General features: G+C 35.5%; 8 protein-coding genes and 1 pseudogene across 9 annotated transcripts; 4 read left to right on the top strand and 5 right to left on the bottom strand.

Annotated features, from left to right (window-relative positions):
* Positions 1–19,101: 19,101 nt before the first annotated feature.
* Positions 19,102–21,107, top strand: LOC103848032. Its single transcript, XM_009125022.3, has 9 exons — positions 19,102–19,337; positions 19,425–19,628; positions 19,723–19,780; positions 19,874–19,936; positions 20,092–20,167; positions 20,341–20,456; positions 20,588–20,677; positions 20,770–20,901; positions 20,973–21,107. Exons 1-9 carry the CDS (start codon positions 19,102–19,104, stop codon positions 21,105–21,107), a joined length of 1,110 nt encoding a protein of 369 aa, XP_009123270.1.
* A 1,645-nt stretch (positions 21,108–22,752) lies between these two features.
* Positions 22,753–23,621, bottom strand: LOC117126082. The gene is made up of 3 exons (XM_033273469.1): positions 23,471–23,621; positions 23,230–23,357; positions 22,753–23,133 (listed from the first exon to the last, which is right to left on the bottom strand). Exons 1-3 carry the CDS (start codon positions 23,619–23,621, stop codon positions 22,753–22,755), a joined length of 660 nt encoding a protein of 219 aa, XP_033129360.1.
* Positions 23,622–24,121: 500 nt separating this feature from the next.
* Positions 24,122–26,986, bottom strand: LOC103848091. Its single transcript, XM_009125073.1, has 3 exons — positions 26,846–26,986; positions 25,355–26,800; positions 24,122–24,574 (listed from the first exon to the last, which is right to left on the bottom strand). Exons 1-3 carry the CDS (start codon positions 26,984–26,986, stop codon positions 24,122–24,124), a joined length of 2,040 nt encoding a protein of 679 aa, XP_009123321.1.
* A 2,858-nt stretch (positions 26,987–29,844) lies between these two features.
* On the top strand, positions 29,845–31,269 carry LOC103848092. Its single transcript, XM_033273468.1, has 2 exons — positions 29,845–30,467; positions 30,546–31,269. Exons 1-2 carry the CDS (start codon positions 29,845–29,847, stop codon positions 31,267–31,269), a joined length of 1,347 nt encoding a protein of 448 aa, XP_033129359.1.
* Positions 31,270–32,736: 1,467 nt separating this feature from the next.
* LOC103848094 lies at positions 32,737–36,043 on the bottom strand (annotated as a pseudogene).
* Positions 36,044–50,588: 14,545 nt separating this feature from the next.
* Positions 50,589–53,094, top strand: LOC103848033 (protein AIR1). The gene is made up of 7 exons (XM_033274030.1): positions 50,589–50,901; positions 50,992–51,090; positions 51,181–51,501; positions 51,624–51,740; positions 51,854–52,054; positions 52,158–52,233; positions 52,291–53,094. Exons 1-7 carry the CDS (start codon positions 50,626–50,628, stop codon positions 52,797–52,799), a joined length of 1,599 nt encoding a protein of 532 aa, XP_033129921.1. The 5' UTR covers positions 50,589–50,625; the 3' UTR covers positions 52,800–53,094.
* A 12,058-nt stretch (positions 53,095–65,152) lies between these two features.
* Positions 65,153–71,416, bottom strand: LOC103848036 (indole-3-acetaldehyde oxidase). Of its 2 annotated transcripts, XM_033273907.1 has the most exons (10): positions 71,403–71,416; positions 69,909–70,036; positions 68,048–69,843; positions 67,505–67,714; positions 67,184–67,402; positions 66,151–67,107; positions 65,973–66,068; positions 65,781–65,879; positions 65,509–65,698; positions 65,153–65,430 (listed from the first exon to the last, which is right to left on the bottom strand). In XM_033273907.1, the coding sequence occupies exons 1-10, from the start codon at positions 71,414–71,416 to the stop codon at positions 65,213–65,215; spliced, it is 3,927 nt and encodes a 1,308-aa protein (XP_033129798.1). In that variant the 3' UTR covers positions 65,153–65,212. The 2 variants fall into 2 exon arrangements, with proteins under 2 accessions (XP_033129798.1, XP_033129799.1); XM_033273908.1 differs by lacking the exon at positions 71,403–71,416 and having other exon boundaries at positions 69,909–70,041.
* An 11,552-nt stretch (positions 71,417–82,968) lies between these two features.
* On the bottom strand, positions 82,969–84,175 carry LOC103848038 (glutathione S-transferase U27). The gene is made up of 2 exons (XM_009125026.3): positions 83,844–84,175; positions 82,969–83,325 (listed from the first exon to the last, which is right to left on the bottom strand). Exons 1-2 carry the CDS (start codon positions 84,168–84,170, stop codon positions 82,969–82,971), a joined length of 684 nt encoding a protein of 227 aa, XP_009123274.1. The 5' UTR covers positions 84,171–84,175.
* A 28,191-nt stretch (positions 84,176–112,366) lies between these two features.
* On the top strand, positions 112,367–119,073 carry LOC103848096. Its single transcript, XM_009125077.1, has 4 exons — positions 112,367–112,517; positions 112,652–114,251; positions 114,433–114,964; positions 118,918–119,073. The coding sequence occupies exons 1-4, from the start codon at positions 112,367–112,369 to the stop codon at positions 119,071–119,073; spliced, it is 2,439 nt and encodes an 812-aa protein (XP_009123325.1).
* Positions 119,074–120,081: the final 1,008 nt, after the last annotated feature.

The following is a 120,081-nucleotide window of genomic DNA, read 5'->3' as shown; positions in this document are numbered from 1 at the left end:
ATTCACAGCTTCCTGAAGGAAATGAGAACCGATCTGAAGAATAGTTGTAACGTGCAAGATTACTGGGATCATGAACTAATCTAAAAGGGTGCAGAGCTATTGTTTGGTGTAAGAAGATCATAGGCTAACCAAGCATCACATACTCAGAGCCCAAGGAGAACTTGCGACATCGTCATTAACACAAGGCGGTTTCGTTGTGACAAGAGTGGAAGTGCGAGAAGAACCACACTAGGTGATAATGGATGGGAGCGTACTACCAGTATAACCAGTACAACTAGTAGGGCTATGATAGGAGGTTCGTTCATCAAGGAAAACATGGCCAGACCGAAGGACTCAGAGGACGAGGATATGTTCGGTGTGGAGTAGCTCGTTAAGTTTCATGAGATGAAGTGCTCGCTAAGTTAATCAACGGAGATGTGGTTGGGTACCACACAACGGTGAAGGAAGAGATCATGGGACAAGTTTATCGGTCGCAATGGCCATTGTAGTGGGCAGCAAACAGATTTATCCGGATTCGAAGAGGAACTGCCAAGAGGGTTTTAATGGAGCTTTGCAACTAAGACTTGTTAGTTGAGAATAGTGGGATGTGAGGCCGTATATGATTGATGCAAGAGTTTTATGTGTCAAAATGGAAATGGAATATGATAACAATATATTTTTGTTGTTGGGTCGCCAAGGACATGGCAATCAACCTATGTGATGTACATGTGTGTGGAGCTTAGAGAGGAAGTTGGTTAATGGATCAGATATTAGTTGAATCCATGCAAGACATTAGCTATGACTCAAGCAAATGGATATCCCCTATGAGGATTGTATGAACAACCATGTTGAATCCCTTATGTAGGACCAAAGTGGGGGAGATCAGAATCTCGAGCCTGAGATGATCCAAGAAACCGCTTAGCAGATATAATTGTTGATGATGAGCTGCTGTACGAAAGGATAGAAGAGGTACATGACCATCAGAGAATTACGTCGACAAGAGTGGTGGTGATGTGGAAATGCATATGAGATGAAAACAATCTAGGGATGAGAACGCTGATGGAGAATCGATTTGGGAATTAAGAGGACGTTGGATCTCCGTGAGGAATATGGAACCTGGTCTGTTGCATGAACCATTAGATTTCAAAGGACGAGTTGTTTACCCATTCGGGTTCAGGATGTTAGAGTTGGAGTATCGACATATAGAATTCGGGGACGAATTCCATTCAAGTGGGGGAGAATTGTAACGGCCCGGTTCCTGGCCCAAAAATTTTCATAAAAGAATGGGCTTCTCTACGGCCCATTTCACAAAAAACCTAGGGTTCCCTTCACCCTTTCCTTTATAAAGAGATGCAGCCCATTCTTTTCTCTCATTTTCTGAAACTTGAGCGAAGCTCTGCAGAGATTTAGAGAGACTTGGAAACCCTAGCCGTCAAGCTTCTCTTTTCCCTCTTCCCTCTTCTTCTCTCACGCCTCTCTTTCTCTCCTCTCTCCCTCCTCCTCGCCGGTGCCATGTGGTGATGGTGGTGGTGGTTGCAGCCGTGGTGGTGGTGACCAGATCTCGTCTCTCTCTTGTTTAGTTGTTCCAGATCTGTTCAGATCTCTTCATCCTTGTTTCCAGATCCAGATCTAGGCTAAGGTGGAGTGTTTCGAACCCAACCTTCTTTCATGGTTCTGTATACTCCTATATGTTGGAGTTAGGTTTGCTTAGACCCTGTTTGGGAGTTAGGTTGATAGTACATGGTATTGCTAGGATGATAGATGAATGGATCATGATGCATAAGAACCCTCATACTGATAAATGGGACTTGATGAACTGAATTGAATTGTTGTGGTAATGGTTGATTGGTAGTTGATACTTGTATGTTTGGTTGTGATGTCCCATGTGTTGTTGTGATTGAAGTTAGGATGCTAGAGAGAAATAAATGCTAGGATGATAGGTGAGCAGTGATTATAAAAGTTATTGAAGTAGAACTTGAATGCGATGTGTATTGTGTGTGACACCGATAACGGGTGGCGTCTAGTGATTGAGTCCAAGTACAAGTATGAATGAAAAGGGGAGTAATTGGGAATGAGAAGGGTTAAGTGGAAACGATAAGGAAGTGAAAGGATAAGTAAAAGTATGAAAGAATGATGTTAAGGTTAAGCATGGGTGGGAAAGCATATAGAGAGTCTAAGGAAAGTAGGTGGGGTAAGTAGTCCACGCTAGGTATCCATAGGAGATGTGGCGAATCCACATGAATATGGAAGCACCCATAGGAGATGTGGCCAATCCACATGAATATGGGGTAGAAGCCTAGTGGGGGGCTACCCACTGAGGAAAAGTATGTGTGGCAGCAGTTCACGCTAGGTATCCATAGGAGATGTGGCGAATCCACATGAATATGGAAGCACCCATAGGAGATGTGGCGAATCCACATGAATATGGGGTAGAAGCCTAGTTGGGACTACCCACTGATGAAAAGAACGTGTGCCAACCGCGAGAGGCGGGATATAAAAACGTGCATCATGGTCGGGTAACGGGGAGTTAAAGGTGTCATAGGATCGAGTTGGACTGGTAAGATGAGTCGGTTAAGTCTAGGGTTTGACCTGTGTGGCAATGAGTGAGATCATTGTATTGATTGATCACTAGGTTGTTAGAAATGAATGGAAGTTAATGTGGAAATTACAGATGACGATAGGAAATGATAAAATGCATTAACTGATTGTAGTGGCTAGTCGGTCCTAGTTCCCGCATAGAGTAGTATAGAGTGTCATGCGGGCAGGCTGGTCTAGAGCCACTTCACTGAGTAACTTGTTGCTCACCCCTCCATTTCCATTTTTTTCCTGTGCGCAGGACTGTAAGTAGAAGTATATGGATGTGGGTGTGACGGTATTTCAAAGAAGGTTATGCGCTCGTCTCTCGGGACCAGTAACGGGATACGTAGGGTTGTCTAAATGAGTAGACACGTGTCCATAACGCCCCTTCGATAACCCCGGTCGGACGCCGGGGGATCGGGCTGTTACACATGGCTCCGGTGGGATAAGGTGAGATGGTTCACGGTGGTGGTGGTGCTTGCGTCCCGCATCTCCAAACAACAACGCACAGCTTCATAAAGAGGGAGAAGAAGAACACGGGAATAAAGGAGGAAAGAGATGGAGACGAGAGTGATGATTAGAGGTGGACAAACACAATGGCATCAGCTCTGGCTCGATCTAAAATAATGGTGGCTGGCTTTTTAACGAAGAGTACAACATATATAAATACGTGTACAAGAATATACGGTTAGGGTTAGGAATTAAAATGGTTAGCTTTTGGTTTTATAGATAATTAATTATAATTTGAATTAAACCACTATCGGTTTAAAGAGAACCCGGGTCACGGTCGTTACAACAACATCACAAACAATGATGGTCAGCTAACTATTTTGAGACATAGCAGTATAACAACTGGATTGGGGTTATCAGCCAACTAAACAACTATCACAGTATTTAGTTGAAGGAAATAATGTTCAGTTGACATAGTAGTATTACATTTACATTAGAAGATGAATCTAATGTCATGGCATGCCTCAGTTTGATCTCGTTTATTAGGCATCAAATAGACTGTCTGCATCTACAAAATCATCAATAGCCCATTCAGCATCTGCAGTTGATAAGATGGTTAGGCTTGATGAACCATGTTAACCATGTTCAAACGAACTGTCTGCATCTACAAAATCATCAATATCCCCTTCAGCATCTTTAGTCGCAGACTCTTGACGAACAACTTCGGTTAAAGCAGACACAAATTTGGTTATCACCAACTGAAAAGGTTGCATAAACCCCTGCAATGTAGTAGTGCTATGCGATAAGGTAATTTATTCGCTCTCCTTAATGCTATTGATTAACATTTGGAATGAAAGAATCTCCCATGGATATGCAAAGAACTCGTCGAGGTCCTTGATTCTTTCAGCATGTTTAACATATATTTTGGAGTATGTGTGGTGGGAAAAATCACATAAGACAGCATAGCAAGGGAAGCATAATTAATCCGGATCTTTTGGTTTGAGACTGTTTTTTGCTTGATCATCCTAATAACATATACAACGTTGATTCCTTTTAGCATGCCAAATAGAGAATACTAGTATGGTTGCTCGGAAATTAGATTGTCCATGTTGATAGAATATGGAATGTGGATCTCGTGGATTGACTAAATCCCTCAATCAACGTCTATAGTTACTTTTGTATATTTGTATTAACTCTCGTATATTTTTCTCTTGCTCAGCACTATGATTCTCTGTATATAATCAGAGCTTCTATGTTAATAAGAATCACTAGTTTATACCATTCAATATGGTATCAGAGCTTTAGATCTGAATTTTCTTTTTCTGATCGGTCTTCTTCTTCTTATTGTATATCTCTGTTTCTCTATGTTTTAAAAATTGTTTCATAAGATATCTTAATCAACGGCAGAACTAACCTCTGTGTTCAATGCCCAAGATCCTCAAAGTGCTCTACTTTCGGTCACTATGTCCAGTATGACAAAACTCAGTAATCTCAATTACTTGATGTGGAGCAGACAAGTCAGAGCATTGCTTGAAGGCCATGAACTTCAACATTTTATCGACGAGCCGAACTCATCACCACCAACCACAATAACTCGTGATGGTGTTGTCATACCAAATCTGACATATGCTCCATGGCGTCGCCAAGACCGTCTCCTCTACATAGCTCGATGATAGGAGCCATACCTCTCCTGGTTCAATCGGCTGTCTCCAGTGCCAGTACTACTCAAGAAGTTTGGTCTTCTCTAGCTGCGACCTTTGGTAATGCATCTCGTGGTCATGTATGTCAGCTCAAGCTTCAGATTGAGCGATGTGTCAAAGGAACAAAGACGATCAGTGAGTATCTACGTCGGATCAAATCAACATCACATGACCTTGCTCTTTTGGGCAAACCGATGGATCATGAAGACCTTACAGAATGGATTCTAGATGGGCTTCCTGAAGAGTACAAGCCAGAGATTGATGCCATTCATGGTCGTGGCACTCCAATTCTGTTTACTGAACTCTATGAATGCATGGTTAATAGGGAAGCTATCATTCTCACCACTTAGACGTTTGCGATAACACTGGTGGTTGCAAATGCAGCTGATTCTAGGCCAAGGAACCAGCAGCATAACAACATCAATAATCAACCACGCTATCACAACAACAACAACAACACTTCATCTCACAACTGGTCGAATGGTCACAACAACAATAAGGCAAATCGCTCCACTAGACCATATCTTGGTAGGTGTCAGGTGTGTGCAGTGCAGGTTCATAGCACAAAGTACTGCCATGAGTTACGTATCTTTCAAGATCCAACTCCGTTATTCCGAGATCCATCCAATGGAAAGATATAAATCTTCCAGACGAATGGGTCCTCGAAGGAGCAGTCCAACCAAAACTTCCTGCACCCCAAGAATCTATAGAACCAAATACACGTTTAAAACATATTGAGCAATTTCGTGATGGAAAAGTAAAACTGTCTTTTATCAGAAATAACCAAGATAGGATTGAAGAATATTTGTGTGGATCTTCTTCTAACATGTGTGAATCTTCTTCTAATCCAGAAACTATTGATTTAGGAAGAGTCTCACAATTAGGTCATGATTTTCCTAAAGAAGAAAAGAGTATGAAATTCCGTCCCCGGTTTTCAACCTCGGATATTCCAAATTCTGTTTTAAAAAATGTTAATTTTCAGTCACAGATTCCAAAACCGGTTTACTCTGCGGAAAACGATCTTTCACAAAATGAATTTATTACAAAATCTGAGCCAACAAGTCCAACTTTTTCAGCCATTACAGATAACATGTTAAATGAATTAAATGTTTTAGAAAAAGAATTTTCAATTGACAAAGAGTTTTTAAGAGATGATTTTTACTCTAAAAATAATAGTCAAAAAAGGCTTTGGTTCTTCAAGAACTTTTTAAAAGAAAGAAATAACATTCAGAATGAATTTTATGATTATCTTCAAACACATAAGGTACAAATTTTATTTTTTAATTGGTTTGAAGATTATGCTTCTAAGAACAGTATAAATTTTCCTTTTTCTAAAACAGTGAATCCAATTACCAATCGCAATAAAACTCCTGAATGGGAAACACTTGCTAATGGTAAAATTATTCGCTCCAATCATCCTCCTCCCCCAAGGGATAAAGCTAGATTGGTTAGGAACCCCAATTGAAGCAATTCCTTTTAAACGACCCCAAGAAGATGATAAAGCTAATATAAAAAATATCATTGTTCAAAACAATTTTTCAAACACTAATCTTGGTACAATAAGCAAACAACTTGATAGGATTGAAAAATCAATCCAAAATCAAAACCCCATTCAAATGGAGTCTCCTTCTGAAAAGAAAAACAAAAGTCCCATGTTTAAACCTTTCCAAATTTCCAATTCAAGTGTCAAAACTTACCAAGACACAAACCTTGAATTCATTTGTGCCCTCCAAAGTCAATTAAGTAAAGCTGAAATAGGAGATAGTAGCATGCCACATATTTCTGATATCCCCGATACTCCTACATCTAAAATCCAAATAAACACTCTAGCCAATGATTCAGACATTAGTGAATGTTCTGATCAAAATTCTGTCCCAAAAATAAACCGTCTTGATAGGCAAAACCGTCAAGATCGTCAATTAATCTCAGCCCCTGATCTAGGACAAATCCAACCAATAGAGCAATCTCGATTTAACTCATCATCAGTCTATGACTGGAATATTGATGGTATATCTGAATATAACATTTTAAGTTTCCTCCAAAAAATGACAATGGCCGCAAACGCTTATAGAACCCAAATAGGAAATGAGGATAAAACCGTAGCTGAACTCCTAAAAGCTGGCTTTTCGGGACAGCTAAAAGGATGGTGGGATAATTACCTAACCAATCAGCAACGAACAGAAATCCTAGATTCAATTAAAACGGATAAAGATAATGTACCAATCCTAGATAATCTCGGAAATCCTCAACAAGATGCTGTTGCTACTTTAGTCATAGCCATAACCATGCATTTTATAGGAGACCCCTCGGTCCTTAGAGATAAAAATGCTGAACTCCTTTCAAACCTTAAATGCAAAAAACTAAGTGATTTCCAATGGTACAAAAACACATTTCTTACTAGAGTCTTACTCCGTCAGGATTCTAACCAACCTTTTTGGAAAGAAAAATTCCTAGCTGGCCTTCCTACTCTCTTAGGAGACAAAGTTAGTTCACTTATGGAGAGTTGGTCAGTATTGTTCAACAAGAAGGTCTTAGGATATGCCAAGACCTGAAACTCCATAAACATCTTAAATGGGAACTCAAAAGAACAAAAGTAGAATTAGGATCATTCTGTAAACAATTTGAAATAGACCTCAATCAAGGTAGTAAATCTTCTGTAGGTGATTGCAACAAAAACTACTACTCTAAAAATAAGCCTAGAACACATTCTAGAAACTATAAAAGTTTTAGAAGTCGTGAAAATTCATGGAAAAAACCCCCAAAAAAATTCCCTTCTAAGGAAACCCCAGCCAAAAAACCTTTCTATAAAGATCTTACATGCTTTAAATGCAATAAGAAAGGTCACACTTCAAAGTTTTGTCGTTTTAATCTCAAAATCCTGGAACTAAACCTCGGAGAAGAAATTTCAAATAAAATAGCTAATCTTTTACTAAATGATTCCTCTTCGTCATATGACTCTGACTCATCTGTGGCTTCTGAAAAGGCCCTTCAGGTTGATGAACTAAATAGTTCATCATCTAGTTCAGAGTCATATGAAAAGAATATCTATGTCCTCACTAAAACATCAAGAATTACAACTTGAAATATTAAATTCCATTTCTGATCCAAGCCTAAAACAGAAATTTCTTGAGAAAATTATTTCCTCTTTAAACGAAAAGATGATAAAAACATAGATAATTCCCTAAAATCTTATGGTCCAAGTTCCTCCAAATCCTCTTATGATCTCACCACTATTCTCAACAAAAGAAAGAAAGACACCTCGAAAACAACAATACAAGATATTATGATTGAAATCAAAGAAGTAAAAAATGATCTAAAAATCCTCAAAGAAAAACAAAGACAAGATTCTGAATATTTTCACTCGATCATATCTTCCATCAAAGATCCTCATGATTCTAGTTCGGAAGAACAAGTAAATGATTGCCTAAATAATCAAGATGAAAATCTCAAAGAACAAATTCAATCTCTAGATATGGCCCCTAATGATTTCTTTTTCGTTCTACGAATAACTTCTCGAAAATATAAAATTAGAGTCACCATTGTTTTTTTCTGAAAATTACAATATTGACACAATTGCTTTGTTCGACACTGGTGCAGATCTTAACTGCATCAAGTCTGGGCTTGTTCCAAAATGTTTTCATCTTGAAACTAAAGAAAAACTATCTGCTGCAAATAACTCTGAACTTCGTATAACATCTAAAGCAGAAGCTTCAATATTAAAAGAAAATATTCTTATTAAAACTGCATTCGTTCTCACGGATGATATATATCAAAATGTTATTTTAGGAACACCATTTATTAATTTGATCACACCATATAAAATTATGGATGATAAAATTTCCTTCAAAAATCAAAATATAAAATTATCTTTTAAATTTCTCGAAACACCAAAAAAGCGAAGTCTAAACTTAATAAAAGCTTGTTCTATACAAGAAAACTTTCTAAACTCTTTAATCCATAGTAAAACCTTCCACCTGGAACATTTAAAATTAGAAGTTTTACTTCAAAAGACCTTAGAAACCCTAAATTCAAAAGAGATAAAAGAAAAAATTTCAAACTTAAATAAATTATTTGAGAAAGAAATTTGTTCAGATTTACCAACTGCTTTTTGGAATCGAAAACAACATATTGTTGATTTACCTTATGATGAAAATTTTCTTGAAAAAGAGATTCCCACAAAAGCTCGTCCAATTCAAATGAACTCAGAATTAGAAAAACATTGTAGAAAAGAAATTTCGGATCTTCTAGAAAAAGGACTAATTTCAAAATCAAGATCTCCTTGGTCTTGTGCTGCTTTTTATGTAAATAAAAATTCTGAAATTGAAAAAGGAACCCCAAGATTAGTAATTAATTACAAACCTTTAAACACTGCTTTAAAATGGATTAGATATCCAATACCAAATAAAAAAGATTTACCTCAAAGACTTTACTCTGTCCACATATTCTCAAAGTTTGATCTAAAATCAAGATTTTGGCAAATTCAGATATCTGAGAATGATCGTTATAAAACAGCATTTACAGTCCCTTTTGGTCAGTACCAATTGAATGTAATGCCATTTGGTTTAAAAATGCACCTTCTGAATTTCAAAGAATCATGAATGATATATTCTCTGATTATTCAAAATTTTGTATTATCTACATTGATGATATACTAATATTTTCACATTCTATTACATTCTATTGATGAACATTTCAAAAATCTCAAAACATTCTATTACGTTGCTAGAAAGAATGGTCTTGTTGTTTCAAAAACAAAAATGTCCCTATTTCAAACAAAGATCAGATTTTTAGGTCATTACATATCACAAGGTATGATAATCCCATATTTCTGTTTTATTATTCTAAGTTATGTTTCAATCGGTTTCATATATGTCTTAATTGACCTATTCTTATAAATGTTTAATTATGCTTTCTTATAAAATTTTGGATAGGCGTCTAAGCTCGGTTTAGAATAATAAAACAGAAATATGGGCGGTTAGACCAGCCACTTAAACATAAAGCATAATACTAAAACGAGAAAATGAAACAAGAAAAATATGATTGAAACTTTATTTATTAAAAACTTACTTAAAAAGAGATTGTAGCAATGTTCTCAATTACAAGGACTGGAGAGAATGTAAAAGAGGATATGAATGAAAGAGTAGGAGAATGAGAGAATGAGAACCTGGTTTACAACTGAAGCAAAGACTCCTTTATATAGGAGTTTACAAGGGTAAAATTATGAAAATAAAAATAAAAATAAAAATAAAAATAAAAGTGGCATATATGGATAACTCCACTAGCAAAAGCTTGCTCCATTAAGCTCCATAATTGTTTGCTGTCTGCTGGAAGTGGACCTTGGTCTTCATGGCTACAGAAGATTGCACTTATTTGATGTTTTGGATTTTTGTCGGGTATTGCGACAAGAGATCGTGGAAAATATTCGTAACAATGTAACCGTATCTGACAGAGTTGCAACAAAGATACGTTTTGGATTTTGAGGAGATTTGCATTTCTTGGGGAGAGAGATTTAAACTCCACTGTTGCCGAAAATATCTTCATCGATATCTGGCACTTGGGACCCTGAATCACTCCCTGAAGTACGAGAGATTTGATCTGACATTGACGGTAGAAATTGTAAGGAGATAGCCTTAATTTCTTCTTCATATTTTGCACCTGCCAACATTGCTAACATTTTGGATTTTTGAGCCAAGAAAAAGGTTGTCTCTGGTGTTTGGTTCTGTGTTTGGTTAGGTGTTTGGATTTTTGAGTTTTGTTCTTTTATCCAGGTAAGAATATTTGACGGGTAAAGGTTTGAGGGAATTTTGTATTTATCCCACAACTTGACTCTGAATTTTCTTCGGATAACAGGAATTGGATCAGAAGTAAATTCTAGGGTCCATGAAAAAACCCAAGGAAAATGAAATTTTGAGTGGAAGAGGGCTAGTGGGGGATATTTCTTTTCTTCTTCAGACGGAATGAAATTTGTTTTGAAGATTTGGAATGCTTTTTGGATATTGGGTTTAAATATTTCTGTGACAGAACCAAAGTAGTTCCACCATGGTATGAACCAATAGGGAGATTTGGATAAGTTACAGGTGGTGTCAAAGAAGATCAACCACGTGTGTTTGTGTTTAGGAGATTGCATCAAAAAGGAATTGTACCATGCTTGGCAATAATCCCAATAGTTAAAGGGGACATTGTAACAAGGGAGATTTTTAAGATCTTCTGGAAAATTTAGATTGTCGTTAAGATCATATTCCCAATCACATGGCGCAATGATTTTATGGATTTTGAATGTGGAATAAGCAGCATCAGTGTGGTTTTCGTTTAGATAAAAATGTTTGAAGGGCACTGAATTTGTAATTTCCAAAATGGTTTGAAAGAATAACACAGATTTATCTGTATTATGTGGTTTAAAGAAATTGTTTTTGCCAAAATATTTTTCGATTGTTAAAAATGGATCATTGTTCACAAAAAATCCCTTTTCGATATTTATAATATTTTGGTATGTGTGTTTTTCAAAATACTCCGATTGAGTGGTTTGGGAAATCTCCTTCAAAATAATTTGTGAATTATTTGAAGGTTTTGAAACAATTTTTGAGGTCTGGTTTTCTCTTGAAATCATTTTTGAAGGGACCTTGTTATTTTTTGAAATAGCTTGAGAAGGAAGGTTTTTGAAATATTCTCCCGACTCTTGCTTTAAAAAACTAAGATCGAAAGCTTTTTGCAATTGTAACATTTGATTCATGATAGCTTCTGGAGATTGGAGAGATTTTGGGGTGGTTGGTATTTCTTCCTTTTTAGCACTCTTTTTTGTTACTGAGATCCATGGTTCTTTTTTTGAGTTAGTGTTTGTAGGTTCGGGTTTTTCTGAGATTGGTTCCAGGGAAATTCCCTTGCCTTTGTCAATCATCTTCTTCGGAGGCATTGTACCTGTTTTGGAGAAATTCTCTTGTCAAGAAATCTAGGACAAAGTTTGAATCTCCTTTTATAAATTCAATTTCAAAATCAAAAATACTCAAAATCGCTTGCCATCGCGTAAAAATTTGTTTTGATGCAAGGTTTTTCACATCCTTTTGTAAAACATCTTTAGCACTTTTGCAATCAATTCTTATAAGAAATTTTTTATTTAAAAGATCGCTTTGAAATTTTTGAATACACAAAACTATACTCAAGATTTCCTTTTTAATAGTAGAATAGTTCTTTTGGGTGTCGTTCCTGTGTGATGACGTAAATTGCACAATACTTTCGCGACCATCTAGCTTCTTTTGTTTAAGAATACCCCCATATCCAATATCAAATGCATATGTTTCTACGATTTTCTCTAAATCCGGATCTGCTATGTGCAGACATGAGATTTCTAAGACCTGTTTTTTAATCCTTTGAACTATTTCAGTATGTTCTTTTGTCCATGGAACTGGATTTTTCTTTAGACGATTGTGCAAAGGTTTAGCTATTCTATAAATATTAAGACAGAAATCTAAAACATAATTGAGATTTCCAAGGAACCTTTGTAATTGAGTTTTATCAATAATTTTATCTGGGAATTTATTTGCAAATTCTAAAGATCTTTCAATAGGGGTTATCATACCTTGTGATATGTAGTGACCTAAAAATCTGATCTTTGTTTGAAATAGGGACATTTTATCATCCATAACTTTATATGGTGTGATCAAATTAATAAATGGTGTTCCTAAAATAACATTTTGATATATATCATCCGTGAGAACGAATGCAGTTTTAATAAGAATATTTTCTTTTAATATTGAAGCTTCTGCTTTAGATGTTATACGAAGTTTAGAGTTATTTGCAGCAGATAGTTTTTCTTTAGTTTCTAGATGAAAACATTTTGGAACAAGCCCAGACTTGATGCAGTTAAGATCTCCACCAGTGTCGAACAAAGCAATTGTGTCAATTTTTTAATTTTCAGAAAAAGCAATGGTGACTCTAATTTTATATTTTCGAGAAATTATTTCTCGTAGAACGAAAAGGAAATCATTAGGGGCCATATTTAGAGATTGAATTTGTTCTTTGAGATTTTCATCTTGATTATTTAGGAAATCATTTCCTTGTTCTTCCGAACTAGAATCATGAGGATCTTTGATGGAAGATATGATCGAGTGAAAATATTCAGAATCTTGTCTTTGTTTTTCCTTGAGGATTTTTAGATCATTTTTTACTTCTTTGATTTCAATCCTAAGATCTTGTATTGTTGTTTTCGAGGTGTCTTTCTTTCTTTTGTTGAGAATAGTGGTGAGATCATAAGAGGATTTGGAGGAACTTGGACCATGAGATTTTGGGGAATTATCTATGTTTTTATCATCTTTTTCGTTTAAAGAGGAAATAATTTTCTCAAGAAATTTCTGTTTTAGGCTTGGATCAGAAATGGAATTTAATATTTCAAGTTGTAATTCTTGATCTTTAGTGGGGACATAGATATTCTTTTCATTTGACTCTGAACTAGATGATGAACTATTTAGTTCATCAACCTGAAGGGCCTTTTCAGAAGCCACGGATGAGTCAGAGTCATATGACAAAGAGGAATCATTTAGTAAAAGATTAGCTATTTTATTTGAAATTTCTTCTCCGAGGTTTAGTTCCTGGATTTTGCGATTAAAACGACAAAACTTTGAAGTGTGACCTTTCTTATTGCATTTGAAGCATGTAAGATCTTTATAGAAAGGTTTTTTGGCTGGGGTTTCCTTTGAAGGGAATTTGTTTTGGGGTTTTTTCCATGAATTTTCACGACTTCTAAAACTTTTATAGTTTCTAGAATGTTTTCTAGGCTTATTTTTAGAGTAGTAGTTTTTGTTGCAATCTCCTACACAAGATTTACTACCTTGATTGGGATCTATTTCAAATTGTTTACAGAATGATCCTAATTCTAGTTTCGTTCTTTTGAGTTCCCATTTAAGATGTTTCTGGAGTTTCAGGTCTTGGCATATCCTAAGACCTTCTTGTTGAACAATACTGACCAACTCTCCATAAGTGAAATCATCATAATCTATTATTTGGGTTCCCATGGAATCTCTAATTTTGTTTCTAACTTTGTCTCCTAAGAGAGTAGGAAGGCCAGCTAGGAATTTTTCTTTCCAAAAAGGTTGGTTAGAATCCTGACGGAGTGAGACTCTAGTAAGAAATGTGTTTTTGTACCATTGGAAATTATTTAGTTTTTTGCATTTAAGGTTTGAAAGGAGTTCAACATTTTTATCTCTAAGGACCGAGGGGTCTCCTATAAAATGCAAGATTATGGCTATGACTAAAGTAGCAACAGCATCTTGTTGAGGATTTCCGAAATTATCTAGGATTGGTACATTATCTTCATCCGTTTTAATTGAATCTAGGATTTCTGTCCATTGCTGATTGGTTAGGTAATTATCCCACCATCCTTTTAGCTGTCCCGAAAAGCCAGCTATTAAGAGTTCAGCAACGGTTTTATCCTCATTTCCTATTTGGGTTCTATAAGCGTTTGCGGCCAGTGTCATTTTTTGGAGGAAACTTAAAATGTTATATTCAGATATACCATCAATATTCCAGTCATTGACTGATGATGAGTTAAATCGAGATTGCTCTATTGGTTGGATTTGTCCTAGATCCGGGCTGAGATTAATTGACGATCTTTATGGTTTTGCCTATCAAGACGGTTTATTTTTGAGACAGAATTTTTATCAGAACATTCACTAATGTCTGAATCATTGGCTAGAGTGTTTATTTGGATTTTGGATGTAGGAGTATCAGGGATATCAGAAATATGTGGCATGCTACTATCTCATATTTCAGCTTTACTTAATTGACTTCGGAGGGCACGAATAAATTCAAGGTTTGTGTCTTGGTAAGTTTTGACACTTGAATTGGAAATTTGGAAAGGTTGAAACATGGGACTTTTGTTTTTCTTTTCAGAAGGAGACTCCATTGGAATGGGGTTTTGATTTTGGATTTATTTTTCAATCCTATCAAGTTGTTTGCTTATTGTACCAAGATTAGTGTTTGAAAAATTGTTTTGAACAATGATATTTTTTATATTAGCTTTATCAGCTTCTTGGGGTCGTTTAAAAGGAATTGCTTCAATTGGGGTTCCTAACCAATCTAGTTTTATTCCTTTGGGGAGGAGGATGATTGGAGCAAATAATTTTACCATTAGCAAGTGTTTCCTATTCAGGAGTTTTATTGCGATTGGTAATTGGATTCACTGTTTTAGAAAAAGGGAAATATATTCTGTTCTTAGAAGCATAATCTTCAAACCAATTAAAAAATAAAATTTGTACCTTATGTGTTTGAAGATAATCACAAAATTCATTCTGAATGTTATTTCTTTCTTTTAAAAAGTTCTTGACGAACCAAAGCCTTTTTTGACTATTATTTTTAGAGTAAAAATCATCTCTTAAAAACTCTTTGTCAATTGAAAATTCTTTTTCTAAAACATTTAATTCATTTAACATGTTATCTGTAATGGCTGAAAAAGTTGGACTTGTTGACTCAGATTTTGTAATAAATTCATTTTGTGAAAGATCGTTTTCCGAAGAGTAAACCGGTTTTGGAATCTGTGACTGAAAATTAACATTTTTTAAAACAGAATTTGGAATATCCGAGGTTGAAAACCGGGGACGGAATTTCATACTCTTTTCTTCTCTAGGAAAATCATGACCTAATTGTGAGACTCTTCCTAAATCAATAGTTTCTGGATTAGAAGAAGATTCACACATGTTAGAAGAAGATCCACACAAATATTCATCAATCCTATCTTGGTTATTTCTGATAAAAGACAGTTTTACTTTTCCATCACGAAATTGCTCAATATGTTTTAAACGTATATTTGGTTCTATAGATTCTTGGGGTGCAGGAAATTTTGGTTGGACCGCTCCTTCGAGGACCCATTCGTCTGGAAGATTTATATCTTTCCATTGGATGGATCTCGGAATAATGGAGTTGGATCGTGAAAGATCAGTTTGAAGCAACATGGTCTCCCCTTTTTTGCTGGAAAGTTTTACCTTCGAAGAAAATGCACTTGTCATAGCTTTGTAATGAACTCTAAAGATCAAAGCAATTGGAATTGATCCTTCAATCATTTCATAGTTGTGGGTTTTAACTTGTAACACCAAAGATTTTAAGATATTTTTGTTATTTAGAGAAACAGTAAAGTTTGGATAGTAATCAAATGAAATTGGTCCAGTACATAAACTAGATTCAACTGAGCTTAACAAAGAATCTTAAAATACTTTAAATTGTGTGTCTCTTAAAATAGCTATTATTGAAGTATTTAACCCTTCTTTTGAAAGAGGTTTTATGCCGACTTGAACCAAGCCAATATGAATATATTTAAAGTTTTTTTCTCTATGCCTTTGTAAAGCACTTTCAAAAAATATATATCTTTGAATAATTTTTTCTCATACTCTATATATCTCTATATATCTTTGAAAATCCATTAACAAATAAACTTATAATATTTTTTTCTCATACTCTATACATACTCTATATATCTCTATATATCTTTGAAAATCCATTAACAAATAAACTTATAATATTTTTTTCTCATACTCTACATACGATCAACACCTAAGAAAAAACCAATTAAGTGATTTATTGTTTAATATAAAATGAAATTTAAAAATATATTTTATAAATTAATTTATAAGCTTGTATAAATAAATTAAAACCTCTTATCATAATTTAAAACATATGATAAGCAAAGATAAATAATTTTATAAATGTATTTATAAATTTTATATATGATTTATAAAGCACGTATGAATTTTATTAGATATTAATTGTTTTATAATTCTTTATATACAAATATAAGGCTTTATATAAGAATATAAAATCATTATATCAGACTTTAATAAAAAATTTTGTTTACTATTTTTTGTAGTTTATAAATATATAAAAATTGATTAAACATTATTACTCTTTTTATAGTTTCAACAATTAGTTATCATAAATAATTATTTGTGATATTATATAGATTGTTTGGCAAGTGATATTACCTGTTTATAGACTTATTTGTAATATTATGTAGATCAATTTATAACAGTTTTTTAAGATTTCATAAATGATCGACACATAACCAAAAATCTCTTAAATGACTTTTCAATTAATATATAATAGGATATATATAGCTTTGATTTTAAGCTCTTATAGATGATTTACAAACTCTTATAATAATTTAAAATATACAATAAGCCAAGATAAGTAATTTGATAAATGTTTTTCTAGATGATTTATAAAGTATATAATATGAACTTTATAAAATGTTAATAGTTATTATGATAATTTTTATAAAATGTAATGCTTTTAAATAAGGATATAAAATGATTATATTGATTTATATAAAAGGTTTGTCATTTATTATTTTATGTATTTTTGATATATAAAAAATGTCAATTAATTTATCTTTCTATAATTTCAACAATTAGTTACCATAAAGCATTATTTGTAATATTATGTAAATTATTTGACAAGTGATATTAATTGGTTATAGACTTATTTTTTCTTTTTAGATCTAATTAAAATAAATAAAAATTAAAAATAATAGACCAATCAAATAATAACAATTTTGTAAGAGTTCACATATGATCGACACGTAAGCAAAAATAACTCATTTAATATATACTAGGTTAAGACCCGCACCTTGCGCGGGATGAACATTATATATATATATTATTTTATATATTATATGTTTCTAACATATTATGAAATAATAAATATATATTTAATAATTAAAAAGTCACTAACTGTTACTTATATAATTAAATTGGTGCGAAGATATAAATAAAAGTTTATTAATCTAAAAAATATTTTTTTCTATTTGATATGGTATATAATTAAATTTAAGTGATAGTAACATATATATATAGTATATTTTAATATTAATATTTATTAAATGATACTTTCTACTCATATGTTTTTTTGTATTTGTTATAGCAAAAAAAATAAATTACTAATAACAAAATTTTCACTATAGGATTAATAGTTTAAGTAATTTATAATATTTTTTCAAATTTTTCATCAAAAAACTTTGTCCAAAGTAAATATCAAAATTAAGATATTTATGCATTTTTATATGGCATATAATTTAATTTAAAATGATATATATATATATATATATCTTTATTTTTAATACTTATTAAATGAGACTTTCGACTTATATGATTTTTTAATCATTTGTATCATGTCCTAACAAAAAAATTAATCATGGATCACAAAATTTGAATGTGAGACTTTTAACAGTTTTGGTAGTTTATACTCGTTTTTAAAAATTGAAAATATAACATATAAAGAAAAAATTTCATTTTTATTATATGGTTAATATGGTTGTATAATTTATTTTAATAGTTTAAAATTATACAAATATGATATAAGATACCTTCATTTTTATTAAATCTTTATTATTCAAAATCATTAATTGTCATATATACTTTAGCCACTTTAGGAAATTCCGTAATTTTATTTAAGGAAATAGTAAATCACATTAATAATGTATTTATGGTTAGTTTAATAAAAAGCTTATTATATATTTAGATGGACCAAACTATTTCTTTAAGGATTCTAAGAATCATTTTAGTTAGGGGTGGGCGTTCGGGTACCCGTTCGGGTTCGGATCGGGTATTTCGGATTTTCGGGTATTTCGGTATAGAGGTGTAGAACCCGTTCGGGTATTTTTATATTTCGGGTCGGGTTCGGGTATTTTTAGTTCGGATTCGGTTATTTCGGATCGGGTTCGGATATTTAAATTTTGAAAAAAAAATTAAAATTTTTATTTCTCAAGTTTCTAGTATTTAAAAATATAACTTTCAGTTAACTATTTTTTATTTTTAATAGATTGAATGGTTAATAGATTTGGACATAACATTTTAAAACTAAAAAGACATTAATTTAGTTATTTTTTAAAAAAAATTGGATGTAACTTTTTGTTAATTTTTGAAATAAAAAACTTGACATGCATTTTAAGTGAGTAACAAATCATTTTTTCCGTAATTGTATGTACATCATATGAACTTAAAGTATGTGTAGTATCAATATAAATATTTTATATAAAATGAGATATGTAAACTAGAAATATAAGGTTAATTATACATATGTTCGGTTATCTTCGGATATCCATTCGGGTTCGGGTATTACCCGTTCGGGTTCGGGTATCCAATCTCTCCTTATTCAATACCCGTTCGGATATTTTGCTACTTCGGTTCGGATTTCGGTTCGGTTTTTTCGGATCGGGTTCGGGTGCCACTTCGGATATCGGGTAAAGTGCCCACCCCTAATTTTAGTGATGACAAGTGGCTACAAAATAATGTTGTAATGCTTCTCAAATAATATATAGGGGATAGTAGGATTATAGATAGATATATTTCTTAATTGTTCCAGTTCCCGAGTGAGTGAGTTACTAGGAACACGTTTGTTGTTTTTTCTCCACAAGAGAATGGAGTTTACCTTAGCGACATCTAGTTTCATGGGTACCAAAGTGATCCCCGCCACTCTCTTTTGCAGACGAGCTCGAGCAGCGTCTCTCACCGTCACCGCAAGTAGCACTAAGATTTACACGAGGCTCGACTCTTGTCTCGTAATTCCTCCTCCCCCCATTTTTAAGAAACCGCGTGCCATTATCAAGTTCTTGGGAGGCGCCTTCGTCGGAGCTGTCCCTGAACTCACCTACAGGTTCTTTTGTCCTTTATGCCTTGATGGATGGATTTATTGGTTTAGATATCTTGAGAAAACTGGAAGATGTTATTTTGTGATCTCTAGTTACCTCAAGGAGCTACTGGCTAAAGAAGGGTATTTGATTGTATCTGTGCCATACAACGTCACTTTTGATCATGAACAAGCTGCCAAGCAGGTTTACCAGAGGTTCAACTCCTGCTTGGACGCAATTGTCTTATCTGGAGTTCCAAATGCCAATTTGAACCCTCAAGATCTAGCTAACCTTCCTGTTTTCTCTGTTGGTCACAGGTTCTCTTATTGTCTCCTCAGCTAAATCTGTTCACTTCGTCCTTATGTTTTGTTTCTCAATCTTATGATTGCTATGTGCTCTGAATGCTGACAGTAACGGTGCGCTGCTCCAAGTTTTGACCGGAAGTTATTTTTCTGACAAGATACCAAAGGTTTGGTTTCTCGTGAACTAATATCAATAAAATGCTTCGTCTTTATTTATAATAACTAAGCAAGTGAAGAAAAAGTGATCTCTCTTGTTAAAGGTTAATGCCATCATTTCATTCAACAACAAATCAGCCACAGAGGCAGTTCCATATTTTGAGCAGGTAATATTACTCATTGGTTGTTACCTTATGATAAGTCTTCTAAGCTTTACTTATTGTTATAACCTGAGCTACAATAGAGTCGAAGCTCCACGTGTTCACTTAAGAAATAAGACTAGCAGTGCTTGTATCTTAGATTGCCTATGTTGCTTTTGCAGCTTGGTCCTCTCATCCAGCAGATGATGCCAGTCGTGGAAGCTTCTCCATTATATGAAATAGCTCGAAATGCTTCAGGTGTTGCTACCAAACGCTACAAGCTCTAATGCAGATCTTCTCTCAGTTAACCCATTTATTAGTAGAAACAATGTTTTCAGTCTTTCTTGCCTGTTGAGTCTTAGCAAAGGATAAGTGAACCTTTCTAGGATGTGATTTCATGTTGAGATGAGAGACTTGTTATCACCTTTCAGGTGATGTCTTGAAAGCACTACTCGATACCGCTGGGAAAACGATTCTGAACAACGATCAAGAAGCTCTTAAGTCATTTACTAATTTGGTGGATCAATTGCCCTCAGTATTTGGTGAGGTATTTCTTTACCCTAGTAGTATCCAAGGTTGTTAGAATGTTTTATGTTGTTCCTTTGTAATTGACCAAGCCATAAGAGAACTTAAATTTTTTTTTTTTTTTGCTCTTTTGTCTTGTTGTTATATCAAAAGGTTGGACAAGGGGTGTCGGAATTCAGACCATCACCACTTGAGAATCGTACTTGCTTCAAATGCTCCTACAGCGTTCCGCACACTTTACTGGTAATGCGCACACACACACAGATATTTGTTTTTGTTTTCTTGCATTGATTTTTAGTAGAAATGAAGTCTCTGCGTGATTCATATGGTCTCAGGTACAATTCAACTCTGATGCAATCGACGAGACTGATTTACTGGAAGAAACCCTGAGGCCTCGGATAGAATCTTTTGGTGGTACACTTGAAAAGGTTCGGCTGAACGGAAACCATCTCACACCTTGCATACAGGTATAAAAATAGAGCTAGTAACATCATTGCTCTGTTTCTTGTTCGGTCTGTTAACAGTGTGTTGTCTCCAGGACCCCAAATGGCAAATTGGGTCTGTTTACACGCCAGCAGACGCTGTGGCTCAGGCGCTAAAGACAATACCTCTGAGGGACACCCGTGTTCTTTCAAGGACAATCGTCGATTGGTTTACAAGGTTTGAGAATTGAGCCAACCTCGTGTATTGTTAAGAAATTGTAAAAATATGTATATACATAAGTCATGGTATTACAAATATATTTATTGTTATTGTCGAGTCAACGAAAAATATGGGATACAAGTTTTGTTTTTTTGTTTTTTTTTTTTTTCTTGACAGCAAAAGGCTATTCTATTACTCAAACTTGAGGTGGTCTGGATAACCAGACCGGAATAGAACAACCAATATAACATAGAAAACTATGAAAAGAACGTGCATTCCTAGCTAACCAATCTGCAATCTCATTTTGCGTCTTTGGTAAATAGCTGATCTTGAAGTCCGAAAAACACAACCGGAGGGTTTGAATGATTTTCAGCTCAGTTGAGAAGTTGGACCACGCTTGTGGTTCTTGTATCATTGCAATCAGGTTTTTGCAGTCCGTCTCAAATCTCTGACAGTTCGAGGGTTGTATCATGCTCTCCATTGCCCATCTTAGTAATTCTAGCTCCGAGTGTAAAGGTGTTTCGCGCCGCGTTAAGTTCCTGGATCCCATAAGTTAAATTTTCCCCGTGCTATCCTTCCAGACCCATTCCATTCCACTAAACTGAGCTGTGGAGGTCCACGAACCATCCACCATACAGATATTACCCAAGCTTAAGGCATGTGTTTCTTCTTCAGGCTGTCCCTGTAGAGGAGCAGATATAGTTTCCTTCGCATTATTCCAAGCTTGGCACTCACTCTCTGCATATCAGACTAGTTCCAATGGGTCTCCAGATGACTTATCATTCCTGGCTTTCCAGATGTACCAAATTATCCAAGGATAAGGATTCCTATCATCTTCCGGCTTCATTATATTATTCTTTCTCCAGAACAGATAATCCATGTTAGCGTAAACACTTGATACAGGAAAGATTTGAGAACTCGATGGTGTAGATGATAATGTCCATGCTTGTAAGGCTGGTGGACATTCAAAGATCGCATAAGTAACAGTTTCCTCTGGCTCTCCACATCTTGAGCAGTACTTATCACATCGCATATTGCGACGTATCAGATTCCTTGTTACCGCTACCTGTCCAGAGATTAATTGGCATATAAGGTGGCAAATTTTTTGTGGCGCATTCACTGTCTAAGCAAAGGCTTAGAGTTTAGTTATACTGGGTCGTAGAAATTCTAAAGCCTCATCTGTTCTCATCACATTCATAGCAAACCAATATCAAGACTTAACTGTATATTGGCCATTTTTGGTGTAGCTCCAACAAAAAGTATCCCGTCAGTGAGTAGGGCTTATGGCCATAATTTGAATCATCGGAATGTCTTCTTGATCCACATTTTGTTCCAGCAAACGTACATCCCAATCCTTTGACTCGAAATCAATAAGACTGCTGACGTTCATCTTGGGGTTTACAATTGGGACTCTTGCTTAAGCTGGCCTTGAAGGAATCCAAGGTTTTTCCCACACATTAATTTCATATCGTGAATGCACCTTGCTCCTGAAACCCAAAAGTAGTAGCTTCCTTGCCGCTATAATACTCGTCCAAATATACGATGATGTATCCACAGCGCCAGTTCGCAAAGGCAAACTTAGACGGTAATACTTCCCCCGAAGAACTCTCGCCAATAATGAATTTGGAAATTGAACAAGTTGCCAGAGCTGTTTAGCCAGAAGAGCTAGATTGAATTCATGGATCATACAACAAACCAATTCCTCCCTCCTCTCTAGGCGCACACATTTTCTCCCATTTTGCCCAGTGAATTCCTCTCTTTGGTGGATTCGAACTCCACCAGAACTGTGCAATGGCACTTGCTAGGTTTTCACATATCTCCAAAGGAAGCAGGAAACTGGACATGACATAAGTCGGAAGAGCTAGCAAGATAGATTTGATTAGGACTTCTTTTCCTCCTTTTGACAGCCATCTACCAGTCCAACCATTCACTCTATGTAGTAACTTTTCTTTTAAGAAAGCAAATAGCTTACACTTTGATCCACTAATATCCTCTGGGATTCGTAAGTAGGAAGCCATTCCTCCTTCATTTTGAATACCAAGTGTATCTTTGATCTGCTGTCGATCATTCACTGGAATCCTTTTACCAAAGAGTAAAGATGATTTATCGAAATTGATGCATTGACTTGATGCTTTCCTCTATGTCCTAACTACTTTCATAACTTCTTCACATTCACGAGGCTCCGCCTTATAGAAGAAAAGGCTATCATCAGCAAAGAGAAGGTGAGATACCGAGGGGCTAGCGCGTGTGACTCGCATCCCCGTTATCTTCCCTTGATTATCTGCGTGATTAAGAAGACTAACGAGCGCTTCCGTGCATAGAATAAATATGAAAGGAGACAAAGGATCTCCTTGACGTAAACCTCTCCCAGGGACAATTTTCCCCTCGGCTCACCATTCATGAGTACTTTATACTTAACCGAAGTGATGCATCTCATAATCCAGTCAATCCATATCTCCGAGAATCCCATCTTTCTCATTACTGCCTCAATGAATGACCATTCCATCCTATCGTATGCTTTACTCATATCCGTTTTTATGGCCATTCGCTTAACTCTTCCCTCGGTTTTGTTCGCAAAACGTGGAACATCTCTTGTGCTATCATGATATTATATGTGATCTGTCTTCCAGCAACAAAGGCTGACTAGGTCTCAGATATCTTCTGTGGCGGAACCTTCTTCAATCTTTGGCATAAGACCTTAGATATTATTTTATAACTGACATTACATAGACTAATAGGCCTAAACTTTGTCATTTCATTCGGCTTTGTTGTCTTTGGGATCAAACAGATATTCGTGTCATTCAGACCCTATGCCATTGTCCCTTCAAAGAGAAACTGATTAACCATACGAGTTAAGTCCTCTTTGACAATATCCCAAAACTTCTGGTAGAAAAGGGTTGTCGTTCCATCTGGTCATGGGGATTTCTCTGGATGCATAGCGAACAAAGCTAATTTGACCTTCCATTCAGTTACTGGGGTTGTAAGTCTTTCGTTTACATCCCTAGTAATTGTCGTCGATACCTCTGCAAGCGCATCAGTTATATCCTATGGGTTAGAAGACTCAAATATTTTCCCAAAGTAGCTAGTAGCAATGGCTACTAATCCCTCCTCATCCTCCACCACATTTCCATTTTCATCGAGGAGCTGACTTATCCTATTACGTGCTCTCCTTTGCTTTACTAGGGCATGAAAGTATTTTGAGTTCCTGTCGTCTTCCCTTAACCATAAGACCCTACTTTTCTGTCTCCAAAACAACTCCTCTGCCTTAAGAGCAGTAGATAGTTCCTTTAGAGCTTCTGATATCTCCTCAGAAGTAGCATCATCATTCGCATAAAGACCCTCTACCTTTTCCTTAAGCTCCTCCACTAACTTTTCTGTGTTCACATTGTTTTGTCTCCATTGGCTCAAAGCTTTCCGACAACTAGCAATATGTTCCATTATATTCGCTCCAGGAGGGAGATCCTCAGACTTCCATCCTTCCAGAATAACTTGCCTTAGCTTCTCATTGTCCAACCAACACTTATCAAATTTAAACTTATTTTTCTCCTTACTGGTTTCGTGAGAATATATGCTAGGACCGGACGATGATTCGAACCCAAAGCCTGAGATACTTAACAGCTGAGTGAGAGAACTTTTCATGTCAATCCTAATTACCCACAGCTCTATCTAATATGCATCTAACAGTTGTCCCTCCCAATCTTTTTCCAACCCATGAAAGCTTATTCTCAGTAAATGGAAATTTCAGCATCCCACAATCACTTAGCATCTGCTTGAATGGCAAAAAAGAACTATCAGAGCGCTTTCTGCCTCCCTCTTTTTCGCTATGATCAGTAATCTCATTAAAATCCCCCTATCATGAATCAAGTTCCATTTCGTGTTGTTGAGAAACGCGTAAGACGTTCCCAAACATGTTCTATACGTTCTAAGACATGGTCTCCATAAACAAACGTCATAAAGACAATGTCAATCATTATGTTATTCGAAAATAAAACATTAACTTGAAATTCATCTATAAAGAATAAAGCTAAACCTCCGCTGAGACCAAGTGGCTCAACAGTAAGCAAATGATCAAATCCTAAGTCGGCCTGAATGTTTTGCAACAACAGCCTCCTATTCTTTATCTCAGAAAGAAACACGAGTCCTGGGCGATGCTTCTGACACATCTCCGTAAGGCGTCGAACTGTGAGGTCGTTCCCAATCCCTCGACAGTTCCAATTGAGTGTCTTCATGGATAATGTCTGGAGGTGTTTTTGGACCCCTCCAAACCATTTACCTTACTTGAACTTGATCTCGAAGCCTTCGAACTGTGGTGATGATGAGTAGACCGATCAGAGCCCTTTGACAAACTTGGTCGATGTTTTGGAGATCCCCGACGAAGGAACCAGCTTTTTTATTTGGTAAACCCAAAGGGATCCCAGACCTTCTCCCACCCTTTGTTGAAGAAGAACCTCTCGCTCTTTCTTTCCTCGGCAAATCAATCGAAACCGTATCAGCCACTCGAACTGAATGCATCACACCATCCTCCAAATCCATCAGATCACGTCCAAGTAAATCATCGACATGACAATCCATCAAAGCCTCCTTACCATCATCATTCTTGTTGTCTTGAACAATCTCCATCTCACTGAGAGCCTCTATCATTTGAGCGTTGTATGGAAGCTCTTCCTCCGTAGGAGAGAAAGTGATAGATCGAGCATTGATGTTGCTACGTTTAGTGACGTTGTCGTCTTGTTCCATCAGCTGGCGTGAGGGAGTGATAATCACACTTTCTATCTTCTTTCCACTGGTATTATGGTGTTCGATCTCAGCTGGGATCTCCATCGGTATAGTTGAAGAAGACCCACTGCACAACTGGAGTGACTTAGGAGCATATGGCTCTCTATCACCCACCACGATCTCCCTCTGTGTCTCCACTTTATCCTTGGGCCTCCATGATTTATTTTTATTCTTATCATAAGGGGCATAACGTGAACCATAACAGCTCGAGTCCGGTTTGTATCTTCTCTCTTTCCCTCCTTGCTTCCCTACGTACCAAACCGAAGAGACATCTTTACGAGCGTATACTGAACGACTATAACCTTCCTCCTCTGAGCGTCTTTGCGAGGAATGCGGATCGACGTTACGATGGTACGTCCTATCCTGATGATCATATCGAACAACCTGATCACGGGTCGTTTGGTCTCGCAGCAAAGGCTGTCGAGCTGATTCACCCATAGGAATCTGTACCCGTGAGAAGACATCTGCTCTCTCCATCTGAACACTCGACCCCTGCTCCTTCTTAGGGCAATGAGAGAGTTCATGGCTCAGCAAACCACAAGAAGTGCAGTGCTTAAACAGCTTGTCATACTTCATTTGGATCGATACCTCATCCCCATCAGGCGATAAGATTTTCTTATGGAATACAAGTGGCTTCCGAGTATCAACATCAATAGACATACGACCTTCTGATTCTTTTATTTTATGTTCGTCAATGTAGCCAAGATTGGATCCTATTTTCTTCAAGTTCGTTGACGTCCAGAGGTGTAAGGGGATTCCCGTTATCTCAACCCATAACGGAATGATCCATGCATAATCGTCATGGATGATTGGTTCCCAACGAACAAGAACAAACATGCAGAAGTTGTAGTGAAAAGGTCCTTGTTGCAGTATGTATTGCAGATCCTCCTCGCTTTCAAAAGTGAAAAGAAACTTTCCATTACCTAGGTCGTTAGCTGTAATACGATCCTGTAGCTTCCATTATGTCGGGATATGCTGAATCAGCTTAACAACATTCTGCTTCTTAGGGTTCAGAACTTTCCCTATCAATGAGCGCTGAAAATCACGGATCGTATGTGAATCATCTTCATCCGTTAGCTGAATTGGCTCATCATCATTGTCATACCAAATCCCTTTGCCTTTCAGGTCTGCCATATGAGCAGATCCAAGACGATGCGTTGAGCGATTCATGTAATCTCACGTGTACGGACAAACGGTGATCTCACGAACAGTGATCTCACAAACGGTGATCTCACGGACAGGGCAAATAGATCACAATGAAAGCGATTACAAGCGCGATCAGAGAGGATCACAATCCCAATGGAGATCACGATCACAAATTCTCTCACAGAAACAAGCAGATCCGTGACAACTGGTCAAACCCACCGTGATCTCACGAACACGGTCAAAGAAATCACAATGAAAGTAATCACAAGTCTTGTTTAAGATTTTTGTATCATTGGATTTGAAATAAAATATTTTCTAGGTGAAGACCCGCGAAAGCGTGAAATGAATATTATATATATAAATAATTTTTATATATTATTATTTATTATGTGTTCATTTACATATTATGAAATAATAAATCTATACTATTATTTGAGTAGTGATTTTGCTTATATGTCACATTTTCCATGATTTTAGTCTAATCATCAGTTTTAATAAATAATACATATTTTTTCAGTTAAAATATTATTAAAATATAATTCATTATTTACCTGATTACAAATTAATATTATAAATTTATCTAAGAAAATTAATGAAAAACGTTTTTGAAAAAAAAGAAAGATAATCTCATGTATTTGTTTTACGTTTATCTAGTATTCACTAACTTTTATAATTACTAGTATATATATATATATATATATTTTTTTTTGGTCATCATCAGTAGTATATATATAAATATAATAATTAGGTTTATCACTATACTAAAATATTAAAAATAGGTTTATTAAAAAAATTGATTTATATTTGTTTGTAAACGTAATATATCATGGAATATTTTTTATAAATTATTAAATTTATTTTAGTATGAAAATACTAAAAGATATAAGCAATAATAATAAATTTTATTTATGTTTGTTTGTTATTTATGATTTTTCTAAATACTTTTTATTGGGAAGGAATTATCTTTTTAAAATAATTCTCAAAATATCTGCCTCAAGAATTTCAGAGAAATATAACTTTGTTTAAATTACAATTTCTTTAGAATACATTATTTAAAGAAAATTGTGATTCTATTTTATAAAAACTGTTTTTCAAAATTATTTGTTTTAGTTATACTTATTAAGTTTAAAATTTAAAAGACCATTTTGAAACTAAGAGATTATGATTTTATAATAAAAATGATATTTAATCTCTATATTAGAAGAAAATAGCTTTGATAAAAAAATAGCAATCTCTTTTTTAAATGAAAAATAAAGATTGACTATGGCATATTTTTCCCTCTATTATATCATTTAAAAATGAATATAATAATATATATCAAATGTTGTTATCTTATACATTATATATTAATGTTCTATTTGTCAACATGGTCAGTCTCTTTGAGTGTTTGTTATTATTTACTTTGATTAATATAATATGTAGAGTTGGATTAGGTTTAATTTTTTTTTTTGCTTTCAATTTATTTTGAGATTTTGTAGGTTTTGGTAATTTCAAGAATTTGGTCTAATAATATCCCTTTATAATAGCAGTTATATATTTATTTATTTAATTAGACAATTGATTATAAATTAATGTAAGAAATTGTTTAAAGATAATAACATATTTTAAAATAATAAAATATTGACATTGTTATACAAATAATGTCTTTAAATTAATAAAATTTAAAATTTAAAATTTAAGAAATTGAATGATTCATAAAAATATTAAAAATTTATTTTTTGACTTAAAATTATTGATCTTTAAATTTATTAGTACATTTATTAATAAATAACTATAAAATAATTATGTCTGCATGTGCGGGTAAAACACCTAGTATATTGAATAATTGTGAACTAATATGTATATAATTAAATTGGAACAATCCCTCTTGTTTATTTACAATAATTTTTAGGGTTTTTTGCAGATTTGACTCAAAACATAAAGTCAAACACAAAACTAATCTCTCCTTCTTTTTTTTTTATTTTTGTTCTGATCTATTCACCCCACATGTTCACATTATTTACGAAAATGCCATTAATTTTTTTTTTCCAAAAATGGCTTTTTTACTCTCTCAACCTCATCATCTTCAAGTATTTACAAGATTGACATTACCATCAATACTCCAACCACCATGAACAACCAATTTGAAACTTTTAAAGCACCTAAAATCGATTTACACTCTCTCTTTCTCACTTGTTATGACTTTTTCGTACGTCGTCTACCTGGACGACTTTCAGGTAAGTCGTCTGGGTAAAGTTAAATGTTTAAGTTTCTTTTTCGAATTGCAAACTAACCTGAAAAGACTTACAAATAAGTCGTCTAGCTTTAATAAAATATTGAAAATTTTGTTTACCTAGAGACGACTTACTGGTAAGTCATCCAGGAAAAATCAAATATCTGATACAATTGGGTCAAATGCAAAACTAACCCGTTTATCCTCTACGGCTTTACCTGTAAGTCGTCTAAATGTTTTTTTTTAACAAACAAAGCTGGACGACTTACAAGTAAGTCGTCCTATTTAAAATTCAATTGTAAAAATGACCTGTTTGGACGATTTACTGGTAAGTCTTCCAGACGACTTACTGGTATGTCGTCTGCGTATAATTAGTAATGTGTTTTATTAATGTGTTTACTAATGTGTTTTATTTTGATTTTTTGTAGATGATGCGTCAGTTACATGCAGTGTATGGAGAATGGTTTTTGAAAGATTTCCGTTGGGATTTTGTGGTTGATAATGTCAAAGGAGCGAGAATCATTTTTTGGGGGAAGGTTCGACACATGCTGAACTTCTTGCAATGGCTCAAGAAGATTTCAACCTGGACATGAGCACATAATCTGTGGAGATAACCTACTCATTACCAGCAGAAATGATGCCGGCTTCAGACACCCCTCCTATTCATGTTACAAGTGATAGACAAGTTAGAAACTTTCTCGAGATAACCAAAACGCATGGAGTACGGCTTTGTGTATCAAGCCGTAGCAAGGAGGAAACGGTTTCAGAGTTCAGGGAAGAAGATGATGAAGCTGATGAAGCTGGTGAATGTTTTGAAGATGATGATGATGATTTGGTTGAAGATAAAAATCATGATGGGGAGGAGGACGATGGGGAGGAGGACGATGGGGAGGAGGATGATGGGGAAGAGGATACTGGTATCTTTACTGTTGCTGAAGCGGACGAGAATGGTGAGGATTACAGTGTTTATGAAAAGGTTGAAGATGAGGATGAGGAATATGATGATATGTGTTTTGAAGATATCAAAAAGATTGAAGGAGGAAGATCGAATGGTAACAGTATCTATGTCAACCAGAGTTTTGTTAGCAAGGATGCACTGCTTTCAGAGCTGCGGTTGACAGCAGTAAGGTTTAAGTTCTCCTTCACAATATACAAGTCAACGAAAACTCTCCTTGTGACAACATGTCCGGTTAGTGGTTGTCAATGGAAGGTCAGAGCGAGTGTGAAACATGGGACAAACACGTTTTGGGTAACAAAGTATGTGGAAAAACATACATGCTCAGTGCGAGACCGACTCGCTTAGCGGAGACACTATACTACAAAGTATGTTGGTAGGCTTTTCATTGATCGTGTTGGAATCATTGATGGGTTGAATTCGCAGCATATCACTGATGCTATGAAGAACATGTTTGGCATGACGCTTGATTACACCACTTCATATAGAGTACTTTTATATGCACAAACATTAGTGAGAGGATCAGCAGAAGATGGGTATTCGCGTCTGCCATCATATTTCGAGCAAATCTCCTTAGCAAATCCCGATTCTATCACGGCTATAGAACTTGATTCTATCAATAGATTTAAGTATATATTTCTCGCTTTTGGAGCTTCTATCAAAGGTTTTAAGTATCAGAGAAGGGTCATTGTGGTGGATGGGACTCACCTAAGTGGGAAGTATGGAGGTGTTATGTTAGTTGCAGCCGCACAAGATGGGAATTTTCAGATATTTCCATTGGCTTTTGGGATCGTAGATGCTGAAGATGAACCTTCTTGGGAATGGTTTTTCACAAAATTGGCTAGTTGTGTATCTGATGAGCAGCCTCTAGTGATAGTCTCCGACCGGCACGCGGCCATTAAAAGTGCGTGTGATAAGGTGTTTCCTTGGGCAACCCGAGGAATATGTTATTATTACCTTCAAGATAACATTGTCAAAAAGTATAAAGGGAAGCATCTCTTGTACTTGGTGAAAGGTGCTGCTTATGCTCATATGGTTTCAGATTTTAACCGGTACATGGCTGAGATACAGAGTGCAAACCCGGACCTTGCAACGTATTTGTAGAATGCCGACGTCAGACTATGGTCAAGGGTTTATTGTCAGGGGGACATGTACAACATAAAGACAAGCAACATCGCTGAATCTATTAATTCCGCTCTGAAGAAAGCTAGAGGATTTCCGGTTCAGTTCTTGTTGGAGTTCATAAGGGAGAAGCTAGGAAAGTGGTTTTGGAAAAGTAGAGAAGATGCTTTGAGTCTCCCAACTCAACATAGTCGAGGTTGAATACTTGCTTGCTGTTCGATCGGAGATAGCGGATACGATGATGGTACAACCAATTGATGGATGGCGATTCTTTGTGAAAGGTGGCAAAATGGACTGTGTGGTTGATTTGGAACATGGAAAGTGTGATTGTGGTGCCTATGCAGTGGAGAAAATACATTGCTCTCATACTATAGCTGCTGGAACATATGTTGGTTTGCATATCTCCACACTTGTATGTCCAGTGTACTCAAAGGATTTTCTGTTTGCAGGATACTCAGAGAATATATATCCTTGTGCTGGACAACAAGTTGAGGAACGCACATGCTTTCCTCCGGAGGTAAAGCGTGGTCCAGAAAGAAAAGAAGAAATCAAGATGGCAATCTTGGTTGGAGCTATCCAGGATGAGAGCACGCAAACCCCGGAAGCAACACATGGTTTATAGATGCTCAAAATGCAAGGAAACTGGCCATACGAAACCACAATGTAAGGAATGACGTGGACGACTTTCAAGTAAGTCGTCCATAAGGTCGTCCAGTTAGTCGTCCAGGGTTTTTTCTTCCAGAAGACCTTCAAGTTAGTTGTCCAGTGTCTAGTCTTCCAGAAGACCTTCACGTAAGTCTTCCAGAAGGTCGTCCAGTTAGTCGTTCAGGGTGTTTCCTTCCAGAAGACCTTCAAGTTAGTCGTCCAGTGCTTAGTCTTTCAGAATACCTTCACGTAAGTCGTCTGGAAGGTCGTCCAGTTAGTCATCCAGGGTTTTTTCTTCCAGAAGACCTTCAAGTTAGCTGTCTTGTGTTTAGTCTTCCAGAAGACCTTCAAGTAAGTCGTCCAGAAGACCTTCACGTAAGTCGTCCAGAGTTTTTTTTTTTCAGAAGACCTTCAATTAAGTCATCCAGGAGGTCATCCAGTGTTTAGTCTATGTATTAAAAACTTGTGTTATGAACTTATTTGTGTCTACTTCTTAGTCTATGTATTAAAAACTTGTGTTATGAACTTATTTGTGTCTACTTCTTAGTCTATGTATTAAAAACTTGTGTTATGAACTTATTTGTGTCTACTTCTTTGTCAAATTGCCCTTTATATTATCCGAAAGGTTACAAAAGGTCACTGCACAGAAGACTTTCCAGACTACTTATAGTTAAGTCGTCCAACATTCCAGATGACTTAACTGTAAGTCTTCTGAGCAGAAAATAGGTTACAAAATAAAAATCAAGTTCAAATACACACATCAGCCTAATCTATCATACAAAATAATATAACGTAGCCTGTTTATCACCCCTCATACGCACCCAGGTTGGCATCATTGTCCTTTTTTACGAACTCATGCGCGTCAGGAAGCTCTTGAAATATATCCACCGCCATCTTATCCCTCATAGTCTTCCCGTTGGCCTTAGCAAAGACATTCAATGTACTTTAGAGTGTACACGCCACAATCACCAGCTCGGGCCAGAGGTATATTGTCCGGTCTCTCAAATGTGAATGGCTCCAGGCTGTATTGGGCACGTTGTTCGTCTGAGGAAGAACACTCAACAAGCAGATAAGGGACCATGTGGAGAAAAGGTTCCATTACTACATCGAGTTCTTCTGGGGAGATACTGGAACAAATGCTGTAAAAGACGACTATGTGCCTCTTAGGGATCGATATCCACATAGCAATCCAATGATTGCCTTTATAGTTCACTGGCGCATAGATATCATCAATATCCGTTCCCCAAACCTTGTTCGATTGGCAAAATGATGGTATAGAGCCTGAATAATAGTTCCATGCCCCACCAGGGAGTCTTCTTCCTAAACCGTTCTGATCGGGCTCCGAGTCCTTAAAATCCTTGAAGTTGAATCTCCATTGCTGAGCAAAGAGATGATCAGCGAAGCACATTCTCTCGCTCCTGAAATGTTGTGGGTTAGCGTGGTACCTCTTCCTCAGCACATTAATCCAATCATCAATATGCTACATATAAAATAGGGTACAAGTCAGAAGATATCAGACGAATTAAGTCGTCTACAAAGAAAACTTAACAAACGACTTACAAGTAATTCGTTGACGAATTAAGTCGTCTGGTAAGCCGTCTACGTAGACGACTTATTAGACGACTTATTGGTAAGTCGTCTACAAAGAAGACTTATCAGAAAGTCATCTAAGTCATAGCAGAAGACTTACACAGTCCTCCAGCCACTCTAAAGACGTCTGGAGGGTGTTATATCACCAAGTTCTACTTGTACGTGGTTTTTTATCTTGAGCTGCTCTATAATGACTGCAACACACAAAATGTTGAAAAGCAATCAGTTTTTGTAGACTAAAGCAAGCTATTATGGGAAAAGCAAACACTTACAGACAAGTTTTTAACCAATTCGCGAGCTCCTTAAACTTCTTCTTGTCAATTGGTGCAAAAGGATTATAGCCTGGATAAAGCTTTTGGTTTGGAATGATCACTTTGGTCGTGGGGTTTGCCGTATAAGGAGATTTCTGTGAGGCAGCAAGTCTCCTAGCATCCTCCTTCTGTAAATCCGAAACAGTGGACAGATTTTTGTCCAATAGAACAAGGCTCGGTTCTGGAGCTTTATCTTTCGAGGAACTATCATCTGCAGGCACATCTGGACCTTTATCCCCTTTATCCTCCGGCAACCTATTCCTTCCCGCGTTCGTCCCATTAACACTTTCACTCTGCAATATACAAGATGGGTTTATACAATAATAACCAAAGATCCATTTCAAAAAATAATAACCAATGAGTGTCTTCAAACATGAAACAAAAGTAAAATACAAAATCCATACACTATAAACAAAGCACACATGTTCTGACATACAAGAAACAAAGCAAATGCAACTTTTCAGTTCTTATTCTTAAGACTTTGTCTAGTCAATCTCTTGTTGGGAGAAGATTCGTTACTAACCCCGGGTTCGAGTGTGGTTTTAGGTGGAGAGGTAGTGTTTTGAGATGATGTCCATGTCCCTCTGTTTTGAGATGATGTCCCTGTCCCTTTCCGTTTTGTGGTGATACCAACCTTCTTCTCCACAGCTTCCATCCTTTTCGACAGATACTTGATCTCCTTAAGGCACGTACCAAACCCTTCGCTCATGGCATCAACTATGTCCTTGAACATGATTTTAATATCCTCTTTGCTCAACCCACCAACAGTCATAGTCACCTCTGAACGAGCCACCATATGAACCTCTTCACTAGACTCTGCAGGTGCCTCTTCACTACCCTCTGCACGTGCCTCTTTACGAGCTTTCTTCAGAGGTCTTGCACTGTCTTCCTTCACTACTTTTTTCTTTTTTGGAATCACAACCGCCGGCTTTGTACTGACGCTAGTACCGGTGACTTCCCAGCATTCCAGAGTCCACTTCCACGGTTTCTTCACATACATGAGTTTAATTATGTTCTCCGCGGGCGTGTCCTCAACATCCAATTCGCATTTTGGAAATATTTCAGCAATGTCCTTCTCAACAAAGTTGATCACTCTAGTCTGCAGTAAATAGAAGATATGCACTTAGATATTTGACGAATTAAGAAAGATGGAAAGAAAAGACTTCGCAGACGACTTATAATAAAGTCGTCTGGAAAGTTTTCCTGCTGGACGACTTGAGACGACTTAATTATAAGTCTTCTACTAAGTCTTCCAGCTAGAAGACTTTCCAGACGACTTACTTATAAGTCTTCTACTAAGTCTTCCAGCTGGAAGACTTACCAGACGACTTAATTATAAGTTTTCTGAGATGTCGTCCAGATTGAAGTAAATACCTGATCGAGGACAGCGTCTTTAAAGCGTCTGCGTCCTTTGCCACCCTTGTAAGCCAGTATCGGTGGAGACGGATAGTTTGGGAGAGGTTTACCATAAGTAGCACCCAATTCCGGCAGAGCTGTGTACACCCAGACCTGGAGAGCTTGCGCAACCCCATTAATAGTGTAACAACCCGAAATATCTTTGCCCTTCACAGAGTCCATCAGCACCTTAAACACACTCTCCCCCATGGATAATTCTCAAACCGTTCTAGCTCCATTACTAGCCTTGCCAGACTAACCTGTGTAGGGGTTGAATACTATCTCCCTTCAATATATACAGTGAAGATGACAAGGTACGCGAGCCGCTTGTGATCATCCCGAGACCACTATTCGCATCTCCCAAATGCTGCTATTATCTCCTCAGTAGATGGCCCATCTTCGACATGAACTCCCAACATCCCCCAGAAAGAAGACAACTCCCTTGTAACAACACATTGAGGTCTCTCAAGGTCCTCGATGTACTCGCAGTTTAGACCAGCTAGGTTTTCAAACTCTAACAGTGAAAATCTCACAGGTTCTGGACCAACGACACTCCACAGCTCATACTTCTTCTTTATGTCCAGCTGGAAACCGAGCATGTAGTGAACCAGCCTTGAAGCCCACTCAAATCCCAGCTCTTGGAACTTGATGAAAACTCCCAACTTCGACTCCTTCAGCTGTTCATATTCGTCATCATGAAGAGCTTTCTTTAAAGCAGTATGCAACGCCCAACAAGTATTATACGAAATGCTATGCCCTGCGGGGGGCTCTTCCCCTATTGTATGTATCCTACGGGGGAGTTCTGGTAAATCCATTTTTTTGCCTGCAAAACATTCAAAGCAAAGCATCTCAAAACAATCAAAGAAAACCATCTTATAATTAAGTCGTCTGGCAAGTCTTCCAAGACAGAACATTTTAAAGCCGACCTGGAAATTCGGAGAAGATATAGTCGCCTTCGACGTAGCGGTTATATATCGGCAAAAATAGACGTGAAAAAAAGAACGAGTGTATAAATTGATAGAGACAACGTTTTATGTTCATCTTTTCCTCAATCAATCACTCGACAGTAAGAGATATAACTTACTGGCGGCGGAGTTCAATGAGACGCCTCTGAGAGAATGCGCGCTAGGGTTTCCTTTCAGATCTTAAATAGAGGAAGCGGCTGTGAGAACGGTGGTGAGAACGACGGTGATAACGGCGGAGAGATAACCGGCAGTGAGAACGACTGATTAGAGAGAATCGACGGAAATCGCCTTCGAAATCGCCGGTAAACGGATATCTGAGATTTGGGAGAAACGGCGTTAAGGTTTTCTGAATTTCGTGAAAAAGTGAATTAAAAAAACACCTTATATATGGCCGGTAAATAATCCGGTTAGGTTTAAAAGTACATTATAAAATTAAAGGTTCGGTCCGGTTTGGACGACTTACTAGTAAGTCGTCTGTTGAATATTGTACATCAGACGACTTACTTATAAGTCGTCACAAACCCTAAATTTAACCCCTAAATTAAATTGACTAAATTAACTAACTAACCACGTTATAAAGCCGTAATTATACTTAAATAGTGTTTACTATACACAGAAATAAACACACTTAGGTAAATTTTAAAGTTTTCAAAAAACCATTTATACATTCCAAAATCCAACCCTAAGAACACATACAATACTACAGCATATGTTGGCAAAACCTAAACCAAAGAATATCATGACTCACTATTTTCACTCATCTATGTTGAAAACAATTAACTTTTGTTATATCTTAATTTATATCTCTTAAAACATATGTTAATTACATGATTTTAATTTTTCACTTATCAAAATATTTTTTACAAAAATTTTAAATTATTTTTAAGTAGAACTAGTCCAGATGACTTTCACGTAAGTCGTCTGGACGACTTACGGAGGATAGAAACGTAAAAAAATCAGTTTTTTTGTTTGTTCACAAGGGGCCGGTTGTAATTTCAATAGTCTTTTAGGTTACTTTTGCATTTGATTCAAGTTTGGGTTTATTTTTGCATTATAAATCAAGTTGTGAGTCACATTTGGAAATTTTCCCTAATTTTAATTGGTAAATAAATAAAAATAATCATTTTAGTTATTTTATATTATATAATTAAATTTTAATTACACTGACATAAAGATATAGTTTTTTAATATGAATATTTATTAATTGAGGCTTTCTACTCATATAATTTTATTAAAATTTGTATATTTGTTGTACCAAAAGAATAAAACCATTAATCACAAAAATTTTAGTGTAAGATTTTTAATAATTTATAATCGTTTTAAAAATTCAATGAAAAATTTAAAATTAAAATATTTAGGTCTCAATACTTTTTTCAATGAAAATTTTGAAATTAAAATATTTATGTATTCTATATGGTATATAGTTTTATTTTCATAATATTTATATATATATATATATTTAATCTGAATATCTATTAAATGAAACTTCTTATTCTTATGATTTTATGATCATTTGTATCTTGTTATAATTAAAAAAGTTAAACCGCTGATCACAAATTTCTTAACGTGAGACTTTTAACAATATTAGTTATTTATATTTATTTTAAAAAAATCAAAATATAACATATAAACAAAAATCTATTTTTTTTATTATATGATTAATGTGATTTATTTAGTTTTTTTAATGATATAAAATTAAACAAAAATGATGAATGATACAAAAATTGTTATCAAAATTTTATTATTCAAAATCATTAATTGTCATATATATATGTTAATTATATTAAATAATTTCATAACTTTTATTTAAGGAAATAAAGAAGAATATTCTTCTGTACACTATTAATCAATTTGATATTTAGTTTAATAACAGTATAATATATTTTTAAATAGACCAGCTAATTTTTAAAAGAATTTTTAAAATCATGCTATTGATGATCCGTGGCTACAAACAGTGTTGTAAAGGTTCTCAATTAATGTATAACTGTATAAGGGATTGGCTGTCCAAATTCAATAATTTGAAAATGTTAGGGTAATTAAATAATTTCATAGCAAAGATTGTCTTAATAATAAGTTAACAGTATTGAACAACTGGACTATATTTGGAAAAAACGGACCAATAAATTTTCATAGTGGACATTTTAGTTGCCGTAATTTTCGAAGGAAGATCATTGCATTTACTATAAAATTTTCGTGATGAGAAAGCTCAATTTAAAGATTATACTCGGTCTTTATGAAAAATTATCTTTGTTTCCAAATTTCGTAGGTAGATCATGTAACACAAATTTGTGTATTGATCAAGTGCGGGATTTTAAATATTGCATAGCCTTCATGTCTGCTCCAAGTTTCCTATTCAATTATCAATTTTTCTTCGAGTATTAGAAGGACCGTAATTTATGCTTTTGTTTTTAATTAAAATTTCGGAAATAAATTTTGAGTTATTCACTTGAAAGCACCCATGAAAAACAGTTCTGAAGCATCTAAAATGACCTTGGAAATAGAGAAAAATGTACACAACAATCCATATGAAAATTTAAAATTGCAGTGATCGGGGATGAATTTCATCTATTTGAACTTGCACTTTGATGTATGTTTAGAACGTGTGTGATAATATAATGAAAATACATGAGATCTTTATGATCACTTATATTGCAAGTTCGTTGCTTGTGTTGTTATAGAGGACACTTGTAAAATGATATGCTCACCCATCTTTATTACCTACCTTTATTCAAGTAAATCTAGCTATTCTCATGTCCTTGCTGAGTTCATAACTTATCTTTTCTACAGTCGTTTACTATTGTATTTGATTTCCAGTTCATTAGTGATTCAATAGCCATTATATGTTTTTGTTGAAGTTATTTTCTTGAACCATTCTTCTGCAGGTTATATAATGCAGGTTATATAATGCAGGTTATATAATGTAACATGTGCGTTAAAAAGTGATGGAACTCTTTGAGCTTGTCTTCGTAAATTTATTCTGCAGGTTAGATAATGGAAAATAGGTTTCCAATCAGGTGTGAAAGAGCACACATCAATTATTAGTATATTGTATATAATACTATACGATATACAACTTTATTAGTGTCGCTGTTAGTTTATATATAAAGTCAGACCAATGGCACTATTAGTAAATACTCTAAATATGATTAGGTATATTTAAAAGTACTTTCAGGAGAGCTCTCATGCTGACACATCAGCAAATAACATACCTGTAAATATGTTATACTTTAAAGGTTACTTTTTAAAATTGCTTCTCTTTTAATAATAAAGGAATGTGTATATTTTGATAAATGACATAGATAGGTCATATATATTCTCTGATTTTCTGTGGAAGGTTTGTCGAGTTGCAAAAATGTTGTAATTTGAAAGTTGCACTGCAAAATGCATCTGCTTTTCCCAGTTCAGTTCAAGTCAAAGGTCCGAATTTTACAGAATCTTCCCTAGTTTGGCTCCAAAACAAGAACCGATCTCGAGGAAAGTCAGTTGCGAAGACAATGGCAGTCAGAGTAGACGTTGTTTCATGAATATTAAACCTCCTGGTGAAGTTAATTTTGTGTACATTGTATGCGTAGGAAGCCAAAAACCAAATTGACATAAATGATATATATATGTACGTGATGTTAAGGAAACCGATGAATCGAAAAAGATGAAATGAAAACGTTTTCGAAAAACAGATCGTTGAGTCGAGATAAATATCTTTCTTTAGCTCTTAATACGAATTACTGTTTCGGATTAAACCACAACTAGGTAGTAATCCGAGCTGTGTGCGGGGTAAAATAATTGATTATATTATTCATTTTACGCTGTAATAAGAAATTTATCGTATAGCTTTTTCAAGATATGGACATTCAGATATCCGTTCGGATTCAGTTAATCTATTCAGATTTTGACTTTTAGAGTTAGAAATATAAATATGATTCCGATATTTAAAAATTTGGGTCGAATTTTGATTGGATTTGGTTCGAATAATTGCATGTTCGATTTGGATTCGAGTTCGGGTACCTATTTTAATTATGTAATTTGAACAAATCAAAATATACTTAATCCTCAAAATCCTAAAATAAAAATAATATAAAACATAAACATTTGAATAATTAAAGACTAAATAATTAAAGTTACATAAAAATAGTTCAATTTAAATATTTAGATGGAAAATATATATTTTCAGTATTTTGAACATATTTTGTTATTTTAGATATTTTCATATTAATGAATATCTAATAGATATAAAATTTAAAATAATATAAAACATAAACATTTGAATAATTAAAGACTAAATAATTAAAGTTACATAAAAATAGTTCAATTTAAATATTTAGATGGAAAATATATATTTTCAGTATTTTGAACATATTTTGTTATTTTAGATATTTTCATATTAATGAATATCTAATAGATATAAAATTTAAAATAACTAATATATTTAAGTATATAATTGTGTTTTAGATATTTTCGGTTCTAAAATATTGCAGTTTGAATCGGATTCGGGTCTGGTTATCCAGATATAAAACTTTTAGATTCATTTGAGTACTTAATCAGTTTTAGTTTGTGTTTAGTATTACTTTCAAATCAAGTTCGGTTCTTCGAATCCAAATATTTTACGAAAACTTACTTTCTTCTACAAATATAAAGAAAAATAAATAAATGTAAAAGTAATATGTTAGGCTTATTTTACATACATAATCATTGGATCATACTTTAAAAATACCAATACAAATTGTTGGGAATCGTGTCAATATTGTTGGACATGTTAAAAATTGACGTAGTCTGTAACCAATAATGTGTACTTTCTTATAAAAGTTTTTGGTAAATGTAAAACTAATATGTTAGGCTTATTTTACATACATAATTATTGGACTATACTTTAAAAATACCAATAAAAATGGTTGGACGTCGTGTCAATATTGTTGGACATGTTAAAAAATTGACGTAGTCTATAACCAATAATGTGTACTTTCTTATAAAAGTTCTTGGTAAATATGATAAAAATGATACAGTCGAGTGAAATATATTACAGTTGCGTCAAAAATAATGTGATCTCTTCACTCGGTACATGACTTTTGCTTTTCAATTGATTTTACGAATTTTCTTTTCTTTTAAAGATTTTATGATTTCTGATTTTTTTTAACAATCTGATTATTTTTCTAATTCTTGGTCTGATATGAAAACTCTGTAAAGAAAAAGAATACTTGGCTAAACTAAAGATTCATCTTTGTGTGTGACGTTTTTCACCTCAGTTTCCTTAATTCATAACCAACCACAATTATTTGTTGCTTTCGTATGCATAAACCTCAACCATGGCCAAGTTCGGCAAGATGCGAAACTATCAATTTTTAAAAACATTTTTATTGTGGAATTTTAGTTGATGTGAATTTTAATGATTTTGTAATTTATTTCTCTCAACAATGATATTATTCAGTACTCGTCCAGAGAAAACTTCAATTCACTAATACAAAAGTTAAAATTACGAAAACTATGAGCTGATTATAAAAATCATTGTGTTAACACATTAAATTGTTTGCGATAAAGTTAAGAAAATTAGTGTGTTAACACATTAAATTGTTTGCGATAGATTTAAGAAAATTAGTGTGTTAACACATTAATTGTTAAATGACTATGAGGCTGACATGTAAACATTCTAAAATTAAAATGATTGTAGGGCTGACACGTGTTAATGTGTGTGTGAACACATTTATTGCAAATGCTTATCTTTTAATATATATATAAGGGATAAGATGTCACGCGGCACTCGTGAACAGCCCTACAAACACTCTCGAACCATTCACAATAAGAGATTTTTTTGTTGGTTTCTCGATGGAAATATGTGAAATGAAGAACGAAGAGAGACTGATATTTAAAGAGGAGACGAGGGACGACTTCCCATAATTCTTTCAAAACATGCGTTAGTTAGTGGGAATTTCGCAGAGATCTTGGGGCTTTTAAGTTACGAAAAACTTATTCCCCAAGACTCACTCACTTTCTCTTATCGTTTGAATATCTAGTGAGAGAATAAATTGCATGATGTTTTCGAGATAATTATTTGTCGTTTGTTTTAAATACGTGTTATTTTTTGGAAAAAATGAGCCAAAACGTTACGCTTAACTTAGTCCAAAAAAACATATTATAGTGCCACTGGGGCCACATTCTCCCAAACCCAGGCCCACGCCAAGCTGGTCGGGCGGCGGAGCACGTGGGAAACCATCTCTTCTACTGAACTGTTTAAGCCATGATAACATGAATGCATATATATACTACACAAAATAACATTTCACTTCTCATATGGGACAATCCCATTAATTGACACTTTGGCTGTGCTGGGCTTTTTAATTAAAAGCCAATTTCATTTCTTTCCACAACTTGCCAATTTTTATTTAAGAAATGGGGTTAAAAAAATAATTGGTCCAATAATTTTCTACATGAATATAAATGACTCTAAACATATGCCAACTAACTGAGACTCAATAGATTCTAGCTACGATTCTTAAACTAATCATGAATAGACAGACATGCTTATAGAGAGTGTTTGCGAAAAAATTATTGTGTTTGAGTTGTTGATTTTCTTAAACTTTGAACTACTCGTAGTTAATATTTGTCGTGTTTACTTTACTAGGAGGTGAACATGATGCCTTGAACCACCCGGTGTTTTATGTAGACCGAGATAACTTGCATAATACAGCTTCATTTTCTCGTAGAACTTAGCTCTTTATTGTCTTCATTATGGCCATGAACTATTCCTAGTTTTCATGAGCATAATGAAATTGGATTAAGATGATTCCACTTGAATTCTTATGATTTTAATCCAGAGAATATCATCTGCCATATCTTTCATCGTAAATTTCCCTTTGAGCATGTTATTTGTTTGATTGATATTGTATTCATTGCTTCCAATAATGAGCATATCATCTAAATATAGACATAGCAAAACATAAGTATTTTTGGTATTTTATAGTATATGGATTTATCACATTCTTAATTTTGAAACTATTTGAAGTCATTTCGTTTTCAAATTTTCCGTGTAATTGTTTAAGAGCTTATTTAAGCCCATAAAGTAACTTTACAAGTCGGCATACTTTTCCTTCCTGTCAAAAAATGACAAAACCCTCAAATTTTTTCATGTAAATTTCCTCTTCTAAATCACCATTTAGAAATGCAGTTTTTACATCTATTTCATGGATTTCTAGGCCTCTTGGTACAACAATTGCTATCATCAGCCTTATTGATGTTATTGATGTTATTCTCATTACGAGAGAATAAGTGTCAAAATAGTCGAAACCTTCTTTTTGTCAAAATCCTTGAACTATAAGTCTAACTTTGTATTTACTAGGTGTTCCATTATGGTTTAATTTTTGTTTTAAGATCCATCTACTTACTAATGCTTTGGAGTCTGGTGGTTAATTTCGTTATATACCATGTATAATTTTGCATGATAGAATCAAATTCATTTTTGACAGCTTCGTTCCAAAACAGAGCGTCTGGTAAAGATATGGCTCTACCGAAGTTCGTGGATCATTTTCTACTAAAAATGCCATAAAATTTTTTTCACCAATATATATTTTTCTTTTCGAGATCTTTTGTTCCTTCTTGGTTCATCTTTTATTTCATTTTTTGAAATACCATTTACAGATCCTTCTTGTTTGTCTCATTTTCTGAGACATTGTTGTTGTCTCTTTCTTATCTAGTTTTTATATCCTTTTGTTTGCATAGCATGTAAATTTTTTTTGAAATAGATACATTTTCTTATTCCATGACTGCATTTTCATGTATCTCTGAAAACTCAGATTTTGTGTACCAGAAATCGATAGACACTACTATTATATACATATATCCAATGAAGATGCAATCAACATTTTTAGGTTTAATAGTGATCAGTGGCGAAACTATTTGAAGGGGAGGGGGTCAGCTGACCCCCATGATTTTTACCCCTTGGTTAAGGATAAAATATAATTCTTGCACTTTTCTTAACATTACTAGATATATATAATAATACCGACCCCGGTTAGAGTAATTCCTAGTTCCGCCACTGATAGTGATTTTCTTTAGTGGTGATAACATAACTTAAAGATAAATAAGAGAAATTTCTTAACATATTTTAAGTTAGTTTCTATTTTTCAAAAATACATTTAATCAAAAATACTATGATATTGGGTTTATGGTGTAATGATTATTGTTAAGGTCTAGTAATTACAAGGTGAAGTTGAGTTTATAAATTTCTATAGATGTTTTATAAATTATTCTTAAACATTTAAAATTATTTAAGAGAGTTAATTTTAGTTTTTATCACAAATTTAAGATATATATTAAATAATGATCTTTTAAGTTTATTGTTTTTTTTACAACGAAAGGTCATTCTATTACTCAAACTTGAGGTGGTCTGGGTAATCGGACCGGAATAGAACAACCAATGAAACATAGCTCTCTCTGGAAAGATCTAGCAGTCTTAGCTAAGAAATCTGGAATCTGACTATGTGCTCGTAGAACATGAGTGATCCTGAATTTTGGGAATCATATTTGTAGAGTCTCTATCCTCTGTAACTCCACTCCAAAGCTTGACTAAGCATGAGGTTCCTTAATCATGGCGATCAGCTCCTTACAATCTGTCCCAAGGATCTGGAATGGCGAGTAATATCAAATTTATTGTAATATTGAAAAATTTCTATAATCTATATATATAAAGTAGACTTTTCTCTCTTCTTATGATATGTGGAAGTTGGGTTTGTTGACATGTGTCCTCTTTTTTGTCTTTCTACATTTTAGATCCTTCTTCTTTTAGATTATTGCAATTTGGTTCATTATTTTCTAATTATGCACTATCGAATCTTTCTCACACTAACTATCATCATTTGAAATTTGATAATCTATTTTATTGTTCAAAAAATTGCAAAACGAATAAAGAAATAAGTAAAAAATATAAATGTATTTTAAATATTTAATTTTTTCACAACTAAAAATAACATAAACTTTCACTATTTTATTATTTTTACTATTTTCTATTATTTCATTTACAACTATATATTTATCTTAATATTAACCAATCTAAATCAGAACACATAATCTAAACATAAAACCTCCATAATCATAGAAAAAAAAATACCAAAGTAACACTAACTCAATAAAGGTCCAGAGCTCAAAGGCGATCAAGAACGAAAATTAACTTACCCCACTTTATCATAGAGTGTCTTGGCCAGAACAATCAAAAGTCAGAAAAATGTAGAAAGATAATCTTGAGATAAAGAAATCGCTCGAACACAAAGGAGTGTGATCAATGACCAATGCAAAGAACTAAGAAAGTGGGTTAGAGAAAAAATAATCAACAAAAGGCCAAAATTACCACGAAGCAGGAAGACAAATACATAACGAACGATAAGCACAACCACCAGCTAAGAGGTAAGAATCACCTCACAAACAAGACGCCTATGCCAGTGAAGAACCACAAAACTATGGATAGAAGGGACCAAAGCTCCAAGAGACTAATACCACACACTTTTACTAAGGGAAGGAAGGGAAGAAAAAAACAACCTGAGTGAGGGAGAACGGAAGCCAACCCATGAGAAACCAGAGCCCAGACTTGAGACTAGAAACAATCTTCCAAATCTACAGAGCATACTCGGAGGAAAACACTATCCAAATATGGAGTGGCAAACATGGCAAAAGGGAGAGTCACAGAGACGCAAGCAGCGATGAAAACTGCAACGAGATGAGGGAACACAGATGGAAGGGTAGACAAAACGAAATCATTCAATCGTGGAGCCCTCCTCGAGCTAGAGAAGTCAGATCACCAAAAACTATATCTTGAAAACTAAGATGAGAAGGGACTATCGATGGTAAGCCAACGACGAGGAAAACAACTTCAAAGACGACTAAACTCTGACCCAACCCAAGGAGATGCAGTTCCTAACATGAGCCGAAATCTAAGGAAAAAAAGAGGAGAAAAAGTGAGGAAAAACAAGAGCACATATGTGAGTCTTTTTCGGTGATGTCGAGAATCACAACATAACGAAAAGGTAAAGGAAATGCATAGATGGTGACGACTCAATGTAAAAATATAGGGAGAGAACAAAAAACATGTTTAAAAAGTATTAATTTTTATCCTAAAACTAATAGACTTAGATTTAACAAATGCCTAAATGAAAAATTATTGAAATTCAGTATGCATTACATCACAAACTCACTCCACCACTAATAAGTACTATTATACCCACAACAACACACTATTAAAAAAAACAAACACATAATATATTAGCATATCACCTATTACTACATAACATAATAAAAATACTAAATAATGTTCTTAACAAATAAAGTTGATATCTTGCATAATTCTATTGTTTTATCCATTCACCCATGTGCATTTTGATCATATAGATTAGGATTTAGCCATGTTTAGGTTGCATTTTGCATACATGAGTCTTTATCAGGTATTGGAGTACCACATGGAGTTCTTGGAGACATTTGGGTGCGTTTGGAGCTCAAAAGAAGTGTTTAAAGTGGTCATTGGGCGAGCAAGGCATGGGAGCGACCAGTCCGGAGCGACACCACCAAGTCGCTCTGATCTCCCTATCAGAGCGACCTTACCAGAGCGACAGGGAGAAGCCGCTCGCGTTTTCATCACTCGGAGACGCGAGAACGAGCCCGGAGTGACCTCTCGCAGCGACACAGCGAGGTCGTTCCCGAAGCCTAGAGCGACCTTACCAGAGCGACAGGGAGAAGTCGCTCGCGTTTTCATCACTCGGAGACGCGAGAACGAGCCCGGAGCGACCTCTCGCAGCGACACAGCGAGGTCGCTCCCGAAGCCTGGAGCGACTTGTCGGAGCGACGGGCTGAGGTCGCTGCGCGTTTTAATTTTGCTCGAACTTGTGATTTCTCAAGGGACTTTTGGTCATTTCATTATGCACGTTTTTATTTTCTAAACCTATGTTTTAATACTCTAAGAGCCACCAAGAGGAGGATCATCTTTGTTCTTAGAAAAAACCACCAAAAACCTTTGGAAAGTCATCTCTTTGAATCAATTGATCAGTTTATTATTGAAATTCTGTGTTCTTATCTATTTTCTATGTTTCTCTACATGATTAATCTAAAATCCAACATGGCTTTAAGAGGAATCATGGAGATTAGTGAGTAATCACCTTTTGAATTCATGGGTTAGGGAGATTAAGGGTGATTAGGTTAGAACTAGGATGTTTAAGTGTAGATCATTCATATTTCCTTGCTAGTAGAGTGAACATAATGCATCTTCTGAGTTGGCCACTCAGTAGTTGATCCTTAGGCATTTCCCACCCGAAAGGTGTTCGAGGAAATGCCCGAGACAACTCTTCTTAGCTTTTAGCATACTTTGCTAAAGACATTTGTTGTTAGAGGTGCTAAGATAGCCATTGGACTTGCTAGTTATGATTGCTTTCATATTATTCAGCCAAAGACATTTGATGTTTGAATTGTGTTAGTAAATGAACATTCATCTAGACATAGAGTTTGTTTAGGATTGTGTCCAAGTTTAAGGTTAATAGTTTGCCATCTTTAGTTCGAAACTTGATCACCCGAGGTCTAATCCCTATATCAATGAGTTCTCTTTTCCAATAGTTAAGAAAGTATCATTTAGTTATTTCTTTTAATTAGTCATAGTTTAAAAACCCATCTAAATCATTGGTTGCACTTAGATTAAGTGATTACTTGCATTCTCGGTGCTTTGATATCTCTCAGAACTGGTTCGACAATCATTTATACTACAACATTTGTCTTAGGAGCCTTGAAAACTCCTAACATCATAAAGACAATCACATAATTAGTTAACTATATCATCTACCAAAAATCCCCCTATATATTAAAAGAGAAGTCACTTTAGTGAGGTCTGGTGACGTGTCGCTCATAGGTGAAGTTTCAAAAATATTGTTATAATTTGATTGGTCGATTGTTTTTTAATTTTTATTTATTTAAATTAGATTTAAAAATTTAAGGTAAGTCTAAAAACATTAAACATCACTTTCCATATAATCTAAGGAATATTACAAATAACAATTTATGGCAACTAATTCTCAAAATTATAGAAAGATTAATAATTTTTTATTTATTATTTTTAATATTTATAAACTATAAAATATAATTAACGAATTTTTATATAATATAATTATAATATTTTTATACTCTACTTGATGAATTGTATTCGAATATAATTATATAATAACTATTTTAAATATTACAAAATCCAAACATGTTTATTAATATGATTTTTAAATTATTTATCATTGTTTACAGAATAAATTTTTATCAGAATTTTAAAATTATTTATATAATGTTATAAATTATTTATAAAAATATAAATCCAACTATATATTGATTGAGAAGTCACATAAGTGATTTTTATTACTTGTTGATCATAAATGAACTCTTCAAATTGTTATAATTTGATTGACCGATGATTTTTAATTTTATTTATTATAACTATATCTAAAAGGAAAGGGTAATTCAATTACCACTTTCCAAATAATCTACATAATATTAGAAATAATTATTTAACGTAACTAATTATTGAAACTATGAAAGAGTAATAATGTGATCAATTTTTTATATATTTATAAATTATATAAAATAATAAACAAAAATGTGATCTTGCGCAGGTATATGATAATCAATAAGTAACTCATAGACATGAACACCATTACTGGTAATTTTATGGAGGATTCTTCTTCTCCATTTATTTTTGTTCTCTTCCTCTCCATGTTGTATCTCTATCTATATTTTTGCATTAGTAGTGATTCAACTAACAAAAAGAGACGACTATGTTTATCCAGGAACTGATCATCCCTTTCGAAAAAGGTAATTCTTTTTTTATAAAGTTAAATCACTTATCAAGAATATAATATAAGATGTGTATGCTAATCAAGTACAATTTATTTATTGTGCGTGATCCTCTTCGGTACATCTGAGACCCAAAGGTAATCTCAAAGCTTTTTAAAAACTTTGAAACTCATTGACGTTGTCCTATCAATTATATAATTTGTTATCTTTTGGGGATTGTTTACATCTTTAAATATTTTTGTTAGAATTACCTTTTTTTTTACTTAAAGCTTAGAGAAGGAAACCGTAAATCATATATGCTGTTACATTGAAACCAATGATAATAAATCTCAGGTAATTCAAATCTCTCTTTTATATTTCATGGCTGATTTTTTTACTGGGGTTATGCGTGAAATATTTGTTTTTTCTCAATTATATTTTTCTGATGTTTTAAGATTAGTGTTAAATGTGATCGTTTGAAGAATAATGCATTCTCAGAACACACCTCCATGATAAACACTTCTATGTAAATTGTGTCAATTATGTTAGTGATATTGCATCTGAGTATTGTGACTGATGCTCCAAGAGAGAAAGCGTATCATCTCAAACCAAAATTGTTAGCAAAGGTAATTGGTTTATAAATGTAATTGGATAATTGACATCTAAAGGATACATTTTATTAGATAGTACCAAAGAGTCTTTTTAAATCTTTTGAACTCTAACTTTTTGAACTAACATAATAATCATGCTTAACCTATAAGCAGTTTAAAGAGTTACATATTTAAAGGATACGCTTTATCAGATATAAATGATACGTTTTATTAGATAGTACCAAGCAGTCCTTTTAAACTCAAACAATGCCATGTTCTGAGTTGTACACATTGTATTGACCTTTTTTTTTTCTTGCGGTGTGTATTTATATAGCAGTAGTGAAGTGCAGATATGAAGTAATATCAATCAAAATTAAGAAAAATCTTTTAAAAGTATAGATAATCACATGAGCCTCTCTTGAATATGGCAAACAACCAATAGTCAGACCCAAATTTCATAAACATGTTTTCTACTTTCTTTTTTCTTTTTACTTAGTTTCATATAATGAGAAGTTTGAATCACAGACTCTTGATGTTTTAAAATTTATATTATTTGTTTGTGTAATAGTACAGAGGTTTCAATGAGACCGGCTTATCGTTCTTCCAAGAAAGTAAAGGACTATAACAAGCTTGAAGCTGAAGGGTAGAAGAATAAAAGGATGCTAAGTTTGAAGGAGGCGCTGCTTTGAACAAATTCCTCCGTGAGATATATTCCGTGAGATATATTTGAATTATGATGAGGATATGAACATAATATAAATATTAATATGTAACATCGAATCTTTCATATTAACTACATACATGTAACATAAATATTATATAAATATGTGATTATCAATTTAATATTAATGTTAATTGTCCGTATATGCGTGCGGACGGTCCACCTAGTAATAATCAACAACAATAAAACAATATTAGATGCCCCTAGTATAATAATTTTTTTTTATGTATAGGTGCACCTTATTAAAGGGTAAAAACGTAAAACCAATAAATACAAACCCTACACAAGTCTTCGGCCACCGCCGTAACACCAGTTAACACAGAGAATCCCGTTTCTGAACCAAAATCGAAACCATGCCGAGGCGCAGTGATGAAAACGAGGACAAGGAAGATCCAGTAGCCATTAGAGATGGCTCGGATGAAGACGAAGACGAAGCTAACGAAGATCTTAGCTTAAAGATATTGGAGAAAGCGTTATCGAGGCGTGAGTTAGATGATTCAAAAGACACAAGTTTGTCGGATCTAGGCGGTTCTGGTGTAGTAAGTACTTTGATGATGGTGAATGGACGAGATTCAAAGAGTCATAAGAAGAAGACGAAGAGAACCATTCTAGAAGATGCCCACGAAATTGTCAGTATGAACGGATTCTCTTCTGTATCAATTGTAAAGTTTGATTCTGGTGTTTAATGCTTCTCCCTTTTTTTCTCTGTATTGTAACAGCCCATTGTCTTGAAAGACCAAGATGAAAATATACCAAAAGGGGAAGATGAGAAATCTGCTGAGCCAACATCTAGCAATATGGTTTTGAAAAAGCTTCTTGTGAGTTTAAATCATCTTTTTGTTTTAAAATTTTCGGGGAACAGGATCTCTCTTTGTGATGACAATTGTTGGATGTCTTGTAATTATCAGCGTGGAGCGAGGTATTTTGACCCTCCTGATGCTGGTTGGGAGACTTGCTATAGTTGTGGGGAGCCTGGTCACGTTACTATTAATTGTCCAACTCCAATAAAGCGTAAGAAGCCTTGCTTTATTTGCGGCAGTTTGGAACACGGTGCAAAGCAGTGTACAAAGGGACACGATTGTTATATTTGCAAAAAAGGTGGCCACCGAGCGAAAGATTGTCCAGATAAGTACAAAAGCGGATCTAAATCAGCTGTTTGCCTAAGATGTGGAGACTTTGGACATGACATGATATTGTGCAAGTATGAGTACTCGAGAGATGATTTGAAGGTATCTTTGTTTTTAATAATCTTGCTTTTTCACGCCTTGTGTTGTTTTCTGATTGCTTTGGTGTATAATTGGCCTAGATTGTAGTTCAGACAAATGATGCTACTGTATTTACTTTTGACCAGGATATACAGTGCTATGTCTGTAAAAGCTTTGGCCATCTGTGCTGTGTTGAACCTGGCAACTCACCGTCATGGGCTGTGTCATGCTACAGATGTGGTCAACTGGGTCACATTGGATTGGTAAGTTGTTGAGATTCTTATTTTGAATCGTCCGCGGACTCTAAACTGAATTGATCTATTCTCATAGTATCGCTGCTGAGTTCATTATCTGAATATAATAATTTTCTTTATAGGCATGTGGTAGATACCATGAGGAAAGCGCAGAAAAAGATTCTGCCAGCTCATGCTTTAGGTGTGGGGAAGAAGGGCATTTCTCACGTGAGTGCCCGAACTCGTCGAGCATAAGCACTTCACATGGAAGAGACTCGCCGAGTTTGTGCTACAGATGTAATGGAGCAGGACATTTTGCTCGTGAATGTCCGAATTCCTTCCAGGTAGACGCTCTATTTCACTCTCTGCTTTTGACTATTCTTCTCTTTTTCCCTCTCTCTCTCATGTTATGTGACTCAGCGCTCCCTTTTTTTCTTCTGCATGTAGGTTTCTAAGAGGAACCGTGAGACATCTACACCATCGAGCAAATCTCACAAGAAATTCAAAGAAACTCTGGAATACAGTTCTACTCCCTATGAATCCAGTGGGAAGAAGACTAAGAAGAAGAAGAGGTGTAAAGAAAACTCAGAACACGATTCTACTCCCCATGAATCCAATGGGAAGAAGAAGAAGAAGAGTAAAGAAAACTCGCAACATTATTCTACTCCCCATGATTCTAACGGGAAGTTGAAGAGTAAGAAGAAAACACATAAAGGAGAACAGGCCCATTCTTCACCACAGAAATCAAAACAGAGAGGAGGTTGGATCACAGAGGATCCTGAGGAAGATTCTTTCCAAAGAGGAAAGATGAGGAGACTGAGGTCTCCTGTTACACCATCGGGTCATAACCACCATAAGCAAAGGTCACCAACATTCCATTCCGGTGGGAATTTTCCGACCACACCATATGGTAGAAACTCATCATTCGAGTCTAGTGGGCGTGTCTCGAGTCATCCACCTTCAAGGTGGCAGCCAAATTATTCTTCTTCCCGTCATCATCAGCATAATCAAAGATATGCACCTGCACCCTCAAGGTATGGTTCGGCCCACCACTATGACGAGTTTCAAGGGGACTATGGTCGTTGGTAGTGTCAATAGATCTGGTCAGCGACGATCTAGCTCGAAATCAGTTATGCTTGATGGTCTTTGTTGGGGATCACAGGTTAGCTTAGTTTCCATAGGCGTCTAGTATTTGTATCAAGTTTTGGGGTCAGCATTATCTTTTGTTCTCCTCACCAACACAATTTGTTTAGTCAGTCCTCCTTTCCTTTCCCCATGTCAACACATCAGATTTTTCTTTGTTTTATCTGTATTTTTTTTTTGTTTAATTTCAAATCTGGGGATTTATTTTTTATTTTTTTTTGTTATCGGTCATGATTTCATTTTTAAAATTGATTATTTTTTCTTAATCAACCAATCATAGTTAGGTTATTGAAAACAGCGAAATAGTAAGAAATTATTCTCCAAATTTAAAAATCATTGTCAATATCAAAATCGGCAAAATCTTTTTGTTATTTCGTAAATTTGAATTAATTCGTGATTTTCATTTCAAATAACTTTTACTGATATCTATACCATGTTTTGCTCAGATTTTCTTTTGTTGGCTTTTTTTTTGTCAACAACAAAACAAATGACACATGAGTTCTTTACACAATCATCACATCTTGTACTAGGATCGATTAATCACTAAACTATGACTATGGAGAGCCTTAAGGAAAAACTTTATCGGATAGGAACGGAAGCCACATGCCGATTATTTTGGAGACAATACAACAAAAACCAAACGATATCTTTAAACAACAAGATCTTTCACAAAGCATCACACTTCAAACAAGTAGCAATACCATAACTGCCATTGAAGCCAAAAGCCTTAAAGGCACCATCTAAATAAACCAAAGAAGCTGGGCGCAAGCATAACGTCTGTACGCACGACTTCACACAAGAGCTAACCAAAGCAAGCCCAAATCAACCCGTATTGACCGAATCCATAGTAAGAGCATCAAACTTTATGGAGACGACTAGCACTACATACTTGAAACGGATCCATCCTGAAGGAACAAGCCTCGTTGCTATAACCTCTTCAATCACTGAACCCAGGCTATCGTTGACGATGACAAAGTTGAAGTGACAGAACACCAGAGACATAATACTATCAAAAGGACAAGATAGAAACATAAGTCATTCGACAAGGTGGGATCAAGGAAGATGAGATCGTGAAATACCAAATCGTAGACTACAATCGACTCTTATATTGCTTTACCAAACTCGAAGGAAGAATTAACAAGTTACATCAGAGGTGACTTCAACATGTACCACACACCAAAAAGAAGATTTATAGATATGGTCAAGCACAACAATCAAACCACCGCATCAAAGAGATCAGACCACACCGCACAATCTTCAAAAACATCGAATGACCCTTCAACACCTCTAAAGCCAAATAAACTACAATACCGACTCTCTCCCAGTGCCGACGAGACTCACCGGAGAAGGAGAACCGATCAACTTTTTCCTTTAACTGCCGCTATTTTTTTTTTTTTTTTGAGAGGTTTTTTCAAATGGTTTATCTAAAAGTTTTGGTTCAGATTTCTTTTGTTATATCTGTTTTTAACCTTTGTAACTAGTTTATATTTTTTTTACCAGTTTATAAATTATCATCTTTAACAAAAAAATTATCAGTTTTTATATTTAATATCTATTCTTGTATTAAATTTGGAGAATAACATCATCTTTTCCCGTGTTTTAAATTATTCATTTTCAATTGCCTAAAAAAAATTATAAAATGAAATCAGGCTTAATAACAAATACAAGATCATCTTCAAAATTTATACAAAGATGAATGTGAAAAAAAAATTAAGCAGTTGATCTGGAAAAAGGAAATGAGGGCTGCACAAACTACATATGTAGGAGAACAGAAGAAGATAGCAAACCATCAAAAAACCAATCTTAAAACATTGGATGTTGTGAATGAGTCAAGTGACCCAAATATCCTAAAAACTATTTGAATTGACAACTACAAGTTAAAGATTTTCACAGCTTTTTTTAATCAATTTATACATTTAAATACATTTTTATCTTAGATTAGAAGATTAATATCTACAAAAAAATTTCAAATTGTCCACCATAAAAAATATAAATTAGTTATAAAGGTTAAAAAACAGATATACCAAAGGGAAATCTGAAGAAAAACTTTTGCGATAAACCATTTGAAAAAATATCTCCAAAACAGAAAAAAAACCACTAGCAACAGTTAAAGGAAAAAGTTGATTCTCCTTCTCTGGCGAGTCTCATCAGCACTGGGAGAGAGTCGGTAGTGTAGTTTATTTGGCTTTAGAGGTCTTGAAGGGTCATTCAATATTTTTGAAGATTGTGTTATGTGGTCTGATCTCTTCTACGACGCGGTGGTTTAATTGTTGTGCTTGACCATATCTATAAATCTTCTTTTTGGTGTGCGGTACATGTTGAAGTCACCTCTGATGTAACTTGTTAATTCTTCCTTCGAGTTTGGTGAAGCAATGTAAGGGTCGATTGTGGTCTGCGTTTTGTTTTTTTGCGATCTTATCTTCATTTGTTAAATGACTTATGTTTCTATCTTGTCTTTTTGATAGTATTGTGTCTCCGGTGTTCTGTCGCATTAACTTTGTCATCGTCATCAATAGCATGGATTCAGTGATTGAAGAGACTATAGCGACGAGGCTTGTTCCTTTAGGATGGACCCGTTTCAAGTATGTGGTGCTAGTCGTCCATGGATGCTCTTACTATAGATTCAGTCAAGGTACAAACTGGTTGGGCGTACTTTGGTTAGCTATTGTGTGAACTCGTGCCTACAGACGTGACGCTTGTGCCCAACTGTCTTTTTTTAACTTTTATAACTAGTTTATATTTTTTTTATGGTAGACAATTTAAAAAAGTTTGGTGGATGTTAAGTTTTTTAATCTAAGATAAAAATGTATTTAAATGTATAAATTGATTAGAACAATTGTTAAAATCTTTAATTCGTAGTTGTCAATTTAAATACTTTTAAGGATATTTGGGCCACTTGACTCCTTCACAACATTCAATGTTTTAAGATTGGTTTCTTAATGGTTTGCTATCTTCTTAAGTTCTCCTACATATATAGTTTGTGCAGCCCTCACTTCCTTTTTCCAGATCAGCTGGTTAAATTTTTTTTTCACATTCATATTTCTATAACTTTTGAAGATGATCTTGTATTTGTCATTAAGCTTGCTTTCATTTTATACAGTGTTTTGAGCAATTGAAAATGAATAATTTAAAACACGCGAAAAGATGATGTCGATCTCCAAATTTAAGACAAGAATATATATTAAATATAAAAACTGATAATTTTTTGTTAACTCATAATCTTTAGTTAACTGAGGATTTCCATTCCAAATAGCTCTCAACGATATCTAGACCACAAAGTTCCTTCACAACGGGCATTGTAGCTGGAACGGGCAACTGAAACATTAACTCCGAGTCATTCACACCTTTCCACATCCTTAGCTGTTTCAGCGCTTCTTTAACCGCCTCTCTTGTAGCGCAGTGCACCAAAGCTGCCAGTAGTAACGGAGGCTCTCCTGAAGCTGCATTTACACGAAAACAATATGATCAAAAGGTTGATTCCAGGATCTTGAAATGCTTTGTGTGTACAAAATACTAACCTTTAGAAGTGAGAACGCGCTTTTCGTGGCGTCCACTGTTTAGTATCTCAATGTTAAACTGCCTTGGGATGGTGTCTACGGTGGTGATCTTGTATGTCCATGTGCTGTCTGTCAGAAGAAGTCCTTCTGAATCTGTTATCTACTCTTCAAGCGTGAAAAAACCAAGTCCTTGCACAAAAGCTCCTTCAATCTGAAGACCGAATAAAAAAAAACCATCACAATTGTAAGTGAAGAAGACTCAATGTGTGTTTGTGTGCTCTCTATTATTATTCACCTGTCCTAAATCCACAGCCGGATTGAGGCTTTTTCCAGAGTCATATAAGATATCTGTCTGTAGAACCGTGGTCTGTCCGGTCACAAGGTCCACCTCAACCTATATTTAACATCATTGAATACACCAAAGTTACTTCAATTTATACATACATATTCCAGTTCTGATATTTGAGAGAAGACACAAAGAGCTTACCTCGCTAACTGCAACACCATAGTTCAGGTACTGTGTGGGAGTTTCTTCTGGAGTATACAAGTCACTTGCTGATAAGTTTACAGACTGAGCTTAGGCCTGCGTTTGGACATTATAATAACAATAATGAAAATCAAGAAGCTCAATCAGGAAGCAGTGAGGTTTTAAAAAAAAATAAACCTGAGAAATCAAATTATTCCAACTGATGGGACCACCCGATTTCTCTATTAAAGGTTTCAATATTTTGACTAAGATGATTTATTTCAATATATTTATTTTAGTGATGATTTATGAATTATTACCATATTTTAAGAAGTTTACCAAAAATATAAATCAACATTAAATGTAATGTATTAGTTATTGCCATATTTTATAAAGTTTCCCAAAAATATATGTCAGTAATAAATGTGATTGTCTATGTCATATTAACTATAAGCCATGTCATCAATCTTGTTAGTCATGTCATCATTGTTTTTGTAAAAATGATTATAGAGAGGACATGTGGCAAAATCACTTTGCAAATATAGTCTAGGGGATTAAACAGACGTTAAGCATCCGGTTTAACATGTATGCAGGTTAAGCAGCCGGTTTCCTGCATCGTCGTAGCCACTATGGTTGGATTTGGACTCACCATGTCTGGCACATCGGTTATTACAGTGTTTATGGAATGGAGGAGAATTCATTCTCATCACCAGCCATCAAGCACTCAGGTGGCTACACCACCGTTTCAGACAACAGATCAGTAGGAGATTCTAAATTGGATTGAAAACTATAAACTACTCGCTTCTTACCGATTACTACTTTGACATTTTCCACATAGATTAAAAAAAATGATTGAAATATATTTATATTCGTATTAATTATACATGATTGATCAATAGTATTTGAGATAAATAAAATTTAATTTTAAAATCTTATAATTTAATTAAAATTTCTAAATAACACTTTATTTAACAAAAAATGTTAAAATAACATTAATCTGAAAGAGACTCTGAGCCTCGAACCCAACCCGGTTAACTCGGGTCGTCTTCTCGTCGCATTCACGTTTGATGCACTCCTCTCCGGAAGGTTTAATTTGTTTTCCCACTTGCGTTTGTTCTTGTTGTAAAGTCAGTCTTTTATTGAATATTAGTTAACCCTATGTTTTGGGGGGAGAACACAAAGATCACGTCACTTTTTTTGCAAAAGAAAGCGAAGAGTTCTAGCTCGCAGCAACAAAGGCACACTTTGACGAAGATTGAGTTACAAGGGTGTCTAGTCTTCCTAAAAAAACAGATATACTGAGAAGAAGATAAAAGGCAAAGGCGAGATTGAGTTACATAGTCTTCCCAAAATTGTTAAACAAACACTCCTCTGGTTCTCAGAGATTGAAGTATGTGATGCAGTCTGGTTTGAGGTTCCAAAAACTCTTAAATATCTAAATTGCCTAAATGTATAAAAATTAATAAATTTAACAATTTCAGATATTTTTGAATCATAGTTCAGATTTTTGGTTTAGTTTGGATGGTACCCGAACATGAAAGTACTAAGCTCTTAAATCATATTCAGATATTTTTGTATAATGGTTTGAATGGAGTCTCGGTTTTTCGGTTCGGATTAAGGTCGGAACTTTGGTTTGGGATAAAATCGCCTATGCCTATTTGTATCTTTGTTTTTTTTACCACTTTACATGTTTTGTTCCTCATTCTTGAATCTTGGTTGTATTCTAGTTCAAACCCTTTTGCATTGAAAATTATCAACGATCTTTTATATAATCATAATCCAGGATTTAAGATCTTATCGTTATCTAAAATTTTTATGCAAATATTTTGTTGTATAATTGGTGGGATACTTTCTATAATCAAATATTACAAAATTAGAATATCAAAGAAAAAAAGCAAATTTTGACTTTGACTGATACTAGTCCCGCCAAAGTCAAACTTTACACAAATGTTTTCCACCAACCACATAACACAATTAATATAAAAGCCGAACTTTGCTTTCATCGCAGAAAGACACCACTTTTTGAGTCTTACATCACTCAGTCATGGGGAATATCTTCTGCTGCTGCACCAGAGGATGGGGAAGCAATGTTCCTTCGGCGACGGAAACAACTACTGTTCAACCAAGATCACATTCACAGAGTGTAGTTAATCAATCTGTATCCACAGGCTCGAGGTCGTATTATTCGGCCCATTCTTCCCCCAGAACAGAGTCGTATCGTGGCGGAGCAAGGTGAGATTAAGTCAAGTGTGATGAAGCAGTTGTTATTGGTGAATGAGACCAGTTATAAGTTGTAGGACATTTAATAATATCCAAACTTTATGACATGTAATGTAATATTATGCAACTTTGTGATCATACTCTTACTTTTATTTTATACAATCCTTATATATGTCCTCTCTTAAAGTGCATTGCTTCTTATTTTTTAGTAGACATAAAACAGCGAAGAAGATAAGACAAAGGCAAAGGCTACATTCATTATATTCTCAGGCCGCTCAAACACCAATATTGAAAACTAACTTTGACATGTTACGAGTTACGACCACCTACTTACTAGCAAAAATGATAAATACATGGCTGTAAATAAAGATACATACACCACGTACGACACGTTGACAAAAAGTATTAAGAATCTATGTTTAAAAAGTAGTATATTGTGACCCCAAAAAAAAGTAATAGTATATAACTTAATATGGACAAAAATCCAAACCCAAATCTACGCTTATTAAAGAGAAACGGTGGGGGCATTCACTGAACCAATAGATGTCAAGACCATACATGATTGAAGATTTGTCACCATTTTAACTCAAAATGGTCCGACAGATTCATCCTTTTTACTATTTAAACTGTCTTGTTTCTGGGTTTAGTTACTTTTGAACTAGGATGATGGATGGTGATCAAGATACAACTCGTCGCCGAGTAGAAGAACATGATGATGGTTCCTGCCAAGATGTTTATCCTGCTGTAATGGTAGATTTTCTCTGTTTTTAGCTGAGCCCTTGAGGTCTTTTTTTAAAGACTTATGGTTTCTCCTTGATCGACCTTTTGTGAGGGAAATCAAGTGAATAATCATCTTCTTCATTTTTGTGTGTTTTGTAGAATGGAGTTTCTACTGAGATTTCTGAAGAGATATAACCAAGCCAACACGAAAGATGGCGAGACCTTGTGTTTGATATACAGTTTAGAGCACAAGAAAACGATTTCCTGACGGCAAATGGTTCATTTACTCCTACTCCTAGTACAGACTGGTTGGGCTTACTTTGGTTAGCTATTGTGTGAACTCGTGCCTACAGACGTGACGCTTGTGCCCAACTGTCTTTTTTTTAACTTTTATAACTAGTTTATATTTTTTTCATGGTAGACAGTTTAAAAAAGTTTGGTGGATGTTAATTTTTTTAATCTAAGATAAAAATGTATTTAAATGTATAAATTGATTAGAACAATTGTAAAAATCTTTAACTCGTAGTTGTCAATTTAAATACTTTTAAAGATATTTGGGCCACTTGACTCCTTCACAACATTCAATGTTTTAAGATTGGTTTCTTAATGGTTTGCTATCTTCTCAAGTTCTCCTACATATATAGTTTGTGCAGCCCTCACTTCCTTTTTCCAGATCAGCTGTTTAAATTTTTTTTTCACATTCATATTTCTATAACTTTTGAAGATGATCTTGTATTTGTCATTAAGCTTGCTTTCATTTGATACAGTGTTTTGAGCAATTGAAAATAAATAATTTAAAACACGCGAAAAGATGATGTCGATCTCCAAATTTAAGACAAGAATATATATTAAATATAAAAACTGATAATTTTTTGTTAACTCATAATCTTTAGTTAACTGAGGATTTCCATTCCAAATAGCTCTCAACGATATCTAGACCACAAAGCTCCTTCACAACGGGCATTGTAGCTGGAACGGGCAACTGAAACATTAACTCCGAGTCATTCACACCTTTCCACATCCTTAGCTGTTTCCGCGCTTCTTTAACCGCCTCTCTTGTAGCGCAGTGCACCGAAGCTGCCAGTAGTAACGGAGGCTCTCCTGAAGCTGCATTTACACGAAACAATATGATCAAAAGGTTGATTCCAGGATATTAAAATGCTTTGTGTGTACAAAATACTAACCTTTACAAGGGAGGACGCGCTTTTCGTGGCGTCCACTGTTTAGTATCTCAACGTTGAACTGCCTTGGGATGGTGTCTACGGTGGGGATCTTGTATGTCCATGTGCTGTCTGTCAGAAGAAGTCCTTCTGAATCTTTTATGTACTCTTCAAGCATGAAAAAACCAAGTCCTTGCACAAAAGCTCCTTCAATCTGAAGACGAATAAAAAAAACCATCACAATTGTAAGTGAAGAAGACTCAATGTGTGTTTGTGTGCTCTCTATTATTATTCACCTGTCCTAAATCCACAGCCGGATTGAGGCTTTTTCCAGAGTCATATAAGATATCTGTCTGTAGAACCGTGGTCTGTCCGGTCACAAGGTCTACCTCAACCTATATTTAACATCATTGACTACACCAAAGTTACTTCAATTTATACATACATGTTCCAGTTCTGATATTTGAGAGAAGACACAAAGAGCTTACCTCGCTAACTGCAACACCATAGTTCAGGTACTGTGTGGGAGTTTCTTCTAGAGTATACAAGTCACTTGCTGATAAGTTTACAGACTGAGCTTAGGCCTGCGTTTGGACATTATAATAACAATAATGAAAATCAAGAAGCTCAATCAGGAAGCAGTGAGGTTTTAAAAAAAAAAATAAACCTGTGAAATCAAATTATTCCAACTGATGGGACCACCCGATTTCTCTATTAAAGGTTTCAATATTTTGACTAAGATGATTTATTTCAATATATTTATTTTAGTGATGATTTATGAATTATTACCATATTTTAAGAAGTTTACCAAAAATATAAATCAACATTAAATGTAATGTATTAGTTATTGCCATATTTTATAAAGTTTACCAAAAATATATGTCAGTAATAAATGTGATTGTCTATGTCATATTAACTATAAGCCATGTCATCAATCTTGTTAGCCATGTCATCATTGTTATTGTAAAAATGATTATAGAGAGGACATGTGGCAAAATCACTTTGCAAATATAGTCTAGGGGATTAAACAGACGTTAAGCATCCGGTTTAACATGTATTCAGGTTAAGCAGCCGGTTTCCTGCATCGTCGTAGCCACTATGGTTGGATTTGGACTCACCATGTCTGGCACATCGGTTATTACAGTGTTTATGGAATGGAGGAGAATTCATTCTCATCACCAGCCATCAAGCACTCAGGTGGCTACACCACCGTTTCAGACAACAGATCAGTAGGAGATTCTAAATTGGATTGAAAACTATAAACTACTCGCTTCTTACCGATTACTACTTTGACATTTTCCACATAGATTAAAAAAATGATTGAAATATATTTATATTCGTATTAATTATACATGATTGATCAATAGTATTTGAGATAAATAAAATTTAATTTTAAAATCTTATAATTTAATTAAAATTTCTAAATAACACTTTATTTAACAAAAAATGTTAAAATAACATTAATCTGAAAGAGACTCTGAGCCTCGAACCCAACCCGGTTAACTCGGGTCGTCTTCTCGTCGCATTCACGTTTGATGCACTCCTCTCCGGAAGGTTTAATTTTTTTTCCCACTTGCGTTTGTTCTTGTTGTAAAGTCAGTCTTTTATTGAATATTAGTTAACCCTATGTTTTTGGGGGAGAACACAAAGATCACGTCACTTTTTTTGCAAAAGAAAGCGAAGAGTTCTAGCTCGCAGCAACAAAGGCACACTTTGACGAAGATTGAGTTACAAGGGTGTCTAGTCTTCCTAAAAAAACAGATATACTGAGAAGAAGATAAAAGGCAAAGGCGAGATTGAGTTACATAGTCTTCCCAAAATTGTTAAACAAACACTCCTCTGGCTCTCAGAGATTGAAGAATGTTGATGCAGTCTGGTTTGAGGTTCCAAAAACTCTTAAATATCTAAATTGCCTAAATGTATAAAAATTAATAAATTTAACTATTTCAGATATTTTTGAATCATAGTTCAGATTTTTGGTTTAGTTTGGATGGTACCCGAACATGAAAGTACTAGGCTCTTAAATCCTATTCAGATATTTTTGTATAATGGTTTGAATGGAGTCTCGGTTTTTCGGTTCGAATTAAGGTCGGAACTTTGGTTTGGGATAAAATCGCCTATGCCTATTTGTATCTTTGTTTTTTTTACCACATTACATGTTTTGTTCCTCATTCTTGAATCTTGGTTGTATTCTAGTTCAAACCCTTTTGCATTGAAAATTATCAACGATCTTTTATATAATCATAATCCAGGATTTAAGATCTTATCGTTATCTAAAATTTTTATGCAAATATTTTGTTGTATAATTGGTGGGATACTTTCTATAATCAAACATTACAAAATTAGAATATCAAAGAAAAAAAAGCAAATTTTGACTTTGACTGATATTAGTCCCGCCAAAGTCAAACTTTACATAAATGTTTTACACCAACCACATAACACAATTAATATAAAAGCCGAACTTTGCTTTCATCGCAGAAAGACACCACTTTTTGAGTCTTACATCACTCAGTCATGGGGAATATCTTCTGCTGCTGCACCAGAGGATGGGGAAGCAATGTTCCTTCGGCGACGGAAACAACTACTGTTCAACCAAGATCACATTCACAGAGTGTAGTTAATCAATCTGTATCCACAGGCTCGAGGTCGTATTATTCGGCCCATTCTTCCCCCAGAACAGAGTCGTATCGTGGCGGAGCAAGGTGAGATTAAGTCAAGTGTGATGAAGCAGTTGTTATTGGTGAATGAGACCAGTTATAAGTTGTAGGACATTTAATAATATCCAAACTTTATGACATGTAATGTAATATTATGCAACTTTGTGATCATACTCTTACTTTTATTTTATACAATCCTTATATATTTCCTCTCTTAAAGTGCATTGCTTCTTATTTTTTAGTAGACATAAAACAGCAAAGAAGATAAGACAAAGGCAAAGGCTACATTCATTATATTCTCAGGCCGCTTAAACACCAATATTGAAAACTAACTTTGACATGTTACGAGTTACGACCACCTACTTACTAGCAAAAATGATAAATACATGGCTGTAAATAAAGATACATACACCACGTACGACACGTTGACAAAAAGTATTAAGAATCTATGTTTAAAAAGTAGTATATTGTGACCCAAAAAAAAAGTAATAGTATATAACTTAATATGGACAAAAATCCAAACCCAAATCTACGCTTATTAAAGAGAAACGGTGGGGGCATTCACTGAACCAATGGATGTCAAGACCATACATGATTGAAGATTTGTCACCATTTTAACTCAAAATGGTCCGACAGATTCATCCTTTTTACTATTTAAACTGTCTTGTTTCTGGGTTTAGTTACTTTTGAACTAGGATGATGGATGGTGATCAAGATACAACTCGTCGACGTAGAAGAACATGATGATGGTTCCTGCCAAGATGTTTATCCTGCTGTAATGGTAGATTTTCTCTGTTTTTAGCTGAGCCCTTGAGGTCTTTTTTGAAAGACTTATGGTTTCTCCTTGATCGACCTTTTGTGAGGGAAATCAAGTGAATAATCATCTTCTTCGTTTTTGTGTGTTTTGTAGAATGGAGTTTCTACTGAGATTTCTGAAGAGATATAACCAAGCCAACACGAAAGATGGCGAGACCTTGTGTTTGATATACAGTTTAGAGCACAAGAAGACGATTTCCTGACGGCAAATGGTTCATTTACTCCTACTCCTAGTACAGACTGGTTGGGCTGACTTTGGTTAGCTATTGTGTGAACTCGTGCCTACAGACGTGACGCTTGTGCCCAACTGTCTTTTTTTAACTTTTATAACTAGTTTATATTTTTTTCATGGTAGACAGTTTAAAAAAGTTTGGTGGATGTTAATTTTTTTAATCTAAGATAAAAATGTATTTAAATGTATAAATTGATTAGAACAATTGTAAAAATCTTTAACTCGTAGTTGTCAATTTAAATACTTTTAAAGATATTTGGGCCACTTGACTCCTTCACAACATTCAATGTTTTAAGATTGGTTTCTTAATGGTTTGCTATCTTCTCAAGTTCTCCTACATATATAGTTTGTGCAGCCCTCACTTCCTTTTTTCAGATCAGCTGTTAAAATTTTTTTTTCACATTCATATTTCTATAACTTTTGAAGATGATCTTGTATTTGTCATTAAGCTTGCTTTCATTTTATACAGTGTTTTGAGCAATTGAAAATGAATAATTTAAAACACGCGAAAAGATGATGTCGATCTCCAAATTTAAGACAAGAATATTTATTAAATATAAAAACTGATAATTTTTTGTTAACTCATAATCTTTAGTTAACTGAGGATTTCCATTCCAAATAGCTCTCAACGATATCTAGACCACAAAGCTCCTTCACAACGGGCATTGTAGCTGGAACGGGCAACTGAAACATTAACTCCGAGTCATTCACACCTTTCCACATCCTTAGCTGTTTCCGCGCTTCTTTAACCGCCTCTCTTGTAGCGCAGTGCACCGAAGCTGCCAGTAGTAATGGAGGCTCTCCTGAAGCTGCATTTACACGAAAACAATATGATCAAAAGGTTGATTCCAGGATCTTGAAATGCTTTGTGTGTACAAAATACTAACCTTTAGAAGAGAGGACGCGCTTTTCGTGGTGTCCACTGTTTAGTATCTCAACGTTGAACTGCCTTGGGATGGTGTCTACGGTGGGGATCTTGTATGTCCATGTGCTGTCTGTCAGAAGAAGTCCTTCTGAATCTGTTATGTACTCTTCAAGCATGAAAAAACCAAGTCCTTGCACAAAAGCTCCTTCAATCTGAAGACGAATAAAAAAAACCATCACAATTGTAAGTGAAGAAGACTCAATGTGTGTTTGTGTGCTCTCTATTATTATTCACCTGTCCTAAATCCACAGCCGGATTGAGGCTTTTTCCAGAGTCATATAAGATATCTGTCTGTAGAACCGTGGTCTGTCCGGTCACAAGGTCTATCTCAACCTATATTTAACATCATTGAATACACCAAAGTTACTTCAATTTATACATACATGTTCCAGTTCTGATATTTGAGAGAAGACACAAAGAGTTTACCTCGCTAACTGCAACACCATAGTTCAGGTACTGTGTGGGAGTTTCTTCTGGAGTATACAAGTCACTTGCTGATAAGTTTACAGACTGAGCATAGGCCTGCGTTTGGACATTATAATAACAATAATGAAAATCAAGAAGCTCAATCAGGAAGCAGTGAGGTTTAAAAAAAAGAAAAAACCTGAGAAATCAAATTATTCCAACTGATGGGACCACCCGATTTCTCTATTAAAGGTTTCAATCTTTTGACTAAGGTTTCACAGCAGAGACGAACAGCTGCGCAACTTCCCTCGGATGTTGTGCTACCTCCCGTGAAGTTTCCTTGGACCATGCTCAACGTATCTGATTGTACAACTCGTATCTTGTCCACAAGCTCTTCAGTTCCATCGCATTGGAGCAAACCAAGAGCATAACCAGCCATTTGCTTCACCTTCGTCCATAGCCCTTGGCCTAGCTCGATCCCACCAACCTCAACAACGACCGTGCCGTCGCTCAGAACGCTTACTCTCCCTGGAGTTGCAAACATGGATACCGGATAAATGATGGGTACTCGAGATATCCCTCGTTTTCTCCATATGTTGGACTCGTTGAACTCTCGGACAATCGAAACCCGCTCTTCAAAGTTGGAAGATACACCCAGTTTATCCCACATGGAAGACAAAGTATACTCATGTGGTTCACCAGCACCGTCCTTGTAGAACAGAGCTAAGCTGTCATATGTATGGAGATTAATCTTTCTTATGGTATCAGCCTCCAGGGAGAGGCTAGATGCTACATTTTCGATAATGGCTTCAGCGATATATGTACCCTGCACATCCCCCGGTGCTCTCATGATTGCTTTGCTTAGAAGATTCGTTTTGCAAAGTTTGAAATCAAAAGATAAGGCTCCCCAATTGTACTTCTTTAGCGCCCCTATGATATTTGATGGAATCAGCATACTTAAGCCTAGAGTAGCTCCTGCATCGATTAGTATCTCTAGCTCCAAAGCAGTGATCTTCCCTGTGGATTTGAATCCAACACTGTAGGTTATTTTCATGGGATGTCTCCCACCAGTCATGATCATATCGGTCTTACGGTTTACATAGGTTCTCACAGGACGCTGCAGTTTATTAGCAGCAACTGCGCACGCTGTTGCAACCTGAGACGATGGATAGCTTTGACGTGAGTGAAAAGAGAAGACATTTAAATAAAATAAAATAAAAAAGAAAACTTACCGGCATTGCTTTGACAGCTTTTCCTCCAAATCCTCCACCAACACGTCTGGTTATGATACGGACCTTGTTTTCAGGGATGCCTAGGCAAGCAGCGACCGAGGAATGTACGTACTGAGGGGTCTGACATGAGCTATAGACTACGATGGAGCTGTCTTCGTCTGGCACTGCTAGAGCTGTTTGTGTCTCCATGTAGAAGAAGTATTGCGATCCAAGTCTAATCTGTTTTCACATCAAAAGTTATATTAAGAGATGGAACATGTAATACCCTTTTATTTTTAATAAAATAAATCTGAAGGAGAGAGACTACATCACAATACATACTTCCGAGCTGATAATTCGATGATCAGCTTCAGACATTCCTTTTGATGTGTCTCCAACTTGTTGTGGGTATAAGAAAGGATAAATCTCGAACAGGCTCGATTTCTTGACAGCATCTTCCACTGATAAGATTGGTGGTTCCAAATCCTCTGTTTCGTATTCAACTAGTGCAAGATTAGCTGCGGTGTCCGCATGTCTCTGTGTATCTGCAACCTGCAAAGTTTTAATGTGTTACCAAAACTGCTAGTGAAGAAAACAACTCAAAATCATTGACAATTAAGATAAGACTTAGACCATCTCCAATGGCTTACTCTATTTTTTACTCTAAAATAGAATAACTCTATAATAGAGTTTGAGTTTGCTCCAATGGTACTCTATTTTAGAGTAAAAAATAGAGTGATAACAAAAAAAACAAATTACTCTATATTTGGAGTAAACCTATTTTTCACTCTATTATAGAGTGAGAAATAGAGTATCATTGAAACATTTTTTACTCTAAACTCTATTTTAAAGTGAAAAATAGAGTGGGATTGAAGATGCTCTTACCACGAGTGCGATGCATTGGCCTACATGAAGGGTGAAATCCTCTGCAAATAAGGGCTCAGTGCCAAATGAAAACTTGAGACCAATATTTTGTCCACCTTTAGGAACATCCTTGTAAGAAATGACTGCAAGAACTCCATCAGGTACTACTGAGTTTTCCTTGAAACTGATACCTTTTACCTTTGCGTATGGCTTTGTGCTATAGATGAAAGCACCGTAGAGGCAGTTTGCGGGAGCTGGAATGTCATCCACATAAACAGCCTCACCAGAAGCTTGAAGGGAAGCTCCAGATTTGGTAACAGGTTCGCCTACCGGAAAATATTCATCGTTTATAGGAACATGTTGTGAAGATGACAGCATTGGCAACGGTTTAGGCTGATCCAAGTGGTAGTAACCATTTGAAGACGGTTTCTCCGTTATTATTAAGGAGTGAAAGAAGTTGAAAAGGAAGCCTGGCGCCAAGCTTGACCTGTAAGCAAGATTGCTTGTACCCTCTTGTGGCACAACGGACTTGCCAAGTAAGGTAATAGCTTCAGACAGAACATTGTCAGTGATTAGTTTCCCCGAGAGGAACTCCTCAACTTCCTTACACCTAATGGCGTGTTTTGTCCCGTAAGCCCCGAAAGCCAATCTACAGTTGATCACCATCCTATCCTTCACTTGAGCCAAGAAAGCAGCGTTCAGGTAAGCCAGAGCGCTTCCGTTAGGACGAGGTGCAGCTCGGTAGGTTTCAAAGAGCAACTCAGAGGATCGATGATGCCAAAACGGTATCTCGATAGTCAAAACCAGATCATAATAGTCTTCAAGAGGAGGTCCCTGAAGGAACTGTTCAAGTGTTACCTTCTCGAGTCCTCTCGACAAGCTCATTATGTTAACAGATGCGCCTGCTGCAAGAAGTATTGTAGCCATGTCAGAAGGAAACTGTTTCCTCTGAGCCATTACAAGATTTCCCCCAATGCTACCAAAGTTCCTTATAAACCTGGCAGCGATCTTCTCCATATGAGCAGCCAGTTTCCCAAACATCTTTTCTACTCGAATCTCTTTTAGAGCAGCAATAACTTTGGATATTGTTACCACAGCTCCTATCTCAACCCCGTTCTGGGTTTCTCTTATCTCTTTCATCTCCCGTATCCGAGTTATATCAACGTATTTATCGTAATGCCTATCTCTTTCATCCTTATAGTATCCTGTGCTAGTATTACCAGCAACCAGTTTCACAGAGAGTCCAACGCTGTTAGCCTTACGTGCTCCCTGCAGTAATCGTTGAAGCTCCTCAACACTCCCCGGGCTACACCAACGATGCATTCCCGAGTCTATAGACTTCATCTCATCCTTGAGAAACTCTGGGAACGAGCAGACACGCTTCTCACTATCAAACGGAGGTAAACTATTCTTACAGAAGGAGTTGAATCCAAGATCCTCAATGTCGACATCAGCAGCAAAGCTCTTGCAAGCATCAACGATGGGACGGTACCCCGTACACCGACATAAGTTCCCGGAGACGGCTTTCTCTGCTTCAAGAACCGTGAACTCGGAGGAGGAAGAGTCTAAGAGAGCAGAGAAGAGAGAAACAGACATTCCTGGCGTGCAGAAACCGCACTGAGAGGCGTGGAAACCCGATAACCGGTTGTGAATCGTGTGGAAACCCTCTCTGCTGTTCCCAAGTCCTTCTGATGTTGTGATGCTGCAATGGTTTATGCTGCAGAGGAGCGTGAGGCAAGAGCTCACTGTGAAATCTTCCACATTTTGTAGAACAGGATCGTATCTTGAGAGAAGAACAACACAAGCACCGCATCCTCCTGAAACCAAACGAGAACTTTATCAGACAAATGAAGAAGAAAACGGTTATCAAGTAATCACTCACCTTCGCCGCAACTCAGCTTAACGCTCTTGAAAGGCGACTGGTAACGGAGGAACTCTAACAAAGTTGTTGAAGGGTCCACGGAGGAAAGGGCAAGCTCGAACCTTTGTCCATTAATGGCGAAAACCAAGCTCATCTTCTCTCTCTAATCACTTGTTGTATGCAAGTGCACACGTATGCTGAATATAAAGTGATATTATTGTACGGCTATGATTCGAGAGATAATTGAGGGGGAGAGTGGACAAAATCTCCCTCACCACTAAATTGTGACTCGTGACTTGTTGTACATATATTTTGCGGACACTTGTTTATGTCTCTAAGTGGTAAAAAGTCTAAAAGAGATGGCCAAAAAAGAGAAAAAATATCCACATATTGTATAGCATGCTTATCACGATTTGCCTAGTTGCTCTGACTGGTTGGTAGTCTCTTCCTGTTGCAGTAACAAATCTGCAAAATGAGTACAGAAAGAAAAATAAAACTGCTCAACTGGTAGAGATTCTAAAGGATAAACATTTATCTACAAACTAGAAAAAATCTTATGATTGAGTTTCTGATTTTGAATTACTTTTCGATTGTCAAAAAAAAAAAAACGGCAAATATTTTCTAAACCAATATTTTCTCATAGGATTCTTTTTGTTAATTTTAAAACTTTTTTCCAAAATTGCATATATTACAATCTTATTGCACTACCATACTAGACTACATTTTCTTCTTTTTTTTTTTTTTGGAATTTTCTTTTTGTAATTCAAATATAATTTTTTGAAACTATTTTTCAAATTTTTATTTTCAAATTTTTAATAGTTATTTTTTATTTTATAAAATTTTAAACCTTTATCCCAAAATATACACCCTTTAACTCTAAACTTCAATTCCGAAGTTGTCTTCTGAAGAGTAGATATCTTAAGAAGTTTTTTTCGTAAATTTGCAATTGCAAAAATGACCTAAATAGAAGACTTCTTTTGAAGTCTACACAGAGTAGACATCTTTTGAAGTATTTCGTGGATGACTTTAAAAGAAGTCTTCTACGTAAATCTTTATTAAACTTCTGATTTATCCAAAATTAAAATGATTTTTTAATATTTTCTTGCTAATTCATGTTTATTAATCAATATTGGAACTACTGAGTCGAATTAGAACTTAATTGGTGATAATTATGAAGTTACAAACATTGATTTTTAATAATGTTTTTAGCTAAACGGGGAAGTCTTCTACAAGTCTTCCTAGAAGATTTTGTTTTATTAAATTGATGTTTTGTGTTTGTGTTGTCTTCCTCATAAGATACAATTTTTAACTTCCATGATATTTAAAATTTCAACTTTCACTTAAAATTCAATTTTGATCTTTTGTGAATTTGACTAAAGTTTCTTGAGAAGTCTTCTCTCTTAGTTTTAGCAAATTTTACTATGTTTTTGTGTTGTTGTGTTTTGTTTTGTGTGCGTAGAATGATTAAAATATTTTTTGGTATGTTGCATCAATAACTTTAATGAAGTCAAGTACTTTTGGCAAAACATGAACATATTTACCATTCTTTTGATTATCATCTCTTAAAGTTTACAAAATAATTCACAACTAAAATATTACACATACAAATCATAAAAAGACCATAAACAAAATTATTACACAACTGATATTATTCCTCAACATAGATAAGCTTGGACTCCACTTCACATCATCTCTTTGTACCACTTTGGGCAGAAGACTTTGGAAGACTTTCTGAAGACTTTGTGGGAAGTCTTCTAGCATAAAATACATTAGAAGAATTCCCAAGAAGTCTTCCGAGAGTCTTCCGAGAGTCTTCCAGGAATTATCCCAGAAGTCTTCCAAAATCAGTCCCAGATCTGAAAAATCTGCATATTCAAAAGCATTCAAATGACTTCAAAATCGAAAAGACTTCAAAAATAAACTTTTAGATGATAAACAAAACGTCACATTAGGTTGGATCTGTAATTTCTTAGAATATAATATATAAAACACACAAAATACATATCCAAAATTTATACCACTTTAGAAGACTTCGGAAGACTTCCTGAAAAATTCGTGGGAAGTCTTCTAGCATAAAATGCATTAGAAGACTTTCTAAGAAGGCTTCTGAGAAGTCTTCTAAGAAGCCTTCTGAGAAGTCTTCTGAGAGTCTTTTGAGAAGTCTTTCAAAGTCTCTCAGATCTGGAAAAACCTGCAAATTCAAAAACATTCAAATGACTTCAAAACAGAGAAAAACAGAGAAAAACTTCAAAAATGAAAATTTTATGCTTACAAAATAACAAAACAATCACACTATGTTGAATCTATAGCTTTTTAGAATCTAACATATAAACACACACATAAATTCATATCCAAAATATAGAGATCTACCTTTGAAAGAGTGAGAGAAAATAATCATGTAATGAAAAACTTGCAAAAAGAAGATAAATTAGTGAGAAGACATAAGAAAAAATGAGAAATGGATATAAAGTTTGGTGTTTTGATGTTCAAAGAGATTAGAGAGAGGTTAGATAGTTTTAGAGCGAGAAACATAACATTTTTGTTGCAGTCACTTGAAAGGAAGAAAGAGAATGTGTAAATTTTCTTTATATAAGGAAACAAAATTTTCAATTAGGTTAAATATTTTCGACCCAGAAGACTCATGGAAGACTTATGTAAAGACTCATGAAAGACTCATGGAAGACTTCTTTTTAAGTTTATTGTGAGTCTTCTAGACCCTAAAATCAAATAACTATGCAAAAAACCTTTTTTAACTTAAAAAAAATTTAAATCAAATTATTACTAAATATATAGGTCAATTTGAAAAAGGAAAAAAAAATGAAGATAAGATTTCAAATCTAACCCTAAAGATACCAGCAATACTATAACATATGTTACCAAACCCTAAAGCAGTGACTCATAAACCAATCTACATTCACCTCATCTATGTTGAAAATAATTCAATTTCAGATAAACTAAATTTACATTATTGAAAAATGTTTAGTATTACATGATTTCAAATTTTAACCCATGAAAATAGTTTTTATAAAAAAATTAAATTATTTTAAAGAACTAATCCATGAGAAGACTTTCTCTGGAAGACTTCTGGAAGACTTATGGAAGACTTATGGAAGACTCCTGAAAAACATATGGAAGACTTTGATTTAAGCGGGAAATCTAAATTATTCTAAAATTTAGGCAAGAATCATAAATTCTACTAAACTTTAGGCGAGATGTGTCTGAAGATTTTTTTTAAGTCTTCTGTGAGACTTCCAGATCCTAAAATTAATTGACTATGCAAAAAACACTTTCTTAAACTTACAAAGAAACTTAGAAAGTGTTTAAATCAAGTTATTAGATATTTATTAAACATATATGAGTAAATTTGAAAAAGAAAAAAGATGAAGGTAAGATTTCAGAATCTAACCCTAAAGATACCAACAATACTATAACATATGTTACCAAACCCTAAACCAGTGACTCATGAACCAATCTACATTCACTCATATATGTTGAAAATAATTAAATTTCAGATAAACTAAATTTACATCATTGAAAAATGTTTATTATTACATGATTTCAAATTTTAACCTATGAAAATATTTTTTATAAAAATTAATTTTTTACGATCTAATCCATGCGAAGACTTTCTGTAGAAGACTTCTAGAAGATTCCTGAAAGACTTATAGAGGACTCCTGGGAGACTTATGGACGACTCCTGGGAGACTTATGGATGACTCATGGAAGACTTTGATTTACGAAGGAAACCTAAATTACTCCAAAATTTTGGCGGGCACCATAAATTCTACTAAAATTTAGGCGGGATTTGTCTAAAGACTTCTTTTTAAGTCTTATGTGAGTCTTCGAGACTCTAAAATCAATTAAATATGCAAAAAAAAACACTTTCTTAAACTTAAAAAAAAACTTAGAAATCAAGTTATTAGATAGTTACTAAACATATATGGGTCAATTTGAAAAAGAAAAAAATGAAGGTAAGATTTCAAAATCTAACCCTAAAGATACATACAATACTATAACATATGTTACCAAACTCTAAACTAGTGACTCATAAGCAAATACACATTCACTCATCTATGTTGAAAATAATTGAATTTCAGATGAACTAAATTTACATCATTGAGAAATATTTATTATTACATGATTTCAATTTTTTACCCATCAAAATATTTTTTATAAGATTATAAAATTATATTTAAGATCTACTGAACGAGAAGACTTACAAAGAAGTCATCATAGAGAATACTTGGGTTATAATGGTAAAATTGAATACATGTTTTTTTGTTTGTTCATAAGGGAGCTGTTGTAATTTCACTAGGCTTTTGGGTTACTTTTGCATTTGATTGAATTTGGGATACACTTTTGCATTCAAAATTAAGTTTTGAGTCATTTTTGGCAAATCCCCATCACTTTTTTTTTTGGGCAATTCTCCTAAATAGACTATTTTCAAGTTTTGATCACAAAAATAGATCACAAGAAGGAAAATGACCAAAATGTTTTATTTAATAGGTAAAAAGACCCTAATACCCTAGATATATTAAAAAAATTAAAAAAATTAAAAAAAATTAAAAAAATATTATTTTTTATAGTTTTAAATTATATGTTTTCAAATTTGAACGTTTTATAATTTTTTTTTTAAAAAGAAATCAAAAGTTTTTTTTTTCAAATTTTCTTTTTGTAATTCGAAACTATTTTTAAAATTTTTATGTTCAATTTTTAATATTTATTTGTTATTTTATTAAATTTTAAATCTCAATCTCAAATCTCCACCCCTTAACTCTAAACCCTAAGGTTTGGATTTGTTAGCCCTAGGGGTATAAGTGTATATTTGCCTTTTTAATGAAATATTTTTGGTCATTTTGATCCTTAGAGTCTATATTTGCGACATAAACTTTTTTAGTGCCTTCATAGGGTATTTCTCTTTTTTTTTTAAATAATACCACGAGGTTTTTTTATAAGACCTACTTTAATATATTGTCTTTAATATTATGATTTTATCATGACAAACGGTTTATTTTTATAATAATTTGGCGCTAAAAACATTTTATATGCATCTGTATTTAATTGGTTAATATATTAATTTCTGATTATCTAGTTTGAATAATAAAATGGTTTTTTGATGTAAAAACATTTAATACAAGATAGACATCACGAATCAACATCCCTTATATGTTAAAAGAGAAACATTAATTATAATATTTTAGCTATGTCACGTGTTATCACTAGAATATTTTTTAAAATCTTTATAAAAATATGTTGCTCCACTAAATATATTATTATACTAGAAGTTGGCCCGTTCTACGATGGGTGAGTTTACACTTAAACTATTTATATTAAAATATATTTTAATTTTATACAATATTTGAAATTTTACTTTATATTCAACATAATAAATATAATATATTTTTATTTTAAGATCAAACTGTAAATTTTATTAAATTTTTCTTGTTTAAGTTGAAAAACCACTAACCTTGATTTTTGTTAGAAAACAAAAAAATTTCAAATTAAAAATATGGAAAATGTAATGATTTATATTTCTCCTATTTGATTTCAATTTCAATTTGATATAGTTGAAGAAACTTTAAAGTATAAATAACTAATATTTTATTTTATTTCTAAGAGTATCAGATTTTAATATTATTACAGTAGCTAATTTTCTTACAACAATAAATTAATACACCCACCTCCAAACAAAATCAACTGAAAATCAAATGTAATGTGATAAAAAATTTTAAATTAATATTTAATAGTGTCAATAATGTCATAAATAATAATTAGTATATATTATGTTACACCAAATGATGTTTTATATTATATATTTGTCTCAGTTTATATGAGATTTTCAATTTATAATGAAATTTTATTTAATTTTAAGTGTTTTGCTAATTATGTTTTGTAAATTATTTTAGAATTTGTTGAATTTTTTTTATAAAAAAGTATTTTTTGGAAATTTTGCTCATGCTATTTGAAAATATGTTAGAATTAATAAAGTAATACATTTCTAGCAGAACTTTATTTGATTTTCAACCCTATTATATCAAATAATTTACTTCAAATAATTTAGAATGAACCAAACGTAATTTAACCAAATTAAATTAAATGTGGCATAACCATTAATAATCTGAAAATTAAGATAAACCAAACTATGTACAAATATTTTCTGAAAATTGTTTTTCTCCTTAAAGACTAAAAACAAAATAAGTAAATAAATCCTTTAATTTTTTCAGTGTTGGCTGTATTGAATGAATGTATATAATTCCTATCTAATCAAATATCTCATTCTAATTTTGTTTTATATCTAATATATGTACTTATAAGTATTCGCGCGAGAATATTATTTGTGTTTTGCTTAAGATTTGAGGTTTGTTTATATTTTTGTATGTATTTTCTATCAAATATTTTGTTTTGTTGTAAAAAGGTTTGATCTGAATTGCGTATTTGTGGTTGTTGAGTGTGATGGACATAACCATTTGCATTCAGACTTTTAAAAGTTAATGTTCAATTAATTCAATAACTAAAATGTTTTTATAATGACTCTTACGTTGGTTCTATGTTTGAACAAAATTGATTTACCTTTACATCAAAATAATGACTATCAAAACAGTGACTGGCGGATCTGAAAATGCAATTACGTTAAGAGAAGTTGTTGTTTAGGTACTTGAGTTTGCTGAGAAAGCCAAGTATTTTGAACTTATATGATCTTGGCACCTTTCTTGCATTTCAAATACTCGTTTAGGATTTCTCTGCATAATCCAAATATTTGGTTCGTTAGTTGTTGTGAGGCAAAACTTCATGATCATATTTTTATTTTTTTGTTTAAATATTTGCAATGTCCTCCCTATTGATTGGAAAACACAGAGAAAAACATACTACAAAATTTGAGAGAAAGAAATCTAGTTTGAGTTTGATTAATTATAAAGCTGGTGTTCAAATTAATTTTGTGTAACCTAGAGAAAAATATATTGTTTGTTTTGATAATCTTCTTTAATCTTTCCACTACAGTCTCCACCATAGGCTTCTCTTTATTGTTATATTAAAAAAATAAAAAGAACTCCTTTTCCTACAGCACTGGATGTTGTTGGCTTGTTGCATAGGCTGTCAATGATCATGCTGAAGGGTGGACTATCGGAAGAATACTATTTCACCCAATTTAGGGGCTGTTTGTTTCACTATTTGTCATCTCCATCCAAATGATTCATTTGTACGATCTATTCAGATGATCCATTCATATTTTTGTGATTGTTTGTTTGCCCATCCATATAGCTCATCTAGATGAATCATCTAAATGGATCTTATGTTTATTTCTTTATTTTCATTTCCATTCAAATGAGTTTAGTAAACAAATTACCAAAATACCCTTGTGTTGATTTAATCGTATGTTTGATATTAATTTTAACTATATTACATTTAATTATTTAGTTTAATATATTTACATTAGAATCATTTCAAAATTAACGAGTTTTCTTTTTGCGGTTTGGGCGGGAAAAAAATGATTTTTTGGTTTTAACGAGAAAACACATTTTTGGTTTTGGCGGGAAAACAAGATTTTTTGGTTGTGGCAAAAAAAACTAGATTTTTCAATTTCGGCGGAAAAATACAAATTTTTTGGTTTTGGCGAGAAAACACGTTTTTGCGGTTTTGGTGGAAAAACACGTTTTTGGCGGGAAAACACGTTTTTTACAGTTTTAGAGGGAAACACGTTTTTGTGATTTTCGCGGGAAAACGATATTTTTCGGTTTTGACGAGAAAACGAGATATTTCGTTATTGGTGGGAAAACGCGTTTTTGCGGTTTTGGCGGGAAAACACGTTTTTGGCGGAAAAGCGTGTTTTTTGCGGTTTTGACGGGGAAACACGTTTTTGGCGGGGAAGCACGTTTTTGGCGGAAAAACACGTTTTTTGCGTTTTTTGCAGTTTTTGCGGGAGAATGAGATTTTTCGGTTTTGGCGGGAAAACGAGATTTTTGGTTTTAGCGGGAAAACACATTTTTTTTGTTTTGGCGGGAAAACATGTTTTTGCAATTTTGGCGGGAAAATGTGTTTTTGTGTTTTGGCGGAAAAATGTGTTTTGGGTGTTGGCGTGAAAACATGTTTTTTTTTTGTGATTTTGACATGAAAACACGTTGTTTGGTTTTTGCAATTTGCGGGAAAATACGTTTTTGCAATTTGGCAGTGCGTTTTTGGAGTTTTGGCGTGAAAAAATAGTTTTTAGGTTTTCGCGGAAAAACGTGTTTTTGTAATTTTGTTAGTTTTTGTATGTGACAAAAATGATATTATGTTTAGGTTTGTAATTTGTGAATTATATTAGGGGCATAATAGACATTATACCATTTTGAATGAACCATCTCCATTCAAATGATCCAAATTGGTTCAGCTGAATGGACTTTAAAATTAAGCTTAAATTTCCAAAAGTCATCCATCTGAATGAGTTGTACTTTTAGTACATAAACAAACAAAACTCTCATCTTCATCCAAATGACTCATCCAGATGGAGAAACAAACGGGTCCTTAGTGTCTGGCTTGTTACTCTCAATAGTTTGGCGTCCAGTTATGATCTCGTAGATTACAACACCGAAGCTATGAACATCTCTCTTTAACTACAAATAGCATGTTTGAACGTATCCATGAGCTGTGTAGCTGTGTCTTCCAACTTTCTAGTAAATGAACGGAAATAAGATCAAAAATAGGAAAAAATAAATAATTAATCATCTAAACTAAACTATGTAAACCATAACAGAACATAATTGAAAGCAAACCACTAAACAATTAAAGCAAAAATAACCCTAGGTACTGCAGTTGGGACGTGTGTAAGTCCCTGAGGTTTTTCTAATGGAAGCCTAAAGTCGGATAAAAAATCATCATTTAAGAGTATGCTTGAGGAACTGAAGTCACTGTATATTACATGCCAACCAAATATACCACAGATTCCACTAAAATTTTCAGAATCCACCACACATTTTCTCCTCAAGAGATCGCAATACGGTTCAAAAATCGTCATTTACATAAATAAAGAGCTTCATGGATAAGAATAATATGCTAACAGTTACCGCAGATGCAAGTGATATAATTGGTTTCCCGAAGGTTTCTCTGGTTTCTCACCAGATGGCATAGGAGGATTCAGAGCTGGTGTAAGACTAACTGTTGGAATACAAAGATGATGGTGTTGATATCTTGAAGACTTAAAATGAAATAAAACGCTTTAACCTTAATATAGATGTTACTTACTCTTGGTTTGGAGCTGGAGCTGGAGTTGGAGTCAAAACTGCTGATACTTCAAGATTGTCCAATCAAGTGCATATGCAACTAATAACCTGCAAATATAAACATTAGAAACAAATTGTTTTGAGTGAACAAAAGAAACAAAAGAGTTGTTTTTAATGAGAAAATCTTTGGCTAATTCCACACAAGTTTCTCAATACAACTGTAATGAAATCAGTAACTATTACCTCAACATGTGTAAGCCTTTTCTTTCATTGATCTTGCCATAATTAAGATTTATGGTACATGCACGAAGGCCTTGCCAAGACAGATTACATACAGAAATCAAAGGTGGGGAGGTAAATATATCAAATGGAAGCAAATAAAAGTATTGGGTAAAATAACATGGTGATTTTGCAAGAATCTGAGTGTATGCTTAATTCAATTCTAATCTGCTTTGGAGGCTGCTCTTGAAGTAGTTTTAGGATTAGAAGTATTGAATCGTATTAGACATATATTCTTAAGATTCTCTCAATTATAGATCTTGTTACTTTATAGCTTGGTGAGAAGAGGAAGCTGGTCTCATCTATAAAAGAGAGCACTCCTGAATTTGGATGTTCGAAAATCTTCTTCGAAAGAAGGGTATGGTTTTTTTTGTGAATGCAAATACTGATGCAATTTAAAAAGAAAATGTGGATGGAGACATGAACGATATTGTTATCTCAAGCAATCATGGAAAGTCATTTTTGAACAAAGAACATGTACCTCTCAGTACCGCACCGCTGAAGAGAAGCAAACAAAGCTCAACCTTGCAAAATTCTCTTCCACAGTAACCTCTCTTGCTAAAGAGAAACCATCCGGTGTATCCAATAATGAGAAACCTTGGTCTAGCGTAGCAGCCTCCTGTGTAGATCTTCCTTGTACACCATCTTATATTATAACCTCTTCAAAGAATACTTTTGATCACGTAACTTCCGTTGGAAATCAAAGTAATTATCCTGCTGGTGCAGTTTGGGCACACCCACAACCATACTAAAACACCTCAAACATCAAGTATACAGACCTAGGAGTACATAGAAACATAAGAGAAAACACATGAAAAAGGTAGTAGTGATACAAATGAACATTCAAGGGATAAAGATAAGCCATTAAAACAATAGCATGTTAGATAAAGGGTATTGTTTGGAATACCATGTTTCTTCTCTGTTAGACTTGATTTCGTGGATTGTATTATTTCGGTTCTCAATTGCCATTGTTGCGAGAAACCTGATTACATGGAAGCCAAAAGAGAAAATTATCGAGTAAAGCTTGTAATTATTTTCCAGAGAGTGAGAGTGAGCATTAAAGAGAGAAAGATAGCAATTTACCTTGTAAATAAAAGTTGGAGAAAGAGGAAAGAATCAGTATTTCAGTTAAGAGTCACCCTCGTACATAAACATATAGATGAAGAAGAGAGATTGTTGTTTCAATATGTAGGTTTTGGATTGCTTTAAGGAATTTGAAGAGATTTGTGAATTTGTTTGCTGATTAATCGAAAAGGAATTTAATTTTTTTGTGTAGAAGTTTTAGAATCCTATGTATTAATGGAAGCTGGAGACGTTACTTTGACTTGACCGGCGTATAGGTTATCTGGAAAACAGACAGCTGAGATACAAAGGTCGAATGTGAGACGATGATGAAATCCTGTATTATACTGGATTTAAACTAAAGGGCATATTAAAGCTCATGCAAAAGTTAACTATAACATATGTCAAAACATAAAGCCCATAAGAAATTAAGTCACGAATTAAGATGATTTCATCGATTTTTTTAGCTACCGGGTGTCGTAAATTGTCTCATGCTCACTTGCTGATGTGGAAAGCTGAAGAGAGAAAACAGTCTATTTTATTGAAATAGATAGATAGATACTTCTAACATAAATTAATTAACAATATACAATTAATATTTTTTGCTTTATTTCTTTAAATAAAATATACGGAAATACCAAAAGTGAATAACTTATATATTTGCCAATTAATAATTTTAATAATAAAAATTTGATAAAATTTTTTACATATTTTTCATTATTTTTTAAATTTTATATTGTTAAAATAAATTAAAAAATCATATTAACTATATAATTAAAATTTCTATATAAAATATTCATTCCGCACAAGACAGTAATCTTAGACTCATCTTATATATTTTTTGAATAACGTGAAAACTCTTATCCATAGCGAATTCAGATGTAATAGTGTCGTGGGCGAAGTATTAGTCTGAAGAACAATAAACTTTTTTTTTGTCAACGAAGGACAATAAACTTATTTCATTAAAAATAACAAAACATGACATATAAATATTTTTTTTTTCAAATTATAGCAACAAAAAACATATTAATTTTTGGACAAGTATAACTGCTGCGAGGAAGCTGTTACTTTTGGGCATCAGAAGCAAAGTGCATTCAGGGTACGAGGTTAATGTGTGGGAGGATCATTGGATTCCTTCGACGCCAGCTAGGCCGGCTCGGGCCCGGGCTCCAGCAGTAAACCCAAAGATGATCGTAAGTAGCCTTATCAATCCTGCTACAAAGGAATGGGATGTTCGAATACTGGAACAATATGTTGATGAAGAGGATATCCTGATGATCCTGAGTTTGGCCATAAGCCCTACTCATCGACGAGACACATTTAGCTGGAGTTACACGAAGAATGGACAATACACTGTTAAGTCGGGATATTGGGTTGCTACAAACTTGATGAGAGATGAGGAGGACTTAGAAATTCTACAACCCAGCATTACAAAACTTCAAGCCTTTGCTTGGAAGGTGAATGCGCCACAAAAGATATGCCATCTTATATGGCAATTAATATCTGGACAGGTGGCTGTAACAAGGAATCTGGTAAGACGTAATATGCGCTGCGACAATTACTGCCCAAGATGTGGAGCACCAGAAGAGACTGTTACTCATGCTATCTTCGAGTGCCCTCCGGCCTTACAAGCATGGGTGTTATCATCAACCCCGACGAGTGCTGAAATCTTTCCGATACCAAGTATTTATGCTAATATGGATTTGCTTTTTTGGAGAAAGAATAGTATTCTGGAGCCCGAGGATGATAGAGATCCTTATCCTTGGATAATTTGGTATATCTGGAAAGCTAGGAATGATAAACTGTTTCGAGGTATAGACAGAGATCCATTGGAGCTAGTTAGGTATGCAGAGGGAGAGTGTCAAGCGTGGTATAATGCAAGAGAAAATGTACCAAATCTGCCAAATGTACAGAATAATGAAGAAACACAAGTCTTAAGCTTGAGTAATATTTGTATGGTGGATGGTTCATGGACCTCCACAGCGCAGTTTAGTGGAATGGGATGGGTTTGGAAAGATACTTTGGGAAAGATACAGCTCATGGGGTCAAAGAATCTGCGGAGGCGGGAGACAGCACTACATTCGGAGCTGGAGGCGCTAAAGTGGGCCATGGAGAGTATGCTACAACACTCGACCTGTCAGAGGTTTGGGACGGACTGCAAGGACCTGATTGCAATGATAGAGCAGCCACAAGATTGGCCCAACTTCTCAACTGAGTTGGAAATCGTTCAAACTCTTCGGTTATGTTTTCCGGACTTCAAGATAAGCTACGTTCCAAGGACGCAGAATGAGATTGCGGATTCGTTAGCTAGGAATGCACGTTCTTTTCATAGATCCTTATGTTTTATTGGTTGTTCTATTCCGGTCTGGCTTCCCAGACCACCTCAAGTTTGAGTAATAGAATAGCCGTTTGTCGTTAAAAAAAAAAAAAAAAAAACATATTAATTTTTTTCATACGACCACCACAAATGAAAGTCGGTCCACCACACTCATGAGTTGTGATTCACATCATTATTTTATTTAAAAACGAGAAATATTGATAGATCAATAACCATAGAAGAACTCATGGAGCTTTATGATCTGAGACACTCGACCAAGGATCTTAAGCCGATCGGGTAGAGATTTTGAGATAGCTGGTCGGGCTAAACATCTGCGGACCCAATCCATTAGCTTGGGAGTATGGTCCTCCAGGCTAAAACCACCTATTGTCTCCCACGTGTGGAACCAAGGGTAATAAGAGATGAGGACCAAGTCCACCATAGAAACAGTTTCGTTTCCTCCGAAGTAGACCTTTTCCTCAAGCTCTGTTTCTAATACTTTCAATGTCTCTATAAACTCTCGTTTTGCTTCTTCTTGTTCTTTGCCTTTCTTCGTCCATGTTCTTCTTCCTGCGTCAAAAACCTATCTTTTTCTATATTAGTGTAGTGACACGTAAGTAAAAAAAAATCATCTAGAAAATAAATACAACTATACGGTCTCATACCATACCATACTTTTATATATTAAAGTATCATTGCTCAACGAACAGATATTGAAATATTTTGTAGTATTATTTTGTTATATTTTTTTTCAAAAGTTGTTTTTTTTTGTCAGCGGCAATATATATGTAAAAGTATATTTTAAAATTTCCTTTTTATTTTGTTAAATTTCCTATTAATAGAAAATCTATTTTTTGTTGTATTTATTTTTAGTATTATTATTTGTACCTCAAAAAACATTTCTTACATGTTAATTTAATAATTTTCATATAAAATGCTATTATACCGTTTATATTGAGCTAATTTATTTTTGAACTCTCAATATTCAAATTCGTTTCACCCCTGTTTCTTCAGATTTTAATCCAAATGATATATACAATAGTGTTACTGGTACACATATATATATACTAACACTCAATAATTAAATTAGTATAATAGTACCTTTTTATCAATTAAATCAGCCCAAAATCTACACTTTGCCTTCTCATAAGGATCAGAAGGTAGTAGACGAAGAGTCTTGTCGTTATTCCAGACCTCGTCGATATATTCGAGTATGATATTGGACTCGCATACCGGTTTACCGTTGTGGATCAGAACCGGAATTTTCTTGTGAACCGGGTTGGATTGGAGCAATAAATCGGTCTTGTCACCAAATACATCTTCTTCCTTGTACTCGAATTTGATCTCTTTTTCTTCTAACGCCATGATCACTCTTGCTCCGAACATGCTTGGCCAGAAGTTCAACACGACAACTTTTTCTTCTGACATTTTTTGGTCTGATATTTTTTTCTTTCTTTATGAAGTCAGTGGACGCTATTCGATGGGTTTACTTATAGATGGGGACATTAACAAAAAGATATACTCCATGACATCGGCGTGTTGAGTGCATCCTTCACCTTTATCTCTTTTGTGTTTATTTCTAGAGTCTGTAATGAGTCGGCTGATAGGCTGGCTAAGAATGCTCTGTTTTATTTCACTAAAACTCTCCTAGAGAGTGAGAACTCTATTGTAATTTAAGTTTTTTAAGGAATGCAATGAAGGTTTGAACAAAAAAAAAAAAAATAACAAAAAGATATATATATATATATATATATATATATATTTGTAAACTAATATATTATTTTTTTCCAAGTGGGTTTCTTCACTTTGTTCAGATCTGGCTTTACCCACCAACCATATTTCATCTTGGTCAGAGAATACATATATGCAAGGTTGTCCGCGAGTGGGTACTTCATGACTGCTGATGAGGAAGATATATATATATATATATTTCTTTTGTAAGCTAATATATTATTTTTAAAAAGATATATAGATATTTCTTTTGTAAACTAATATATTATTTTTTTCGAAGTGGGTTTCTTCACTTTGTAACCTAATATATATTTTATAGAATTAGTAAATACTAGATTTATACTCTCGTGCATCTCGTGGGATTATTATTTTAAAATATTTAAGATAACAAATCATTGAATCCACTTTAAAACTTCACAAGATGAGAAAGAATAATAGACCATCATCAAATAATTATTTTGGAAAGTTCATTTAACCCTATTCAACTCATAAGTTTTCGGTTATTCACGATTCTTTTTTTTTTCCAAAATAATTATTTTACAAAATCATCTTAGTCTTCTTCTTGTATTTACAACATTAGGATAAGATCTGCGTCTTCAGCATGTCGAGTTTATATAAAAATTATTTAAAAAATATCGTATAAAAAAATAAAATTTATATTCTTGATCGAATAAATATTTTTGGCCTTAAGTAATATTTGTTTTAATTTTTTGTTAATTATATAATTTGTTTACTGATGAGCTGATCCCATTTTGAAAATATTTTAGGTCAAAAAATCATTTATCGCATAAGAACCTCACGTTTAGGCTGAAGAATCTCAGGCCTACTATTTGGTTACAATGAAAATATGAGAGCTCGGTTTTATATCATGATTTAAAAATTTAAAAATATCTTCAATATTTTTTTCATTTTGTGTTGTTTTCTTTTTTTTTTTTGGTTATTACTCGATATAAATATTGATTTTGAGTTTATTCTCATTTCATTATTTTGTTTTGGCTTGAGATTTTGAAAATGTTAAAGATTTAAAATTATTAAAGAGATACATACTTAGGCTAAGATTCGCGCCTTGAGTAGAATAAATATTTTATATTTATTACTTATTTTATGTTTTTCTGCATATTATGAAATAATAATTATATATCAAATAACTAAGAAATCAATTACTATTATGTAACAGCATGCGCATATAAATCAAACGACCGCTCTTGTTTATTCGCAATCATTTTAGGGTAAATAAGTCCAAACTATCAATCTTATCTATTGTATAAGATATATAATTAAACTTAAATGATATTAACATAGATATATAATATACTTTTAATATGGATACTTATTAAATGAGGTTTACACTTATATGATTTTATGATTATTTGCATATTAGTGTAACAAAATTTAACACCAACGATTTTTTTAATGTGAAATGTTTATGGTCTCAATAATTTACAGTTATTTAAAAAACAATGAAGATTTCAAAATGAAAATATTAACTTTTCAATATATGTTCAACGTAGATATCAAAATATAAGTATGTATTTTCACATGATGTGTATAGTTTAATTTAAATGATACGAAATATATATATATATATATATATATATATATATATATATATTAACATAAACACCTATTAAAATAAAATTATTTATGCATATGATTTTATAATCATTGTATCTTATTATAAAAACAAATTTAAACCTTAATCAAAAAAAATTATGTGAGACTTTTCATAGTTTTAGTAATTTATACTTGTTTTGAAAAATTCAAAATACAACATATACAAAAAAATCTAAATTTTCATTATATGAGTAATGTAATTACGTAATTTATTTTAATAATAAATAATTAAACAAAAATGATAGAAAATATACAGATTATTAGCAAATCTTCATTATTTCTATAGGTTTTATTTAAGGAAATAATTCAATTTGATAAATGAATGATCCATAATGGACATACTATATAATATTATATTCCCTAACAATTTAATTTTAGACTAAAAAAATTCTCAATTGATTCTCAAGCCGTAACGTAAGCAAAATTAACACTCTAATTACGTGACAACTCAGCAGTGCACTTTTTTAATTAATACAAACTACATGTTATAACTTTTTAAATGTTTCTCTATTAGTATATAGGGAATTTTCATTGTCATTAATACATTAACCACCATAAACAACCAATTTCAAGCTCTAAGAGCATCTCCAAAAAGAAACTCTATTTTGAAGTTTCCAAAACTCTATATTTGAAGTTTAAAGATGTTTTTCTCCAAAAACAAAACTTCAAACTCAACTTCAAAACTATTTGTATTTTATAATATGGTCTTATATTTGTCATAACTAATTTGAATTCACAAAACTTTTGTAAATAACTAGCACATATATAAACATATTAGAATAATATTAATTAATAAAATATTATATTAAAATATAAAATTTTAAACAAATATCTTAATTAATATTAAACTTCAAGAAAAATAACATATTATTCCACAAAATGATTTTCGTAATGCATATATGATATACTAGTGCATTTCGAAGTAAAAATGGCTCTCCTCATTTTAATTGTAGATTAAATATAAAAATTGTTGAAATCGGGTGATATTAATACTTGTAAATACATTAGATTAGAACAAAAAAGTAAAAGAGAAACATCAAATATGGCTAAAAGACTAACTTTTATCGATGATATTAATACTCGTGAATATATTCAATTTGAACAAGAAAGAACTGTACGAAAAGACATCATCAACAACAACAACCATCTTCAGTTACACAAAACAAAATTGGACAATATTTGGAAATTTTGAAGGTTCCGGATCAAACTTACATGACTATTAATGTTGTTGTAATATTTAAATTTGTGTAATAGTTATGTCTACATGTAATTTTTTAAAAGCTTTTTTTGTTAAGTTTCTTTTGTATACTTTTGTTATCTAAATTTTGTTTTAAATCTTATTTTAAAGTTTTATTTAATTTTATGTGTAAACTTAAATTTTGTAAACAAAACTTAAAATATTTATGAGATATAAGTTTTATAAGGATTAACCAATAAACCAGAAAATATTTATGAATCATAAATGTGATGTAGTGAAACTTTAAATTTGAAGTTTTGAGTAGTGAAACTTCAAATATAGAGTTCACTCCTCAAAACTTCAAATTTGAAGTTTCAAAACTTCAAATTTGAAGTTTCGAAGTTTCTTTTTGGAAAGCAAAAAACTTCATATCTGAAGTTATAAAGTGTCTTTTGGAGATTCTCTAAATGCACCTAAAATCAACATCTACATCTCATATCCTCATTTATTACACACAAACTATTTTTCTATCACTTTCTCTCTCATTTCATTCCAAAATCCTAACTTTTTATTTTAAAATTTATAAGCTTATTAAAGGGATATACCATAGATTTTACCACTTTTAAACCATGGTATATGACTTTTTAGAGATTATTATATGTGTTTGGAGTCTCTTTTATGGTATTTTTAGGTTCATGTGCGCTTTGGAGACATTTGGAGATTATGGAGCTTTTCAAGGTGCACGACTGCACATACGTTCAAAATTTTAGCTATGGATGGAAGCCTTCCCACAGCGAGATTGATCTCATATTTTGACACAAGATACAACTTTGAGTTATATTTTAAAGTTATACCCATTTTACTAAAGAGTGGTCTGTCTAACTCGCGAGAGGAAGCTGTCGAAGATGTGAACAAGTGTCGATCGAAACTAATACCTTGGTGTTGCTAGAAACTTATGTCAGAAGTTACCACATATTACCATAATGCTCATGCCCGACTTTATACCTAGTTTTTATAGTTTTCTAAGCCATTATTGACGGCTACGCTTTCTACACTTTATTCTATTCTTAGTTTTAGTTCTGGAGAGAATATCAATTCAACTTCAGAGATTGATTGGAACTCACTTCGTTTTATCATTGATTTATTTATCTATTATATTATTTCAACTATGATTTATGTTATTGCTTGGATGTCTGAGTAATCATCCTGTTAGGTTTAGGGATCATGAGCTTAATGTCAAACTGATAATCAATTAGGATTGCTAGGGCTGCTTTCTGAGTTTTAGACCAGGGTAGCTTGTAATTATAGGATCTAGAGGAGCTGAAATAACACGAGAATGCGACTGATTATTTGAATCATAAGACAATTGGGAGGCAAAAGAGTGCAATTGATTAACAGAACCCGGATCCCGAGTGGATTAAATATCTAGGCGCATACGAGATTTGGTCGAGGATTTAGTTGAACATATCGATTGAGCGTTAATGCTTGTGTGAAGTGGTGTCGATAGACAGTCAACAATTGGTATCGATCGATACTCGTTCCTTGTTTGCATGCGAGAGTTGAAACATATGATTTAGATATCTGATTAGACTCGCAGCGAGAGCTGGATATCTTACTTATGAATTCGTGTTGTAGAATTGAATCTATAAAACCTTTAGCATCCTTGATTGTAGTTTTAAATCTATTGATTGAAAAATCCCTAGATATAGCATTTCTTCCTTACTGTTTACAAACCTATATTCCATTTACTGCTTGTTTACTATTTTGATATCGATTGCCTAGCTTAACCTTGATTTCTAAAGTCTATTATATGTTCATACTCCCTATGGATTCTATCCCTAAGTATTACAACTGAACCTCTTATTTGAGGTAATAAAGTTGCTCATAGGATAATTTGAACAATATAAAATTTTCCCCCTTTTCAGGAGAGCATTGGATTCGCCATTAAACTTGATTAATAGGTTTAGTCTATGTTTCTAATTTCTATTTTAGTTACTTACAAATAAAATTTATTGTTTTTCAGGTGTATGCCCACTAGTACCAAAAGCAACAACAATATTTTCTTCTCAGACCCAGAATGTTTGGAACGCTTGATTCGCAAAGAGAAACACGCATCATCGATTGATACCACCTCTACTTCGTCGATCGACACTTGTGATTGAGCGCCAATCGAAAATTCTACTAGAGCATCGATCGATACCAATCCGTGAGAAAACAAGTTCGCGACTCTTGTGCTGATAAGGGATGGAAATGGAGACCAGCATTACCCTGAAGGTCATCTGTGTAATGCAGTAGGTCAGAAATTTGATGTACATGGGGCTGTGATCCCTGAACCACTGGCTGCTACCGAGGATGATAGCGTTCTTCGACAGACAATGATATCAGAATGTATAAGGCTTAGTCAGTTCTATTCTAACAAGTCTGCGATTCAACCTCCAGCAATCAAGAGGGTTGATATAAAACCTGCATACGTCTCTTATGTGGGTCAGAAGCCTTTTCAAAGTCGTCCTTGTGAAAATCCGATGGATCATACTGAAAAACTCGAGGGTATTGTGTATGGCATAAATGAACATACAGGAACTGAAGACTATCTCCTCTACAAGTTGTTCAAATATTTTTTTGGGGAATGCGGTTGATTGGCTGAAGCTCCTACCACCAGGATCTCTCACTACTTGGAATGATGTTAAGACTGCGTTCTTGCTGAATTCTTTGATGATGCAAGGGCTGAAGAGATGAAGAATAAAATTTAGACATTCTCTCAGTGACATCCTAAAGCATTCAAAAACTTCTCAGACAGGTTTAGGAGATACCAAAAGGACAGTCCACATCATGGTTTTATGGAGGTTCAGCTGTAACAAATCTTGTGCAGAGGTATTGATTTGTGATATCATATAATTCTGGATGGTGCAAGCGTAACTTCGAAACCAGAACCTCAAAGGAAACTAAGAGATTGACTGAGAACTTGGTGTCTAACAACATTATCAAAAATATGGATATGCACAAGATGAAATCGACTGTGATAGATGGTGACAAGATCGTTGAGTTTAAGGCCAAACTTGGTTTATGTATATGAAGTCTCAATAGTGGAACAGGCTGAAGAGAAGGATGAGAATCACATCAATGAAACCAGTTTCAGGACCATAATCAGAGGATATCATGGAACGAGTTCTGGAAATTCAGCAGAAAATGAATGCATACTTAAATCTGAGGTTGAATGGAAAGTTTGAAGCCGTGGACACCCCTGTCATAATTCTGTACACCCATGTTTTTGAGAGTGCATAAGCTGTGAAGAAGCAAGAATCTTGGGATGTAGGAAAACCAGGGAAAATGAGAGGCACCAGGCTGATGCCATCTTGGATGTTGAATTTGGGGAAGTGTTCGAGCATGAGAAGCGTCAAGAAGGGGGATTTCAAGTCAAAAGTTCTATGTATGTTGGAAGCTTGCACAGATGTCGATTGACCCCATCAGCCAAGCATCGATTGACACCCTTCTTGGGATCCTGGGAGACGGTAAAAATTAAGCGACACTCAAAATTTTCCGATCGGCATCAGTTCCCCCAACACCATACATGTTATTATAGCAAGTAGCGATTGACACCAGCGGCCGAGAAACGATCGACACCCACCTATAATATATCGAGTGCATTTACCGAACATTGATGCCCACAGCTTGGATGTGATAGACCATGGATTTGACCCACTTTCACCCATGGTTTATAGTGTTTTTACTACTAATTATTATATTGTAGAGTCTATTTATTATATTTATAAGATCAGGATTGATTTGGAGATAAGTGATGATTTTGGAGAATTTTGGAGATATTTGGAGCAAGCACCCGAGATGACCATCGAGCTCGACCATCCGTCAATATTGAGGAACAAATATCGATCGATGTTCACATCAGAACATTGATCGACAGCAAAGCGCGCAGAAAGCCCGTTTGGTCACAACTGACTTGAAGTCCAAGTCTTCACCAATTTACAAGATTACCCCTGACGAGTTTTGACCTAATTATATAAGCTTTTCCACCATGTTAGAGGCAAAATATGTTTTCTTGTGTTTCTAGTTTTATAATTATCAGCAAAGGTTTTCAGGATTTTGATAGATTGGAGAGAAGATCCAAAGTTATATTTCTGATTGGAACTCCAATAATATCTATTTACTATTCTAATGAAGTTTTTTTACCTAATTGCTGTTATGAATTGCTTAGCCATGTCTGAGTAGTTCCATTGTTAGATTTTGGGGTTTAAATAGGTTATGAGGGATTAGCCCCAACTATAGATTGCTAAGTTGTGATAATAATCATTAGGATTGTCATTAATACCTGATTCTAGATTAGCTACCTAGAACTTGCCCTAGGATTGTTAGATAAAAGCGATAGATTCATTCTCATCCTAAAACTATTCTAATTGAGCTAAGTTTCTTGTTAAGAGTAAGGCGAGAGCTGATGTAGTGAGCTTAGTGAGCATTTTTCAATCCGCGCATAAAGCTTAACTAGAAGCACGTCGATCGATATCCGTATTAGATAATCGATCGACGGAGCGAAAGGTGTATCGATCGATATCCTTATTGGATCATCGATCAACACTTGCTATTGATCGAACACATTTGTTTGGGTCATTAGATCTAGTTAATAGACAAGTCCAGAAACGCGAGAGCTGATTGACTTGTTGCTTAGTTGTTGAGCTCTACATTATCATGCATGCAACTCATTACGCATCTGTAGGATTATAATTCCAAGTTTCCTGAATAAAAATCCTAAAGTCAAGCTATTTCCTTTTAAGCACCAAGGCTCAACCAATCAATCGAGCAATTACTTGTTCAATAAAACTGCAAATTTACATTTTAATCATGAGAAAACAGCTATTAAAATCCCAAACTTTCAAATTAAAGCCAAAAAAACCTTCAACTCATGTTTAAGCCAAAATAATCACCAACTTTCAAATGTTGGTCATTTTAAACTTCATATTTTGTTGACTCGGTCATTTAAGAGCTCCGAATAGTCAACCGTTAAATTTGATTAAATATAAATGCATGTTAACTCTCTAAACGACATCATTTTAAAAATCGATTAAAACATTGATCAACCGCGGCTTTGTTTTCTTCTGAAACACTTAAAACATCTCTTTCGCGAGACCAAAGTGAAGAAGATGAAGTTGATTTGGGGCTCTAGTTTTGCGAAAGAGATGATTTGAGTGTTTCCAGAAGCAAAAAGACGTCATTTAACAATGTTTTAATCAGTTTTATAAAAATAATATTGTTTAGATAGTTAATAGACGTTTAGTTTTAATTGATTTTAACAGTTGACTATTCGGATTTCTTAAACAGCCAAGTCAACAAAATATGAGAATTAAAATGACTAATTAGGTTTCCTACCTCCTTGTTGATTCGATCCGTAATTACTGCAATTGAACCTCTTATTTGAGAGAGTAAATTCACTCTTTAGGGTAATTTGAGTGAGATCAAATTTGGCACCGTTGCCGGGGAGCTTTGATCGCCTATTAAATTTAATTTTGTTAAGTTTCTGACCTTAAATTTTTTTTTTGGATTTTCAGGTACATGCTCAGCAGTACCAGAAGCAACAAGGAAACTCAACTGCTATTCTCACCAGATCCTGCAAGTTTGGAGCGTTCAATCCGCAAAGAAGCACGCTCCTCATCGATTGACAACAACACTTGTTCGTCGCTCGATTCTCGTCAACCACCGACGACCCATGCACTAGTCCCGTCGATCGATACTCACTCACCACCGTCGACCAAAGACACCCATCTCGTGTCGAACGACAACTTTCATCCGACATCGATCGATACTTCAGTCAGAACATCTATCGTTACTGAGACGCGAGACATGGTTGCGACTTCGATTTTTGTACTTGATGAGGGAGGAGACCTGTATGACCAGGAAAGTCATCTGCGTAATGCAACAGGTCAGAGGATAAATGCTCATGGGGCTGCAATCCCTGAGTCTGAAGCTACAGGAGCTACTCTACCTGTAGATGAGTCCGCTCGCCCAGAACATTGGCTGACTACAACCGTCCAGATCAGTTCTACACCAACATATCAGCCATTCGACCACCAACTTTTCAGAGGGATTTCGAGTTGAAGCGGCAGTACTACACACTCGTGGGACAGACACCCTACTATGGGAACCAAAATTCGCACTGTCTATTTCCGTCTAAATAAGGAAACTAGGAAAACCCTAATTTCCCAGAGGACCCGGATATCTGCTAATTACCACACGTCAAGCAATCAGAACACGAGAATAACAACGATAAGGTATATTAAATCGAAAAGAGAGCAAAGAAGATCTTATTCCGAATTTGCAAATGAGCGTTTACAACAAGGTATAAGCCTGGGCTCGAGAGATGTCGGCGAGATTCCTAGTTCTAGCAACCCTAAGACGGCTAAACCTAATTGAGTCGCAGCTCGAAATAACAAAAACGGAAAATTGCCTAAATGCTCTAAGTGCTAAGTTTGCTCTGAAAAAAGGTCTCTCCTACGCTCCTCGCCTAGGACCACTTATATACTAGCTCCAAGGTCGGTTTACGCTTTTACTCTTCTGCCCTTAAGCCTTCATAGCATAAAATGGAGATATTCCATTTTTCCCGATCTTCGCAATTATCTTCAAACTTTCGTATTTATCCGCGGAAACTTGACATTTATCTTTCCTTGTGGACCAAGCGTAAACCGTGCTGTGGTTTACGGGTTTTTGGTTAAGAAATCGTAGGATGGGCCTCGAGTCGTGTTTTAGGTCCCTTTGGGCTGTCTTCCGACACGAAGCGTTTACTATGATTTCTTTCGATAAAGAACAAACTTTCCGGGGTACTAATCTGCAAAGTTTGATCGATGATTTAGAATAGCGGAAAACATAGACTGAGCTCGCTACGGTCTTCGGGAGATAGCATTGAAGGTTTGACGAGAATGCATGGACTGGTGTTGTCTCGACGTTTCGGAAGAGCTTGGTCGCTACGCAGCGACCGAACTTAGGCTCGAGCCCGGTCGCTACGTAGCGACCGAGCTCGAGCCAAAGCTCGGTCGCTACTCGGTCGCTACGTAACGACTCAACTTTGGCTCGAGCCCGGTCACTACGTAGCGACTGAGCTTGGCCGAGCTCGGTCGCTACGTAGCGACTGAGCGGGACGAGCTCGGTCGCTACGTAGCGACCGAGCTTTGGTTTGAGCTCGGTTGCTACGTAGCAACCGAGCGGGACGGACGCTCGGTCGCTACATAGCGACCGAGCGTGGCGCGTTTAGTCGCTGCGTAACGACCTGTTTCGAGCTTTCGTCGGACGTCTCGTTCTTTCCTCCGCAAAGCTTTTTCGTAAGAAAGAATATATTTCGAAAAGTATTCATCTGAGAAATTCTTATTTTCTTCCTCGGACGTTTTGAATGTTAACTTCGTCGCAACCGTTTTTGACCCCAACACCTACTATGGGTTATCTAACGAGCATCCTATGGACCATATGTAGAGGTTCGAGGATTTCTTATATGCTATTAAAGTCGAGGGAGTCTCTGAAGACTACCTCCTATGCAAGCTTTTCAAGTACTCACTTGCTGGAGATGTTTCGCATTGGCTTAAGCAGCTACCACCAGGATCCCTAACATTTTGGAGCGACATCAAGAATGCATTCTTATGCAACTTTTTCGATGAAGCATGTGCTGAAGACTTGAGAAGCAAAATTGTTACATTCACTCAGAAGCCTGCAGAATCATTCAGAAGCTCCTGGATCAGATTCAAGTCTTACCAGAGAGAGACTGTCCACACCATGGATTCAATGAGGTACAACTGCTCAGTACTTTCTACAAAGGCATCTCGGTGCAATACCAGATGGCTCTTGATGCTTCCAGCAATGGAAATTTCAACACCAGGAATCCAGAGGAGGCAGTGAAGGTCATTGAAAACCTAGAATCTAGCAGCAGCACCAAGAACACTGATTTGGAGAGGAAGAAATTTGTCACCATCCTTGGGAATGATCAGATGGATGAGGTGAAGGTAAAATTAGACAGTGTTCACAAGCTTCTCAGGAAGCAGGTCTGCTTGGTTGAAGATGCAGAGGCTGTAGACACAGAGGGGAGAGCAGAGGAAGCAGATGTGAACTTCATCAGTGGAGCTTGATTCCAAGGTTCTGGAAAACATGGTGGAAACATAAACTCCTATGGAAATAGGGGCAATTTCAACAAGAGTTCGCAGCACCAGAAACCCTACTGCAACAACTACAACAACTCCATGGGTTATGGAAGCTCTTACTACCAGAAGGCCACCACCGCCAACTCAAGAGAGCAAGATTGAGGAGATGGTTGATAGAGTTTTCGAGGGACAGCAGCGCATGACAGTGGACTTCAATGGGAAGATTGATTCTGTCTACACCAACCAGAACACAAAGTTTGAGCCTTTGAGCACTCATGTGAAGAAGCTGGAGATGCAGGTTGTTCAGACAGGAGAAGCTGTTAAGAGGCAGGGAGCCTTGACAAGAGGGGTAGAAGATGATGTGATGAAGCACCACGTGAATGCCATCATTGGAGATGATTTTTGGCAAGTGGTGAAAGAAGAGAAGTTTCAAAAAGGAGATTTCGAAGTAGAGAGTCTGATGAGTTTTGGCGGATCGCATTGGTGTCGATCGATGCCAATCCACGAACATCGGTAAGTCATCCAAAACCGATCGATATCCTCTCCTGGACATCGATCGACAACACCTACGGAGTCAGCCGCTTCTTGAAATGCCGTGAGGATCATGACTCACGAGGAGTTCACAGCAAAACACCCACATCCGCCCAGCTCTGTCTACGTGAAGATCGATCGACATGAGGAGCCCGTCATCGATCGACATCAGGAAACTGTCATCGATCGATATCAGGAAACCATCATCGATCGACAACCACCAGCTCCTATCGATCGACGAGCACCTATTATGTACTGAGTACAAATGCCGAAGATAGATGTTGCACGTCTTAATGCACTCAAGCCCAAACCCAAACCTTCAGAAAATCCACCAGAGGCCGTCAGGACACCTTCGGTTTGTGGAATAGATTCTATGGAGGTTGATAGGTCTATGGAGATTCAAGAAGAACCCTAAGAAAAAGAAAGGAAAAAGTGGTGAAACATCTGAAGAGGGGAGCTAATTTAAAGAAAAGTTTCCGAAAAAGAGTTTTCACTATTCCTTTAGAAAAGCCATTCGATGAGGCTTATTATACCCACAGATTGTGATGTTCTTAGAGAAACTAGAGAGATAGAAGAAGACAGTAGGAGAATGTTTTGTGAAGCTAGAGAGCAGATGAGGAAGAGGGTTACATTGAAGAAGAAGAGTGATCCTGGGAAATTTGCAATACCATGCACAGTGAAGGGTATTAAATTCCCACATGCCTTGTGTGACACAGAAGCATCAGTAAGCATCCTACCTAGGATTATGGCAGACCATCTGGGTCTGCAGGTAGAGCCTTCCAAGGAATTATTCACTTTTGTTGATCCTTCTCAGAGGAACTAAGGAGAGATTGTGAGAGACCTAGAGGTGCAGATTGGTAATGCCCTAGTTCCAGTAGATTTTCATGTCTTGGACATCAAGCTGAACTGGAACTCTTCTCTCTAACTTGGGAGAGCCTTCTTGTTAACAATGGGAACAGTGTGCAACTTGGAAACCAACCAATTGTGCCTAAGGTTCATAGATCCTCATGTCCACTACAACCCTATTCCAGTCAAGAAGCCACATACGACCCCTAGAAGAATCAATGATCCAGGAATCATTGCAGCATCCACTGTGGAGCTGAGTACGAGACATAATACTTGGCGTCGATCGAAAGTCACACTGCAACATCGATCGAGAATGCCCATCAGATATCGACCGACATATCAAAGGAAGAATCGTTTGACAGTAGTCTAGAGGATTGGGGGCCTACAATCCGATCATGGCAGTAAACGATGCACCACCTGAGACCCGTGATGATTTGTAGGATGAAGAATACAAAAAGAAAGGAATTCTAGTCTACAAATTTCGCCCTCTAAGATTAGAAATTCAGGCACAAGTGGAAACATATTCACTTCTTGCAGAAGCCTATGGAAAAGGAACTAGCTCCAGCCGAATCAGTGAAGCAGACAGATGAGCAGCGATCGACATAGAGATACAAGAATCGATCGACAGAGCCAAGAAGAAATAGTTCGATGTTAACTTCCAACCATCGATCGACAGACGTACAACATTTGGCAGAAGAGCTTTGACCTTTTTGGAACCAGAAAATTCTACTGGGAAGAGAAGGATGAGTATGGAATCTACAGAGATGATCAAGGATACGCCAGAGATGTAGATGGACACACCATTTGCGTTCACAATAAAGATATCAGAAGACTTCTGGAAAGAGCTTCGAGAGATGAGCATAGCAACATATGTCTTCCAGAACATGCTAGCTCATTCACACAAACCAAGCTAGTACCAAAGATCTACACCAAGGACGAGATCAATGAGATGTTCTATGGAATCTGCGGAGAACAAGAGAAGAACAAAGAAGACTTCCAGATGAAGCTTGATGGACTACTATCCGTTGAATGATAGTATCAGTTGGCTAACTACTTGCATGGAAGAGATGAGGCAAGACATAGCCAGAATTCAGCGTGCGACCGAAGTGTCTCGCTCTACATCGACCGACATACATCGACATGCATCGATCGACAGTCGTTTACATGCACAACCACTTACCAGCATCGGTCGACGACAACCCTCCACACTCACATACAATGAAGTCTCAACCAAATTTTCACACCAGGGAAGAGATAGATCAGTTGGTAGAAGGGATCTACAGAGCTCTGAAAATTACATAAGAGAGGCTTGATAGGAGGTGTGATGACATCTATTTCTCAATGGATCTTAGCATTAGTGCTTTGACATCCAAGATAGAAGCTATCCAAGGGGAATTAGTGGAGATTCAGAGTTACATTGCCCGTTGACCAGAAGCATCAGCATCAATCGACAGACACAACAAAAAATCGACCGAGACTCAAAGACGAACATCGGTCGACGACGCTACAAACAGAGGGAGGCTAGTACAAAAGATGACATCAGACATGTTTTACACACAACCATGGAGAGGAGATCTCAGCTGACACATACGCCAGAGTTATGAGACATCAGTTCAATCTTGAGAGTTTTGGAGATAGATTGCAAAAGATAGAAGATGCAACTACAATAATGAAGGACAAATGGCGCAGAAGAGATGAAGCAATACGAGACTTCACTGGTACATGGTTCAACAATTGCGAAGAAGAGATGGAGACTTGTTTCCCAAAAGTGCCAGCTTTCAACATTACTAGCCTAAATCACCTCCAAAGTCTAGGTAAATGACTATAACAAAGCGTTGAGTGGGAGACAACCCACTATTAGGTAATATTTAATTGGTTTTTATTTATCTACTATTTATGTTGGTTTTAAATTATTGCAGATCATAAAAAAAGATCCGAGTAGACGATTGCCGTCAGTATCGACCGACAAGACATTGTCAACATCGATCGATATAGCATCACCTGCCGAGACCGATATCAGCTTCCTTACATCGGTCGACATCCATTCCGGTCTGGTATATCGTTCTAACTTGTTACATTACATACTCATGATTTAATTATCACCATAACTCCAACTGATGTTACACTGGGAAAAGTATAGTTTAAGTCTGGGGGGAGATTTATTGATATTAGTTTATTTATTGGTGCGGCCCAGACTGAAGCCAAGCAAGACAGTTCCAGCAGTAATGAGGAAGGCGATGAGCTAACTGAACTCTGGTCAAGTGTGAACCAGGGCGATGGAGGTGCATCTAGTTGGAAGCCTGACATGGAACCTGAGGAAGACATTGGCATAGTTCAAGAGGACAGTAGCATGCTAGAACCGGCAGATGGGAACAGCGCGCCAGATCAAGACCCCTTGGTCTTGAGGGAGGGACCTATCACGAGATTCAGAGCCAGAGCCTAAGAGAAAGCCTTACAACACTTAGTCAAATTCGTGAGAGCTAAAGTGGAGGAGCTGGACGAGATCAAGACTAAACCAGCTTGTTGGTTTAATTTTTTTAAGTCATGTAATTGATTCAAATTCAGAACCAAAAGACATGTCGATTTAGGAGTTTTATTAAAGTAAACCAAAGACAATTAGGATTAAAATTCCTAAACCATCTCGGTTTAGGCTTATGGTTTTCTAGCTAGTGTAGTAGCCGCTTTCTTTCTTATTTATGTCATGTAACCAGCTAAGTTGGAGATTAACGATTAATCTAAGAACTTTGAGCTATTGCTTGTGTTGTGTCCTATTGCTTTCTCTGGTCAGCATCAAGAACATTGAACTCACCTAAGGAGAGGAGTCTCCAACATGATCATCCTAGCAACCAGCAGGGCGCACCTGTGCTAGAGAGTAGCTATACATCTTGTAAGCAACCCATAGCTTCCATGAGATGTCCATCCGTCCAAAGAGTGTTAGTAACCTCGGAGAACAACTTCAATTCGACCCACTTCAAGTGATCCAGGAACAACAGCCTATCCAAGGCCGTACCAAGTGGTATTAGAGCCACTTGAAGGTTAGGGTTAGAGTCTGTCTACTCAGATCATCCATCAAACACTTTTCTGATCTTTCTGTCTGTTGTATGCTGAACCAGCCGACCCCTTAAAGAGATCAAAGATCCAAATTAAAATAATAATAATAATAATAATAATAATAATAATAATAATAATAATAATAATAATAATAATAATAATAATAATAATAATAATTACCTGCTGAAGAGAAATCCAGCAAAGAATAAGCTGAAGAGTAATCCAGCTGGGGTGGTAGAGCGGTTTGGTGCCTAAAACTCTTGCAATCTTTTTGTCTGTACACGTTTGGGGTTAAGGTTCTAAGTCTTAGGTGATTGAACTTTGTCTTGAACTGAGCTTGTGCGAAGAGCAGGGACATTGGATGAGTAAAACTGAGTGAGAGAGAGATTTAATAAGCTAACTTGTGATAAGAACTTGTTGTAGGTACCATGGCTGACGCAAGAAGAGATGGGGAGAACGTAGACGAACCACCAGTGCAACGCATTGCTCTTGATCAAGTGCAATTTAAGGCCATGCTCGCAGATGTTACACACCAATTAAGAGGACATGCCGGACAGATTTATGCGCAAGCTAACCCTCGTGTAGTTGATCCTGCAGGTATAGCTGGAAAAGTTCGAGGAGCCTTGGCACGACAAACCATACGTGCTAGGAGAGGGGAACAAGCTGAGGAGGATGATGAACGAGAAGGACTTGCTAATGAGGAAGACGGTAGACGACCTCATAGGTTCAACAACAACAACACAAACAATAACAACAACAACAACAACAACCACAGACGTCAGCATGATGATAGCTTTGGCAATCTTAAGCTTAAGATTCCACCCTTCCAGGGAAAGGCTGATCTAGACGCATACATTGAGTGGGAACAGAAGATGGATGCTTTATTCAAGCTTCAAAGGTTCAGTGAGGAGAGGAAAGTCAGGCTAGCCGCAACGGAGTTTGAGCGATATGCTATTACGTGGTGGCAAAATCTCTCCAGCATCAGGAGACGCAGTGATGAATCAATAACTTCATGACATGAGATGAAGAAGGTTATGAGAAACAGATTTTTTCCCATCCACTATGGTCGCGATCTCCACAAGAAACTCAGGAAACTATCTTAAGGAACCAGGAGCGTAGAAGAGTATCATCTTGAGATGGAAACCCTCATGATCAAGGCTAAAGTTGAGGAGGAAGTTGAAGCCATGATGGCTAGATTACAATATGGACTGAATATGGATATCCAAGACAGGTTGGAGATGCAAGACTTCCATACCCTTGAGGAGATGGTTCATAAAGCCACACTGATTGAACAACAGCACAAGAGAAGGAATGCCACACGAAGTCCTTTTGGTTCTAACTCAAAAGCTTCTTACTCCAAGGATGACAAGTCATACACCAAGCCAAAGGAGGGAACTCCCTCAAATTCATCAACACCATCAACAACTACTCGTGAGGACAAAGGCAAGGGACCAGCGACACCAGTAAGGGCCAGAAACATCAAGTACTTTAGGTGTCAGAGTTATGGTCATTATGCCAATGAATGTACCAGTAAGAAAGTCATGATTGTCTTGTCTAATGGAGAAGTTATCTCAGAGGATGAACGAGAGGAAGACGAGTCTGATGTGGAAGAAGATATGGACTACTCTGTTAAGGGTGAGATGTTAGTTACTAGAAGAGCCTTGAACGTCGAGCCTAAGGCCAAGGATACAGAGCAGAGAGAGAACTTATTCCACACAAGGTGCCTGGTGCAAAGTAAAGTGTGTAGTCTGATCATAGATGGAGAGAATTGTACCAATGCAGCAAGTGAAACCTTTGTGAAGAAGCTTGGGCTATCCGTACATAAACATCCACGACCATACTTGCTTCAATGGCTGAGCGACACAGAAGGAGAGCTAAGGGTGACAAAAAAAGTGAAGGTACCACTCACGATTGGAAGGTACCAAGACGAAATCACTTGTGATGTATTACCCATGGATTCCAGTCACATCCTGTTGGGGAGGCCGTGGCAATTCGACAGAAGGGTGCTGCATGATCGTTTCACCAATGACATTCCTTTTCCCATGGAGGAAAACAGATCACACTTGTTCCTTTGATGCCACAGGAAGTACATGAAGATCAGATGTACCTCAAGCCGAAGCTGCTGCAAAATCTCTACTGGTATAGGGAGCCGATCAGGTAAGTCATCTCAATTTATTAGCTACCTCAGGAGATCTTAAGGATGCCGTGTTTAATCAACAATCCCTGGTCCTGATTATTTACAGAGGTTTACTAACTCAAACTAACAGTGCACCTTCTATTCCTAGAGAAATTGAAAATATTTTACATGAATACAAGGATGTCTTTCCAGATGATAGCCCCGTTGGTTGCCACCCATCAGAGGCATTGAGCACCAGATTAATCTTGTACCAGGAGCTACACTTCCTAATCGTCCAGCCTACATGACCAACCCTGTGGAGACTAAGGAGCTCCATAAACAAGTCAATGAGCTTCTGGAGAAGGGACACATCCGAGAAAGTATGAGCCCATGTGCTGTACCAGTACTACTAGTTCCCAAGAAGGATGGGAGCTGGCGTATGTGTGTTGATTGCAGAGAATTAATAACATCACAGTTAAGTATAGACATCTTATCCCTCGTTTAGATGCTATGTTAGATGAGTTACATGGTTCATGTGTCTTTTCTAAGGTTGACTTAAAGAGTGGTTACCACCAGATTAGAATGAAAGAGGGAGATGAGTGGAAAACTGCCTTTAAAACTAAACTAGGATTGTATGAATGGCTAGTTATGCCCTTTGGCCTCACTAATGCACCTAGTAATTTCATGAGATTGATGAACCATGTTTTGAGAGCTTACATAGGACTGTTCGTGGTAGTTTACTTTAATCACATTCTCATTTATAGTAAATCAATGAAAGAACATGTTGAACACTTAACAGGTACTAGATGTGCTTAGAAAAGAAACTTTGTTTACCAATTACAAGAAGTGCTCTTTTGGGACAGATAACCTGGTCTTTTTGGGTTTTGTTGTGACTTCACAGGGTGTACAGGTTGATGAGGAGAAAGTGAGAGCCATCAGGGAATGGCCGACGCCTTGAGAGGTCCGGAGCTTATTGGCTGGTTTCTACTGAAGGTTTGTAAAAGACTTCAGTACTATTGCTGCCCCAGTCACTGAGGTTATAAAGAAGAGTGTGGGATTCTTATGGGGTCACACCCAAGATAAGGCATTCCAATTGCTGAAAGAAAGATTATGTAATGCCCCATTACTTGTGTTACCTAACTTTCTTAAAACTTTTGAGATAGAATGTGACGCCTCAGGAGTATGCATTGGAGGTGTGTTGATGCAAGAGAAGAGATCTATAGCATATTTCAGTGAAAAGCTAGGAGGTGCTTTTCTGAACTACCCTACCTATGACAAGGAGTTGTACGCACTGGTGAGAGCCCTTCAGACGTGGCAGCACTGTCTTTTGCCTAAAGAATTTGTGATCCATACAGATCATGAATCTCTCAAACATCTCAAAGGGCAACATAAGCTGAACAGGAGACATGCAAGGTGGGTATAGTTCATAGAAACCTTTCCTTATGTCATCAACTACAAACAAGGTAAGGAGAATGTAGTAACAGATGCACTCTCACGCAGGTATTCTCTTCTCTCGTCCATGGAAACAAAACTCTTAGGCTTTGAACACCTAAAGACTTGTTATACAGATGACCCTGATTTCCATGAAATTTATAAGGAAACTGATAAGCATGCTAGTGGTCGTTACTATCAAGTAAAAGGATTTGTTTTCTATGATAACCGCCTGTGTGTGCCGTGTGTGTCTCTGAGAGAGCTGTATGTTAGGGAAGCTCACGGAGGAGGCTTGATGGGACACTTTGGTGTTGCGAAAACACTAAGCACCCTGCCAGAAAATTTCTACTGGCCTAAGATGAAACAAGACGTGGAGAGAGTGTGTTCCAGGTGTGTCACTTGTAAGCAAGCTAAATCAAAGGTACAGCCGACTGGTTTGTATATTCCTCTTCCCATATCTGAACATCCTTGGGTTGATATCTCTACGGACTTTGTTTTAGGTTTGCCTAGAACTAAAAGAGGTAGGGATAGTATCTTTGTGGTGCTTGATAGGTTTTCTAAGATGGCACATTTCATTCCCTGCCATACGACTGATGATGCATCTATTGTAGCTGATCTTTTCTTTAGAGAAGTAGTTAGATTGCATGGAATGCCTAGGAAAATTGTTTCGGATAGAGACACTAAGTTCCTTAGTTATTTCTGGAAAACTTTATGGGCTAAGTTTGGAACCAGACTGTTGTTTTCTACAACTTGTCATCCCCAGACTGATGGCCAAACTGAGACTGTGAATAGGACATTGTCGACTCTATTGCGTGCGTTAATTAAAAAGAACGTTAAGACTTGGGAGGATTGTTTACCTCATGTGGAATTTGCTTATAATAGATCACTGCACTCAGTAACAAAGTTCACTCCCTTTCAGGTTGTATATATGTTTAATTCGTTAGAACCTCTTGATTTGTTTGCATTACCACTGAAAGAACAAACTAACCTTGATGGCAGCCAAAAGGCATATTTTGTTAAGTCTTCGCATGAACAGGTTAAGAAGAACATAGAGGAGCGCACCAAGATGTATGCTAGGAAGAAGAACAAAGGTCGGAAGGAGCTAGTACTTCAACCTGGTGATTTAGTTTGGATACATCTCATGAAAGACAGGTTTCCTCATGAGAGAAACTCCAAGCTAATGAAACGGAAAGATGGACCCTTTAAAGTGCTCAAACGGATCAATGACAATGCTTATCAAATTGATCTTGAAGGTAAGTATCCCATTAGTTCTACTTTCAATGTTTCTGACCTTGATCCTTTTGTTGCAGATGACTTGGATTTGAGGACAAATCCTTTTAAAGGAGGAGGGGATGGTGCGGCCCAGACTGAAGCCGAGCAAGACAGTTCCAGCAGTGATGAGGAGAGTGATGAGGAAGGTGATGAGCAGGGCAAGTATAAGGACGATGAGCTAACTGAACTCTGGTCAAGTGTGAACCAGGGCGATGGAGGTGCATCTAGTTGGAAGCCTGACATGGAACCTAAGGAAGACGTTGGCACAGTTCAAGAGGACAGTAGCATGCTAGAACATGGCAGATGGGAAGAGCTTGCCATATCAAGACCCCTTGGTCTTGAGGGAGGGACCTATCACGAGATCCAGAGCCAGAGCCCAAGAGAAATCCTTACAACACTTAGTCAAATTCGTGAGAGCTAAAGTGGAGGAGCTGGACGAGATCAAGACGAAACCAGCTTGTTGGTTTAATGCTTTTAAGTTATGTAATTGATTCAAATTCAGAACCAAAAGACATGTCGATTTAGGAGTTTTATTTAAGTAAACCAAAGACAATTATGATTAGAATTCCTAAACCATCTCGGTTTAGGCTTAGGGTTTTCTAGCTACAGTAGTAGCCACATTCTTTCTTATTTATGTCATGTAACCAGCTAAGTTGGCGATTAACGATTAATCTAAGAACTTTGAGCTATTGCTTGTCTTGTGTCCTATTGCTTTCTCTGTTCAGCATCAAGAACATTGAACTCACCTAAGGAGAGGAATCTCTAACGTGATCATCCTAGCAACCAGCAGGGCGCACCTGTGCTAGAGAGTAGCTATACATCCTGTAAGGAACCCATAGCTTCCAGGAGAAGTCCATCTGTCCAACGAGTGTTAGTAACCCCGGAGGACAACTTCAATTCGACCCACCTCAAGTGATCCAGGAACAACAGCCTATCCAAGGCCGTACCATTCATGAATTTAAAAAATATTTTCAAACATTAAGTTTTTATTGAGTCAACAATGGAAAATGAACTTATTAGATTTTTTCTTGTTATCTAACCACTCATTAGCACCATTCTAGAACTTACTGATTGCAGATAGTACTAAAGATACTAAAGTGGATCAACCTGTCAACTATGTTACACTTGCTGAGATTGTTTGAAGGAACCAAAGCTAACATCCAACACTAAACTTGACACAACTGCTTGTCTTGGGGCTTGGTATACATAGGATCGGATTCTTCAAACAAGTCTGGAAGGTAAAGCCTTGTGTCTATAGATTATCACCCTCTCTCTCTCTCTCTCTATTTTCGAAATATAGATATATTTAAAAAAAATATATATATATATATATATATATTTATTTTATTATTATACGTATCTATTAGAGAATTATTAGGAAGGGATTAGAACATGACTTGGTGGCTACAACCATTAAGGCTTCCTTCATAATAATTATATAGGAAAAAGATTAGAACAGGACTTGGTGGCTACAACCATTAAGGCTCGCTTCACAAATAATCTTAGAATATAGGTCAATAAGAAAAGAACAGAACTTGGTGGCAACCACCATTAAGTCTTGATTCATGGAAGCCTGTCCAATCTTGGTAAATGATCTTGCAAATATAAGCAGACTTTGACTAAGAGAGAAAATTAGTAGAGAGAGAGGATATGAACTAATGTTTATCTGAAGGTCCAAATACTTATTTGAAACTCCTTACATCCTGTGATCGATACTCCCAAGGTAAAACCTGCACTTTTATTTATGCTAAGAAATGAGGTTGGTAAAGGGGAATGTCAGACAAGATTTGCTAAGTTGTTAAGCTAGGATATGGTATAATGTGCTTTTGTGATTAGGACTTCTTAGATGTGGATTGCAATACTGTAGAGGTGATGATTCTAAGTTTAAAATTTTGTGAGTCCCTGCTGTTTTCAAGCCTCTTTCAGAGAGACTGCATGTTTGTTTTGCTTGAGGACAAGCAAAAGGGTAAGTTTGGAGGAGTTGATAGACCATGGATTTGACCCACTTTCACCATGGTTTATAGGTGTTTTTACTATTAATTATTATATTATAGAGTATATTTACTATATTTGTAAGATCAGGAGAATTTTGGAGATATTTGGAGCAAGCACCCAAGATGACCATCGAGCTCGACCATCGGTCGATATTGAGGAACAAATATCGATTGATGTTCACATTAGAACATCGATCAACAGCGAAGTGTGCAGAAAGTCCGTTTGGTCACAACCGACTTGAAGCCCAAGTCTTCACCAATTTACAAGATTATCCTTGACGAGTTTTAACCTAATTATATAAGCTTTGCCACCATGTCAGAGGCAAAGTGTGCTTTCTTGTGTTTCTAGTTTTATTATTATCAGCAAAGGTTTTTAGGATTATGATAGATTGGAGAAAAGATCCAAAGTTATATTTGTGATTGAAACTCCATTAATATATATTTACTATTCTAATGAAGTTTTCTTACCTAATTTATGTTATGAATTTCTTAGCCATGTCTGAGTAGTTTCATTGTTAGATTTTAGCGTTTAAATAAGTTATGAGGGATTAGCCCCAACTATAGATTGCTGACTTGTGATAATAATCATTAGGATTGTCATTAATATCTGATTCTAGATTAGCTACCTAGAACTTGCCCTAGGATTGTTAGATAAAAGCGATAGCTTCATTCTCATCCTGAAACCATTCTAATTGAGCTAAGTTTCTTGCTAAGAGTAAGGTGAGAGCTGATCTAGTGATCTTAGTGAGCAATATTCAACCCGCACATAAAGCTTAACTAGAAGTGCGTCGATCGATATCCGTATTAGATAAACGATTGACGGAGTGAAAGGTGTATCGATAGATATCCTTATAGGATCATCGATCGACACTTGCTATTGATCGCACACATTTGTTTGGGTCATTAGATATAGTTAAACAAGTCCAGAAACGTGAGAGCTGATTGATATGTTGCTTAGTAGTTGAGCTATACATTATCATGCATGCAACTCATTAGGCATCTGTAGGATTATAATTCCAAGTTTCCTGAATAAAAGCCCTAAGTCTAGCTATTTTTCTTTAAGCACCAAAACCTCAACCAATCAATCGAGCAATTACTTGCTCAATAAAAACTGCAAATTTCATTTTAATCATTAAAACATCCAACCTAACAAATCCCATTAGATTTATTAGGTTTCCTAGCTCCTTGTGCATTCGATACCTAAGTACTGCAATTGAACCTCTTATTTGAGAGAGTAAATTCACTCTTTAGGGTAATTTAAGTGAGATCAGAATGCAACTCTCTACCCATATCAGACATCAACAAAGCCAACAATGAACAACACTCAGCAACTTGCAGATGCAGCCGAACAAGAGAAATCAACCCTAGGCAAAACCTCATTCGTTCAGAGTGTCGAACGACACACACCTAGTATCGATCGACACACACCTAGTGTCGATCGACACACACCAATGTTGATCGACACCATATGGACGAACATGAACCTGTCATGGATCAGCAGGCAACACAAGAAAGAATTCCATAGAAGTGAGTGAACTCTAGGAAGCCCTATGTTCCCAAACACCTCAGGAGAGAAGCTAACAAAGATGAACTTAATGGATTTCCCTAAAGAGGGAAGAGGGTTCCAAAGGATATGTCGTTCGAGGATGCCTATCATAAATATAGACTTGGTAACTTCTTCAAAGAGAGCAAAGAGACAAATAATGACATTGAGTTGCTTTTAACAAGGTCAATCGTAAACTCAAAAAGACACTGAAGAAGGAATAAGAGCCTAGAAAATTTCTAATTATTTGTTGTATACGTGGCCACGGTTTCCCATATGCCCTCTGCAATACTAGATCTTCGGTCAGCATTGTGGGCAAAGACACTGCTGAACCATTATGATTAAATGTGGAAGCCTCTCAAGGCAGTTTCACCTTCGTGGATAACTCTAAGGTAAACTCAGTCGGCATGATTAAAAATGTTAAAGTAGAGATAGGGGAATGCACTGTCCCTGTGGACTTTCATGTCGTGAAGATCAAATCAGGTCAGGAATCTCCTCTTCTTTAAGGAAGATTCTTCATAGCTACAGTGGGGAAAATTTGTGATCTAAAGAAGAATAAGATGTGCATGACTAATGTTGATGAAACTGTCTTCTATGATCCTGTAGAGAGGACCAAAGGTGAGGAGTTTATTTCCTGCATATATTTGTCTGAATATCCAGCACCTACAGCCGATTCAAATTGCGAGACTGTAAAACCATCATCATCGTCGATCAACCCTCAGCCATCAGCATCTGTCAACACCCTCCGAATTTCATAAAAACCGAGACTGAAAAGCCTAAGTTTGGGGAAAGAGCCAGAAAGAAGAAAAATAAAGTACATGCAAATTTCTTTACACTGGTTCCTTCACGATGTCATGAGGAAAGTCTTGAGTATATGGTGCGCTGCAGAGAAGGTCTACAACCTTTTACCAAGGTCAGGGTGCAGTGTAATCCAAAGCTGAGATACAGATGAGAAGCTTCCGCAAAATATTTTATCAACTGCATTAACAAGATGAGGAAGAGAGACACTGAGACTTGTTTTGGAGCAAATTTTCATTCTTTTCCTGACAAAATCAGATCTTCAGAAGTCAAGCTAATGACTATAAGCAAGCGTTTGATGGGAGGCAACCGAATAGTAAGTTTTAAATTTTGTTTTATTTTCATTTCTTACTGATTTTTCGGTTTTATTTGATTCTAGTTAAAAAATGATTCAAGGAAGACGAGTTGATATACCAGCATTGATCGACAACCGGCCGGTGTCACTTCAATGTGTCGATCGACACTCCTACCAGAAGGCACGTATACAGTTTTTGCTTGTTAACGTTTACCTATGATTTATTTTCCTCACCAATCTTGGACTGTATAACACTGAGACAAAATTTTTTTCAAGTCTAGGGGAGGTAGTTACTGATATTGTGTTTTATTTCGTGAATTAGTTTTGTGTTTTTATTGAGTTTTATAGAATCAAGAAGGGGACGATGAAAATTTTCAAATTTACTTATTATCTAACCAATATCTAGCACCAGTCTTTGAGGTTATTGACTGCATGTGTACTGAATTGAAACGCCAAAGTGGATCACCTGCCAATAACATCCACTCTAGCTTAGAAAGTTTGAAGAAACTGAAGCTGACTTCCAATTTTAATCAACTTAACTTGCTTGTTTTAGGGCTTGGTATACTGATCTCACTCAAATTACCCTAAGGAGTTAATTACTCTCTCAAATAAGAGGTTCAGTTGTCGTACTTAGTGATCAAATTCACAGAGAGCTAAGGAACCTAATAAACCTAATCAGATTGATTAAGCAAGGTTGATTATGATTAAATGTAAAAGCAGGTTTTTGAGCAAGGCAGTTGCTCGATTGATTTGATTGGGGGTTTTGGTACTTAGAAGAAAATAACTAGACTTAAGGTTTTTATTCAGGTAATCATGATTATAATCCTACAATGCCTAACAAGTTGTATGCATGATACTATAGAGCTCAACACTTATAAACAAACCGATAGGCTCTCGCTTTCTTGGTTTGTCGATTGACAAGATATAAGTGTCGATCAATGATTCTATAGGAATATCGATCGATACACTTGTTGAACCGTCGACCGATTTATTCTATTAGAATATCGATCGACGCGTTTGGCCAAGTTTTAACGCGCAGGTTGAATGTTCTCACTAAGCTTCCTAGATCAGCTCTCGCCTTACTCTAGCAATCTTAGCTCAATTAGGGTGGATTCAGGGTGAGATGCAAGTAATGACCTTTACCTCAAACTCCTAGATCAAGTTCTAGCTAGCTAAACTAGAAACATGCTTTAATGACAATCCTATTGATGAATATCATAACTTAGCAATCTATAGTTGGGCTAATCCCTTATAACCTATTTAAACCCTAAACCTAAAAAGAGAACTACTCGGACATCGCTAAGCAATTCATAAAAACAATTATTTATAAAAACTGCATAGATAAATAGATAGATATTAATGGAGTTCCAATCACAAATCTCTTTGGATCATCTCTCCAATCTACTAAAAATCCTAGAAAATCTTTTGCTGTGAAAATAGTAAAAACAAGAAAGCACACTTTGCCTCTAACATGTTGGCAAGCTTATATAATTAGGGTAAAACTCGTCAGGGCTGATCTTGTAAATTGGTAAAGACTTGGACTTTAAGTCGGCTTGGACCAAACGAGCTTCTGCGCGCTTCGCCGTCGATTGATGTCATGATGTGAACATGATAGACCATGGATTTTACCAATTTTTAACCATGGTTTATGAGTATTTTAAGATATATTATTACTATATAGAGTCTATTTAGAGTAATTACAAGTTCATGAACTATATGGAAGAAAATGATGTATTTGGAGTTATTTAGAGATCTTTTGAGCTTCGCTGGAAACCAGACATGGACGAAGGCCGCGGCTCCATATCGACCGATAGCCACCACCAAATATCGATCGAAGTCAAGCCCTTGTATCGACCGATTATGAAGCCATTCGAGAGTTAATGACAAATTAGAAGATTTCAAGTTTCACAAAAATCTCAATAATTACATCATTAGTCCTTGGCCGCCTGTTAGGCTATTTATTAGGGGTTTGTATTGTTTTAGAGGCATTTTTTTGCCTGGAGACCTTTTTAGACCTATTTTGGAAGAGGCAAGAAGCCACCATTGAAAGAGGAAAGCTTAGGACTGGAGAGATAGATTTACTTCAAAACAGAGAAGATCTTGAACTCCCTTGCTTTCATTATTTTTGTTACTTTTGTTATTTAATTTATTTAAGTATTATTCAGACCATCATAACTATGTGTTCCATGAATATGTCTGAGTAGTCTTAACTGTTAGATTTATGTTTCCCAAATAGGTTGATAATTTAATACTGACACAACAATTATTAGGATGTTTAGAAATATAGTACAACCATCTAGTTATGCATTAAAGCTAAGTTTAGCATTGATCACCCTTTAAACTTAGATCCTAGGATAAATTGGGATCAAGCCATTGCTTGACTCAATACCTGAAAATAACTAGGATGATCTAAGTAACTAGATACAGACGAGAGTTGGTCTCGTTAGTCGTTAGAGAATACAAATCAAACCCGTTCGTAAAGCTCTCTGGAAGAAGTATCGATCGACGCATCGTTAGCTCTGTCGATCGATATTTTGAAAGGTGTATCGATCGATATTCACAAAGAATTATCGATCGACACTTTCTCGCGACCAAAATAACGAGAGTTGAGGTCCGAGATCCAAATTTGATAATCATAAAGATTATACCTTAGTTTGAATTCAAGAACAATTAATATTAACAAATTCCTAATTTCCCAAATTAAGTATTATTTATCATACCTGGGAATATACCTGAATCTAGCTACTTCAACCAACTGTTAACAAACTCAAAACAATCAATCGAGTAATAAACTTGCTCACCAACCAATTTACAGCTTTAAAACCCATAAACCATTCAATCTAGTAATAAGTTCAAAACCATAATCTATTGAGTAATCTTAGAGTCTCTGTGGATTCGATCCCTAAGTACTACATCTGAACCTCTTATTTGAGAGAGTAATTCACTCCTTAGGGTAATTTGAGTGATATCAAATCTGGCGCCGTTGCCGGGGACTCTTTCTTATTACCATTAGATTATGTTAAGAATTTAATCTAGATTTTGTTACTAAATTTGCTAAAAACGTTTTCTCTCTTTTCCTGCTGATACAGGAGCTGCAAGATGGAAGACATGGATTTCGGCCGGACAACGATCAACGAGGAGATAGGCATATCGATTGACGGAGGGAAAGCAATATCGATCGACATGTCGACAGAAATGTCGATCGACAAAGAACATCAAACATCGATCGACAATACCCCGCCGGAAGCAGGTAAGTATTCTCTTACCGATGATGCTAATGAAAGAATAGTCCTAGGAAACCTAAAAGTCAACTAAGCAACGCAAATAACCAAATTACAAGTGAACAGGGGACTGAAATCACTGTTCAAATTAAATCTATCTCAGAAAGAGATAATAAATGGAAATTGCCTTTGCAAGACTATTTAAATCCTGGAAGTACATATTCCAATAGGTCTGCAATTAGACTACCAAAAGATGATACCGAGAGATTTGGGATTAGTCCCAAATACTTAATCATGGTACGTCAAAACCCTTTCCGTGGGACCGTCTCAGAGCGACCACAAGATCACATCGAATATCTAGAAGAATTGATAAAGGACGAGTACAATCGCTGTAAACTATTTCCTTTTTCCTTAGAAGGCGACGCCAGGAACTGGCTGAACCAAATACCAACAGGATCTCTGACCTGTTGGAAGGAGATAAGGAATGCTTTTATAAATCAATTTTTTGATGAGGCGCACTACTGGGATGCAAGGTGGAAAATCTCCACATTCCGTCAAAACCCACGAGAATCATTCAGAAATGCATGGGAGATATTCAAGAGCTACCAACTTGAATGCCCCCACCATGGCTATTCAGAGCCGGAACTCATTAGTACCTTTTACAGAGGTGTTGACCTTCATTACCAGATCACGCTCGACACAGCCAGTGAAGGGAACGTAAATACCAGAAACCCTGAGGAGGCGAGGCGTTTGATCAATAATATAGCTACGGGTAGATCCTACGAAATGATGGACGTAGAGTTAGGAAGAAAAGCTGACCCAGATGATGAGTCACCTTTACTCAAAATCAAAGAACATCTAGACTCGCCCCATCCTGCTCTTGAGGGACAGAACCAATTTGGAATCTACCAAATTGATGATTCCACCTTATCTGAACTAGAACAGCAAATAGATTTCGTAGATAGCCATACCTTGAAAAATAATTACCCTAACCCCTATAGTTTTACCCAAAATTACGATGCTATTGTTGGATCACGCCAGGGAAGAGAAAAATCTAGGCTGAACCAATCTTTCACGGGAAATCGCAAATTGGCCACTGACCTGAACGGAAAGATAGACATAGTCTTCAGTGAGCTGATGAGGAAGTTCGACACTTTAAGTGTACAAATTAAGAGGCTGGACAGTCAGGTCGCGGAAAACGCCGCCGCCATCAAAAGAAAGACAGGAGGTCTCCCTGGCCGGACTGACGCAAACCCAAAACATCAGGTCAATGCTGTGTTATTTAGAAGCGGAAAACGCCTCATCCCGAGGGCAATAGAAATCAACAACACAAAGAAACATGTTGTGGTTGAGGAAACCGGTGAAAGTGGGTCACACCCTATAGACCTCGATGATTCCAGTACCGAGTCAGGAATACCTCGAGAAAGACAGAAGCCCAACATTGAGAAAGAGGCCATCGAACTCGAGGAAGAAGAAGGAGAAATAGAAGAGGATGCCGAAATCGATCGACAAGGAAGAACAAGTATTGATCGACAAAACACGGTTAGTATCGATCGACCCTCTGAAAAAAATGTCGATCGACTCCCGACTCCGACTGACCCGGTAATTGAAAGGATGTATAGGACTCTCCCACCTTTCCCTCCTAACAAGACGCAAACTAAACGAGAGCTAGATAAAGCAATCTGCAAGAAAGCATTCGATAAGATCACGTTGGAAATGCCATTGAGTGACGCATTCAAAGTATTGCCTTCAATAAAGAATGCGTAAAGAATATGGTATCCAACAGCTTTCCAGCCACTGAGAGCAGCGTCATGATGGTTTCCGAGGAAGTAAGTGCAATAATCCAAGGTCCCCGATCAAGAGACCTGGTCTGGGCAGTTTTGTTTTGGATTGCAATATACGGAACAAAAATTTTCCTCGATTTCTTTGTGACCTGGGTTCCAGCTTGAACCTCATGCCACATTCTGTCGCTATATCCCTAGGATACGACATGTTCATACCTATCAAAATAACTTTGATTTTGGCCGATATATCCGTTAGACTACCTGAGGGAGTGCTTGACGACGTGCCAATAAGGATCAACGGCTGTCACGTCCCAACGGATTTCGTAGTATTGAAATACCAAAATGAACCAAAGGACCCCCTTATTTTGGGTAGACCATTCCTAGCCACTGCTGGTGCGATAATCGATGTCAAGGAGGGTAGGATATGTCTGAACATTGGAAATATTCCAATGACTTTCGACATGGACAACCTGATGAGACGACCCTTGATCGATAAACAGACATCCAACGTGGACGACATCAGTGCATTGGCCGAAGGATCCTTCATAAACTCATGCTTAGACAATCCTTTGGAGAAAGTATTCACAACTGGTGAAGAGGAATCTTTCAGTGTCGATAGTAGAGCTGAAGAATATACACGATTAATGGATGCAAGCATGGAAACAGCAAGCGTTGATGACATAGAGGATGACGTTTCAGAAATCAACGTCGATCGATACTTATTAAAATCTGTCGATCGACAACCATCCTGCTCGAAGGAATGGGATCCCGAAAAATCACCGAAGATTGAGTTAAAACAGCTGCCCGCTGGACTCAAATATGCCTTTCTCTATAAAGATTCATATCCAGTAATCATGAATGCCAACCTCACAAACAGAGAATTTGCACTGTTATTAAATAAACTACGCAAGTACAGAAAGGCGATCAGGTACTCTCTCTAAGACATTCCTGGCATTTCTCCAGATCTGTGCATGCACCGGATTCACTTAGAAGATGGTTCTAAATTGTCAATAGAACACCAAAGGTGACTAAATCCGAACTTGAAGGAAGTGGTTAAAGAGGAAATAATCAAACTTCTGGATGTCGGATAGCAATCGGGTTAGCCCCGTGCATGTTGTACCAAAAAAAGGACGGAATAACTGTGGTGAAGAATGACAAAGACGAACTCATTCCCACCCGAACCGTCACTGGACATCGAATGTGTATCGATTATAGAAAGCTAAACGCTGCTACAAGAAAAGATCACTTCCCTTTACCTTTCATTCATCAAATATTGGAAAGATTGGCTAATCATCAATACTATTGTTTTCTTGACGGATGCTCCAAATTTTTTTAAATCCCTATACTTCCTAACGATCAAGAAAAGACAACCTTTACATGCCCCTACGGAACATTCTCATACCGCAGAATGCCATTCGATCTTTGTAATGCTCCTGCCACTTTCCAATGATGCATGATGTCGATCTTTACTGATATGATAGAAGACTTCATGGAAGTCTTCATGGACGATTTCTCAGTATATGGATCCAGTTTCAAAAACTGTCTCGATAACCTATGTAAAGTTTTGGCAAGATGCGAAGAAAAGATTCTCGTTCTGAATTGGGAAAATGCCACTTTATGGTTAATAATAGAATCGTCCTAGGACACAAGGTATCTGCTGCTGATATAGAGGTAGATCGAGCAAAAATTGAGGTAATGACTGGCCTGCCAGCCCCCAAAAACGTAAAAGATGTGAGAAGTTTTCTCGGGCATGCCGGATTTTACAGGAGATTCATAAAAGATTTTAGCAAAATCGCTAGACCTCTCACTTTCCTCCTCTGTAAAGAAGTTAAATTCGACTTCTCACCAGAATGCGTAAAATCTTTTGAAGAAATAAAGAAAGCCTTGATTATGATTCTAAAATCTAACCGTAAAATACAAATAATACTACAACATATGTTCGCAAATCCTAAACCAAAAACATTCATGACTTACAACATATATTTACTCATCTATGTCGAAAATAATTCCGTTTTAGTAAACCTAAATTTAAATTATTAAATTTTTTTTATAATTATATGATTTCTATTTCACACCCCCTCCCATGAAAATATTTTTTATAAAATTAATAAATTATTTTTGAAGATTTACTACATGAAAAGACTTCATGGAGTTATATTCGTAAAAAATATATATATTTTTTGTTTAGTTTAGTTGTAATTTACTAGCCTTTTAAGTTACTTTTTCATTTGATTCAATTTGGAATATAATTTTACGTTTAAAATCAAATTTAGGCCATATTGGCAATTTCCTTTTTTTCCACATAATATTTTATATATTCGAAATTTTAGATCATCTTCTTGAAACCTTTGATGTTCTTCTGTAACGTTTACTTCCGTTTCATTTCATTTTAGTCAGTAATTAGTGTAAATAAACTTTTATAGTTTCTTTATTATATTTTTCTGCGCAAAAGCAGAACGCACGATCTTGCTTTCTTTAAAAAACAACAACACTACTTTCTTTTAAAAAGAAGCTGATAAAATAAAGTTTGCACGAGGATAAAGGGAAAGCGGAAAAGATAATACAAAACGCTACTAGAAGATATTACAAAACAGTAACGTTTAGACAATAACCAACATTGAATATTTAGGCCCATAGAACCTAAACCTTGTACTTTTGGTGTACTAAGTCATACTGTATTTAGCGTATTTATATCTCCATATTGATAAAAAAAAATCTACATTAAGATCTTTGCAAGTGTATGAACAACTTTTACTCTTTCCCAACAAACTCTTCATGCTTTGACAAAAATTAATCAATACCCGGTTACCTCTAAAGTAATAGAATTATAATGTTTGGTTAGTCCTAGCCAGCTTTAAAGAGTTTTAAGCTGGTAGAGTGATGTAATATTGGTTAAATCTAATGTTCACAAAAAAAAAATTGGTTAAATCTAATGTTCAAAAAAAAAAATATTGGTTAAATCATGAGCAAGACGCGCGAGTGGGGACTCCAAGACTCTTTGGACCACATGCACCGAAAACATAACAGAGGACCAAGAGAAGTTTAATCAATCATCATATATGAAAAAGAATACGACTTTAGTCTTTCATTAGTACCACCAAGAAATTTGGAAGTAAAACAAACAAAACAAAGATGATGGTTAAATTTTTTGAAGAAACATGCAACAAAAGCATAAGTAAAATTTTAATATTTGTTTTTTGTTAAAAATGTTTAGGTCAAGAATAACTATTTTTGAGTTTTCTAATATATTATTTTTTCGAAGTGGGTTTCTTCACTTGTTCAGATCTGGCTTTACCCATCAACCATATTTCATCTTGGTCAGAGAATATATATATGCAAGGTTGTCCGCGAGTGGGTACTTCATGACTGAGGATGGCATAGACCAAATACACAACTAAAAAAGTGAAAGAATCGGGAGCTAGATAGAAACCTTTATTCTTGGATTATTTGGTATTTATGGAAAACTCATAACGATAAGATGTTACAAAGAATCACAGGGGATCCTCTTGAGTTGATTAGTATTAAGGAAGTATATCATTATAGATAATGACTATATTTTCTATTTACATACTGTTTGTGATCACTCTTCCAATATGATAAGTATGTAATTTCATAGTTTGATAAGGTTTAGGAATATCTTTAGCTGACTTTGATATTTTATATGTATACAGTTTAAAGGAACAACAATAAATAAGTTAGTTCGATATCTTATTCCACATGATATCAAAGTTAAAGAAACATAAACAATAATATTTTCGACTGTGTTCATAGTTTGAACAAATTCTTGAGAAGTCATGTCTGATGACAATCCCAAAAATGATGATGAAACATCGATATCTCTAGTGAAATCCGGTGAAACAATGGAGAAATCACCTCTTTCACCATACATTCTCTATTGTTCCGATAACCCATGAGATATGATCATTCCAGTTATGTTGAATGGAGATAATTATAATATGTGGGCCAATGAGATACTCAATGCATTGCAAGCCAAGAAAAAGGTAGGGTTTGTTAATTAAAGTTTGTAGAAACCATCAAGTGATAGTCATGATGATGACAATTGGGTAGTAGTGAACTTAATGGTCATAGGGTAGATACGAGCTTCCATTGATCCTAAAGTGAAGTTGTATGTAACTTTTGTGTCTAAATCTAGCCAATTGTGGAGCGGGTTAAAACAACGTTTCTCTGTTTAGAATAAAGTGAGAATTCATCAACTTAAAGCTCAACAGGCTCAATGTCGTCAAGAAGGTCAAACCGTCTTAGAATATTATGGACGGTTGTGTGCGTTGGGGGAGGATTTTACGATATACAGACCACGTCTAGTGTGCTCTTATGGAGCTGCTAATGAAATCAGAAAAAAAGAGACGGTGATAACGTCCACCAATTCATAATGGGACTTGACGACTCTCGTTTCGGTTCTGTGCACCACTTTGATTGGTATGGATCCGTTGGCATCTATTGGAGAAGTTTATTCTAAGGTGCTCAGAGAAGAACATAGGCTAGGAGTGTCTCGAGTTTGGAACATAAAGAGGAAGGAGTGGATTTTGTGGCTCGACAAACTGATGCAACCTCAAGTGGTGACAAGCAAAGTGTTTCCATTCTTCGCAACAAGGACCGAACTATGACGTGTTCTCATTGTGGCCAGAATGGTCATGAGAAGAAGGACTGCTGGGAACTCATAGGTTTTACAGGGTGGTGGAATGAGCGATCTGAACGAGGTGCAGCTGGTCGTGGATCTCGTACTTGTGGTGAAAATAATGGTGGTGGACGTGGCAGAGGACAAGCTTCGGCAGCTCATTGATATACCATGGTGATATACCATGGATTTTATATGTTTTTAGCCATGGTATATAGGTGTTTTAGAAGTTATTTGTTATGTTTTGAATTTTTTTTAGAGTATTTACAGGTTCATAGTGTTTTGAAGATATATGGTGATTTTGGGGCATTTTGGAGATAAACCTAGAAGAAACTCGTAGCTGTCCATCGAATCTGTCCAAAGTCGACATTCAGACTCAAAATTCGATTGACGGACAACTTTTGTCGTCGATCAACAGGGCCCGACTTGGTTCCCAGCTGACTTATAGCCCAAGTTCCACATCATTTACAAGAATACCTCTGGCCGACTTTAATTTAATATTTATGTGCTATGCTATTGTTTTGGGAAAACACGCTTTCATACTTTCTATTTTTCACGAGAAAACATATTTAGGGTTTTGAGTAGTTCAAAGAGAAGATCCAAGAGTCCTTCAGAGCTTTGAATTGGAACTCTAGTTTTTTCTACCTTATTTAATTTTTGCATTTTATTCAGATATTTACTATGTTCTGCTTTGCTATGTCTTAGTAGTTACATTTGTTAGATTTAGGGTAAGTAAGGTTATGAGAGATTAGCCCACAATATAGATACACTAAAGTGATAAAGATTTCCTTCATAGGAATTGTTATTAATGCTTATGTTCTAAAGTAGCTGACTAGAGCTCTGAACTTAGGATAATTAGGCGCAAGCGAAAGCATGGTCTTTTTACCTGAATTAATTCCCTTGAGGTAGGATTGCTAGAAATAAGCGACAGCTGATTTAGTCAAACTATTGAACCTATCGAACAGCTCGGTAACACTTGTCTAGGTAAACATCGAGCGATGCTAGTCACATAGCATCGTTGATTTGAACTATATGAACAAGGGACAGCTGAGATATAGACTTAGTCAATAGGATTTTTTTGCACGCGGAAGCTGGAGTACTTTGCAATTAGAATTCGTGTTCTAGGATTGAAAACCTTAGCATCTATATCAATATAATCTCAATTACGTAAAA

The sequence above is a fragment of the Brassica rapa genome, chromosome A06 (genome assembly GCF_000309985.2).
Source record: "Brassica rapa cultivar Chiifu-401-42 chromosome A06, CAAS_Brap_v3.01, whole genome shotgun sequence".
NCBI classification, from domain to species: Eukaryota; Viridiplantae; Streptophyta; class Magnoliopsida; order Brassicales; family Brassicaceae; genus Brassica; species Brassica rapa.
The sequence above is the reverse complement of the archived record's forward strand: the minus strand, read 5'-3'. Positions and strand labels throughout refer to the sequence as shown.

Bases quoted from the DNA above. Each gene is read 5' to 3' on its own strand.
- LOC103848033 (XM_033274030.1), top strand. From the start codon at position 50,626: ATGCCGAGGCGCAGTGATGAAAACGAGGACAAGGAAGATCCAGTAGCC. The intron at 51,091-51,180 runs GTGAGTTTAAAT...TGTAATTATCAG, and splicing joins TGGTTTTGAAAAAGCTTCTT to CGTGGAGCGAGGTATTTTGA. The intron at 52,234-52,290 runs GTTCTACTCCCT...AGAGGTGTAAAG, and splicing joins CAAAGAAACTCTGGAATACA to AAAACTCAGAACACGATTCT.
- LOC117126082 (XM_033273469.1), bottom strand. From the start codon at position 23,621: ATGGCCATAAAAACGGATATGAGTAAAGCATACGATAGGATGGAATGG. The intron at 23,358-23,470 runs GTGAGCCGAGGG...TTAATCACGCAG, and splicing joins GTATAAAGTACTCATGAATG to ATAATCAAGGGAAGATAACG. The intron at 23,134-23,229 runs GTAGTTAGGACA...AATGATCGACAG, and splicing joins AATGTGAAGAAGTTATGAAA to CAGATCAAAGATACACTTGG.
- LOC103848091 (XM_009125073.1), bottom strand. From the start codon at position 26,986: ATGGCAGACCTGAAAGGCAAAGGGATTTGGTATGACAATGATGATGAG. The intron at 26,801-26,845 runs GTTGTTAAGCTG...TGGAAGCTACAG, and splicing joins TGAACCCTAAGAAGCAGAAT to GATCGTATTACAGCTAACGA. The intron at 24,575-25,354 runs GTAAGGTAAATG...GACAATGAGAAG, and splicing joins GGCTTCGAGATCAAGTTCAA to CTAAGGCAAGTTATTCTGGA.
- LOC103848096 (XM_009125077.1), top strand. From the start codon at position 112,367: ATGGAAGACATGGATTTCGGCCGGACAACGATCAACGAGGAGATAGGC. The intron at 114,252-114,432 runs GTAAAGAATATG...CCTGGGTTCCAG, and splicing joins TTGCCTTCAATAAAGAATGC to CTTGAACCTCATGCCACATT. The intron at 114,965-118,917 runs GTTTCAGAAATC...CATTGTGGCCAG, and splicing joins TTGATGACATAGAGGATGAC to AATGGTCATGAGAAGAAGGA.
- LOC103848092 (XM_033273468.1), top strand. From the start codon at position 29,845: ATGATGCCGGCTTCAGACACCCCTCCTATTCATGTTACAAGTGATAGA. The intron at 30,468-30,545 runs GTATGTGGAAAA...GTATGTTGGTAG, and splicing joins AACACGTTTTGGGTAACAAA to GCTTTTCATTGATCGTGTTG.
- LOC103848038 (XM_009125026.3), bottom strand. From the start codon at position 84,170: ATGTCAGAAGAAAAAGTTGTCGTGTTGAACTTCTGGCCAAGCATGTTC. The intron at 83,326-83,843 runs GTACTATTATAC...AGAAAAAGATAG, and splicing joins CTGATTTAATTGATAAAAAG to GTTTTTGACGCAGGAAGAAG.
- LOC103848032 (XM_009125022.3), top strand. From the start codon at position 19,102: ATGGAGTTTACCTTAGCGACATCTAGTTTCATGGGTACCAAAGTGATC. The intron at 19,338-19,424 runs GTTCTTTTGTCC...TGTGATCTCTAG, and splicing joins GTCCCTGAACTCACCTACAG to TTACCTCAAGGAGCTACTGG. The intron at 20,168-20,340 runs GTGTTGCTACCA...ATCACCTTTCAG, and splicing joins AATAGCTCGAAATGCTTCAG to GTGATGTCTTGAAAGCACTA.
- LOC103848036 (XM_033273907.1), bottom strand. The intron at 67,108-67,183 runs GTAAGTTTTCTT...CCATCGTCTCAG, and splicing joins AAGCTGTCAAAGCAATGCCG to GTTGCAACAGCGTGCGCAGT. The intron at 65,431-65,508 runs GTTAGTATTTTG...GTGTAAATGCAG, and splicing joins GCGCGTCCTCTCTTCTAAAG to CTTCAGGAGAGCCTCCATTA.